The 108,938-nt window shown below is 49.6% G+C and overlaps 2 protein-coding genes and 1 long non-coding RNA gene across 7 annotated transcripts; 2 read left to right on the top strand and 1 right to left on the bottom strand.

The window, feature by feature from the left end:
* Positions 1-410: 410 nt before the first annotated feature.
* Positions 411-72,804, top strand: CUEDC1 (CUE domain containing 1). 2 transcript variants are annotated; one of them, XM_037494861.2, is made up of 11 exons: positions 411-1,568; positions 54,355-54,993; positions 59,000-59,127; positions 63,807-63,933; positions 64,638-64,830; positions 65,652-65,735; positions 67,456-67,527; positions 68,370-68,463; positions 69,168-69,226; positions 69,632-69,702; positions 71,679-72,804. In XM_037494861.2, the coding sequence occupies exons 1-10, from the start codon at positions 1,566-1,568 to the stop codon at positions 69,697-69,699; spliced, it is 1,467 nt and encodes a 488-aa protein (XP_037350758.1). In that variant the 5' UTR covers positions 411-1,565; the 3' UTR covers positions 69,700-69,702; positions 71,679-72,804. The 2 variants fall into 2 exon arrangements, with proteins under 2 accessions (XP_037350758.1, XP_054545766.1); XM_054689791.1 differs by lacking the exon at positions 411-1,568 and adding an exon at positions 14,049-14,209.
* Positions 24,413-31,477, bottom strand: LOC119232680 (uncharacterized). Of its 3 annotated transcripts, none has more exons than XR_005122176.2 (4): positions 31,233-31,477; positions 30,661-31,012; positions 24,972-25,106; positions 24,413-24,738 (listed from the first exon to the last, which is right to left on the bottom strand). It is a non-coding gene; the product is annotated as an uncharacterized LOC119232680 (long non-coding RNA). The 3 variants fall into 3 exon arrangements; XR_008549753.1 differs by having other exon boundaries at positions 30,661-31,017; XR_005122175.2 differs by lacking the exon at positions 31,233-31,477 and having other exon boundaries at positions 30,661-31,109.
* An 8,784-nt stretch (positions 72,805-81,588) lies between the features above and the next one.
* Positions 81,589-85,620, top strand: MRPS23 (mitochondrial ribosomal protein S23). Of its 2 annotated transcripts, none has more exons than XM_037491987.1 (5): positions 81,589-81,682; positions 82,219-82,389; positions 84,458-84,535; positions 84,744-84,870; positions 85,236-85,620. In XM_037491987.1, the coding sequence occupies exons 1-5, from the start codon at positions 81,639-81,641 to the stop codon at positions 85,386-85,388; spliced, it is 573 nt and encodes a 190-aa protein (XP_037347884.1). In that variant the 5' UTR covers positions 81,589-81,638; the 3' UTR covers positions 85,389-85,620. The 2 variants fall into 2 exon arrangements, with proteins under 2 accessions (XP_037347884.1, XP_037347885.1); XM_037491988.2 differs by having other exon boundaries at positions 85,242-85,620.
* The last annotated feature ends 23,318 nt before the right edge of the window (positions 85,621-108,938 follow it).

Here is a 108,938-nt window from a genome sequence, read left to right on the forward strand (position 1 = left end):
CGGGCCGGGCCGGGCGCGCGGCGTCTGGGTGTGGGGGCGGCGCGCGGGGTGAGCGGGTGGGCGCGGGCGGAGGCCGGCGGGAAGGGAAGCCAGGCCTCCTCAGCCGGGCCGCCCGGAGCCCCTCTCCGGCCGCTCCCCCTTTTGTGTGGGGGCCCCTCCCGGCTAGGCTCGGGCCCGGGGCGCTGGCTGGTGGGCGCTGGCTGGCGGGGGGCGCCTGCTGGGGGCGCAGCTCTTTTGAGGAGGAAGGGAGGTTCGCTTCCTGCCCCAGTCCATGTCACTGGCCGGCGGAGCCCTTTCAGGTCCCACCCGGTCCCCGGGGAGCGGCGTCTCCCCGCGGCGCGGCCAGGAAAGTTCAGAACGCGCTGTCCCCGCCCCTGCTCCCCGCCCTCGGGCTCGGCGTGCGCGGGGCGCTGAGCTCCAGGGGGTTGGTGTTTGTGTTAATTCATTCTTTCCCCTTCGTTTTCGCGTTGCGTTGTGGCCTCACGCCCAGCACCGGCCCGCCCATTTCTCTTCCTCTAAACGAAGTTTTAGCCCCAAGAATGTATGCTGGATTTTAAATTCCTAGGAAGGAATTTGTTTGAAGGGGAGAGGGTTTAGATTTTACCGTTTATTTATTTATTTTTGGTAAGAGTGGAGGTGAGGGGAATGGCTGGACGTTTAGAGATGTCTTAGAAGCGATACAGGACACAAGAAGACCATCTCCCTCCTCACCTGATCCCTGGGCAGGGGCATCAGGGAGCTGCAGGATGAGCCTTCTGTTGGTTATTTTATATATATAGATATAGATAGATAGATATAGATATATAGTCTAGTACTGAGCTTTATTTGATTCATTCCAATTAGGAATTCTTTTTTTTTTTAAAGATTTATTTATTTATGCATACAAGAGCTGGGGTACAGGCCAGAGGTGCAGAGAGGGTGGGAGGATTCACCAGAGACAGAGTGGGGAACAGAACAAGCAGATTGAACAAAGTACACTGCTGAGGGGAGCAGTGGGCAAGTCAGGAGAGGTCTACTGCGCCATGTGGGTTGCTCCCTCGCTGGCTGGGGATCGAACTTGTGCTGCACAGGTTGCTGATAGTTTCATAGGTTGCGTTTTAACCCCTTGTGCCACCAGGGAGGCCCTTCTGTTGGTTATTCTGCAGGACCTGAGCTACCTGGCTCAGGAGAAAGAATCCAGGAAGATGGGCTGGATCTCTTTTTCTCTGCCAGGTGTGCTCACCTTTGCAGTCTGGCTCGAGTTAGCCTGGTGTACCTGAAGGAGGTGAGGGACACCTGGTATCCCCTCATAGCAGAAGTCGTCTCACTATGAGGTTTGGCCCCTGTGGAGTCAAGTGTGAAAGTGGGTGCTTTCTGTTGGTGGTGGTGAATGCTGCTGTCATCTCAGTTTGAATGGATGGATGGAAATAGAGAGAGGAACCTGGCTCAGGCCACCAGGGTTCAAACCTCCTTTGACCCCTTTCTACAGGTGGAAGGAACAGGTGCCCGGAACAGGAGTGTTACCTCAGGCCTGGCACATCCTTGGATAGGAGAGAGACAACTTGGACAACTAAGATGGCCCAGGGATGGTAAATGTCTAGGTTGGGGTTATGGGCCCCTTTGAGAATCTGGTAAAAGCTCTAACTCCTCCCCCCACGCCCCCAAACATGCATATGTGCAGAGATGCATTGTATGCCACATCACATGGTGGCTGTGCTCCTGGGAACTGGGGCCCTTATTTAGACTCCCAGTCTGTGGTCTGGCCTAGGCCATTCAGAATGGTTGCCTCCATTGTGACCTGTGGCGGAGACTAAGGATTCACATTCCTCAGCGGCCAGGATTTGTCTGTCTGTCTGCTGCTGCCTTGGTTGGTGAGTTTAGGATGCCAGTTCGTGAGTTTAGGGTGCTGGTTGGTGAGTTTAGGGTGCCGGTTGGTGAGTTTAGGGTGCCGGTGGGTTGGCTCACTTAGTGCTTGTCTGCCAGCCTCCCAGGAAGTACGAGATATGTCAGAACAGTGTGGACTGCAAATAATGCAGCCATCACTTTTATCTTTAAAACAGGTCACAAGTGATAAATATGATCTCGCTTATAAACATAAACTCCTTTTTCATAAAATGTGATAATTTTATTTCCCTGACAGTGGCACTGAGTGTCTTGAAGGACTGATTGTTGGGACAAAAATGTTCCAACTCCACTGGTCTAACCTCCTAGAAGGGAATCTCGCCCTGAGTGCTCATTTCCGTTATTGCTTAGTGGTTTTGAGAATTGGGTCTGGGGTTGCATACCCACTTAGAATTGGTAACATCTGACCTACTCAGCTTCACAGCTTTAAAAAAGAGTTAAAGAAGTTCTGACATCATTCTTTAGAATAGAAGCCATTATTATTATTTTAAAGATAGATTTATTTATACAAGAAATGGGGGTACAGGTCAGAGGCACGGGAGGGTGAAAGAATTCATCAGAGAGCGCATGGAGCAGAACAGGCAGACGGACCAAAGACAGTGCTGAGGGGAGCAGCAGGTGTCAGGAGAGGTCTGCCGCACCATGTGGATTTCTCCCTGGCTGGCTGGGAATCGAACCCATGCTGCAAAGGCTGTGGACAGCTTCACAGCGCTGCGCTCAACCCGCTGTACCACCAGGGAGGCCCAGTGGCCATTATTATTTCTGCACTTGGGTGCTAATGTTCTGAGGCATGTTAGTATTAAGGAAAATTTTGGTAAAAATTGTAGAGCCTCAGACTAGCTTTTGGAAGGGTGACATGGGTGGGGTGAGGCTCTTCAATTAGGAGCAGGGGGGACTACACAGTGGGAAATGGTGGTGGTGGGGCCCTGAAATGTCAAAGGTGAGGATGGAGAGCAATAGTTGGGGACAAAATGACTCAGCATTTGTAGTGCTGCTGTGGAACCATCGCTTCGCCCTCCTCTTTGGAGAATTTGCCCATTAAGTTAGGGGTGGGGATGAGGATCATAATCGGTGAGGGGTGAATGGCTGTTAATGTTAATGTTAGAACTGTCCTAGAGGAATAGGCCAAAGGTTGGGGGGCGGTGTGCTGAGGACGGGAGTCTAGTGGTGGGGTTGCAGGGGACAGGCCCAATAAGCAGTCGAGTGGAAGCTGCAGGGGTTGTTGGGGGTGTCCTGTGAAAAACAGACTTGGGATATGACCATTCCAGCATTTACTGAGCACTTGCTATGGGTGGATCCTGCCTAACGTGCTTCTATAGATTAGCTTCTTTCATCCTTACAAGCCTGTGTGATAGAACAGCTACAAAGAGGTTAAGTCACTTGCCCAAGATCACATGGCAAGAAAGTAGCAGAGCCAGGATTTGAACCCAGGAAACCTGGCTGCAGAGGTCATATCCTTAGAGAAATTCTCAGAGATAATTGAACATAAAACACTCAAGGTGTTTGCTCATTTCTGTTTGGTTAAAGTAAATCTTGTTAACACGGTGGAAAAAATTCTCAGAGAGACTTTTACTGAGCTAGAGGGTGGGGCGAAGTGGGAGGCGATAGGGTAGGGAGGGCAGATAAGGGGGTGGGTGCTGGGGCAGTTTCAAGCTCTTCTCAAAAGGCTGCCAGTGCTCAGGCCTCCTGAAACATGACTGGGCTGGTCACCTGAGCCTTGTCTGCTGAGGGCCACTGATCAAGTGCCAGGCACTCTACTGGGGCCTGTCCTGGAGTACAGAGGTCACTAAGATATCGTGGGGCCCTCAAGATGTCTAGTAGGGAATACAGAGTTGTTAGCCTAGAACCCCAGTCTTCATGGCAAGTGCTGCGATGAGACAAAACGCTGAAGGAGGGCACTGTGTCAGCCTGAGGAGGAATTGGAGCAGGGAAACCTTCCTGGAAGAGGGGACACTTGAATTGAGTATCAGAGTAACTGCTGCCTTCAGAGCTGATCTGTCCACAGAGATATCTCTGCCACTCTGTGAACTATGAGTAGAACCTTCTGGATCCTGTGACATACTTGCTAGAATGAGGTAGGAATTGGGAAGTGTGGCTGACTTCCTTGATGCCTTTGTGGTTTTTAATAGTCACCCTCTGCAATGCCTACAGTGAACATGTGAAGAAGAAATAAAATCTCGTAACATTACTTCTCAGAACACGGTGATTCACTCTTATCTCTCCGATCTTAGAACAAGAGGCAAGTGAATGTAAAAATGTAAAGTGCGGAGGAAGGACCCAAGCAAGGTATGAGGAAAACGCTCCAGATAGGATGTGTGATGTGACAACAGTGACTCACAGTAGCTGAGGGCCATGGCCTACCCCGAAGGTCTTTAGAAACGGGAACAAATTTCATTTGTCTTTGTGGTTTAAGAAGTCTCATTTGGAGACAGGAAGATGAAGCGGAGGCCTCTCAAGGTCTGTGTCAGCTCAGGGATAGGAGGGACTAGGAACTGGAATTTTTGAGCTAGAAAGTTGCTCAAATCTGGCTGAACCCCTCATTGTACCGTGAATGACCCAAGAGTGGCCAGTACTAGCGAGTGGCTCATACCCGAATTAATGAAGCAAGACACACACCGTATCTGCCCCTCAGATGGGCCTCTTGTTCTGTCCTGATTCTAGTCAGAGGAGTTGCTTCCTGCAAGTGCCCCAAGGATGGAAACAGACCTGGAGAAGAGGCTTCTGGAAGCCAGGCAGTAGCTGACTGGCCTTGGGACGAGAACGGCATTCACAGTTGGAACTATCACCTGGGGCCCACACACAAAAGACTTCAGGTGCACACACAGGGCTCTCAAAAACTTTGTTGACTGAAGAATAAATAGCAACCAACCCAAAACTTAATCCTTTTTTTTTTCTTTACCATTGTCGGGCCTGTGTATTTACCCTTCTGGTTCAGTTCTGCTTGAGCCAACAGGAGGGCCATTATAAAACACCCCAGCACCAGAGAAAGGTGCCCACAAGTGTGTAGGGAGAAAGGTAATAAACAAAACATAGTTTAGGCTCTTTCTCCAAGTTTATAACTCTTTGAAAGATCACCAAGAACTGATATTATGTTCATGTACAATGACTGTGGTTTTTATTTGTTTATTTTAGTTTTTGTTGCGGCGGTTCCTGGTGCAAGAATAAAGGCTGTATTTTTCCAATATTGAAAAATGCTTATAGAATAACAATCTCTACTAACATTCGGCAAGAGGCTACAGAGATCTCTGAAGAGAACAAAGCTTGCTTTCTGAAGGGAATCTGATTAAGAATGAGCCAAATATGGACTGATGCTGGACAATGATTTTAAAATACCAGGCAGTGAACTTTAGTTCCTGGGGTGAATTTAAATGGACTCGTGCAAAGAGTAGGGCAAGGAGTCTTGCTTCCTCCTCTAACCCTTTTTGTCTATGCATTAGACAGGTTCAGGCTCTAAGGGGGCACCTGCATGGCTGGTTTTTTCTGGCACCCCACAAGCTGGAGTTGGCACTCCATTGAGGAGATTCTCACCTGCGTAGGGTGATCAGGCATAGGAAATGATTTCACTTTGAGATTAATTTCGGTTTCAGGCTGTACCAGGAGCTGAGAGGGAGGGGGAGAGGAGGAGGAGAGACGGAGAGAGAGAATGAACGAGGATGAGATGAGCTGGGAGAATTTCCCATTGGCTGTATCTGCTAGTGGCAAGGTGGGTGGGCAAAGAACTCCTGTGCGGAGCAGGGAGAAGATGAATCAGAGATGGGTTGGGGAAGCAGCCATGCACTGTCTGAGTGTCTGTGTGTCTGGAGATGGGAATGGGTGGTGAGGAAGGGAGGGTATGCAGACATCGGGAGGTACGCATAGGACAGAACTCCTTGAAATTATGGGACTCGTGAGCCACAGGCTAGGAGGCCATAGGGAAGACTTCAAACACAGATTACCTGGAGGAGGTGGGTTTTCCGTGAGCAGGTGTAGACTTGCACACAAAGTCACATATATCTTACACTGGCATCCTTAAAACTAGCCCCTGCTCTGCTAGTTTTCTTGGATTTGACTCCTTTAAAAAAAAGTCAAATTAAGGTTTGAGAGCTGATAGTTGTGAACTTGCAGACCTTTGCACATTGGCGCATCCTCTCAGAACTTCAAGCTGTCATTTTTTCTGGAGATGGTATGGGGCAGTCTGGTGGTTTCACAGGGCATCATTACCCTAAAAAATCAGCACTTTTTACCTTCTGACTGGATGTGGGTAAGGCACACCCAGACGCTTCATTCTGTTTCATCAGGGCAACAGCATTGTTGCATTTTATTTCTCCAAGTGCTAAATTCATTTTATTTCTTTAAAAGAGAGAATCACTGCATTTAAAGCCGGAAAGGATTCTGAAGATCATCCAGTTTGCTCCTAGAGGAATTTGTGGTCGTGGGTCGCTAGGAACCTTGAAAGGCCAATGGTATGTGGTTAAGAACACTGAGGCAAACTGCCTGTGTTTGAAATCCAACCTCTGCTAGTTAGATGGCTGCTGTGTTCTTGGGGCAAGTTACTGGATCTTTCTGAGTCTTAGTTTCCTGGTTCTTACCGTGGGAATAAGATTTCCTAATGGTGGCTCTTGAGGATCAGATACTTACTAAGTCCTTACTTAGCACAATGCTTGGCATAGCATAAGTTCTCAATAAATATTAGCTGCTGCGTCTGTTGTTATAATTGCTATTGTTGCTGTTACCGTCATTGTCATCATCTCATGAAATGGAGACTAGTTAGTGGTAGAGCTTCTATGCTAAACTCTTTTTATCCCTTCTCCTCTCCAGCAGAGCCATATATTGCTTTTACATCAGTCTTGAAATACATGAAGAGCACTTAATGGCAGAGCTTATGTAGAAGGCCTTCTAATGAGTGTTCCTAACAGCGAGAAGAAATGGGCTTAGTCCATTGATTAGCTAGATTTAGCTCTGGGCATGTAGGTGTGTGTTTACCAAATAATCTGTTTCCACAAATATCATTTGCTAGTGTTTAGCCTTTTCCCTTTTCTACTTGAAAAGGTTGGGGTGTTTTTAGATATTTTTCTTGAGGAATTCTTGTCAAGTTGGAAACATCCATTTCAATGAGTTGTGGTGGCAAGCAGGCTTTTGAGCATAATGGAAATGTTTCTGTAGCCTGGGTGCTATTTATCAAGGGTGAAGACAGTGCATGTTTTTAAAATACGGGCCTGGCAGAAGTCCACATGTCTTAGGCCGTGCCTGCACAAATGTTCTCCCAAATGATTTGTACTGACCTTTTTTTGCAAATTGCTGACAGCCTAGGAGCCCCCGAGGGACCCCTTTTAGTCTGAAACATTTTTGAGGCCTGTGTGATCTTTGGCCTTGAGGGGTCTTTTTGATGGTTGGCACCCTCTCCTGTCAGCCTGCTTCGGTATGTTTTCTTGGAATATGTAAACGAATGGAAATTAATTTTGTTTGGCAAATCTGCAACATTCCCTTGAGATAGGCCACTCTCTGGGGGTTTACAGGACTGAAATCTGTTTTTGATGCTGATCCATAGGACTTCTCAAATTTCCGTCCCGGCCAGAGGGAGCATGTTAAAGTGTGAAATTTGTGCATGCAATTTGGAGCCCAAGACCAGCGCTCAGCTCTGCCACATAGGGACTGTGTCATTCTGAACAGATCCCTCCACTTCTTAATTTGTGCTTTTATGAAGTTTACTCTCTCATTATGCCCCACAATAACAAATGGTATTGAACCCACCTGTTAAACAGCTGTAATAACAGACACCACTGCACAGTATCTTTACAATGGTCTAATAATAACGGCTAACATTTATTATGATTTACTGCATACCAGGCACCTTTCTAACCATTTTGAGAATAGTCATTTATTTCCTCAACTCTCTATGAGTATAGCATTATGACCAAATAGCACATAGAAGAGAATGGGGCACAGAGGGTTATGTCAACTTGCCCAGGTCACACAGCTAGTTTGCTGAATAGCTGGGATCCAAACTCAGAAAGCCAGGCTGCTGAGTTTAGATGGTGTTTACAAGAGGGCTTTATTGTGTTATAGTGTCGTGCTTCTTATTCTTTGTCTGTTCCTCTTCTTATTTGACAAGCCAAGGGAGGTAGATTAAGTGTACAGATCAGTGTTGGAAAGAATGAGGAGACAGAGCATATGAGAGCTTTTTTTGGAGTTACAGGGAAACAACTGTTTCTAAGTTTGGGACAAAGCTGAAGAGAGCTGGCAGCGGCCGAGATGGCATTTTCTGGGTGGATTTCTACTATCTGCCACAAGAGTTTTGAACTGTGGATTTAAGAGTCACGTGTCTCTCCCCTGTCCTATCACATTTTATTTGGAAGCCTGTCTTTAGCTCCCAACTCAGCCCTCAGCTGTGTCAGCGTTAGAAATTTCGAGAACTGCTAAGGAGAGTGGATTCTTGAAAGATGGAAAGAAAGGTGAAGGATGGGCTTTTTATTTATTTTAAAAGATTTATTTATTTATTTATACAAGCACTGGGTACAGTCGGAAGTAGGGGAGGGTGAGAGAATTCACCAGAGCCAGAGCCGGAAACAGAAAAGGCAGACCGACGAAATACTCTGCTGAGGGGAGCAGCGGGTGAGACAGGAGAGGTGTGTGAGGACCTTCACCGGTGGCTGGGGATCGAACCGGCGCTGCAGAGGCTGCGGGCAGCTTCGCAGCCCAGCGCTCAACCCCTGTGCCACTAGGGGAGGCCCAGGATGGGCTTTTTAAATGGAATTTCTTCTTAGTGCATTTCTGTAAAGTACATATGGAATGAGCTGTGGGGTGGCTTGTGTTCAATGGAGAGAGGATTGGGAACTTGGGTGACTTCCCTTTTTCTCATGAGTTGACTTAATGAGAGACTGAATCATCCTATAAACTTTCTTCTTGGAAACGAAAAAAGAAAAGAGGGAGTGCGTGAGATGCATTGACTGAAACCAGAAGCCTTCTGTGTCAGTCTTGCAGGGCAGAGGCCAGGCCCACTCACAGGGCCTCAGTGGTTTGAGCCAAGGGCGAGGTCCCTTGGGGGCTCCCCGCTTCCTGTCATGGCCACCCTCAGCCCTCTCCATCCCTGTGAGGCTCTGGGGAATGAAAAGTGGGTATAAGTATCATTTTTAAATGACAAACCGCTGATGAAATTCACACACAGCAGCACTGAAGACATTAACATAAAAATTCATTATATAAAACTAGATTATTCAAAAATGGCTTTTGACCTTCAGGGATGTGAATGGCTACTCATACCCTGTGCGTGAGAGTAGCAGGGCCCCTCTTTGCAAGTGCCTGATCCCCCGGGGCATCTCTGGGGACCTCTTGTTCTTTTCTAGGACTCTAGATAGGAGCCTTCCAGAGATGACCATTCCTTGCCTGCCTAGTCCCCCACATACTGCCCTGCCTTCCTCTGAGTTCGCTGGGAGGCTGGGGAGCACACCCTTTCTGAGCCACTCTGTGTGACCTTTCTGCCGACCTGATTTGGGTCCTGAGCTGAGGTTGGGGAAGGTGAATGCCGCTTTGAAGGAGGGATTACAAGAAAACTCCCTCACACCAGTCCCTTGCAAGAAACCCTGATTTCAGAACATTAAGAAGGTGGGGTGTTTGAGACTCCCTCTGGCTTCATGGCACATATTTCCCAAAGTTTTGCTTTTCTTGATGACACCCCTGTGTCCCCATTTTGCCTTCTTTCATCATCATCAGCTACTGTTATTAGTTCCCACTTGTGAAAGAACTTATTCTGTGTCAAGCATTTCACTTGAAGTCATTTCATTTCATCTTTGAACCAGCCGTATGTGCCAGGGATTATTGTCCTTTCAGATGTGGGAATTGAGGCTGTGGGCTAAGGAGTAAAGTAACTTCCAGGTAACATAGCTACTTACTGGGTGGAATGTGTTTCGATTTTTCGTTTTTAGCCTTTTATTGTGAAAATTTTAAAGTAGGGCCAAGAGTAGAGAGACTAGTATGGCAGATTCCCACTGCAGCCATCACTAAACTTCTTTCCTCCTTGTGGAGAAAGCCCAGCCCCACAACTTCTGTGGCATACAGCAGATGACAAATTAGAAGAAGGGACTCTTTCTCCAGGGCACACAGCATGGGAAGTAGAGCGTAGGCTGGATTCCAGCCCCGTTTGCCCTTTGGCTGGGCGCCTGGACAACTTGAACCTGAGCAACCTGAACAACTGTCTGTGGCTGCCCTGCCTGCCTAACTTCTCACCAGAAAGGAGGCACAGCCGGGCACCAGTGCCTGACAGAGAAATGATTTCTCTGGTTGGTCTTCACTACGTTGAGTTGGGATCAGAAAAGCTCAGTTGTTGGGGAAATTTTCAGTCTAAAATAAATTAAGCAGGGGAATGATTCCCAGAGAAGAGACTTCTGTTGCCAAAGAGGATGGGGCTGATGAGCTGTGTCTTCTGCGGCTCCTGATTCCTGCCGCTGCCTGCTGTCTCAGTGACTCCTCCTCCTTGATGTCTTCTCCCCTCTGTTCTGTGCCCAGGGCAAGGAAAGCACTTGTGTGTGCCACCAGGCTGGCAGGAGGGGAGCCAGCAGAGCCCAGTGTGTGAAAGCCTGGTGTGAACTCACTCTTGGCTGGCACCCTCCTGGAGCCCCTGGGAGAGCTGCCTTTGCCTTCTGGCAGTTTATCTATTCTTGGGGCTCAGTTTAGCCAGTGCCTGAGAGGGAGTTGCTGTTTTCACACCTGATGAACAGTTCCCTGTAGTCCCAAGTAGGACCTGTGGGTCACAGATAGGGAGCTTCTTGAGGGGGGAATTAGGTCTTTTTCACTATGGTGCTTGTGCTGCTACCCATTACAGCATCTGGTGTTGGTGCTCTAGAAATACATGAATGTAAAAACGTGAATGTTAAACAAGCAAATGTGGATCCTGCAGACCAGAGAAATGTGCTGAATTTGAAGGTTGGGTAATTTTTGTGCTTCAGTCAAGAGAGGCTAAAGTAGGCTGCAGAAATACCCAAGCCCTGAGTTCTCAGTGGTTTGACACAATCTAGGCTTATTTTTTGCTTATGGAAAGTCTGATGTGGATTAGGTAGTTCTCCATCTATAGCTACACCATCTGGAATATGAGGCCTTCAGAGTTACCACAGGAAGGGGAAGAGATGGAGACAGTCCCTTGGCTTTTAACTGCCTTGGCAAGGCATTGACACCTGTTATTCCCATTCCCATTTAATTGACCAGAACCAGTCACGTGGCTCCAACTTAAACCTGAGGGAAGCTGGCCGATGTAGAGGGGCAAAGGCTGCCTTCTTGGTTTCAAAGAGAGTATTTTGTTTTTCTAGTCCCAGACTTCAGTCTGTCTGAGTACCTCTGGTCAAATCACTTATCCTCAGCTACCATTTTTTACAATGACAGGAAGGAAACACCCATCACTTCCCTTAATCCAGGGAGGAGGCATGAGATGACACCAGGGATAGTCACACAGCAGGCATTTTGACCTCTCCTTACATGTTGATCATGTGATATTCAGTCACTTCACGTCTGTGAGATGCTTTCCTCAGCTTTTAAAGATTAGTAATCCAACCTATCTCTTACTTCAGACTCTACTGACTGCAAGTAACAGAAACCTCTTTGAGCTATGAAGCCACAGGGGCATGGAAGAATCAAGGGCAGGAAACCGGGCTAGCCTCCCACGTGCTCGGGACTGCAGGATGCCACTGCCACTGTGGATGTGTGCCAGATGTCGTGGCCCCTCATTTCCCAACTGTACCTTGTGCTCTTTCCAATAACATCCAACTGGCTGAATAGTGTCTTAGAACCTTGATTTAAATTCTGGGGAGACAATCTGATTGGCCCACTTATGTCATCTGTCTCCCGATGGCCCAATCAGCTGTAGCTTGGAGAAGATTGTTGTATAGCACCAATAGGGCTTGTGGGCCATCCCCTTTGAAAGGGGGTAGAGGCAGTCTTCAAAAACAGAGCCAGGCCTAGCTGCTTCAAGAGTTTTTTAGTTGATTGGCTAATGTTTGTTCTTTAAAAAAAAAAGCTCCAGGGGCCTCCCTGGTGGCACAAGGGTTTAAGTGTCAGCACTATGAAGCTGTCTGCAGCCACTGCAGCACGAGTTTGATCCCAGGCCAGGGAGCTACCCACATGGTGCAGCAGACCTCTTCTGTCTCTCCTGCTGCTCCCCTCAGCAGTGTATTTCAGTCAGTCTGCCTGCTCTGTTCCCCACTCTGTGTCTGGTGAATCCTCTTACCCCCCCACACCTCTGGCCTATACCCCAGTTTTTGTATGCATAAAAAAATAATTCTTTTTTTTTAAAAAAAGCTTCAAGAGCTGTCAGATGCTGCAAAAATGCAAGCTGACTTGGTAGCATGGGATTTCTCTTTAGGAATCTTGGAGATTTTGGTGCCCTGAACTAGGTGGGCTATAATCTGTGAGAGAATTTAAAAATCTTGGTGGAAGCAGGGGAGCTGAAGGTCAAGGAGCAAGGACTGGAGGGAGTGGATGGGATTGGCATGGCGCTCTGCCAGGGGCCAAATTAAATTTATAGGTCATGAGACACTATAAGAGAGAGTACCTCAAAAATGCTCTCACTTGTGTCGATATGGATGCCTTTGTAGTTGAAACTGTGTGATGTAGAAAGGATGTTAGCCCAGATTATGGCACTTTGGTTCTTGTCTGGCTGTGTGACTATGACCAAATCACTTCACCTCTCTGGGTTTAGTTCTGTGCTTTGAAGATTTTGTATGTGCAGCATATGCCTGTGTCCATGTAAGGTGGGGGGGTCAAGGCATGGAGTCTAGAATGAGCTGTATTTGAAGCTTGTTCTTGTTAGCTGTATATCCTAGACATATTTCTTTATCCTTCAGTTTGTGGTTCCTCACCTGTGAAATGGAGGTATCTGTAGCACCTATTGATATGGTAATTATGAGGATTTGATGAAATGAGAGCTAAATAAAATATCAAGTAATATTATTAACAGAAGCCAAAGCTGGCCAATTCTAGGAATTTAGGCCTTTAAAAATTTAGAAGGAATATAGGGGACTGTATAAAGGTGTGCGAGGGATGCAGGAAGAAGCCTGAGAGAGGGTAAGAAGCTGGAGGGGATGTCGGCAAACTCTGGACAGAGAGGCAGGTCTAGCAGGCCGATGTGCAGGTTTTCCTATTAATCCAGGTCTGCCAGCACTGGAGGGCACACAGCCCTCACCCCCTTCTTCTGCCCCCTCTGCTTCCCAGCCACTGTTTCTGGGACCCTCATTATATCTGGAGTGAGGGATGACTCACAGAACCCGAGTTTAGTGCCTCTTTCACTTCAGTCCTGGGCTAGGGTCCACATTTGGGATTAAAGTGCTTCCCGTTGTGAAACTGCAGCTCTGTAGAGTTAAAACATAAATGAAGAAACCCTTCTGACCACAGAGCAATTTGAAGGCTGAATTATTTAGAGATTCCGCTCCCTCTGGCCTCTCTTATGGGAAGGGACAAGAGAGGACTGTGGGACCAGCTAGGCTGAAGTTCCAGCCATGCATTGGTAGGGCCAGGGGATCCTACGCAATTGGGCCTGTCCTGGGCCTTTGTCCTTGGGCCTTGCGGTGGGGGCTTCTTATAGCCTGGTGGCGGGCAGTTTCAGGCTGAGGCCGAGAAGAGCACTCCTCTCTTTATCCCTCCCTCTTGCCTGGTCTTGCTTGGCTCCAGGACACAGAGATAATGAATTACATAAATAAGTCATTCCCATTAGCAGCCTGGTGGAGGCCTGGAATCAGTGCAGCACTGCAGGGCGGGTGTGGCCAGGCTGAGCCACTTCTCTGCTTCCTTAAGGCCAGCTGTCAGCACTGAGCTGCACCAAGCAGGTCAAGTCCTGGGCCCTTTCACGAGGGCCCTTTCACTAGGTCAGTGCTTGCCGTGGAAGAGCCTTAATCCACTTTCGTTCCTTTAAGGATTAAGTTTTTAGCCGGGGACTTGAGGAAAGTCTGCATTTCTAGGAGCTGCAGCTCTTAGGAGAGGGATGTCAGGGGCCAGTAGGGTCCCCTAGAAGGGGGTCAGAGCTAGTGTCTTGGCGTGCAGTGTGGGCGGTCTTACGTGGACTGTGGCCATGGCAACCCCAGCCCCGGGATGTGGTAAACACTGGCTTTCAAAGGGGGCCTTGTTCCCTGTGGGAGCGCTTCAGTCCCAGCCTGCTGGGGCTTTTCAAACCTGGAGAGGAAAGGGAGGGCTGCAGGGGAGGGAGGAACGCCTGTTTGTGAGGAATGGTAACTCCTGGTTACTCCCCTTTTCTGCTCCCCCAGCTCCTTAGGCATGTTTCCTGGAGGCCCCAGTTTCCAAAGCTCCTGCTTCTGGAGAATGAAAAGGAGCACAAGCATCAGGAATGTGTTCAGTCTCCAGGCAACCGTGTGTATGTGTGTGTAATTGAGGGGAGGGAAGGAAGCATGAAAAAAAAAAAAAAAATCACTGTCACGCTGGCCACCTTGGGATGGAAAGCCTCATTGCCTCAGAGAGCCAGCCAGTGCCACCTGAAGCAGTCTTTAAGGCTTGCTCATCTTTTTGGCAATGGACATCAAATAAGTATAATTTCAGGGAGAACACTAAATCGTTCATAAAAGGTAATGTAAACACGTTGGCAATCTGCATGCTTATGTATTAGCCAGTGAATTTTAGTGAGCTCTTGGGAACTTGAATAGGCCTCGTCGCCTTTGGGAGAGCATGGCCCCTGGATTCCCCTTCCCTCATTTTCCTCTGAGCTAACCCAACTATAAAAGTCAGGAATTACAGCATGCTGCTCTCTAAGCACCGAGATCACTTGTAAAGTATTCTCTGTGTATTTTCTGCTGAATGAGTGAGTGATGAATGTATTTCCACTCCTTAAGGAAGATCTCTCTTGACACTGCATTCCTCTTCACCCTTGTCTGAAGAGGTGGCAGCAGGGACAGCCTCTGGTGTGGGGAGGAAGGGAGGCAGGACACTGACCTGACTGTATCTGTTTCCTCTGTTAACTGTTGGCCAAGCCTCTCTCAATCATTTCTCCAGATCCTCTTGGAGATCCTTGAGGGAGGTGTATGAGAAGAGCCTTGCCTTTTAGGCTCAGAAAGCAGCTAATTCTGGGCCTGTGTACATTTATTCTCAAGTCATTGTCAGCCTGAGGAAACCCGCCTTCCATCGGTGGCCTGCTAATTCTGCTGCTGCTGACCCCAGCCTTATACTTTTTCATTCTTGTCAGGAGGAGTAGGGCTCACTAAACCAGCATACACAGGCCAGCAAGCTGACCACTGAGCAGTTTCCTCACGCTTAATTAGAGCCTGCTAACAGACTGGACGCTGGTAGCAAAATTAGGAGATTGGATTCTCATGGACCCTTATCTCTCCTGTCTGCTCTCCTGAGTGAAGTTTGGAAGGTTGTAAATTCTTCCTTGTCTTATGCTATTGAATTGGGGTAGAGATGGTGCTATTTTGGCTTCATCATCTGAAGTGGGCATGGAAGGGACTCATTAAGGTTCCCAGTTTTTCTCATTAGCATAATATAGGCAGAAATGCATGGAGCATTGTCTGCAGCTTTGTGGAGAGAGGGGAAAAAAAATAGTTTGTGGTTCTAGAGAAATCAGTCTAAATGGAGGAACCAACCTACACGTTAAAGAACATTAAAGATGACAGACATTCTTGGTTACCTGTAGATCTTAGCCCAGAATCAGAATGTGTGTGGTGGGACCCAGACCTGTGTGAGTTTTATAAGCTCCCAGGTGTTTCTCATGTACAGTCAGGGATCTGGGCAAACCCTCTATTGCAATGTTCAATGTCTGTCCCCCAGGGGACAATGGTAGTGCCTGGGGACATTTTGGGTTGTCACAACAGGAGATGGGGTATTGTCATTGACTTTTGTAGCCAGATCTGCTGCAGGACAACCTCCCACAGCAGAGAATTATCTGGCCCCAAACATTACCCAAGGTTGAGAGGCCCTGTTCTCATGCGTGGCCCACACCTTCTGGAGATTTGTTTTAAGCAGAATTCAGGGTGAGGAAAGGTCATGGGTGGAGAGGAGCTGAGCGGGAAAATATCACAGGGCAGGGTTTGGAGGTAGGAGAATGACATTTGGTTGTGTCATGAGAGTCATCTGAGACCCAGAGGAGGTTCTCAGCCTGATGATCCCTGGAGTTGGGCTTGCTTCTTGTCTGGACATTTTTGGTTGGGACATCAAGCCCCTCTGACTGTTTGCTGTAACCCCCAGGCCTGTCTTTGCCCTGTGTGAGTCAAGTGAAGGCGTCTGTGTCAGGAACCATCTGCTTCCAGTCCCTAAGTCCATGCACAAGTGAAAGCTCCGGCCCAGGAGCTCACTCTACTCCAGCTCCAGAAACAGTCAGTGCCCTTTGTCTAAGTGATGGCTTCATGACCCCTTCTGTCAATTATTCCCTCCTCCCTAGAGAAGGCTGAGCAAAGGACGCTCATCTGCTAGGTCCAAGCCTGGCATATGGCAGTTGCACCATAAATGTTTTTGAATAAATGAGTACTCTCCGCACACCCCCCGCCCCCCTGCCAGGTGAATGAGAGAGCTGGGCCTTTTAGTGTGAGTTATTCCTTTAATAAGTGCATGTTTCCCCTTTATATGAAAGTAAATGTTCCGATTTGGTAGGTTATTTTTGGAGTTTGGGAATGCTCCAAAAAATGTCCCATATGAATTAGTGGCAATAGTGTCCTCAGACTCAAAAAAATCATCTATCAAATCATATCAAATCGGATTTTTGGACAGGAAGGTAAACCTGTAGAGTCTTTCAGTCCTTGTGCCGTAAAGTGAATTGGGAGAGACCGAGATTGTAATAAAGAGGAGTCTTTAACATTTAGAATTTCCAAGGAGTAGGATAGGTCACTAGAGAGTTACCTGAGGGAGGTAGGACCATTCTCCTTTGGAGCTGGGCTGCTTGTGGCCCTTTCTGGCTGCAGGAGTGGCCACCAAGGGCCATTTCTGCCCTCCTGGGGTGACCCACATTATGCCCCTTCCTCTGAGGCTTCCAGTTCTTAATTAGATTTCTTGGTTCTCAAAATAGGCTTGATTATCCTTTTTAGAGAAGTTAAAAAAAAAAATGCCTTTTGGACATGTGTGTGGTGATCCTCTGTCCGACACCCAGCTGAGCAGAGCCAGGCAGGAAGGAAGCACAGCTTTCTCAGAATACCTGCTCTCGTCAGGCTTGGTTCTAGGTAGTATTCCTCTGACTGTTTGCAAGTACTTTTGAGCTACTTTTCTCTGCCATCTTATCAAGTCTGCGGAACAGAAAGGGATTCTGTTTCTGCAGCCCAGAAACAAAGGGCTCCCGGGTATCCCAGGTTCAGGCCAGAGTGGGGAAGTTTATCACAAGGGCCACCTGGGAGCCAAGCCCAGGCCCGCATAAGACCTCTGCCCTCGTCACAGCCATCCCAGTGGTGAACCTGTTCCTGGCCCCTTGCTGGGCTCTCGTGACTGTTAGGTGGGGTTTCCAGCTCCAACCTCATCTGCCGTTGTACTTGGTGCCCTTGAGAGCCTTGCTCCTGGCTGGTAGACTGGTGCCCAGACTTGTGCATGCCATCACCTGGTTAGAGATGGAGTGTTTCAGCCTTACCTTGGACTGCCAGATCCCCTGGGGGATCGTGAGCCTGTTCTGAGAAGCACTGTGCTGGGAGACACTGAGGGGAGGGCAAGAGGCCTCACTGGAACATCCTGTGCATCCCGGTCTTTGCAGAGACCTTCAGAACAACACTTCTCAAACTATCTGGAAGGACAGGTTGTTTTTTCATTCATTCAGGGAGAGTCTCATGAGTGTCTCGATGAGCACGGCCAATCTGCACAAGTCAAACAGTGTCTCTGTTGGTTTATGCATGCCCTGTTTGAAAAGGCAAGTCCACTCTCACATGCTTGGAAGCTGTAGCCATATCAAATTACTAGAAAGATCTCTTGATCCTGACTTGCTTTCTTTTCCTGTACTTCTCTTGCTAAGACCATAACTGACAGTTTATGGATGGTCTGTGGACTCACTTCCAGGATTCTGGTCTAGAGCGCCATCTTTAGACTCACAGAGACCTGAGTTTGAATCCTGGTTCTGTCACTCACTTGTGTGTTCTTGGGCAGCTGTTTAACCTCTCTGAGCCTTAATTTTGTCATCTGAAAGCCAGAGATAATAATGCCTTATAGGGTTAAATGAGGTAAGTGTGGGTGAAGCATGGAACGGGTACACAGAATGTGCACTTGGTATTGGCTGTCAAAGGTGGGCAGCAGTGCTGTTGTTACTGTTTCCTCTCTTGGAGCATCTGAGCATGAGAACAGTGGCCTCAGCTCAGGGATATTCTTGGTTTTAAGACAATGGTCTTTAAAATTGGAGTGCATTAGTTTGGAACAGAAACTTTCTCCCCTGCTAACTTCTGATTGCATAGGGCTGCTGGTAATGAATTTTCTTCTATGTGGATCTAAGTAAAATCCAGGATCAGAATTGGGACTATGTTGGGACTTGTTTTTAAGTGATGGAAAGACATAATAAACACTGTGTAGGAAATCCCTTTCATTCCACAGACTGGCTGTTAACCCTTCTCCCTTGCCCCCTCCTTCCCTTACCGTGTACCTCCTGGGGTGCTCCCTCCCAAGCAGCTGGTTGGGTTTTCAGTGTTGAATTGCCCGACTCTAAACTGCCAGTATATCCTCCTTTTCTGGAGAAATTCAGAATAACTTCTTGGCTATTTCTTCAGAACAAGGAGGTCAAGTGAAAAAGGATGGAACTCATGTCAGAAGATCAGAGTTCTAGAATCAACTTGGCAAGGCATTGGGGTGTTACCTCATTGGCCCTCAATTCTTAACCTCTTTTCAGGTCCCAGATGCCTTTGGCAATCTAAAGAGAACTTTGACAACCTCCAGCCCCCTGAAAAAGAACATGCACACATTAAATTATGCATTTGTTTTCAGGGATGGGAGATGTCTGTGGACTGAAACATTGGCTAAGATTCTCTGGACTAGGTTGTAAGCGCCACATGGCTTATTTCTAAAATCCAAGACACTCTTTGTGAACCTCAGTATCTTCTAAGCCTCAGTTTCCCCACCTATAAAGTAGGATAAGAATAGTGTCTTGGACCTCCCTGGTGGCTCAAGGGGTTAAGTCTCAGACTATCTGCAGCCACTGCAGCATGAGTTTGATCCCTGGCCAGGGAGGTGACCCACATGGCACGGCAGACCTCTTCTGACTTGCCCACTGCTCCACTCAGCAGTGTATTTCAGTCAGTCTGCCTGTTCTGCGCCCCACTCTGTCTCTGGTGCATCCTCTCACCAACCCCCCATGCACCTCTGGCCTGTACCCCGGTTCTTCTATGCATAAATAGATCTTTAAAAAAAAATAGTGTCTAACTTATAAGGCAGGGGTTGAGATTAGGTGAGATAGTACTGTCAAATGCGTATGGTGTATTACTATTGCTTAGCTTCCAGAATACCCCTTTGCTGTCTGGATTGAATTGGCAGCAGGAACTTGCACTGCCCTCGTTTGAGGGCACAAATATTTTGACTGAGAACGTGAAGCTTTCCTTTGGACCGGTGGGGAGTGGATCCCTTGACATACTGCTGGGAAATTTTGAGAGTCAGAGAGCTTTGAAGAAGGCTCCTAGAAGCCCTCTAGATCCAGCTGCTCCTATTCAGTAATTTCCATGTGCTGTTGTTGGTCTTGGCTCCAGGCATGGAGATCCCTGCCTCGGGAGCTTCCCTGAAACTAGATGCCAAACCCAGAGGGCGCAGGGAGGAGGGAAATGAAGAATGAAGAAGCAGACTTCTTTTTTTTCCCCTTCTCCTTAATTAACTCTGGCTCTTTTGCTCCTCAGGCTTTCAGGCTCTCTGCAGCCCCAGCAATTAGTGGGAGTGTTCACTGGGGTCAGGGCAGTGGCAGTGCTTCAGGGAGCACCTGGGGACCGTGCCCAGGAGGAAGTAACTCAGACTCAGGCTTCCATCCTACTATCCAGGCCCTCCTGCCCCCTGCCTGCCCCTTTTAGCAGGGCTGCCCAGGAACGCACGGCTGCCGCAGTTACACCCCCCTGGTTACAGCCCCACGCTCTGGCTCAGCTGCTCTGTGAGAATGGTGAGGAGTTAAAGGATTCCAAACATTGGCCCCCCGGGCCCTTAATTACATTAACGCACAAAGCAGCAGTGCCGCTGGCTGGTCCGGGTGCAGTGCCCGCTTGGCCTGGAGAACAATTGCTGTTCTGTTCTCACGGCCTGTTTTCCCCCAGCTGCGCCTCCCTTTCATCTCGGCCTCTTTCCCAGGACGCTGGGCTCATTCCCAGGAGGGTGGAATCTGGGTTCTAACCTTCTAACTTCTTCCCTGGTTTCTTTGATTTTTTTTTTTTACTCCTTTTCTCTTTCCCTCTCCCATCCTGGGCTATTCCTTCCCCGTCTGGTTCTGGAGCCCCAAGGTGGCCTGGAGCCTCTCAGCTCTGTTTCCTATGTTCCCGAGGCAGCCCCATCCAACCCTGTTTAAAGTGTCTGGGTGAGTGATTTGAAAAAATAAATAATATGCATACCTGTCTTTGCTTCTAATTTGCATGTTGAGGGAAGGGAAACAGAATGGCCCCACTTTATAATGACCTGCCTTAATCATAACCACACCTTCCATTTGTTTAGAAGTACCATCCCATACGTTTCCCATGGGTGTGTAAATGTTTTTAGGCGGTAGCTAGGAGAGTACCACTTACACCTGTTTCAGAGGAGAGAAGGGGCTGGCCTGCTAGGAAGCCACAGGACAAGACAAGACACAGGTCTGATTCCCAGGCCCTTCCTGCCTCCTTGGCTTCCTGTATGGGCCTCTTTCCGTCCTCCCCAGGGTCCCAGCGGCAATTATGGCAGCAGGAGGGCATCAGGAGGGGCACCAGAGTGAAGGTGAACTTGAACTCCTGAGTCTTGAGTGGAGCCCCCTAAGAACTTCTATTTCTAAACTCTCCACTTGACTTTCTCCCTTTCTCTAGCTTCAAGGGATGAGAAGTCATTTTTTTTTTTTTTTTCCCATTCCAGTGTTGAACTATTCTGGATGGTTAGGTCTTCCAAGCCTCCAGAGAAGGAAATTCTCTAGTCCTTTCCACACTCCGGCCCTGGCACCCAGCACAGGCCCCTGACCTCGTGATCCAGACCCCTGGGTAGCAGGACCTGTGGAGGCTGCTTTCTGGACCTGGCCCCCTCCCTGCTCTGGAGTGGGGAAAGCTGCAGGCCTGTAGCCATCCTCAGATGAATGCCTGCTGGCCGCCTCTGGGCCAGCCCTGAGGCTGGGTAACTGCTAGGTCCCTGAGGGTATCTTTGCTCGCAGTACCAGGCCCTGTTCAGGCGGCTCAGCCCCTGTAATTAGTGTTCTTTTGGAGACAGCTGGTGCAGTTCCTTCCCCTTAAACCCCCTTTCTTCACATTTGCACATGGCTTAGGGACCTGCCATTCTCCCTTACTCAGGCACTCCCAGGAGGCTCCTGAGTTCCATATGGTGAAGCTTCTTTCCTAGCCTTGTGCTGGGACTGGGGTGGGGGGCACAGGCAGGGAGCTTCAGTCACGAGGGACACTGGACTGGGAAGGGACCACTATCTCCTGTCTCTGCCTGGGGCAGCACAACCGACTGAGCTATTTTTCACCAAAAACCTTTAGAGCACTTTAAGGGCTAATGGGCTTTATTCCTTATCTTCCTTGGAGAATCTCAGCCCCTTGGGGAGGGTACCCACTGTCAGGCTTGTCCAGTGTGGCCACAGCAGCCGCAGAGTTACAGCTGTGCCTGCTCCCTCATCTCATCGCTGGTAGGCTGCCCCGGAGGGATCTTTCTCCTTATTCTCAGACACACTGATTTCAGTCACAGTGTGTTCCTCCTGTTAGAGGAAAACTGGAAAGTGCTTAATTTCTGACACACAAAAAATTCATTCTGATAATGTGCATACAAGAGCTGGGGTACAGGCTAGAGGTATGGGGGGGTGGTAAGAGGGTTCACCAGAGACAGAGTGGGGAACAGAACAGGGAGATTGACTAAAATACACTGCTGAGGGGCACAGTGGGCGAGACAGGAGAGGTCTGCTGTGCCATGTGGGTAGCTCTCTGGCCTGGGCTCAAACTTGTGCTGCAGAGGCTGCGGATAGCTTCATAGTACTATGCTTAACCCCTTGCACCACGAGGAAGGCCCCCTATTTTCCTTTGCTTATCTTTTTATGTGCATAATTTTTGAAAGTAGTGATCCTCCTAATTATATACTTTTGCATCTAGCTTTTTCATGTAACACTGCATAAGAACACTTAATGAAATGTGTGATTTTAAAACACTATTTTAGATGGCTGTATATAGTATTTTGTCCAGTGGCCACACCGTTGCTTACTTGTATATTCACTATTGTTCACCACATCCCTCACAAAATCTTTATTTATAAGCCTCAGAACTTAATGGTGCATGAGATCAGGAGCCATTTGTTTGGGGAAGGAGGGATCTGGCTATGGGGTAGGTCCGGGCCTTGATGGGTCAGAGGCTCCCAGCATGGCCTATCAGCCCTAAGTGCCAGAGTCCTTAAAATGGGGCACCCATTTGAGTGGCCTTTGGCTGTTTCAGGAAGCTTCTCCTGACTTTTGCAGGGGTGAGATGATGGGACACAGGTTAGGTGAGACCTCCAGGTTGGGGCATTGGTGGAGTCTCATCTCCAGCCTCGGGCCTATGGCGGCGACCCAGTTCAATCTTCTTCCTTAAGCTTTTGGCTTTTTGACTCTTGCACTACCTCACAGCCAGGGCCTTGCCCCAAAGCTCCTGGGTATTCACCTTGGTACTATTCACCCTTCCCCAGAGGGGCAAGGGACAACAGTGGCCTGGGCCTAGGGCTGGAGCCTTGCTTAGCCACACTAAACATCAGGTTCTGCATTAACCTCTTCTCCCTGTGCCTCTTAATTACACTTTTGATGAAGATAATAATTAACAATAATTATAACAATAAATATTATCTTTCATTTTTGGAGATCCTAAGCCACTTTCAGTCCTACTGATTTATACCCCTTTTCCTTCTTCCCCACCCCAGTGAAAGGGTAAATTGAGGCATCAAGAGATTAGGAACTTTGAGCAGTCACTTAAGGAAGGGGAAAGGATTGGACAGGCTTTGCATCTCGTCCTGGCTCCGGCCTCTACGTTGCATTATTACTTATCCACTGAGCCCCAGTTTATCCAGACACATGGAGACAACCATGCCCAACCTGCAAAGTTGATGTGAGGATCAAAGAGTATTTCTGTAAAGTTCCTAGGCACACAGTAGGTGCCAGTTAGTGTTGTTATGTTGATGTTGTTCAGGGTCACAAAATGCACCAAGCTCAAAGCCAGAAGGGACTTGCCTGCACCCCCCCACCCCCCCGCCCAATGTGTGTCGCTGGAGTCCCTTCTACTGTGTGCTTACGCCGCCAGCTCCAGGCAGGAAGCATTCCTGCTTGGCTGATCAGAGAGTCTGGCTCACCAGACCAGAGTTGCTATTGTTTTCACTCCTTCTGCCTGGCACATTTTGCCAAGTGGGGTCATGTTTTCATACACCCCCTGCTCACTTGAGCGAAAGCAGCTAGGGCCCTTTCCTTCTGGTTTTTTCCTTGGACAGTCTTGAGAATGCAGGGTGTGGCATCACTACTATTTGCTAGTGTGTCTTTGTGGCCACACTTGTCTGCAAGCTCTTGCTAGAACTCAAAAGGCCAACAGGAAGCCAAAGAGAGTCATCTGGGGACAGGCTTTGGTTCAGGGTCCTTGTGCCCCACTGTGAGATCATATAGTTGGCTCTGCTTCCATAAGGCAGTGAATTCTAGCCTGGCTGGACAAAACTGACCTTTGAGGTTGTCCAGAGAAGACTCTTAGAGGCATTCTAGACAACTGCTCAAGATCTTGAGTTTTTGGGTTTTTTAGAAGATTTATTTATGCGTACAAGAACTTGGGTGTAAGCCAGAGGTACAGGGGATGAGAGGATTCACCAGAGAGAGTGGGGAGCAGAACAGGCAAATCTACTGAAATACACTGCTGAGGGGAGCAGCGGGTGAGGCAGGAGAGGTCTGCTGTGCCATGTGGGTTGCTCCCTGGCCGGCCAGGGATCGAAATCATGCTGCAGTGGCTGGCGATAGCTTGATAGTGCTGTTTTTAACCCCTGCACCACCAGGAAGGCCCAAGACCTTGAGTTTTGGGTGCTATTTCTCAGAAAGTCATGAACCAGTAGCATCAGCATCACTTGAGAGCTTGTTGGAAATGCAGACTCTTAGGCCTCGCACCAAACCCACTGAGTCAGAACTTGCATTTTAACAAGATCTTGAGGAGATTTGTGTGCATGTGAAAGATTGAGAAGCAGTGAGTTGCAGAACTGGAGCACATGGCTCTCAACCACAGGTGCAATTGGAATCACCTATTAAAAATTGTACAGATTCCCTAGGACCAACTTCAGATTGATGAATCAGAATTACTGAGGATAAAGTCTGGGCTCAGGTATTAGAACAAGAAAAAAGTTTCCTAGGTGATTCTAATGTGCAGCTGGAATGGACAATGGATTCAGCCCCTGTCTTTGGGCTGGGTGGTACTGTCGGCTTTGATCCTGATGGTGACAGTTGCTGTTTATTAAGCTCCCATTGTGGTTGAAGACCTTTACCCTTCTCGAGACTCTTTATTCCAAATCTGAAAGATGATAGTCCTCTTACTGTTTTACATATGAGAAAACCCGAGCTCAGAGAGGTGAATCCAGGCGCTCAAACCCACGCAGGCGCAGGCGGTGGGGCAGGGATTGTCTGCCCGGAGGCCGCTTTTGCCATTACTTTACTGTAACTGAAGCTTATAATGGTTTAGACAGGGCTGGTTCTCCTTGGAAAATCTGACAGGGGATTATTTTCTGGCTCAGTTTCAATGATACTTTCAGACTGTGGTTTTAGGATGGTTCAGTTTGAGGAGAAGCACAGTGGCTTTTAGTCTCAAATTTGTGTGTCTTCTAGAATGAAGGGGCAGAGAGGCAAGGTCAGTGACAGGCAAGTGAAAAATGATAGAGAAATCCTAGGGAAAGGTGGTATTTCCAACGGTCACAGAGAAAGCCTGGACTTTGGGGCCATAGAACCCTGTGCAGTTCTATTCATTTTAAGCTAGCTGTGGGGGTGTGAGCAAGTCACCTAATCCCTCTGTTCCCAAACTCCGCATTCCCCAGATATGCAAGGGGATAGCACTTACTGCTCTCTCCAGTTCTGCAAATCTTGAGTTTTCATTAAAGCTGGGAAACTGAGGTGTTGGGCAGGAGCAGATCAGACAGCAGACCTCAAGTCTTTTGCTCGGAGAGCAGCTGCGAGGCAGATGTGCATGGTCACCCTAGGGAGTCATAGAAAGCAAAGTGGAGTACCGCCCCTGCGCCCAAACAGGAAATACACAGAACCCTAAAACAGAACCTCCCCAGGAGTTTCGAGCCTGCAGAGAAAGCAGGCGAGAAGTGCAAAGCAAATGGGCCAGACGTTGAGAAATAGCCCTTTCTGTTCATGGTTTGAACCACATCCAAGCCTAACTTCTAAGTTCGAATAAGGATTTGAAAATCAGCCTGAGGCTCCCACGGAATCTAATCCAGGTTACTCTGTGTATCTTCCTTATAAAGTCATGGAATATCTGTGTTGAGGGAATGGAATGAGCGAGCATGAATGTTTCACTGCTTTTTTCATCGCTTTTCTTTTCAAGAAAACACTCTGCCCTTGAGTTCTACAGCACCTTACAGTTCAGGGAGACCTTTTATGCATTTCACTGCTGATCCCTGCAGCAGTGCCATGGGGCTAGATGGGTCTGTGGGGTTACCCCCCTTTTATAGGAAATCGGAGACAGGAAGCTTAAGCTGAAACAGGCCTAGGTGCTGAGTGAGAATGTTGAGGTGCCATCAAATTAGGGGCAGAGCCTGGACTAGAATCTGGTCTTCTGGCTCCAGGAACAGCAACCCTTTTGTTCCACCAGTTGCTGGTTTTCTCCCTGCCTTTGCCTTCCAGGGTCTGGAGGGGGCAACTGTTAATAGCCTTGGATTCATGAGCTCATATAATGCAATCAGTTTTAAACATGCTTTCCAGTTTTAAAACATGCTTTCCAGTTTTAAAACATGCTTTCCTTTTTAATCATACAGCCTCTACACATTATTTTTATTAATATTTTCAAATAACAAAGAGAAAGCCCCCTTTGACCAACCTCCCCCCGCTCCCGTTACCACTGCTCAGAAGGGCTGGATCCTCCTAGCCCTTCTTTAAAAATACATTTTGCATGTGTTACTGACGGATTATTATGATCCCCAACCATCTTGCCTGCTTTAATTGCCAGCTGTGTGTATGCATAGAGAAAGCAAACATTCTAATATTACCTTCAGCAAGATAAAACCAGAATGGTAAATCAGCTGGACTCATGGTTTAGAGCAGTGAATCTCCAACTTGGATGTGCATATGAGTCACCCGCAGATTTGCTAAAATGCAGATTCTGATTCAGTAACTTCAGAGTAGGGCCTGGGACCATCCTGCATCTCTAATAAAGTCCCAGTTGGTGCAGATGCTGCCGGTTGCAGGCCACACTTTTGAGTGGGCCTGTATAGAGCACAGTCTCTGGATCAAATGGACCCACAGCCTTAACTGCAAGCTGAGTGAATGGGGCACGCATATAAGCTTTCTGTACCTGCAAATTGGGGGTAAGAAGGACACCTTGTCCATAGAATTGTGGGGAAAAACAAAATGGAGTGGGCCTGTGAAGCATTTATTTTATTTTATTTTTTTTTAATAAATCTTTTTTTTTTTTTTTAAAGATTTATTTATTTATTTATACATATAAGCACTGGGTACAGTCAGAAGCGCGGGAGGGTGAGAGAATTCACCAGAGCCAGAGCGGGTTGTAGAGCAGGCAGAAGGACTGAAGTACACTGCTGAGGGGAGCAGCGGGCGGCAGGAGAGGTCTGCGTACCATGTGGGACCCTCCTCTGGTGGCCGGGGAGCAGCCGGGGATCAAACCTGCCCTGCAGAGGCTGCGGGCAGCTTCGCAACCCAGCGCTCAACCGCTGCGCCACCGGGGAGGCCCCTGTGAAGCATTTAGTTCAGTGCCTAGCACATAGTGAGCAAATGCTTAATAAATATTGGTTGCTATTGTTACCTGGAAACACATACCATAAAGTTGTCTAAGCCAAACAGAAAATGCTTGCTGTTGGTTATTATTTAGGACTGTTTATGCTGATGTACTTCCCCACTGTTCATTTAATCTTTTATCATTAGGGTTTTTAATATACCCTTTATAGTATTATTCCCATTTACCTATGGGGAAACTGAGGCTCAGGGCATGTAGGTGACTTAACTAGATCCACACAGCTAAGAAGTAGCAAAGACAAACTGACACCCAGGTCCTAGGTATAGGGCTTGTCGTAGACAGTGCAGCTGTTTCTCTTGCAAACATACTATGTGCATGGCCCTCTGTGGTGTGGGAGCTGGAGTAACCATAGAATTTATTATGGTAACTTTAAGTAGTGTGTATATCCATGCTCATTCTATGTCATACAGTTGCTTCAAATGCGTGTTTTCAAAGCCCTGGATGGGCAAACTCAGCCAGAGCAATTATGGAGCTTTTGGAAGTGGATTCCTTCAAAGCCAGCCATATGTGAACACCCTCAGGAAGTCCCTGGGTTCCCCAAATGTACCTAGGTAGGAAGGGCTCTCTGAACATGTCGTGGGTCACCCCAGAGCTTGTGCATTTTCAGGAATCTGAGACTGAGCTGGGAGGAGCCTGTTCTTCACACAGGCTCCTTGATGACACTTGGGACCAGTACCCCATGTTTTTCCCAGTTCCTCTCCGAGTGAGGTGGCACTACAATGAAGACTCCTTGTTGCAAAGAGGTAAACAAACAGGCCCAAAACTGTCCATGTACCCCACCAAGAGAGCTGGCTAGCTTTCCCTGCGGAGGCAAGACAAAGCAGAAAAGCCAGAAAGAACTGATGGAAAGAACTGATCTTCAGAGCCTATCTCTGCCTCCAGGCCAGTTGCCTGCATCCTCTCGTCCACAGCACCTCTGTTAAGCGGGCTGAGGTGGCCGGCGTTTAGCCTCCCTCACCTTCACAGACTTTGAGCTTGTGTAGGCCTGTGTTTTAAATCCGGGCTTTGCCATTTACTAGCTGTGTGACCTTGGACAAGCTACTTATCTCTCTGTGCCTGTCTCAACATGGTGAAATGGGGGTAGGAATAGTGTTTTCCTCATGGGCGGGGAGTGGGGGGTGTGTGTTGAGAGGGTAAATGAGACAATGGCTACTTAGCGTGTGGCCCACACAGCAAGCTCCGTAAATATTGTTCTTGTTACGCTTGTTATTTTGTTCCCTGTGGGAATTATACTCAGAAAAAGGCTGAGTGGAAGGAAGGCTTGGCTAAGACTCCATGGACAGGGCTGTGCCGGTGCCTGGCATTGTCCCTTCCCAGGGTGGCGACATGCTCCAAGAGGCTCTTAATACGTGTCACCTGATGAACCGGGAGAGCCAGCCAGAGGCTCTCCTTACTGCTCTTCAGCCCCCCATCTGCTGAGCCTCAGCTGGCAACTTCCTCCACTCTCCACCCTGGGGGGAGTTACAGCCTCTGGACCTAATGCCCCAGGGGTGAAGCCTGCCTTCGGCCCACTGGCTCTGTGAATTGCCTGTGTTTTTGGTAGCCACCCTGTCAGGACCAGTTGCTGCCCAACCTCCTGGCTGTAATTTAGGTTCCAGTGTCCTTAGCGGTGACCGGGGTGTGGGGGTGGCGGCTCTAGCTTACCTTTCTGTTTTAAAGCAGCCCCCTTTGCAATTGCTTGTGGGCCTCTCTCAACAGTTGTTTTCTAAACAGAGTCTCCTTCCCTCCCCTCCATTCCTTCCCCTTAGGAATTTTGTCCTCTTTTCTTACAAACTTTCAGCTGAAGTTACTCCCTCAGAGAAGTAAATAAGGAAACAAAACAAATGCTTCAAGCCACCAGGGGAGTTCGTTGTTTCAAGGAATCCCTTTGTCAGGCAAAGAATCCTTTTGTAAAGTGAATAATCGGTCACTGTGGATTTCTGTTTGGGATTTTTTTTTTTTGTTCAGGATCTTTCTCAAGAGTGGGGGCAGGCTAGTTTGTAGACCTGGGGTGGGGAGATGTCTGGCCTCCTCTCAACCAACCCAGGGCGGCCAGTGTGGCTTCTAGATCTTCTGATTACCTTTAATCCTTCCGCTGTCTTTCTGCCTGGCTCTGGCCAGCCAACATCGATCACACTGGCCCGGAAGGTGGTGACCGGTTTGTGTTTCTTGCTCTGTTTTGTTCCTTTGCTTCCCCAATCGCATCTCCATGGAAACAGGTGCAGCCTTTGTGTTGCCTTTGCTTTGGGCAAATCGATGCTGTGTGGGGATTTTTCTTTCCTCTCAGCCCTGCCCACCCCTCCCCTGTTGGGGATCAAAAGGGGAGGTGGGGCAGCCCAGGAGGTGACAGGAGGCTCTGTGGTGGCCTGGGGCACCCAGGGCAGGGCAGCTACAGTCAGTCCTTCAGCCCCCTGCCTGGGGCCCTGGGGGAGGTCCCTGGCCTGGCCTGGCTTGTGTGGTCATGCATCCTGAGACCACTGATAGAAGGGAGTGTGCGGTGGTGTATAGGCACTGTTCTCAGAGGCAGCTGCTGGCCCCTGAGCGGAGGCCGCGTGGTAGAGCTGGCACCAGCTCCCTTTCTTAGGCAGCACCACCTGGGTGTGACCTTTAACCTTTCCCAGCCTTGGTTTCTCCTGAGAGGGTGAAGTTTGGACCTCTTTGGTAATGTGACTCCTTTACCTTAAAGAACCCCCGCATCTGGGTAAAGCTACAAAGTTATTGTCACATGATAGTTGTAGGTGAACTGTAAATCCTGCATTTAATTCAAACCAGTGAATTGCCTGGGTTGAAATGAGACATTCACCTTATGATACAGACTCCCCCCACCCTCAACTCTTCCTCCAGCTCAGGGTGCCCTGCGTTCATGTCTAATAACAACCTTTACGGGAACCTTCTGTTCCAGGCCAGAGAACAGATGCTGGCTGGAGCAGCCCAGGGTAGCTCTGCAGTGTCCTCACGGTCCTCCCAGCATTGAAGTGACAGTGGACAAGGTGGCCCACACGGGACCTGGCTTCCTGTAGTGAAGCAACAGTTTTCTACCAGGGCTGTTTGGCTGCCACGCTTTCCATAGCCCTGCTATCACTGCTGTTTCAAGGAATGATGTTATCCAGCAGGGGAAACAGGCTTTAGCAACACCTCAGGCTGACTCTAACAATCAAGCTAACCTCATTGACTGACTCACCCTGCTCCAAACTTCACTTTACTCTCTGAACTCTCCACCCATCTCTTTGTTTAACCTCAGATTTGCAGTACCCAAAAACCTCCTTCAGTCTAGAGCTGGAGCCAACCTGCTTGAGGAGACCTCTGAACCAGTTAGGTGATGCTTTCATGGTTAGAAAGTTCAAGTCATTCCAGTAGCCCTCTTACAGAATGGGCACTGAAGGGAGCTGCAGTTCGCAGGGATCTATACTGGGTAGTGAACTCTAAGGTGTTTTACGGTCAGGAAGTTTCTTCTGGAATCTAACCTAAATCCCTTTTTATTTTGTTCTGCCTTTAAGAAAGATAGAGAACAAAGAATAAGTATCCTTAACACTTAATTCAAAGACCCTTAAATCTCTTCTCAGCCGTGGCTAAACACACCCCATTTTCAGGGTTGCCTCCTTACTTTCTCTCCTTCCAGCAGAACAATGCCAAAGTTTCCTGTTGGTAAAACAAGGAGAATAAGTAGCTGCCTCTTTGGGTTGGTGTGAAAATTAAATAAAGACTGTGGGGCTTCATCTTGCCAAGTGCCTGGCATATGGTTCATTTTCAATTGCTCTTGTTGACTCTGAATACATTTTACTTCCCCACTTACTTTTATGTCACTCAGGATTCCCAGTTTTCTTCTCCACCTCTCCTGTGTAGAGCCCCTAGACTTGTGGGGCATCCATCTCACTGTCCTGCCCCTGGGGCAGGTGTAGGCCACTTGGGGCAGGTGCAGGCCATCCCCCTCTGCTGCTCCGCAACCAGCAGGCCAGGAGACTTGGGTATGGGGGAGAAACATCTTTTCACACCAAGAGCATGGAGGGCATGATTTCCTCTCCCTATTTCTCAGTTGACCCCGGGAGCTCCAGTTGGGCCTGCTGACTCCTGGGCTCTCCCGCCTTATCAAAAGAAGCCTTTAGCAGAGACAAATTGTTCCTGCTCCTGCAGACAGCCGCCTGGACCTGTGCTTTGTCCAAAGAGTGAAGTATAGAGTTACTGTGACCCTGAAACCCCAGGGAGTAAGGGCTTCAGAAGTAGTTGGCTTTTTTAAATTCAAGATTTAAAAAAAAAAATCTATTTCCCTTTGAGCCAAAGATACCATAGCAGAGTGGTTGAGAACAAGGATTGTGGAGCCAAACTGCCTGGGTTCTCGCCCAGCTTTGCTGCCGTGGGCGCACTTACCTCCCTGTGTCTCAATCTTCTCTGTGACACATAGGAAGTGCAAAAAAAAAAAAAAGTGTTTGCTATAATTTCCCTAAGGCTTTGAAAAATTTGCCTAGTGTAGCTGTTTGGTTTAAAATTTCCTCCCCTCCCTTTCTTCTGATCATCATAAATATGCATATATTTTGTCTGCTCTATGCTTGGGCACTGAGCTTGGTGTTTGGGCACAGAGAACTGAATGAGATCAAAAGAAGCCCTACTGTCCAGGTGGGCACTGTCTGTTGGGACCACCAACTGGCACGTGGGCAATTATGATATCATGTGACTAAGTGCTGACATGTTGATGATGCAGGAGCAACAAGAATCTTAAAGGCTAAGGTCACATGGGGGGTGACCAGGAGTGCATCTGGAAGACTTCCTGAAGGAGAAGGCCTAAAGCCTGAATTTGAAAATAAAGAGACTCAGTTTGTCAGGGTGCGACTTCTGCAGCTGAGGTGTTAGGGTGTGGGCAGGGCGGTGGCCAATGCCGGCCAGAAGAAGGAATAACCTGGGATTCAGCCATACTTGGGCTGGAACAACAGGTCACTGGAGGACTGGTTGACCTACCCTGGGAGGTTGAAACCTCCTCCAGAACCAGATCCCTGGAATGGGAGGTACATTGAGTGGGGGACCTCAGTGTTGAATATATTCTCTCCAGCTGGTCTCTGGGCTGCCTTGATACTTTCCAGCTCCTGCAGCCACTGTTCCTGACCTTTCTCCCATCTTAGATGGTAATTACCTAACCTGCTCTGGGGTAGTCTCTTAACTGGGAGCAACCCAGAGTACCCCAAGCCTCTTTGACTTATTTGGGACTTGGAGAATGGGGCTTGTGTTTACCTCAGGAGATTCTGATTGAATAGCTTTGTGTTTCTAATGCTCCTCAAATTCCACTGCACCTGGCTGAGAATCACTGCTCCTAGGATATCTAGATACATTTAGGGTTCCCTGCTGAGGCAGTGATGGCTCTTCCTGTCCAGTCTCCTTGTAGTTTTTTTTCTTTTACTTGTTTTTTAAATTTTAATTATTTTTGCGTAGAAGAACTGGGGTGTAAGCTAGAGGTGCAGGGGTAAGAGGATTCACCAGAGACAGAGTGGGGAGCAGAACAGGCAGATCTACTGAAGTACACTGCTGAGGGGAGCAGCGGGCGAGACAGAAGAGGTCTGCTGCACCATGTGGGTAGCTCCTCAGGCAGTAGCGGTGACAGCGTGATAGCACTTTGTGGCCCCTGTGCCACAAAGCAGGCCCTACCTATTTTTTTAAATCTCATTTTATTCTTCTAATGGGGATCTCTATCATCTTATTTTTTTATTTTGGCTTTGTTATTTAAGGAAAAGATATTATTAGATAGTGAAACCAGGGCACAAAGAAGTAAAAGTTTCTGAGGTCACAGAAGCCAACATCTGCTTTACGGAATCTGTGGTCTCCACAGCCTGCTCAGTATGCCTTGTGGACAGAGAGCTTGTGTGTCCTGAGTCCCAGGTGTTTGAAGAAACGGGGCAGGGTCTGCTCCTCTGACATTTACAGTCTTCATTAGGAGGCAGTGTCTTCATGCTGCCCTCTGGTGGGTTCTGGGCCTGTACAATCACACTCATTGTTCCCAGTTGCTCTGCCTGTTTGTCTGGACATCTGTTCTCTTAACAACATCTACCCATAAATCCTGTCCTGAGTACAGGGTGTCTTAGCTGGGGAACAACAGAGCTGGAGACTGGCAGCCAAGCCTTTACCATGGTGACCTGAGGTGTGGCCGCAGCTGTGTATGCTCTGGCAGCCGGGACACCTGCACCTCAGACTGCAGTTGGGTGTGTGTTTAGCGGTCTCTGGGGCCAGAGAGCAGGCGACATCTGCTACAGTTGGGAGGATTCCTTCCAGAAACCTCTCTGCAGGTTTCTGTTGTAACTCATCCTACTGTAATTCTGTTTCCATGTAGAAAAGACACTCTTACCTCATACATCTTGACATACAGTAGGTGCTCACTAAGCATTTTTTGACCAATAGTGGATGGAGGAGTGGATAATTAGAACTCTGTGCATGAGCCTGTGGTGTCTGTGAATAGCACAGATTCGCTTCATTTAGGACATGAAGAGGACCTCCTGGGCTGTGAGGGTCCCTGCAGAAGTGTCTGTCCCGGTCTCTGCCCTCACTGTTGATATAACTGCCCAGCACTCTAACCCCTAAGAGTTCCCTCACCTCTCCCAGACCACCAGGCCTCTTAAGTGCTAAGTGGCAGAGCAGAGAGCCAGAGAGATCAATACTGGCTGAAGTTTCCAGAGACTGCCTCATGGAAAAGGGGAACCTGAGTTAGCTCTTGAAGGGTGAGAGGGCTTGTTGGGGGTGGATGGAGGAGAGGTGCAAATCAGCGTTCCCCAAGAGTGGTCTCTGGGTCAGTGGAGAACTTCCCAGGTATGCGCAGTCTTGGGCCCCATCCCAGACCCAGGGAACCAGGAGTTCTGGGAGTGTAGCCCAGCATTGCGTGTTTCATAAGCCCTGAGGTACCCCAGCTGCCGAGGAAGGAAGGGGTCTGGTCTTACATGAGAGGCTGAGGGGCTTGGAGGTGACTTAGTTCTTCTGTTGGCAGCTGGAAGTGCAGAGAAAAGATAGGAGGGAAGATGGAAGAGCAGTTAGGAGACATCCAGGGAAGCAGGCTTGGGGTGCTGAGGTTTTCGGCAGAATTGGTGACCATGTCAAGTGGTCCTGTGAAGGGTGAGCAGACAAGCCCGGTGACACATTTGATCTATGCCACACTTTCAAGCACTCTTTCTCTTTTCTTTTATAAAGGAGTTGATTATTATATGCTAGTTATGGGAAAACATAAGAAAGCATAAAAGGCGGGTGTGTGAAAACAGATCTCCACTGTGCGGGGCGCTGGTGGCCATGTTGGTGTATTTCCCTCCGGCCCTTTCCCATGCATTTTTTCCTGTGTGTAATTGAAAGCATACTGTGTGTGTCGTTTGCATCCTGTAGTCTTTGCTTAACAAAATATATGTCTTTCCCTGTGTTTTTAGACTATCTTTTTATCATCACAGGAGTTCCGTTAGTTGAGCAGGATGGTGCTGGTAAGGAAGAAGTAACTGAGGTTAACAGAGAAAAGGAGAGTTAAGTCATGAACTTCAGTCAGCAAGGAAGCTGACTACCTTACAGCCTGGGCTCTGTAATTCATAAATTGTAGGGTGGGTGGGGCGGGGGAAAGGGATTCCCTGTGGATCAAAATAGACTTAAAGGACAAACATTGGGCAGGAATAAAGCAAGTGTCCAGGGTTGCACATTTGAGTCATAAAGAAAGGCAACCAAGTGGTTCCTGCAGACGTCAGCCCAAGGCCTGCAGGCGGTTCTGGGTGGCTGCTCGGCTTTCTTGGCATGAGCGGTTACAAGGTGTTTCCCTTATGTTGATTTATTAAGCTTCTAATTGTTTTGTGTAGTTTTCGCTATATATTTTACTTTATTTTATTTATTTATTTTTTAAGGACCTACATCTTTTTTTTTAAAAGATTTATTTATACAAGCACTGGGTACAGTCAGAAGTGCGGGAGGGTGAGAGACTTCACCAGAGCCAGAGCGGGGAACAGAACAGGCAGATGAAGCAAAATACACTGCTGAGGGGAGCAGCAGGCGGCAGGAGAGGTCTGCGTGCCATGTGGGACCCTCGCCGGGCATGGAACCGGCACTACAGAGGCTGCGGGCAGCCTCGCAGCCCAGCGCTCAACCACTGCACCACCGGGGGAGACCCTATGTATTTTACTTTATTTTTAAAGATGAGAAGGAAAAGGCACTTGCTTGAGGGTCCATGTGTCAGGGGCAGACACAGTTCTTGAACCCTCTCCTTGGGGTCTTCCCTCCTTGTTGTCCCCACACTTGACTTGTCTGCTAACCAACCCCCTAGTCTCCAGCCTTCTGATTCTTGGAGGAAAATGCTGATTTACAGCTCATTTTGTTTGATTTTCAGGGCCAAGTTAAGGCCACTTTGGGGGAGAATGGTGATGTCCCTTCCACTCACATGGGGGCATCCTCGAGGAGGCTGGTTGGTAGGCAGGAGGGGCCGCATTCCTGTCATCATGTGCCATGTGCGCTGTGGGTGGGACCTGGCTTGGCTTATTTCTCTGATTAGTTCAAATGTATAGACAGGCCCGAAGACCCAGTCATTGTGTGGTGGTTAGAACCCTTTTTCAGCTTATTTCCTTACCCTGACCCATTGGGTTTCTTGAGACTTTTTTTTTAATAAACATACCCCACCCCCACATGGCTCCCTGTCGCAGCTGCCCTGTTTCCCCAATTCCTTCCACTGCTACGGAGAAGCCTAAGAGGCTGTGCCAGGGTCACCACATGCACCCAGGAGCGGCCACTGTGGATGAGCCCTGGTGCTGAGAATCCCCTTCCTCCTGCCAAGGCAAACTGGGAAGGCCTGTCTGAGTCTGGTCCTCTGAGACCAGGCCCCTGAGAGTGTTGAAACCAGAACTTGAATTCTGAACTAGGTTCTGCTTCTCTCTGCCAAAGTGTTGAATTTCACAGAAACCAGGACAAAGCTTTGGTCTTGCATGAGGCCAAGGTTACCAGTGGGCAGAGGATCTAGTACTCATCCTGGCTCTGCTTGCCCAGGAGAGGGTATCTTCCTACTAACCCGCCTTTTCCAGAGGATGTGGAAAGGCTTCCCTGTTAGGGGATTCCTTGGTCTCCCCCAGATACTTGTAATGAAATTCTTCAGTTACAGTGAGCCAGGATTTCATACTATAAAGGAAGAGGGCCTCTTCCTTTTAGATTCTAGAACAGCATTGTCTGACACAAGTCTCTGCCATGTTGGGACTGTTCTAAAATAGGTACCATTCAGTGTGATGGCAGTTAGCCAAGTGGCTGTTGAACACGTGACATATGATAGTGTGAACTGAGGAACTGAATTTTAATTTTCTTTAATTAAAATTTAAAGTCAGCCACACTTGACTAATAGCTCTCTTGTCGGACAGTATAGTTCTAGAAGGAGTAGGTCTGAGAAGGCCATCAGAGGCCAAGCTGAGGTGTTTTGGGGCTGCCTGCATTCTCAGATAGGCATGTGTACACACATTACACATTTCAGAAAGGCCCTGGGTAGTGTGTCCTTTTATAACAAAGTCTGGTGTTTAAATATTCTTATCTCTGGGCCTCCCTGGTGGCACAGGGGTGAAGACACAGCACTATGAAGCTGTCCACAGCCACTGCAATGCAAGTTCGAGCCCCGGCCAGGGAGCCACCCACATGGTACGGCAGACCTCTCCTGACTCACCCTCTGCTGCTCCCCTCAGCAGTGTACTTCTGTCAGTCTGCCTATTCTGTTCCCCACTCTGTCTCTGGTGAATCCTCTTACAGCGCCCCCACAATCCCCGCACTTCTGGCTTGTACCCCAGTTCTTGTATGCATAAATATTAGAAAAAAATAAATACATATTCTTATCTCCAGTGAGGCAGAGTGGCCACTGGCCACAGATGTGCCCCCATGCGTGACATCTCTTTGTCCTCCAGCAACTGGAGATGAGCAGGGTAAGACCTGAAGAAATGGTGTATCTGAAAAGTCTGAATTCACCATCACATACCTCGACACCTGGTGTCCCCCACTACCCCCACATGCCCCTGCTCCTCTTTGTTTCTCCCCTTTAGGAAGAAAGAATCTAGTTTGGTCAAGGTGTGGTACCTGGCTGGCAGGCACACTTGTGTGTGTAAGGCACAGTCACCAGGGTGGGCAGCCCAGGTTGGCAGTTTCGATCTTATTTCCTATTTTGGATTGAATAGCTTGGCTTCAAGTAAAGAAGGATTTTTGCCTTCCACAAAAGGTTGGAGTCGGGGTTAGCTTTCGGTTGCTCGTTGTATGTCTGTCTGTATTTTTGAAGCAAGATGGATGATGGGGGCCTCCCCGGTGGCGCAGCGGTTGAGCGCTGGGTTGCGAAGCTGCCCGCAGCCTCTGTGGCGCTGGTTCGATTCCCGGCTGCTCCCCGGCCACCGGAGGAGGGTCCCACATGGCGCGCAGACCTCTCCTGCCGCCCGCTGCTCCCCTCAGCAGTGTACTTCGGTCCTTCTGCCTGCTCTGCTCCCCGCTCTGGCCCTGGTGAATTCTCTCACCCTCCCACGCTTCAGACTGTACCCAGTGCATGTATAAACAAAAACAAACGAACAAACAAATAAATAAATAAATAAAAACATGCCTCTATAAAAAAAAAAAAAAAAAGATGGATGATGGGCCCGAAGGTGTACTAGGGTATCTGTTAGATGAGCTGGTCCTCTTATTCCCCCCTTTCCAGGTCCCCACTTTCCCACTGCCTAGTCTATCCTACTTTGTGATATTTGTTGAATGAATGAAGTGAGTGATTTCTGCCTGCCAGCACACCCTTGAGGACAGAGCCTCTGCTTATCCTGTCTCTAGACTCCTGCTCATCGCTTCCTCTCCCCCAGCATTGCAGGCAAGCCATCTCTCCTGTCTCTTCCCGCTAAGACTGGCAGACACACGCTTCATTCTCCAGCACACTAACCTTTTCTCAGAGCTGTTTCCTAACATATCATAAGCTAGTGATTCCAAATGTCCCAGAAAGCATCCCTGCACCACCATCTCCCCCCATCCCCGTGGAATGTGTGACTCTGCAGGCCATGTGAACAGCCCTGGTCAACAGGGGTGTCATTGTCCTCTGGCCCATTCCATGCAGATGGGGACAGAGCCCCTCTGTGCAGGCCAGGATTTCCTGTGCCCTGGTTGCTCTCTCTGAATAGCCCAAGCAGTGCCCTCTTCTGCCCGGTGATTCATAGCCTCTTCTCCAACCCAGGGCCTCCTCCTGCTTGATCTATGTCTTTATTTTTTATTGTTGTAGAATATAGACAGCTTGAAATTCACCACATCAACCATTTTTAAGTTGCAATTCAGTGGCATTAAGTATATTCACAGTGCCATACTGCCATCACCTCTGTCCTTTTCCAGATCTCTATCATTCCCAGCAGAAACTCTGTGCCCATAAAATGGTAACTCTCTATTCACCATCCCTTCAGTCTCTGGTGACCCCTCTTCTAATTTCTGTCTCCTAGAATTTGCCTGTTCCATATAGCTCACAGAAGTGGAATCCGTCATCTACAATATTTGTTCCTTTGTGTGTCTGCCTTCTATCACTTTGTATGTTTCCAGGGTTCATCCCTGTTGTAGCATATGTTGGAATTTCATTCTGTCTTACAGCTGAGTAATATTCCATTGTTGCATATGAATGTACTACATTTTCTTTGTCTAGTCACCAGTTGATGGACACTTGGATTGCTTCTACCTTTGGGTTACTGTGAATAATGTTGCTATGAACATTGGTGTACAAACACCTGTTTGAATCTCTGCTTCTAGTTCCTTTGGGTAGATACTGAGGAGTGAAATTGCTGGCTCATATAGTACTTCTGTGTTTCACTCCGAGGAACCGCCAAGCTGCTTTCCACATTGACTGTATTGTTTCACATTCACACCAGCAAGTTACCTCATTATTTTTTTTTAATTCTTAATTTAAAACTATAGAAATAATGCATGTTTGTTGTAGAAACTTCAAAGGATGCAGAGGAGCATAAACAGCGAAAGTTCTCCCTCATACAACTACTTTTTAGCTAACTGCCACTTAGTATTTGGTGCCGATTCAAGTATACACTCTGACACTTCAACAAAAACTGTAGCGTGTACACATGGCCTGGCAACTTGGTTTTTCATGTCAGTCCCTGTTGGTACCTGAAGGTCTCAGCTGCATGCATTTTGTGGATGTTCCTGGTGCAAGTTTTTGGTTATTGGATATTGAGGCAAGTGGGCTTCCTTGGTGGGTTTTGTTCTCACAAACCTCTCTGCACTTACAGCTTTGCACACTCAAACTACCATTTCACCAGATGGCAGCTGGTTTGGGGAATAGGAGCTGTAATAGTCATGGGGGAGGCCATCCAGCCCAGCACCACCCTCCACACCAGTCTCAGCTTTTCCCAAGTTGCCCTCTGCTCTCGGGGCAACTAAATTAAGCAGAACTGTGAGCTGCTTTGTGAAGGAGGGCCACCCACCTGGCCTCAGCGAGCAGGCAGCACCCTCCGGATGGATGGGTGGAGAGGGGAGCAGAGGGTATGTGTGTGAGAGAAAAGAGAGAGAGAGAGAGAGAGAGAGAGAGAGAGAGAGAGAGAATGTGTGTATATGCCTGGGCATACATCGTGTGGGGTGGGGCCAGGGTTTCTGTTGGGTCTATGAGAAAGTGCTGGGGGGCTATCAAGGCACACAGTCCCTTCACACACTCTGGGAGATCCAGTTTAGATCTGGCAAAAGGCCGCCTTTCAAGCCAAGGACCAGCCTGTCTTTTGCCAATACCTTTTTCTGCAGGGCCCCAGGCAGCTGGTGGGAGAGTACAAAGAGGCCTGGAAAATCCATAAACTGCATAATCAGCCCCTGCATCTTGGCCGCTTGACTCTGTTTATTGCTTCCTGTCCCCGAAAGCCCTTTGCAAACAGAGAAGCTTTGAGGGGGGTAAGTTGGACCTGGTGGGTGGCCTGCCCCTGCCAGACGTCGCACAATACGGATGGAACAGGCAACTTCCCCAAACAAGCTGCCACCCCCAGTGGAGCAAGCGCAGGAGCTGAGGGTGGGGAGAAATGAGGGGGTGTCTGAGAGTGTGAGTGGATTCCCCCACCCCCCAGGGAGCTGTTTACTTTGTAGTTGACAAAGGACAAGGGTCCTATTTCTACCAATTTCCTTGCGGGCCTGGAGGTTAAGCTGTAATGAGGCACAGGAAGGGAGCAGGGGTAGCCTCTGACTGACCCCTGCAAGGTGGGGAGGGGGAAGCAGGGGGCCCATTCCCTGGGATGCAGGGACAATCCCAGCTCTGCTGAGGCCTTGTGGGGCTTGCTCAAAAGACTGTTATTCTTTTTGTTTGTATTACATGAAAAAAAAAATTTCCCCTGTTAACTGACTTTTCTGTCTTCCTTCCTTCTCACCTCCCCAACCTGCACCCTCCCTCCTCCAGAATTAGCTCATTCACTCCACTAGCTTTCCCATCACTGCTGGGGCTGAAACCTTACCCTGGACACAGTCTTGCTACCCTGGACACAGTCTTGCTGTCTCAGGGCTGCTGGGATGCCAGAGGGTGGTTGGTTTGCTGCACTTTCCTTGCGTCTGGGCGACATGGGGAACACGTGGCACCTGCATGAGAGGAGGAGGCCTGCCTTCCTCTGGAGGGGGTGGTAGTGCAGGGAGGCCACCTTCCCAGAGCTGGGACCACCCCCCCCCCAGCCCCAGCCAGATTCAGATCTGGGACTCCCACAGTGGTTGTGGTTGCCTTTCTGCTTCCTCCTTTCGCTTGGTTTCCCCGCCATGGAAGATGATTGACCACAGCATCTCCATTTACCCGCTTTGGGAGCTCTGATTTAAAGTACAGTGGAGATGGGTTGGCCTTTGAGGGGCTGTAGGTTTGCGGGTACTTTTCTGCAGGGGGCCTGTCTAAACAGACTTCCACTTGGGACCTGTGTGTGTCTGAGCCTGTGCTTTGGGTTGTGCAATTCTGAGCCCCACCCTCCTAGCTCCTTCCTGAAAGTGAAATGCTACAGTCCTTGCTCAAGAACAAAAGCCCCACGCTCAGCCCAGCATGTTAATGATTTTTCGAGTGTGGCCACTTCCTTCTGCCGGACCTGACTCACTCCAGCTGCTGCCCGATGTGGTCAGGATGGAAGCACAATTTGACCAGAGCCAGACTGGGGCAGGGAGGTCCCAGCAGGGTGGGAGTAGGAGTTTCCCCTCAGCCATCACCACCTTTGCAGAGGAGCATGGAGCTGACCAACTCACCAGCTTGGCTTTGACCTGGGGTCACCCACTTCTTTTTCTTCTCCTGACTGCTACACCTGGCCACTTCTTTCCTGCTCCAGGATGCCTGGAGGTGGCATCGCCAGCTGACCCCCTGTCCCAGCCCTACTGGAACTTCAGTTTCCTTCTTTTGCTCATGCAGATGTGCAGAGGCTCACCATTATAAGTGGGGTGATGGTGTGGTGAGTAGTTAGGGGTGTGGACTTTAGGGTAGAATTCTTACTTGGTCACTTTCTGGCTTTGAGACTTCAGACAAGTCAATTAATTCCTCTCTGCCTCAATTTCCTACCTGCAAAATAGCACTTCCTGCCTGGTAGCACTGTTGCCAGGATTCCTGTAGGTGCAGTGGCTAGCATAGGGCTGGGTGAGTTGCTGCTGTATATGCCCTGCCTGTTGTCTGGTGGAAAAACTTTGTGGACTGTCCTCCAGCTCTGAGAACTGTGAAGTGTGGTGCACATGTGAGGCACAGTCATTTGGGGGCAGTCAGCATGCTCAGAGTGAGAGCATGATCTATTTTGGGATTCTTAAAAGTTTAGGATCAACAGTCCCTGGCTACAATTCCCGGCTGTTTTCCACTGTGGAAGCTGAGTTTTCATTCTTGCCTTTCCTGCTCATCCTTCCCCTTTGCTTATTTTGCACATGTGAACATAGGTTCCCCATACACAAAGGTAGTATGACTCTGTGGATGCTGATAACTCCCACAACTCAACTGTCAAGGATGCATCTTGAAGTATGTCAGTCGTGTCTGCCATCAACATGCAATGCTTTAGCACTCGTGGAATACATCCTGTTTTAATGGTGATCACCTGGGAGCCAAGGATCTGAGGAGTGTTTAGCTCAGTGTGTTTGGAAGGTCCCAGCAACTGCAGGGTGTTCCCTGTGACATCGCCTCTCACTCAAGACTGGCTAACCGTACAACCCCAGTTGTTGGCTGCGGCTATTCAGGCTACACTCCCTGTCTGGCCCTCCCCCCACCCATGCCCATTCTTCTACAGGACGAAGGGGGCATGCAGGGTCCATCCCGGCTGACTGTGTCCCTGTGAGACAGAGGGTGCAAGTCTGGGCTGGTGGGGTGATTTGGCAATGCCTTTTGTTTGATGACTGTTGACTAAGCCCAGGTGTGCAGACTCTGTGTACAGAATCCTGGTTGGCTCAGTCTAGAGTGAAGAAAATAAATGTTCAAGGGAGCAGGGAGGTGGCGTGGATAATCCAAAAGCCATTTGTTTAGGGCCTGGAGCCAGAGATAAGGTATTTTTGCAGATTTCCCTAAACCGACCAGACAGGAACTCTTTTTAACATGTATTTACAGTGAACATTGGCTACTCCAGGGGCTGAATAGTCCATGAAATTCAGTTCATAACCTGTGGGCCATCTGGGTACTCATGGTGGACACAGAGGGCATCATGGGTGAAAGGGGTCTTAGAGATCATTTAGTCCCCGTTGGCCATTTTTCAGATGGAAACCTGGAGGCCCAGGAGATAAAATGGTCACTCGGCTGATTAGTGTTGGGCTCCTAACTATAAGGTAGCGGTCTTCACATTTTACTGGGGATCAGAATGACCTGGTGTGTTAGGAGAAGGAATTAGTGTGTCAGGAGACTTGACAGGCATACTGGTCTCTGTCCTGTAAGGTCATGCAGTTTGGAGGTGGCACAAGCTTGGACAACCTCTCGGTTATACATGACTCGGTATCCCTATCTAAAATGGCTCAGATAATGGCAGAAGGTAATAATCTACAGTAATAGATTATCATGAGGATTAAATGACATGATACACAGGAAACACTTTGCATGGCTTGCAGTAAATGGCAGGTTCTCTGATTATGCATAATTGCTGGGGAAAGGGAGCAAGGGCAGGCCTCTAAATGTGTTTTTAGAATGGACTGCCAAGGACTTCACTGGCAGAAAGGGTGCTTGTCCTTTCAGTCCCTGGGGACTGGAATGCAGGGACCTCCTTCTGCAGTGGTGGCATGGTGGTTTGTACCTAGTGCAGCGGTACTTTTCTCTGACCCATCTTCCATCCCACCCATGTCCTTGATCCTGGGAGGTCTCAGAGATAGGAAAGGTCAGACTGAATAGGTACTGTTTCTTCCCACTCAGCAGGGGAGATGGGGGGTCCCTGGAGGCAAAGAAGGCTGGTTCTGAGACCCTCAGGAGCTCCTGCCTCCTCCCAACTATCCGATGGAAACCTGACACCCTTCCCTGCACTCCCTTCTAAGAGCTGGTGTTGTGGGCAACCAGGAAGCCGGGCCACTTCCGGGTTCTGGCCAGCTTTGCAGCAAGTCAGGTCAGCTCAACCTCACTGCTGTACCAGGTGCTGTAAAAACCCGTTCTGTGCACAGATGAGGAAGAGAGAATGGGCTTCGGCCTCATCTGGCCCTGCTAGCAGCCTAGTGAAGGGAGTGGCTTTTGCTATGGGAAGTTGAGTGGCTTTTGGGCTGTGGGAAGACTGTGCTGTTAGTGCACATCACTGCATACAGTTGGAGCGTGTTTCAGAGTTGGTGGGTAGAGGAGTGGATTGAGTGCCTGGACTAGATGAGAGTCCAGACCAAACGTAAAGCCAGAGTCTGTGTTCCATGTTAGTGAAGCCTGAGGAAGAGCAAACAGCCCCGTGTGAGGGAATGGGCTCAAGTAGCTGGCATAGGTGCAAGTGCAGGCTCGTCAGCTATGTGCAGGGGCAAGCTTGGGCCCAGGAGCCAGGAGATGTGGGTTCAAATCCCAGGTTGATAGCCACTAAGCTCCCTGATCTTGAGCAGCATGCACAATCTAGAAGTGAGAGCATGAAGTTTTTTCCTACCTTCCTCACTGTGGTGACTCCAGGGCGGGGGTGGGAGGTGGGGGAGGGGTGGGGGGCGCTGTGTAGACAAGGGAGTGGGTGGAGGTCAGGCAATGTGGACAAGTGAGGGCCTCGGGCGGATAAGGGATGCCTGACAGCCTCTGGGCACCTGGTGGAAGGGGGGCTTTTCTGCTCCACAGACTGAAGGGATAGAGCCCAGGAGGAGGGAGCTGCCTGTGGTTAGGAGGAGTAGCTGGCTTACTAAGTGGCTCTAAACAATCCCATCTGCTGTCTGGGCTGGGCCTTCTCGCTGAGGTGGAATTTCTGATGGTGTCCTGACTGCCTGGGAGGGGGTGGGTGATGGCCCTCTCAGCTGCAGCTGCCTCCTGCTCTTTGAAGCTCTGCCGTGGCCACCCGCCTTCCCAAGGCCCTGCCCCTCAGCCCTGGGCCTGCATTCCTCAGCAGCAGAGGCGGCAATTCTAAGGCCACTCTGCCTGTGTGCTTGTGCTCCCACTGGTCTGTGCTCCCCACCCACAGAGGGAGCCACCTAGTCTCTCCCCCGGCCCCCGCCGCCCCCCAGCAGAAGTGGGAGGATCGGGTAGCCCAGGCCCTGTGCCCCTTCTCCTGGAAGCATAGCTGGGGCAGGCAGGATCAGACAGGAAGGGATGGTTGGCTTATGCCATGCTCCAGTTAAGGGCCCCAGAACCCTCCAGCCCAAGATCCTAGAGGCCGCTGGGGAAGGCCTTTGTGTTGCACACTCTCCTTCAGGGCTGGATTCAAGATCATAACCCCTGGCCTGACTTCTAGGTCAGGTTCCGGACTCAGCCCTTAAGAACTCAGTGGCTGTGGTGGGCCAGTCACATCCTAATGACTGCCCTCCACTGAAAAGTCAGTGGATACCCATCACATGAACCCCTCTCAGGAGCCCATCTGAGGAGATTCAGGTACCCTCTTCTACAGATAAGGAAACTGGCTCAGAGAAGTTCCACTGGCCCAGTAAGCAGCAGGATTAGGATGTAAGCTGAGGTCAGCTGGAGCTAAGGCCCCAGACACAGCATCAATAAAAATCAATTTGTACTTTCCTCTCCGTGAGGAGCTTCCTGGCCAGACCCCAACCTGCTCTGCCCCAGTGGGCCCTTTATGCCCTGGTCCTGCCTCTGAAACAAGAGAGGTGGCAGGGGTTGGGATTTCTGTTCCTAGGATCCTTCTCTGCTCGAGTTGAGCACCCCCTCCCTAAATTTTGGGTTCCTTGACCTAGATTCCTGGGGCATGTTCACATACTAAGTTGTGCAGTGTCAATGACAGCCTGTCCAGGAGCCTAGAGATGTCTCCCATTGTTTTCCAGATCTCAGTACGTAGTCCCAGATCGTCCAGGCCCAGCCTGTGGAGGGGCCATCAGCCTAACTGCCTAAGGCTCAGGGAAGCGCACTGGCTCCTCTTTCCCCAAGGACTGGGCTGGGTCTGGGCCAGCACCAGCTCATGCCTGGAGTCAGCCCAGCCTCACTGGCCCTGTGCCTGAGTGCTCGTGCCCCCTCCTCCCAGTCTGGGTCATGGCCCTTTGTATAGGGTAAGGTAGACGTATCAGGCTTTTCTGCCCTCCTGCCATCAGGATAGATGACGGAACCCTGCGGTCCTGAATGCATGCCTGATGGTGGGCACCTGGAATAGGGTGTGGGCATAGGTAGATGGGATTCACCTGGGCTAAGACTGGGCTTTTAAGGGCGGCATCTTGGGGACGCCAGCAGAAGAGAAGCAGTAGAAGCAGAAGCACGAGAGAGCAGAGAAGCAGAGACCCCGCCCCCCCCCCACCCCAGAGGATGCTGGAGAGCCCAGAAAGAGTGAAGACTTGCCGGGGGCTGGGAGGCTTGCCAGCCTCCCGGCCCCCCAGTACCCCTGCCATGCACCTGGTAAATCCCAATAAAAGCCTGCAGAAGCCACTGAGGGCTCCTGGACTCCTCCTTCACCTGTCTGCTTGGGTCATAGAGATCTGCTCCATCCATTCCGGCCCATTGCACCCTTGATTCCAGGTTCCAGCTAGTCCAAAGAAGGCCTTCAGTGCTGCAGCTCCTGAGTGGAGCAGGGGAGCAGCACCCCCCCCCCCCCCCCGGTCCCCTGAGGCTCAGACTCTTCCTAGGTGCCTGGGTTGAATGTCTTGGCTGAGCCGGCGGCATTTGTTGATGGAGAGAGGGATTGTTGTGGAAATAGTCCCAACTGGCTCAGGTAGAAATGGAAAATGGTTGCCCTGGCAACTAGACAACCTTGATAAGGTGGGAAAGGTTTTATAAGGAAATTGCCATGGTTCTGGCATTCCTTCCTGATTAAGCTTTGTCCGCTGACTCCTTTGCTCCCCAGGCAGAGCACCGGGCGCCTGCGGCCTCTCCAATTTAGCTCTTCCTTGCTGAGTTCTTGCTGTGTTTGCGGGTTCTCCTCCGCTCCAGGGACTACTCTGGGTAGGGGTGAGCCCCATGGATTTAGAATGTTGAATCTGGAATCAGACCTTCTGGGCTGTTTGGCCACTTAGCTGTGTGATCGTAAACAAGCAAATCAGTTCTTCTGTGCCTCGCTATTTTATCTTTAAAAAAAATATCCGTGGTTGGGCCTCCCTGGTGGCACAGCGGTTGAGCGCTGGGCTGCGAAGCTGCCCGCAGCCTCTGCAGCACCGGTTCAATCCCCGGCCACCTGCGAGGGTCCCACATGGCACGCAGACCTCTCCTGCCACCCGCTGCTCCCCTCAGCAGTGTACTTCGTCACTCTGCCTGTTCTGCGCTCCGCTCTGGTTCTGGTGAGTTCTCTCGCCCTCCTGCGCTTCTGACTCTACCCAGAATAAAATAAAATAAAATAATAAATATTTAAAAAAAATAAAGATAATCTTTTAAAAAAAAATCTGTGGTAATATGTACCTCTTAGGGCTGTGAGGAAGATAAAAAGAGTTAACGTTCACAAGGTACTTGGAAGAGTTACTGGCACCCAAAAAAGCAGCATTATGTTAACATCATTACTGTTATTACCATTCTCACACCAAGATGAACCGAACAGATGACATGTTTTCAGTTGGAAGACAGAGCTGGTTCCTGATGGTACCTTTTATGGCAGCTGAGCTCTGGATTTGGGCCTCAGGACAGAGATGAACAACAGCATCTCAGGACTGTGGCCCTGAGCCAGGCTTTCCATGCGTGAGGAACCTTACTAACTTCCCTTAAAACCCCTTGCCATAGTCCCTGCCCTGCACCCCTGTCACACAGCGGGGCATGAAGAACTGAGTCAGTCTTTCCTCTTTTCCTCTCAGGTCCAGCCTGACCTTTCCCTAGTGGCTGCCTGAGGGTCCTTGCTGGCAGCCCTGGACCCGGGCACAGGTGTGGCTGCTGCAGCTCTGGGTGCTTGGGAAGGAGGCTGGCTTTGTTGAAGTCCCAGCAGCTGTGGCCGTTTGAGTTTCCATTAAGCCATTTCCGCGCCTTGGGCAGGAGCAGGAGGCTCGGCATTTAAAGGTCACCCGGCTTTTGAAGCTTCAGTGACATTAATAACTTGGGAAGAAAACAAGCCTGTGCAGGGGCAGGAGGACAAGGTGCCTCTGTCAGGGATGTCCCTTTTCCCCGCTGGGTGTTCCGCACATGTGCACACGCTCACACCCTGAGAGCCTCTCTCCCGTCTCTTGCAACCCCCTTTTCTCCTCCCCATCTTGGGGCCTCTCCAACTCCAAAGCCAAGCACCTTGGGCAGACTTCCCTGTACCCCACCCCCATCGTGTCTGAGGTGACAGTTGGACAAGGATGCAGCTGCCCTGGGCCCAGCAGCCTATCCATTAATGCTGCCATTACCCACTTGAGGTTTCTCCAGGACTTAGCAATGGTTACACAAGCATTCAGGGGTCATATGACCTCATTCTGGCCCCTCTGGCTTTTGCAGCCTGGATTCCTCATGAGACAAAGTAAAATCAGGGCCTATCCTTCATACGGGAAATAAAATACTGGCAAGCAGGTTGTATCTTGCTCACTGGCTCTAATCACTTGGTAGTGACTTGCCCAGATTGCTGTGTTGAAAAGGGTTCTGAGGCGGTGTGGGCTCCATAGGACAATAATACCTAGATGGATTAGTCATGTCTGCTAAGGGCCAGGGATAGAAGTAGTGACATGTGTGTCTTATATTTCCTAGTCCTGAATAAATTATTTTGAAACTCTGTTTTGGAGTCTAAGACCCTGGGGTGGTTGGGTATTTCCTCTCCTTTTTAGTCAGTGGGAAGAAGATTGGGGGTGGGGCACATTCTTGGGTTCTGGAAAGAAGCTGCTGTTTGCCCTTTCTCTGGGAGCAGTCTTGGCCTGAGCCCTGGGACACCACCTAGTGGGCTGGTATGGTGCCACTGGGCTGGGCTCAGGTCCAAGGGAAGAAGGGACAGGGAGTTCTCTGTCGACCAGGATCACAAGATCTGATCTTATCTCTCGGAGATCTTCAGAAGCAGCAGCCAGGGTTGTGTAGGGCCAGAAATGATTTGGGGCAATCCCATCCCCTTTCAGAAGAAGGTGGGGGAGGGCAGGAAAAGTGCTGGTAGGTGGTATCTCTGGCCTTCCAGACCCAGGCCTCCTCAGGAGGCCTCCTATTTTATTTCCACCTTTCAGGGTTGGGTCCAGAACCTTCCGGGACATACTGGCAGTGGAAGGTCACATCAGATCTTGGAATCAACCTCCTGTCTTCTGTTGCTGATGCTGACTTGGGAAGGTGACCAACCTGCCATCAGCCTAGTATGGCAGGGAGGCCCTCATGCCAGACCACCGGAGGCTCAAAGGACCTTAACCATGACACTAGGCTGCCTTGGCCTCAGTTGTTTCTTTTGTGAAATGGGATAATATCTGTTTCTATGTAAGTGAGATTTGTTGCGAGGACCAAATTAGAACAAAGAAGAAAAAAGATTTTAGACATGAAAAAGCTCCCCTGCCCCCACTGCTATAAGCCTGAGGTGAAAGGGAAGAGGAATCAGTTATTGTGCTCCTGCCTCTCCTTCCCTTCTTGTCCACCTAGCAAGTATCTGTTGTCAGTACCAGGGAGAGTTTCAGGCACTGGGGACCTGTCAGTGAATAAAGCAGAGACTTTGCCTTCATGAGCTTATATTCTAAGGGGGGAGATGGTCAAGGACAGTTACATACTTAATCTTTTGGGTGGTCTGTATCATGAGGAAAACAGCAGGGCAAAGGGCTGGGGAATATTGGCAGATGGGATGGTAGGGTGCTGCCAGGGTAGGAACCACAAGGAAGGCAGGGAGGGGACTGTGCAGGTATTTGGAATGTGGCAAGTGGTGGAAAGAAAGTTCAGAGACCCCTGGATGGGTGTGTGTATTGCTTGATCCAGGGTGGCCAGAGGGAGTGAGAGGAGGGACAGAGTGAGGATGTGTGTGTGTGCATGTGTGTGTGCGCGTACACACATGTGAATGGTTTGTCAGCTGTACCTAGTCAGAGAGGTGGCACAGGTAGCAAGCACCATGTGGGGCCTGGTAAAGCCCTGGGTTGTGTTCTGTGGACACAGGGAGCCTTTGAGGGGCCTGGAGCAGAGGAATGACATAACAGCATGAAAAGTGGTCACTAGGGAGGCAATGGAGAGTTAGGGAGGTGGGGAGGGGTAGTAGCGATGGAGGTGGGGAGGCAGAGTTGGCGTCCCCATCATTTTGATGATAGCAAAACCAGACTGCTGCGATGCTGTGTGGGGTACGAGAACTCCCAAGCACGACTCTCAAGCGTGTGGCCTGAGCACATGGAGTTGCCATTAGCAGGGAGGTAGGGGAAGTGCAGGTTGCAGTCAGGCAGAATCATGAAGTCAGATGACCCATATGTTGGAGCTGCTATTGGATATCCAAGCAAGTCAGCAGGTCAGGTGTGTGAGTGTGGAGTTTCTGGGACAAGTCAGGGTGAGAGCAGAGTTGGGAGCCAGGATTCAGTGTGTGGATGGCATTTAATGCCTCAGAACTGGGTAAGATCACTCAGGGTATAGGTGTAGCCCAGAGAAAGGGCCAAGTCCTGTTCCCAAGGCCACACCAACCTGTCTTGTTGGGTGCTTACCAGTGCTCCCATTTAGGTTCTATCACAAACCTCTCCCAAGTAGATAATATCCCTGCGGTTCAGAGAAGTAAGATAATTTTCAAATCACATAGCCGTACTAGGCCAGTTAGAATGGGAAGCTAGGACTCCGGCTCCTGGGCTCTCATATTCCATGCAGACCCTCTCTGACCCGGCAGAAGACAGACTGGGATGACCTTGGGCAAGGTCAGGAGAACTGTCGGGCAGCTTACCCACCTCCCTGGACCAGGCCAGGCGTGACTCAGTCTTTGGCTGTCTATTCACACTTGGAGTGAAGATTGGCCCACTGCCACTCCCCTGACGGGCCTGGATTCCTTTACCAGGAGGTGGAAGGCCTGGCTCCCTGGGGCCTGGGGGAGGACAGGTTTCTGCCTCCTAATCCCCAGGTCGTCGCTCAACAACTGGGAGTTCAGGAGAGTCTTTGAGTTGACCTCCAAGGTGGCTAACGGGCTCAGCAGATTTGATCTACTTCCTTTTTTAGAAGCCAGTCAGGGGTTATCTCCCTTTCTCTGACAGTGCCCAGCCTCTAGGATTCAGAGAGGTGGAGTGGTTTCTCTAAGGTCACAGAGCCAGCTGTTGGCTGAGCCAACAGACACCCCTCTGCACCTCCTTCCCCCAGCACTGTCTGGGTCACATTTTCTCTGCTGGAATGTCAGTTGGGTTGTGCCCAGTCTCTTGAGCCTGGGGCACACATGGTTGCATTTCTGAAGCGTCTTGGCTCTTAGCCTTGCCAGTCTGACTTGGCATTTTTGGCTCTTAGGTCGTGGGTTCCTAATTATGGTTCTCTACATATGGCTGTGTGACTTTGCACAAATTACTTAACTTCTCTGAACTGGTTTCCAAAGCTATAAAACAGAGATAACATCTATCTCTGCAGTTGTAATAAAGATTAAATGTGGAAGCACCTGGCACAAGCTCGTAAACCTAAGCAGCCTGCCTTCTTTCTTTCATGTGCTTTAAATTGTTTTTCATTTGAACAGTGCTGGTTGCAAAGGCAGCCTGACCCTGAAGACAGTCCTTCCCTCGGCTCCCAGACTGCCTAGCCTTCTGGTCCTGTGAGGGGGGAGCAGGGATGGTCCTCTGAGAAGTTGGGGCCCTCATAGCCCTGCCTGGTGTTAATTATAGGAGACTGTGAGTCTTTGCAGAGGCTGGTAAAAATGGTGTTTCCATATATCGAATGCTATTTCTCTGCATTTCCGTGACCATTTCTGAGCCACTGTCTCCTCATAGATAGAACTTGCCTTTTGATGGAAAAGTCTAGGTTTTGCCACTGCTGGCTTATTATCTTTGGGCAACTCCCTCCTAGTGTTGGGTGTCAGTCTCTTTGTAATGTGGAGCAGGGTGCAGGGCTGGTTTAGAGCTGTCAGTAGAGTCTTGGCACACACACAAGGTTTTGCATTGGGGGTAAATGGAAGCAGCTGCTTGAGCTATGGTGTCTTCTGCCACCGACCAGGCCTCCCCTGGTGCTGCGTGGGTCAGTGTCTCCTTCGAGGGCTGAAGGAATTCCAGGGGTTGACATCCTGGTGCTGGGGAAGGATGCCCTAGAGTCCCCAGCTCCATCCACTTTAGGCAGCAGCCTAGCCAGTATACCCACGACTCCTGGCTCTTTGTCAGCCTTCTGGGGTAGTGGCAACAGCAATCATGTAGCTAGGCACATTCCAGGCTGCACTAAGGAGTATCCTGTTTCATTCACATTGAAGACCAGATGTAAAGGTAAGGTTATTGGGCAGAGAGTAGAGGATACGCCTACTAGGGCCCAGAGCTGGGGAATGGTGGAGCAGGAACTGCAGCCTGGGTCTGAACCAGCGCACTTACTGTAAATGGTGTGAGTGTGAGAATGCCTCTTGGGGGCTTCCCAACACTCAGACACCCGGGGGCAATCCAAATGGCTGTTAATGGGGAAGTGTGCACCCCATCATCTGCCAGGGATAGATCAGATCCTGGCTTTTTCTCCAAGGGACTGCCTTTGGCAAAGTGAGAGCAGAGGGGCTCCCTCTCTCTTTCTGAATGACTAGAGGGCCAGGGAGATGGCAGCTTTATTCCAGAGGACTTTAGTCTTAAGAGCCCAGGACAAAGGCAGCCACTAGGGTGGAGGCCCGCCTTGCAGGCCTTCTGGCAGAGTTGAGCAGCACCCGCCAAGCTGATGTGTCAGGGTTGATGGGAGGTGTGGGCATTGGGGGGGTTGGGGTGTCTAAAGCTGGCTGTGGCAGGCCATGTCATACTTGGCTACCTTCCTGTGTTCATTTTCATAATAACATTCTTGCAGTGATCACTTGAGGTCACTCCTCTATGTCCTTGTGAAATGGCTTTGGCCTCTCAGAGCTGTGACTTACTCATCTTGGAAGAGATGGGGGGAGGTGGTTAGATGATAAATCATGTTTCACCCAGTCAACAGAATACTACTCAGGCATTAAAAATGATAAAGTAGATCTAAATATTCTGACATGGAAGATAAATATTTATTAATAATAATTTAGTAATAAATTTTTTATTAAGTGGGAAAAATACGTTGTGTAGTAGAATTTATGGTTTGATTACATTTCAGTGATGAATTCATACATATGGTAGTGCGTGCAGAGAAAAAGTACCTAGATGTTGATGTACCAGAGTGTTAACATGTCTTCACAGGGGTAGGGGAGGGAGGTGATTATAGTTCTGTGACACCAATGCAAGGGACCCATGTCTTTCTATTTTCCTATTCTTTTTTTTTTTTTTTTTAAAGATTTATTTATTTATTTATACAAGCATTGGGCACAGAAGTGAGGGAGGGTGAGAGAATTCACCAGAGCCAGAGCAGGCAGGGAGCAGAGCAGGCAGAAGGACCGAGGTACACTGCTGAGGGGAGCAGCGGGCGGCAGAAGAGGTCTGCGCGCCATGCCATGTGAGACCCTCCTCCGGTGGCCGGGAGCTGGGGAGCAGTGGCTGGGGAGCAGCCAGGGATCGAACCGGCGCTGCAGAGGCTGCGGGCAGTTTCGCAACCCAGCGCTCAACCGCTGCGCCACCAGGGAGGCCCTATTTTCCTATTCTTGAAGACAGCCTGCCTCCCTGGCAACTAGGCAGACACCCAGCCAGGTGTCTCTGAGCCAGAATAGGAGGCTCTGGACAATTTCTATGTCACTCAAGGAATTGAAAGTTTGAAGGAGATTAGAATCTCAGCATGGTGGCGCTGAAAGGGGACAGTTAAGTTTCCATTTTACCTGTGAGGAGACAGATCTAAAGGGACAGAGGAAATCTTTTGGCCCTGGAGTGAAGGAAGTCTCTTCCACGGCGCTCTCCTTACTCCTCTGGTGACTTCCTCTTTTCATAGTTATTTTACTGCTGCGAGCATGGCAAAGATCATCACGTTGATTTGCTCACATGAAAGTTTCTATATCAGGGCCTCCCCGGTGGCGCAGCGGTTGAGCGCTGGGTTGCGAAACTGCCCGCAGCCTGTGCAGTGCCAGTTCGATCCCTGGCTGCTCCCCGGCCAGCGGAGGAGGGTCCCACATGGCGCGCAGACCTCTCCTGCCGCCCGCTGCTCCCCTCAGCAGTGTGCTTCGGTCCTTCTGCCTGTTCTGCTCCCCGCTCTGGCTCTGGTGAATTCTCTCACCCTCTCACACTTCTGACTGTACCCAGTGCTTGTATAAATAAATAAATAAATCTTTAAAAAAATAAAAATTAAAAAAAGAATAAATAAATCAAAAAAAAAGAAGAAAAAATATCCAATATTTAAAAAAAAAAAGTTTCTATATCAGCTAAGATTATGATCCCAAGTCCTAGGAAAGGAAAAATGGGTTTGCACCTGTTTCAAACTTAATATCCTTTAATGGAACAGTTCCTTAAAATAAAGCTGCTGCTTTTCGACAATTAACAAAATTACTGTAAATCTTGGAATAAGTCAGAGAAAATCAGAACGTGATGTTTTTAGACACACGCAATTCTCAGTTAACTGCACTAACAGAAATGCAACCTTGGCAGTGATTTACATGCCTGGTTCTGAGTGCACAGGAAGTTTTCTGTTTTGATTTTTCAGAATCAGTGGAGCTGTGCACAAATTGGATGCAATGATGCTGGGACCCTGAAGTGGGAAGATGAGGGAAGCAGGAGTTGGATGGGGAAGTCTCCTGTCCCAGTCAGGCCCCAGAGTTTCTTGGCTTCATAGTGGTTGAAATTTGTGACTTAGGGGTTATGGTCATGGGTTCAAATCCAGACTCCCTCACTTTCAGCATCTTGGCCTATTTTCCTATCCCCCAAGCCAGGATATACCAGACCCCAAGCCGGCACATACTAGCCCCTATCTCACAGTGTTGTCACAGTCCACACAGGACACTCAGATGCCTGGCACAGAGTAAGCTCTTGCTAGCTGGCAGCTCTCCTTGCAGCTGGAGAGAAAGCAGAAGGAAAGTTTCCCCCTGGCTGGGGGTCTCCCGCATCCCCTTAGCCTGCGTTCAAGTTTGTTGTATTAGGCCCCTGACACTCTTTTTTTGGTTTCCAGGTGGGACCCTCCGTGGAGCCAGCCCCAGGATGCTCTGCGGGTGTGGCTGACCAGCTACCCAGGCCCGGATGCCGCCGCCCCGCTAGGATCGCTCCCCGAGGGCCGCCGGTGGCCCCGCACCCCAGACTTCTGACTCAGGGACCCTGCCGGCCCCACACCTACCAGGCCGCCAGGGGCCGGCGGAGGCCAGGGAGTGAGCTTGCCAAGCCCGCGGCGCGCGCTGCGACGGCACAAGGACCCGGGGGAAGGGGCTCGGCGCGGGCTGGAAATCTTTTAGCGCAGCGCCTCGGAAAAATGACCAGCCTGTTCCGTCGGAGCAGCAGCGGCGGGGGCGGGGGCGGGGGCGCTGCCGGGGCGCGAGGGGGCGCGGGCGCGGGGAGCAGCGCGGCGCCCACCTCGCAGGAGCTCAACAACAGCCGGCCGGCCCGCCAGGTGCGCCGCCTCGAGTTCAACCAGGCCATGGACGACTTCAAGACCATGTTCCCCAACATGGATTACGACATCATCGAGTGCGTGCTGCGCGCCAACAGCGGCGCCGTGGACGCCACCATCGACCAGCTGCTGCAGATGAACCTGGAGGGCGGTGGCGGCAGCGCTTACGACGACAGCTCCGATTCAGATGACAGCATCCCCCCAGAGGTAGGGGCATAGCCCGATCCATCATTCACCAAGTGTTCCAACAGCTGTTTGAAGCTCCTAGAGGACTTGGGCCATACCCCTATCTGGGTCCTAACTCGAAAGCAGCCTTATTTCTCTGAGGGAAACCATACCCAAGTTGGTCAGGGTCCTTATTTTATGGGCAACGATCATGCAGTCGTTCAACAAACATTGAGCACGCAATGATGTGCCACGCATAGTCGTAGACCCTAGATCAAGAGTCATCAGAATCAAGGAACTTGTTTAAAAAAAAAAAAAATGGAGATACTCAATTCCAGGCTGTCTGCATTTTTCAAGAAAGGCTCCTCTTCTGGAACTTCTAGGTGTCCACCTTGGCCAAGTCAGAGGAAGTTTCTGCCCTTACAGAGCTAGCTCACTATCCTGTGGGGACTAGTAGCAGGAGTCAGCCAGTGACTACTGACTTGATGGCAAGTGCTATGATGGGCGACTGGGAGCTGCAGAGGAGGGCGTGGTTTCTCAGAGGAAGCAGGGGTTAAGCTAAGACCCAAGGAAGAGTGAAGAGTGAGGGAAAAGGTGTGCAGGCAAAGGGAACAGCTTGTGCAAATACTCAGAGGTGAAATAGAGCATGCGTTATTAGGGAACTGGCAGTAGGACCATCTGTCGGGATCCTGGAGTGAGCAGGGGATTGATAAGGCCTTGTGCTGAGAACAAGAGTGGCACCGTACCCCGAGGGACTGAGAACACAGCAGAGGAGTGCCACTAGTCTTGCTAGTTAAATTCCTCTGGTGGGGTGTGGTGGAGGCAGCAGTGATGAAACCCTAGCAGTTCTCTCAACAGGGAGGTGGCTGGGGTGAAGGGACTGCCAGGTGCTTCAAGACCCACCTGTTGGGTGTGGCCAGTGTTCCCTTGCCCCAGCCATTTGTTCAGTACTCATCCCTCCGCACCTCCCACCCCCAGCCTCTGCAGGACTTGCAGAGGGGTACAGAGACTTGTTCAGTGGCAGGGTCGATGCCCACAGGGGCATTGGGGCCGTGCAGCCATGGGCAAGATGAGGGGCCTGTGGATGGGTTTGAACTCCACTGCTAGTGATTCCCAAGCCATGCCAGGCACAATCCAATCCCCATAGTTTGTTAGCTCTTCTGATCCTCAAACTAGTGAGGTGGCATTATTATCACCCCCATTTACAGTGACAAAACCTAGATGCACATATGGCCTTCGAGTGCTTCTCAACATGGTCCTGCAGGCAACCGCTGTCCACCAATCAGTCATACTACAGGGCAAGCCCTCCGGCTTTTCCTTCTTCAGTGTGTGCCGCCTGAGACTTCTCTCTGGTTGATGGAGAAACTCTGGGGAGTGACATCTGGCTCATCCCTGTGTCCCCTGCAGCATCCAGAACAGTCCTGACACTCAGAGAATGTTTGTTGAATGAATATATGTTGCTGCTGTCTTAGCAGGGCTTTCTTTAGTGTTTTTTTTTTTCCCCCTGGGAGATTGTTCCTTTGATCTGCCAGGATTAGCCAGGGGAAGGAGTATTAGAAAACCCAGATCCTCTTTGTAGAAACTGTGGGGTAGAGGTGGGGGCAGAGGGAAGAGAGCAATATTACAGATACAGATATATCCTCAAGTGTGAGCTGGAAGGAAAGTGCACTGTGAACTCTGACCCTTTCTGGTCTGGCAGGTAGGATATTTCCTCTGTCCACTGCCCTGAAGCCCTATGAAGCTCTAAAACAGCTTCCCCTACAGAGGCCTCCACTGTGTGCACTTCTGTTTTTCTAAGAATCCTGCTTTTCAGACTGAGCTCCTGCTCAGCACCCCTCCTTGGCTGTTTCCCCAGCCCCCCACCTCTGGAGCTCTGCCTGGGCCCAATGGCAGGCAGCTCCTGAGCCAGCAAAAGTGCAGAGAAAAATTGATGAGCAGCAGCTGGAATGGCAATAACTGCTGTCTGGAAAAAGCCCCCTCCCTGGGGGCTGATGGATGGTGGGTTGGCCCTAGGGGTATCCTTGCCATGGAGAAATCTCTTCTGTCAGATAAATGGCCAGACCCCGGCCCCTGGAACACCTGGCAGGCATCCATCACCCACACCGAGATAAGCCAGGAGGCAGTAGAACCGAAAACAGCAGCATCTTTAGAGCCAGGAGAACGACCTCATTGTGGCTGGTGAGGTTGGGGGAAGAGGGGAGGGGGAACCAGAAATATGGCTGGGTTACTCTTCCTGGAGGCTCAGGATCAACCTTTCTTGAGTGTACCTGGCCCTCTGCCTGTCTCCTTGGAATTTCCTATTCTCCTCCAGGAACCTGTGCAGGAGGCTGTACTGCAGAGCAAGAACTGCTCAAGCGGAAGGGACCTGATCTCCCTGAGTTTGCGGGTGGTGGTGCTGACAGCCACAGTTATAGGAAACACCAGCAGCTTCCTTCCTGAAACAGTTCCTTCCAAGCTCTCCCCTATCTCACCCATCTCACTCAGACCAGCCTCAGTGGGGACAGAGTAGTGGCTGGGCCCCCAGGTACTGGCCTCAAGGCCCCTGCCTGAAACCTTGTCCCTTAGAGCCCCAGCATCTAGGAACCAGGGAGCATGAGCGTGTTCTCCGGGCACACCGATAGTTGCCCAGCACTGCTCCCAGCCAGGCCTCGGAGGGTAACCAGTGAACAGGGGTGGGACTTACAGTGTTCTCTTTTCTTCTTGTGGAAATTTGGGGTGAGCAGAGCAGTGGACCGCAAAGCAGCTACATTCTGCTTTTTGCAAAAGCATCTGTTTAAATACTTTCCGCCTCAAAGAGAAGAATGTTAGTGCATTCCAGGCCAGGAGGCCTCTTTGGGTCGGGCTGGCTGTATGTGCACAGAGCGTGGCAGTGTGTGTGCGTGCATGTGTGCACTTGTGTTTGTGCTCACCCACCTGCCCACCCCATTGGGGTGTCCCTGTGAGACTGGGTGCCAGTGCTTAGGGCAGAGGTGTGCAGTGTGGCCCAGCCTAGGCCAGCCAAGTGGCAGCTTAGCCATGAAACCTGCACACTCACTTGGGGTTAAAATGTGGGGCCTGGGGCTCTAGGGTGGAGTAACAGAGTCTGAGCCCCTCCCCGTGTTCTTTGGTCTTGGGGAGATGAGACTGACTGGGGAGGAGAGCAGAGGGGAGCAGGAGGCTAAGGTGTAGAGCAGTGACATGTCCATGACCTGGGATTTCCTGGTTGAAGCTGCCTCCTAGCCCAGGCTCCCCTGTGGACCTACAGGGTCAGTCCATGTAGCAGGAACCCTGGTCTTTGCCTGGCCCTTAGCCTCTCTTTGTGCCTTTTTCTGACTCCTGGATGGAGGGCGGAGTCCAGGAAGGAGAGCAGGCATCCTGGACGCTCCCCTGGTCACTGTCCACCTTAAGAATCCAGCCTGGGTGTGCAGGCAGTGCTGAGGGGAGACCCTTGCTGCAGAGACCATGGCCAAGATGAAGACTCAGTTCTAAACACAGTATATGGTATTTTCCATGTCACTCAGTCAACCTGGGCCTCATCTGAAGATGGGGATAAAGACCCGTAGCCGATCTTGCCAAGCTGAGGTTAAGGTGAGATCACCGGATGATAAGGTTATCAAAAGTAACACACGTGCAGAAGAGGCCACTCTCACAGGTTAGCCGCTCAGTGAAGTCTTAGCAGCACCCACAAAGCCCGGAATCCCCCTGCACCCCCTCTGAAGAGGGGCTTTCCCACCTCAGAAGAGACCACATTGCTCCTGCTTCTAGCCCTGTGATTTGTTTTGCCTGTTTTTGAAACTTGGATGGAGAATGCTGCTCTGAACATTCTTTTGGGGACATGTGCTTTCAAGTCTGTTGAGTATGTCGGAACTGTAGGGTCAGATGTAGTCATGCGTTAACTTTAGCATAAGTCAAACAGTTTTGCAAAGCCGTGCTTGGATCAATTTACATTCCCAAAGCGAAGGCAGAGTTCCCTAATGACACATACTCGCCCACACCTGCTTTTGTCTGAATGTGATTTAAATTCAAGGAAGGGTTTTTAATATTTCTCTCTTTCTTGTCCCTGATACAGATCTTGGAGAGGACTTTGGAACCTGATAGCTCTGATGAAGAGCCCCCGCCCGTGTATTCCCCGCCAGCCTACCACATGCACGTGTTCGACAGGCCTTACCCTCTCGCTCCCCCTACTCCGCCTCCCCGGTGAGAAGCCATCTCCTCGCTGAGCGTGGGGCAGTGCACTGGGGAAGGGGATGAAGGGTGACCTGGCTGGGATTGAGTACAAACACAATGGGAGACGTGCCTGGACCCCTAGTGTATTATCACCCCAAGGGCAGGTATCTATAGCAGCAAGAGACAATTCAGCTAGATAGCAAGGGGCACGTTCAAGATGGAAGCGTTGTAAGCGCATTCACTCAAGTCCTACTGCTGTCTAGGTGCTGTATAAATTCCACAGGAGCCAGAGTGAAATGAGGCTCAGCCTCTGCTTTCTGGGAGCTTAAGAGTCAAGGACGTGCAGGGTGGGAATGACAAATACATGATGTGTGCTCTCCCGAGCTTAAGGAAAACATTACTAATCGATCCCTGTGCACTTTCCTACCCAGTTGAGATGAAACCGCAGAATCTTCCTCAAAACAGTATCCCCAGATAGCCATCAATGATAGAATTAAGTGTATTTGTCACCCCTGATCTGGGGATTTTGTGAGGATTTTTAAGTAATGGAAGTAAGGAGTCTCTTCCTGTGAGACAGCTTGATAACTGGGGAGGGAGGGAATAGACTTAGTCCCTGGAGACTTTCCCAGGTCAGGAACTCTGTCATGTGGATGTCTGAGGTGAAACTGGTCGCCAGCTGGTTCTCACAGTCGGGTGGGAGCCCAGGTGCTTTTGCCCTCTGTCCCTTGGGATGGCTCAGGCCTGGGGTGGAGAGGCATGGAGGACATGATGGGACATGGACTTGTTCCAGTGGATCTTCCCTCTGGGGACCTTGGGAGCCCCAGACAGTGGTAGTGGGGACCTCTGTTGTCGCACAGCTATAAATAATAACAGCTGCTATTTACTGAATGCCCTTCAAATGCCAGAAACTCACAAGGTTCTTTACCTACACATCACAGTCAAATCCCCTCGCAGGTGAGGAAGCAGGCGCTGTTGTCATCCCCATTTTACAGATGAGGAAACAGCCTCAGAGGTTTTATAACTTCTCCATGACTGCAGAGCTGGGATTTGAACCCAGGTCAGATGCTCTTCACTCTTATATCCTGTTACCTCCCTACGGAGGAAATATTCTTGCACTTGCGGCTCAGGGAGCTGATTGAGGCTTCGATAGTGGTGATGGGGGTGGAGGTTCGGAGTCAGAGGCAGGAGCAGAGCTGGGGGCCTCCCTTCATCACAAGTGGTACCAGGAGGCTATCCTGGGGTGGGAGGTGGGGGAGTAAGTGAGTGGGTCTGGGGGAGGCGCTGTGCAGCCTGGGGCAGGTCACAGAGCCCAGCGATCATTTTCCGTTGACTTTTTAAAAAAAAATCCCAAGATGGTTTTGAAAGAAGTCCAGTTTCTGTTAGGCAGAGTGGTTCTGCCTATTTTTCATAAGGGAAAACTAAGGCTGTAAGAGGATCCTCGTATAAATCTGGTTGGGTATGGTGGCTACATTTCCCCTCCCTGCTCTGGCTGCTGTGGGTGGGGTAGGGCTGAGGCAGGGGCAGGACAGTCCAGTAATGGGAGCCTCAGTTGGGGGCAAGGTGACCTCAACACGGAACCAAGGCTCAGGAGGCCTTGTTTGAACTCTGACTTTAGATAATTTACTCCTTTTGCCAGAGGTTTAGGGGCCTGACCCAGAAATGAAGGCTTTGCTGGGCTGGGGGTGGCTACAGGGCAGAGAACTTGAGTTGTAGAGTCAGACAGAAGGAGAGTGCTCTCCCCACCCCTTCCTTCAGCTGCCTAACTTCTGATTCTTTAGGTGCCTCTGCTGTGTGGCCTTTGGCTCACTACTTAACCTCTCTGAGCTTCGCTTGCCTCATCTGTGAAATGGGAATACTAATCCCCGCCTCGGCACTGTTGTGAGGATTGAATAAGATGTTGTGTGTGGAGCACTTAGCACAGTGCCAGGTATGGACCAGAACTATCGTCACTGGTTTACTGCTCCTTCCCACCCCTGCTGCACAGCTGGCCTCTCAGGTCAGAGGCCAGTTTTCCCTGAGAGGCAGTGTTCAGTAGAGGCAGGGCCAGCCTCTGAGCACCTGCCTCTTTGCTCCAGGAAGGACCTGCTAAGGCCAGATCTACCCTGAGGCCATTTCTTGGGTGTCTTTCCGCCTCTTCATCCATAACACTCTTTTCCAGTCTTGACTGAGTCACCTGCAATGAACCTTGCGTGTGATAGAGAGATGAATACAGCACTGCCCTGATCCCCCAAGGAGATCAGAGTCTGAGGGAGACAGACGTGGGGGTGGAGGTCTAAGGAAGTCTGCCTAGAGGAACTGATGTCCAAGCTGTGACCTGGTGAAGCAGAGGACAGGATGGCATGCCAGGCAAGGGACTAGCTTGTGCAAAGGCCTGGAGGCAGGAAAGAGGGAAACGTCTGGGGAATTCCAGAAGTGTCAAGTGGCTGGGTAAGGCTGGAGAGGCGAGCAGATCATGGGGGCCTTGTGGGCCCTCCAAGGAGCTTTGACCTTATCTTGCAGCCAGCGGGTATAAGCTTGAGAGTGATGTGATCGGGTTAGTGTTTCAGCAGCCAGAACCTCCCTCTGGCTGCTGGGAGAGATCAGACTTGAGTGGGGCCTGGAGGAGGGGAGCATTACCACCACGTCACTGGGTGCCTGTAAGAATGCAGGTGGCAGAGGCAGGCTGATGGGGGAGCATGCCTGGAATGCCAGATCCCTGGGCTTGGATGATCTGTGTGCCTTGACAGGGCCTCACCCCACCTGGACCTCGCTGTCCAGTCTACCTCAGGCCCTGTCTGTCTCTAAAATCCGGGTGGGGTCTGATGTTTCATGGGTAAACTTGAAGAATCTGATGGGGAATGAGTTCTAGTTTTGGGAGCCAGTAGTAGAGGCTCTGGGCCAGGAGATCTTATCCAGCCTTCTTCCCCTTCCCTACACCTCTGTCCTCTGTCTCCTGAATGAGTGTCTGAGGCCCAGGGGGCCCCCTCTGAGAGGCCCCCTGCTGTTTTTCCACTGAAATTACAGTCATGGAAGATTTTTATTTTTCTCCACTCATTTCTGACATTCCTTTCTGACCACAGTGGCGTTGCCTGGGCTCAGGGCCCCCCTGGCTCTCAGCTTTGGGTTGACCTCATCTCTACCACCCTGTGCCAGGTCCCTTCTTCCTCCAGGACCATCAGCCCAGCAGCAAGGGAAACTTAATTGAGAATAGGGCCTCACCCTCTCATCTCCCACCCCACTTGGATTTCAGTGAGAAATGGCTGGAGCGGTCCAGATGCAACTCCAGGGCTTTCTGTCTGCAGCTTTCCTGGGTGACTCCAGATGTGGTTAGCTGGGAGTGGGCACCCGTGAGCTAGATGAAGGCCCTGAAGCCCGAGGGAAGGTAGTGATCCCGAAGAGGCTTTCTCTGTGCTGCGGCCACCAGAGGTGGTCTTCAAGTCTCCGAAAGATGGGGCAGCCTCTCAGACCCTTGGAGAAAAGTGAAGCCTCCAAGAGTAACAACAGCCGAAAGATGTCTAGAGAAGTCTGCCTAGACATCCGAGTCCCGAGCAAGCCCTTCCTGGAGAGGGTGGACTAGGCATACGTGTGCCGGGGTTCCCTGGCTCAGTCTGCCTGTGCTGAGCTCCCACTGCTCACTTAGCAGCTGGTTATCCCGTCTGCTGCCGCCCCCACCCCTCCCCCCGCCCCCTCCCGGCCACCCGCCCAAAATAGAAAAGGAAAGGAAGTTATTTCTATAGTCAGTGGCAGCCCGGAAAAAGCTCCCCTCCAGTGAGGGGGCGGCAGGATTCCTGGAGCTGGAGCCCAAATCAAAGCCAGGCCCGAGCCGTCCCCACCACCCCTGGCCCTCAGCTTCTGTGTGTGTCATTTTCCTGATTCAGCAGAACACGTGTTCTGCGGTTGCCACGCTGCAGGCTGCCCAGGAGCAGTGGGGAGCCCCTGCCAGGCCCAACTGCCCTTAGGTGGGGGCAGCTGGACAGCAGCCTAGGGGCCCGGGCACGCGCCACCTCCCTGCCCCCACCCTCACCCCTCTCCGTCAGCCTCTGCCAGAGCAGTTCTTGAGCACACCTTGGAGCCAGAACCTCCACTCCCACATCTCAGTGTGCCTTTTCAGAACTTTGTTCAAGACACAGCCTGATGAGGGGGTCCCACTGCCTTGGCAGGGAGGCAGCAGTTTCTAGATGTGGAAACTGAGTCCTCGGCAGAAGCAGTCTCACACCTAGGTCTACCCTACTGGGTTTTGGCTGAGCCAGAACTGGAGTCTGGATCTGTTCCACTCTCCCTAACCTACTCCTCTCCCCCACCCCCCAGCAAACCAACTTCTGGGCGAGCTGGGCTGTTGGTGGTTATGTGTCTGTGTATCTGGAGCACACCTGAGCTCACCTTTGGAATATCTTCAGGAAAGGCTCTGAGCCCTGCTTGCTTGACAGGCCACTCAAACATCTACTTAGTCCTCGACGCCCAAGGTCGGTACCATGCACAGAGTGCACGAGGCCTAGAGACCTTGGGGCACTGAGTGGCTGGAGAGCAGTGAGGGTCTGGAGCAGGGGAGTCCAGCCTGGGGCTGGAGGCTGGGGAGTCAGGAGGTCTGGTCAAGATGAACTGAGCAATGGGCCTTTGTCCTGGAGGCAGCAGAGACCCCTGGGAGCTTTTGAGCAGGATCCTGGTTCAGTGGGCTAGGATACCTGTGTCTGTGCCTGACTGTTCCCTCATTGTTACCTCTTGCCCTTCAGCATTGATGTGCTGGGCTCTGGACTCCCTTCCAGCCAGAGGCGCTATCGGAACTGGAACCCACCCTTGCTGGGCAACCTCCCTGATGACTTTCTGCGCATTCTGCCCCAGCAGCTGGACAGCATACAGGTACTGGGGGACGCCTCCGCCTGCCTGTGCAGCGTCTCTGCTTGCCCACAATTTGTGCCAACCAGGTTCACTTCCTGATGTTTCAGCACAGGCCGAGCTATTTCTGTTGTCCTGGGGTGTAGGGAAATAATGCTGCACCGAAAGCCTCATTTCCTATCTGGGCTGGAGATTTCCTGTCCCGCCTGGGGAAGGTGACAGCCCTGAGAGACTCTCTGGCTGCAGCCATCACCCCCCCGCTAGAGGGAGGTGGCCACCAATGGCAGTGGCCAGAGCATCTTCCTTTCTTCCCCTGGGAAGATCCATGGGCAGCTTCTTCCCCAGATGTTGGCATGTCCCAAGGGACCCTTGCAGGTGGGGGGTTCATCCTGAGCTGGTGGTATGGGGTGAGTCGTGCATTTAGGAATCCCTGTGCAGGTGATTGTGCAATTTGCAGATGACTTTTCAGGATTCCTCTGGTTGTATATGAAAGGTTGGGGTAGTCCACAGTGGGAGGAAACTAGTTGTTAAGCCCTTGCTGCTTCCCTAGCAGAGAGAGCGCTGGTCTGTTGAGTTTGGGCTGATGACCAGGTCCTGGCAGCAGGTACAGGTCCCAGGATGCAGCTGAAGGATCCTGGGAAAGGACATGTGTATGCCCAGATTACACGGCAGCTGTGCGGCCTGTGCCCTTGTGAGTAGATGTACAACATGCTCACTCCCTTTCTCAGGGTAACCCCGGGGGCTCCACGCCCAGGAGTGGAGACGGGGGTCTGCCCCCCACAGCCGGGCTGGGAGCCCGAGACCAGGAGAGCCGCTGGAAGCAGTACCTGGAGGACGAGAGGATCGCACTCTTCCTGCAGAACGAGGAGTTCATGAAGGAGCTGCAGCGCAACCGCGACTTCCTTCTGGCCCTGGAGAGAGGTGGTGCTCGGTGGGGGCTCTGTGGCCTCTGCTTTTGGACTGAAGGGAGTTGATGCTGGCTTTCGCCTGGGCTCAGGACAGGCACGGAGCCTGTGGGTGGTCTGTCCTGCTGAGACACGGTCCCCACAGAGTTATCCTGTGGGAGCCCAGATTTCTCTCAACGGAGCCCTGAATCACCAGCCACCCCATGTCCCCTCCCACGGGACTTAGCAGAAGAGAGGCGCGTCCTCTTAGCCCTCCACCCTCCTGCTCCTGTCCGCTGTGTCAGGCACTGAATTTGCCATAATGTATCTGGAACTGCATGAAGAGTGACAGGGTCCCCAGGTGCCAGGCTATTTAGGCACCTCCCTGAACAGAGGACTTTGGAGTTTTTTTGGGGGTGGGGGCAGCGGTCCAACTGTCTTTGGGCCAGAGACCCTACTCGCCAGCTTGTTTGTTTTTCTCCCTCAGGATGGGAGTGTTTGGAGTGGGGTGCAGTGAGGGGGCTGGGGGAGGGGCTGTCATGTGAGGGTCACAGTGTGAGAGCCTGTGTCACTGGCATTATACCCCCAGGGGAAGGCTGAGGCAGGGGAGACCCGAGAATGGTCCCAGCTCTGCAGCAAGGGTGTGGGGGGCTCCGGGCCTTTCCTCTTGTGATTTCTCAGGCTGCCTCTAGTTCTGACATGTCAGTGTTCCAGGCGGTGTTGCCGTCACCCCGCTGGCTCTCTGCAAGCCAGGAGTCATTGTGTGTACACATATTGTGTGATTCTGGGAGGATGGCCTCCAGCGTCCTCCTGGCACCCGGGAGTTAATTTCCTTGACTGGATATTGTCCTTTTCCAGATCGACTGAAGTATGAGTCCCAGAAATCCAAGTCCAGCAGCGTGGCTATAGGAAATGAATTTGGCTTTCCCTCCACTGTCCCAGGTAACTGTGCCTGCCTGGGAGAGGGTTGGGGATGGGGGAGGGGAGGGTGTAGGCTGGAGGGGAGGGTCCTGCCCCCATGACTGCATTCACCATGGAGTGAGGTGTCCCCCCTCATCCCCTCCAGCAACCTGGGGTTCTCACCAATCCAGCAGCTGCCGGAGCCCACAGTTGGACTTGCCAACAGGCTGATGGAACTCGAGGTGCCTGGAGCATGGACAAAAAAACCTACCACACCACATAATATTCCATGGCGGGGAGTGGGGAGGGCTCAGACTCACAGGGCTTCGTCTCTGCCCTGCGGGTGCTTATAATCTCGTGGGAAATGCAGGCGATGCAGCCAAGAAATTTGTAGACCAAACCAGCAAAGCTGAGGACACACTTGTTGACTAAACATGGCTAGGAGAAGGGAAGCTGAACCTGGGCAGGGTTCATGCACCCATGCATTCATTCAGTGGCTGCCGAATAGCTGCCACTGGCCAGGCCCCGCCCTAGCATTTAGAGGAAGAGAATTTTGAGCTTTATATACAAGATGAGACACAAAATTGCCTCAAAAGTGGGTCAGGCCCTCCAGGAACCCCAGCGGTCTGATGAAGAGCTAGGGGTGGACAAGCAGTTGGGGTGCATGAGCGAGGCTTGTGCTGAAACTGGGGACATGGGGCAGCAGGGACAGAAGGCCTTGTTCCACATGATTGTGGGCTCTGGCACCTGGTTGGTCAGCACCCTCCACACACCTAGACCACCTGCCTCAGGCAAAGAATCAGTAGCTTTTACTGGAAGCAGAGCTCAGGTGCCATGAAGTAAGGGTGGGGGGCAGGACAGGGAGCTCAGCTGATCCCAGCTTGCAGAGAGAAAATCCCATGGAACTGACTCATAAGCAACAAGATGGGCGCTTAGGCCCCAGCAGATGTGCATCTGGGATTTTAACCACAGCCTCCTGTCCTTGATCCTGAATTAACTGGAGACATGAGGGCTGCTGAGATGGATCAAAATAACTCGCAGAGGGCTTAGCAGGCAGGGTGACTCGGGATTAGCTGTGTTGCCGGGTGGAGAGCAGGGGCTTTGGAAGGGCACAGAGACCCGAGTGGATGCTGAGTGAGCAGGGAGACTCTGGGTGGCCCACTGGTCCCCTTCACATTCTTCCTCATTGCCTAATGGGTCAGGAATCTGGGGGGAGCTGTGGATGAGCTGACCTGGAAGGAAGAAGAAATCACCATAGGTGAATGAATGCCTGCCCTGTACCTTCCCTCAGGTACCTCAGTGGCTCGTACCCCTTGTTTTGTCAGGATGCAGTGCTGAGGAATGTTTAACAGCCATATCAGGGTGTGGGGGAAGTCCTGTGCATAGTATCTGACATGGTGCACATACTCCCAACTATGGCTGATTTGAAGCTACCGATGTGATGTCATGGATCGAAGAAGTGGTCAGAGAAGCCGAGCCAGGAGGTGGGCACTGGCTCTCTACACACAGAGACGGAGCACTGTCCCTTTGTGTGGAGCAAAGAGGCTCGCAAAGACGTGTTCCTAGAACCCCGAGTGTCCTCTTCCCTTTATTTCCATCCCAGTTAGGGAAGAAGACTGCCCTTTGTTTCCTTCCTTACGTGGAGGGGTAGGAAGGAGACCCCATCCTACCGGGACAGCCCTGACCACCACACACCTGTCCCGGGGCCTGGGCAACCTCTCTCTCTCTGGAGCTGACCCTCAGAGGTGTTTCTTCCTTCCAGGAACCAGCGACACAAACCCCACTGTGTCTGAAGATGCCTTATTCAGGGACAAGTTGAAGCACATGGGAAAATGTGAGTGCAGTTCATGCCCCTTCTCGATACCGCCCCTAAGAAGACCCTTTGGCCTTGTGGGGAAAAGGAAGCCACCCAGAATTTCTAAAGCAGCTGACTCCTGGTGAACCGAAGTGACATTTTAATCACAGGCTGGCTCCCTCAGCCTTCCTGCCTCACTTCCTTCTGCAGCTGAATCTGGATACAAATTAAGTTTTAAATCCTCTTGAGCTAGCCGTCTGCAGAAAAATACGCTTCCCCAGCCCTGTTCTAGTGTTCGCTTTCTCTGGGCTTGTGGGGGCTTGGCTTGGTCTGACCAGGCAGGGAGGCCCTTGCTCAGCCCACTCTGCAGGCAGGAGGTCTTTGGGTCGGTGACCTCTTCTCACAAAGTTCTGCCCGCCAGGACGTGCCTTCCCATCCCCCACCGCACAGACACAACCATGTGTGAATGAGGCTGCCATCCTTTCAGGCTCCATTTCAGGGAAAAATCTCGGATTAGTCATGGAAATCCCAGAATCAACTCAGGAGGTGGCAGGGAGAGGGGGAGGAGATGGCGGGGGAAAGAAAGCCAAGATGTGTGGCTGTCTGTGGCAGCTGGGGAAGGAATACCCGGATCTTGGGCTGCCTGCTGCCAGTCCTGGCCTGCCGGAGGTGGCCTGTGCTGCCCCTGCAGGCTGACCTGGGATGGCAGCCTTACACCACTCAGGCACAGCTGGGCTGCAAGGAGCCCCCAATGCCTGTCATCTCCTCTGCAGCCTGGGTCCCACGCCTGCTTTCACGTGGGAGGGGGCAGTTCCCAGTCTCTCCCTCAGTCCGGAGAGGCAGCTCATAGGTCTGGTGCTCATAGGTCTCTCTACCCCCAGCCACCCGGAGGAAGCTGTTTGAACTGGCCAGGGCCTTCTCAGAGAAAACCAAGATGAGGAAGTCAAAGAGGAAACACTTGCTGAAGCATCAGTCGTATCCTTTCCGGCCTGGCACTGGGTGGAGGCAATGGCACTCAGGCCCTGAGACCCTGAGCTGCATTCCTGAGGCAGTGTCCTCCTCAGGAGCAAGACCTGGCTCTGAGGCCTTTTCTTCCATGAGCCCCACTGTTCCCTGCCACTTCATCTATCCATGCCAGTCTTGAGTACAATGACCGGCATGGGGAGCAGGCCAGCGGCTCCTGTCGAACTCCTGTAGGCTCAGAAGTTTGTCCTGCAGCTAGTGTACTTTGTCTGGGGTAAATGCATCTTGGGAGAAAACATGGCTCTTCCATCAAAATTGGTAAACCTTTTCCTCGTGTGTCTAGTTAGACTGATCCATAGATCTTTCTCTTCCTCGCTCAAGCATGTTGGGCCCACTTTCTCCCCTGCAGTTCCTCAAGTGAAAATAAGGTTTTACACATTTTTACTCAGACTCCTATCTGTGCTTGTCCAACAGAGCCCAGAATATTAGAAGCTGAGCAGCTAAAGAGGAACAGGGAGAAAGTCACTTCTCTGTTGGAGAGAGGCAGGGCCTGGCTGCTCAGCTGACCCCAAAAACCCAAGGGTTGGGGTGGGGTGCTCCTAGTGTTAGAGGATTAGGCTGGTATGAGGCAGTCAGGGGCAGGGAGTGGGTGGAGCTGGGAGGACTAAGCCAGTGCTCAACCATCCCTGTGGACAGTTTTCCTGAGTGGCCCACAGACTGGGAGCTGCAGCTTCAACAGCCAACCTCCTGGACGACGTGGAGGGCCATCCCTGTGGTGAGGCAGGGAGGGTGGGAAGCATGAGCCTTAAGTTGCCTGTGATTGGTGACCCTTCAAGAGTGGGGCCTGGGTGTTTCATGGGTGGACCCAGCCTGCCAGGGAGGAAGCAGTCGACCTGGGGGTCAGAGCAAGGCCAGCTAGGCAGGTGACCCTAAGAGATAAGCCATACTGCCTTTCCTTACCACCCCTGAGGTTGGCCCTAGTGTTGCCTCTACCTAAATCTCCACCTGTATCAAAAAGAGCCAGGAGCTGTTTCTAAGGAATATTCTCCAGGGTATGAGGGGTAGACGGGCCTACCCCATGGAAGGGCTTCACTGGAGAACAAAGTGCTGAGCAGGTTTAGTCTCTGGGCTTCAAGGCCCAGCAGGGTAGAGGATGAAGCAGCTTTCCTCTGCTTTTCAGATGAAGACTTCCAGGGAAGGCGACAGGAGGTGCCCAAGGTGGAGGAAACCCTAAGGGAAGGACAGTAAGAGGTAAGGCCTGGAGCCACGGGGTGTACCACACCCCATACCCTGGGGGGTCCAGAGGTCCTGGACTTCTTCCCTCACAGTGTGACAGTGTTCATGGGCTTCTGCCCGGGAACTGGTTTGCATTTCTTTTCCTGGGTTATTTATTCAATTGACAAAAGGTAATCAATCACACCAGAGACTGGAACAGGTAAAAGATGACCTTTTGATCTCGTATACGTACAGCCCAGTTGAGAAGACGGGATACCCAGTGCACGCGAAAAGGACTCTAGAAGAAACTGGGATGGCCTCACCACTCAGTGTGCACGCGAACGCTCTCCCCTGCCTGCTTGGGTGGCTAGCGTAGGAGCTGCCACGGCCTGATGAAATGGCCCCTCTCAAGGCAGGGGTATCTGGCTGGAGTCCCCTCACCACCCCCCAGGCTGCTTCCCCCCCCCCCCATTCTTCCTGTGCATCCCTGGGGTGGGGTGAGGTTTGGGAGAAGCAGGCAACGTCCACGTCTCCTTTAGGCTGCAAGCTGCACCTGTCTCTCTTCCAGCCCCTCAGGAAGCTCCCGGCCTGGCCGTGTGGTCAGCATCGACAAGCTTTTTTGAGTTGATGGGGCAGGTGTGACCCTGCTTTAAACTCTGGAGAGATCCTTGCTTCCCTCAGGACAGTTTCAGTGGAGGCGAGATGAATCAGGCAGCCAGGGACAGCACAAGCATCCTGTCACCTCAGCTGGGGCGGCTGGTGTTCAGTCACCTCTCAGAGGTCTCCCCATTGCCCCCACCAGCACTTCTAGGCCCCTCAAATTTTCTGCAGCTTTCCCTCACTCACCAAGTGTACCCCAGGCATCACCTCCCAGGGAAGACCCCTTCCCACAGGTTTCCCACAGAGCCTCCCCTGTACTGGGACCTTGCTCATCATTTCATTCCTGAGTCGTCAGCTTTACCCTCTCTAGCTCCTTCTGCAAGTCTGCATCCTCCTCCTCCCATCTAAAAGCCAGGAGTACCGTTTTCCTTCATCACCCAACTTGCAAAAATGGTTTCCTCCTCCTCTACCACCTGTTGCTACCACTCCAGGTTGACACAAGGTCGCCTGCCTAGTGCAGGGGTTTCCTGCTCTGCACCCCGCCCTTCCCTTGGCTCCTGTGACCCCGGGAATCCTGCACCGGCTTCCCCTCTGCCGGGTGTTCCCCTTGTGATGTCCGGTTCTCACTGCTCCTCACGCTCCCTCAATTCTCCCTTCCCCCGCTTCAAAGTGTCATTGGGACAGCGCCTCTGTCTCCTGCAGCACCAGCAAGACTTCTGTGCTGTTGGCTCCAAAATCTGAGTCCCGCTGTCTTCCAAATCCATTTCCCCCGCAGCACCCATGATTGTCCTTCTAGACCTGGCTATGAACTCACAAAGCCAGTCTCTCCCCGACTTCCCCAGTTTATTTCTCCTTCCTTCCATCATCGCCCTGGCAGACTCGGTCACCTGGTTACCAGGGCTGGCCTCTTCACTGCCCCTGCTCTGTTCACCCCATTAGCAAAACACTTTAGTTCCTTATCTCCTTAGATGTTTGAATGGGTCTTCTGAGCAAACGGTTTGTCAACTCCTCAGACTGGTATCTGGGAGGCACCAAATTCTAACCCCAGTTTATTTTTCTGCCCAACCAAGGTCCCCTTGTTTCAGCTCCCAGGAGCTACTGCTCTCTCGGAACAGGCACTTCCCCAGCTCTCAGCCTTGCCCAGACAGTTGCTTCACCCAGGATTGCAGCCCCTCACTCCAGCTCTAGCTGCCAACGTCTTGTGGTTTTCTAAAAGTCGGGATTTTTCCAGGAGCCTGGATTGGCGAGTGTAGAGAAGGTGACACAGGAAGAGCCCCAAGCCTGACAGAGGCCCTGGAGGAAGGGGCGGTCTCTGTTTTTGGTAATTTCTGCCCCAGCCCGTCTCTGCAGGAACCAGCGAGCCGGAAAGACCCCTGGGCTCCACTGACACCCCCATTCCTTTTCCTTACCAGATGCCAGCAATTCTCTCCAGAGATGACCTGACCCAGCGGAGGCCGCCGGAAAGCAAAACTGGCCCCAGCTGAAGGGCCCAGCTGCCGCCGGACAGATGGTGCTTGAGTCTCGAGGCCCAGTGATTCTCCGGCCACAGTCCAGCCCAGCCACTGCCACTTTCCATGGGACTAAGAACTTCGGAGTTTCGTGCTGTGATTGAAGGGGTGGGGGGCAGCCAGCCACAGCCCTTTTGTTCAGCCAGGCTGTGCTAGGGGCAATGAATGAAAGCTGACATGGCTGGAGTCTCTTTGACCAGAAGCTGGAGCCCAGCCTCCCTCCCTCATCTCCCCAGCTGGGTCACAGGCGTTGCCCAACCCCCTACTCCCCTCCCCACCTCTCTTCTGGGCACCCCATGTGTGCTCTATTCCCACACTACCTGCATCTCAGCCATTCCAGTGGCTGCTGACCCTGAGCAACCCCTGCAGAGCTCTGGGCTGGGAGAGTGGGGGCTGCCACTCCCCCACTCTGAGGAGTGCTGGACCTCCAGAGGGGGCCCTCACAGGGATGGGGAGGGTGGCCACTCTGGAGCTGGTGAGGGCTCTTGTTAGGTGGGGGCAGTCTACTTTGGCAGAAGGCAAAAAGCCGGTGGGACCCTGGAGTCACCCAGCTCAGGGCTCACAGGGGCTCTGACACCCCAGCTGGACCAGAAGTCCTGCTGCCCCCTCAGGGCGGGCAGTGAAGGGTAATGAAGTGACCCTCGTCGAGAAGAATGCAGGACTAGGGAGCAAAGAGCTGCCAGCCTAGGAGGGAGCACCTGGCGGGTACCCCTTGCCAAGAGCAAGAAAGTGGACCCGAAGAGGACTTTTACCGGTTCTCTGAATTTTACCACGCGGCCGACCACTGCCAGCCCGAGGGAAGCGCCCCAGTCTTTGGCCCCGCGGTCCCGTCTAGAAGAAGCTGCTCTCTCCGGAGAATACGGAGCCCTGGGCAGGCCCCAGGCTTCAGGGCCCCGGAGCGCGGAACCTGCCCGGGTCAAGAGCGGGAGGCTGGGAGTGGGAAGCCTTGGCAGGGCCCCCGCGGCCGCAAATCACCCCGAGATAATGAGGGCGTGGCGGGCCCGCGGCGGAGGCGAGACCGCGAGCGCTCCCTGCCCCCCCCCCCACTGCGGTCAGAGCGCAGCGCCGGGCCGGGCGCGCCCCCCCCCCCCCCCCCCCGCCCCAACCCTGGGCTGCCGAGAGGCGGCCGCCCCGAGCATGACCGAGTTTGGAAGCGTGTGTGGGGCCGGCCCTCTGCTGCTCCCCAGGGGATCCTCCGTCCCGCCAGCCCGGGCTCCGGATGGGTCTGATTCGGGGGACACGGAAGGAGCTCTGGGCTGCGGCCGTGACCCCTCCCGAGCCAGGGCCCCAGCAACGCGGGGGAAGCCCCGGCCCCACGTCTGTGTGTGTTGCTTTGTTAGTTCCCCCACCCGCCCTCGATGTGTGGGTTTTTTCTTGGAGCTGTTTCATAGGAATTCCTGTAATAAAGACTTGGTGTTCTCGGTGCTCTGCTGTAGCCAGGGGCGTGGGCTGGCTCCCCCCCACCCCACCCCACCCCAGCAGCCCGCCGAGGCCGGTTCACCCGCGGCCAAAGCAAGACCCAGAGGGCCCAGCCCTGACACCTGCCCGCAGGGGAACCTCGCGACCTGCTGGCTTTGCTCTGCCCGGTCGCCTGCCTGTTTGCCCTGGAAAGTAAACCGCTTGCTGATAGGCGGGACAAAGAAAAGCCAGTCTGTTGCGAAAACTCCAGCCGGTCACCTCCCTAAATAAACAATGCTTCTGGAGTAGCGGCTGGCCGCACTGGCAGGGGTGGGGGTGCAATCTCAACTGCAGAGAGACTGCAGAGATCTTCCAGTTCAGCTATGCCCAGTTCCCCTCCGGCCCGGGTAGACTACCTCCCACGCAGAGAGGAAGCCCCCGCAGGGCACTTCTCAAGGTTAAAAGTTCTTTGTCTTGAACCCAAAGGCCCCTAGACCTTCCACCACATCTTGTTTCTGGACTCTGTGCCTCCCAGGCCAAAGTCGCAGCTTCCCCCCAACCATATTTGAGCTCATGATGGGCTCTTGGCTCTGAACAAGCAATTCCAAGCCCTCAGCCCTCCCTACAAAGGGGCTCCCTTCCCCTCCAGCCAGGCCCCAACCCCAAAGGGCTGAAAGCCAGCTTGCGTGTGAAAGGGAACAGCCGAGGCAGTTTGGTTCCTTTTAAAGCGCCGCCCTCTCTCAGGTGATTCAAATTGACTATCAAGCGTGAGGACCAGCACAGAGGCAGTCTGTCAGGTGTTTCTTGTCAGCCCAATTAATCTCACCCAATGATGGCCATATAGATGATGAAAGACAGTTCAGAGAGGTGAAGTCACTTACCCATGATCAAAAGGCCAACAAGATATGATGACAGAAAACTGGGCCCCCACACCCCACCTGTGTCCCATCCTCCAGCCCTGCTGCTCAGGGTGCTCTTTGGGCCACCAGCACAGGGACCCCGGGAACTGGTTAGACACGCGTGTCATCAGGTGCTACTCCTGAGCTCTTGAATCTGATTGTGGAGTGTATATTAAGTCCTCTGATGATTCTGATAGATGGTTCCATTTGAGGACCACAGTTGTACAGCCTGGCTCTGTGGGCCAGCAGTGTCTGTATCGCACAGGAGCTTTCTGTGCTCCACAAATTGCATCTATGCAAGGGATCTCAATCCTATCACCTGTGCGAAACCACCTCAGCTCTACCCCACACCGCCTGAACCAGACCATGCATTTCACAGACGGCTCTGGAGACGCGTGTGCACGTTATGACTTGAGAAACACTACTCTAGAACACTGGTTCTCAAACTCACTGTTCATTGGGATCGTTTCTGAAACTTGAGTGCTATTCCCAGAGATTCTGGTTTAATTGGTTTGAGATTTAGCCTAGGAGTCAGATTGTAAAAGCTTCTCTGAGATTCCAGTATGAGGCAGAGTTTGAGAACCATTCACCATTTTGCCTTTTAGTGTAGATGAGGCCGAAGGTAATATGCAGAGAGGGGGACATGGGGACACAAGGCAAAAAAAGCTTACCGGGTTCACTAGTCATGCAGATGATGATGCCCCCACTTTGTGATGCACGCCTCCTGGTTAAACAGGGTGTAGAGAACCCGGGAAGGAGTTGGGGTGGGCGAGATGACTACTCTCCATACCATGGTCAGCAAATTCTATGCTCCTAATCCACAAGATGTTGCTCCCAGATTTACCTGCAAAAGCACTGAGCCAGGCCATCTGGAGTCTAGTTCAGTCAGTGCCCCTTATGCTCTGGTGACCCCAGGGATTGATCCCAAGTTGAGAGAACTCTGCCCAAAATTGGCCTGGTCTGACCATGCTGAGGGCTCAACCCTCCCCCTGTAAGCTGAAGCAGCTGGTACTGGATTGAGGCAGAAGGAAAGACAGGAGAATATAGTTTGAAGAAGGCAAAAGGCAGTCTAGGTATGGGATGCTAAAGAAGATAGCTGCTTGTTGAGTGCTTACCGCATACAGTCACTGCTCTGGGTGCTTTACATGTTATTTTACCTAACCCCCACAACTATTATATGAATCAGTATTATTACTCCCACATCACAGATTAGGAAACTAAGGCAAAAGATGATAAGGTTCTTACTCTAGTGACCTCTAGGAGTCATGGATTTAAGCCTGGGCAGCTGAACTCCAGAGCTTGTGCCTAAATACTAAGCTGTATATTGGGGTGGGGGAACAGGTGATAGGACCAAGATCCCTTGCATAGATGCAATTTGTGGAGCACAGAAAGGTCCACCTGATTAAAAACAACTTCCTAGTAATGTGAGATTGGACAGTGTACCTGGAACTCACCTTTTAGCATTTCTGGTTTTAAAATCAATCTCTTAGCATTTTATTAAATATGCATTTGAGAGGGGAGCACATGAGCTACTTTGCTCATCAGCACACCATAGATTAATTTGTTGGATTAGCTGACCAGACCAGCTGGAAAAAGGTTTGGAAATTTCTGGAGTGATGGTGTGACTGAAGGAGGTTGTGTAAAACTACTGCCACCTGGTGGTCATATGGTAGAAGGGGCAGTCGCTGGCCGCTGAGCCCAAACACCATTTTTCCAGAAGGAATACATGAGACCCATTTGGCCTGAGGCCAAACAGACAGAAGGGAAATTTACTCTGTTCAGTCATGTGTTTTGTAAAATTTGCAAAACAAGGATATTTTTGTCCTTTTTTTCCTCAAAAGGATCACTAAGATTATATAAACTTCAGACCCCACAAAAACAGCATTGATCAGCTTGTGATTTCTAGAGTCAAGAGTCACAATTCTTTATCAGGTCAAGAAGCCAGGGACTCTGAAGTGAGGTGTTGTGAAGCTCAGTACAAGCTCAGCACAAGCCTGCCTTGCTGTGACCTTGCTATCCAAAGTATGGTCTGCCAGCCCAGAGACCTGCTGCTCTGGTTTCCCAGGACTAAGTGGTTTCCTTGAATGTGGACCTTTTAATACTAAAATAGGGCATGTCCTGGGCAAATGTGAGCCACCCTATCTGCAGACTAGCAACACTGGCATCAGCCGGAAAGCTTGTTAGAAATGCTGTCTCAGGGGCCTCCCTGGTGGCGCAAGGGGTTACGTCTTAGCACTGTGAAGCTATTGGCAGCCACTGCAGCATGAGTTTATGAGTTCGGTAGCCGGAGCTACCATATGGTACAGCAGACCTCTCCTGTCTCGCCCGCTGCTCCCCTCAGCAGTGTATTTCAGTCATTTTGCCAGTTCTGCTCCCCACTCTGTCTCTGGTGAATCCTCTCACACCCAACACCTCTGACCTACACCCCAGCTCTTGTATGCATAAATAAATCAATCTTTAGCCAGCCCTGAAATGTCTGCCCTCAAGGATCTCCTCTGCTGGGAAAACCCCACTGAGCAGTTCCAGTTGCCTTTAATTCCAGTAATAAATGGTCAGACTGCTGAGCTCCAGGGATACAGACCTCCCAGGGCTTGTGCAGGCATAATGTACTTCTCCCTCTGCCTAGGGAGCAAGGCTTCTATTTGCTGAAGAAATGAATCAGCAACTGTGTGACAACTCCTTGAAGATTGTTAGGCATGATTTAATTGTAGGGCATGATTTTCCTTAGGTGTGGAAATCATTATCATCAGCACCCCAATTAACTGAGAAGTTACTAAACACCAGGCATTGTTTGAAGCACTCTGCAGGCAATAACCCACTGAATCCTCACAACAAGGCTAGAGGGTTCTGGGATCATGCCCATTTTACAGATGACAAAGCTGAAGCCCAGAAGTTAGTGAGGCACAAAGGACAGCCAGAACTGGAAATGACCAGAACAGTGCATGGGAGGGTGACGGATCATTTCCTCTCAACCACACTTTCTCCAAACTGGTGTATCTGGGGAAGGTCTCCAGGAAGGAGGGCTGGATGTGGACGGGCAGCAAAGAGGGGCTGCAGTCGTTGCATCCTCATTTGTCCTAACTTGACTTCATTCATCCCTGCTGTTCCCTAGTACACTTTAAGAGCTAGCTCTGGACCAAGCACCAGAGAGCTGTGGGAAGGCAGAGATAAGAGTCTTAGGTCCTGCCCTCAAAGAGGCCCAGTTAGACAGACTCAGACAAGTAAACAGAGTTACAACACCACACCAAATTATGAGAGAGATAAGCTCAGGGAGGGAGGGAGCAGGGCCCAGGGCACACTGGCCCCATCTGGCCAAGCGAGTGCTGGGAGCTGAAGTGCCTTCCCGAATGGAAGGAGTCAAAGTGCGGGGCCCAAGAGAGGGGGGCTGGCGACCCCCTGGAGCGGAGAGGGGCCACTCCTCCTCCTCCTAGCCTTCCCTTCTCCCCATCCTCACACTGCGTATTGAATACGTTCTACTGCTTCCCTCCTTTGTGAAAGTGACAGCTAATTTCGCTCCAGTCCTGGCTCTTTGCCAATTGTAGCATTACTGATTTCATCAACAGACTGGGATTTTCACTTCCCAAAGCTGTTCTGCTGTTGGGGATGCTCTTCTTCGCCGGGACACTATTGAATTAAGGGGCCGTATTTACGAAGACGTGGTTAGAGCCAAGGGAAGCCACAAGGGAGGGCCTACACCCCATAACTACTAACAGAGGGGCTCAGTTTGCTAGATCTGGGCCTGAGGGCCAGGGAGGAAATGGTGTCCTGCGGAGCTGCGAGTGGGCAGGAGGGATACCACGAAAGAGACTCACTTCACTCTACTTCCTTCCGGTCTGTCACCAATGCCTCTCATCGGTCATACCGACTGGAACCCACAGGAAGCAGAGAGCAAGGCGCTAGAGGACGCAGCCTCTCCTCCTCCAGCTCAGAGCGGTGTGAGAAGGGCAGCGTGGCTGTGCACCTCCACGGGTCAACAGAACTGCTTAGCACAAGCATTTATCAGTTGATGTTATCAGCTGAACTGTGTCCCCCTCAAATTCATATGTGCAATTCCTAACCCCCATTATTCTGGGTTGTGATTTGGAGACAGTTTTAAAGAGATAAGTGAGTGAGGCCAGTAGGTTGGGCCAGAATCCACTGTGGACTGGGTGTGGTAAGGACACAGATACTTAGAGCAAAGGCCATGTGAGGACATGGGGTCGGCGGCACCTACAAGCCAAGGAGAGTGGCCTCTGAAGAAACCAACCCTGCTGACACCTTGATCTTGGACTTCCAGCCTCCAGAACTGGGAAACAATAAATGCCTGTCGCTTAGGCTCTCTACTCTGTGGTATACTTTGCCTGTCAGTCCAGGCAGACAAATGCAGTTGGCCAGCTATTCGGCACGTAGCTTATCAATTCTGCATTGGCCTCTCTGACCCCACCCTGGATAGTCAGCTTCTCCAGGACTCAGCACAGGGTGAGGTGGGTAGTTCTGAGCTTGTGGGATCAATGGATCATTTTAACAAGGCAATGTATGAAATATCAAAACACTGCAGTCCCACATGGCAGTCATGGACTGCAGGACACAACAGTGATCGTGACCTATGACCACCACTGGGCTTGCTCCTCAAAGTGCTTATTGGGTGCCAGGCTTGGTGATTAGCTCTTTCCACAAACTGGAGCTCTTTTACTCCAGCAACCAGCCATGCAGATAGCTAACACCGCCATCTTAACAGATGGGCAAACAAGTGGATTGAAAAGTGACTTCATTTGTCTAAGGTGACATGATTAGTGAGCACTTCTACTGTGTCACACAGTGGGACTCAAATGGGTCCTAGTGGTGGAGTGGGAGGAATGGCCCTTTGGAGAATTTACAAAAGATCCTTTTCCTAACCTGTAAGATTGTCAGGACATTACCTATGGCTTCAGGTAGCAGAGCAATCGAACGAGGAGATGCAGGCTCCCAGCCCAGTTGCAGTGCAAGACCTAAGAGTCTCAGCTCCCTGCAGCCTTGCCAGGCCTGGTGAAAAAACAGAAAGCCTTGAATGCTCATCTCCCACCACCCTCCCCCCCCCCCCCCCCCCCCCCCCAGCAGCTCCCTCCTTTATTATGAGTGAATGCATCCTCAGCTGTACACGTCCTGCTGCGGGCTTAGGGGGCTTCATCTGTCTTGTTCCTGTATTTTCATAGTCCCTCACTCTAACCAACAACATTCTGCTTTCTCGGCCATGGAAACATTAAGCATGATGTTGGAAGAGAGAACGGAAAGGCTCAGAGAAGGACTTCCCCAAGATCTAGAGAGGATATACCCGCTTTGCAATTCTTCCCCCATTGAAGGTTTGGGTCTTTGGCTCCCCTCTTTGAATTTGGAAGAAACCTTTCCAATTCCTTTGCAGCAGTAACTGCAGTTCCCTGGGGGTGCGGTGCGGGGAGCAGGTCCGAGTAGGAGAGGGAAGTGTGTCTGTGGCCTGGGCTGGCAGCTAGCTCTGACTTGGACGGAATTAGAAACTTGTTATGAGGCCTGGGAAGACTATATTTAGCTGGGTGTGTGTTTGTTCTCCCTGGAGCAGTCTCCTGGACCTCCCTCCTGCTGTGAGACTGGAGCCTCCATGCTGGGCCCATCTGCCAGAGCTGTGCTCTTCCTTCTCATTCTCAGAGGTTCCCAGGCAGCAGTGAAACCCACCTCTCAGTTTAGCCCTGGACTTCAAATCATGCTGTCCCCCTACTTCTGGGCAGTTCTGCCTGACCTCCTCAGTCGACCTCACCAGGCTCTAGCTTTAGGCTCTGCTAAGGAGGTCCTGGAAAGGGCCCAGGCTGGGCTGTGAGCCTGGATCTGTTCTGTTACCTAACAGAAGTTACTTAACCCCCTGTGGCTTCACTTTCTCATCTCTCTTTAGGATAATAATAGCCACCTTGTGAGTAGGTGTGTGGATTCAGTGAGATAACACAAGCGGTACCTGCTCATCAAACAGTCCCTTCCTCCTCACCAGCCTCCTGTAGAGCCTGAGGACTCTGGGATGACTGGAGGCTTTATTTCTTGCTGACAAAGATAATGGGCTCCCGGGAGAATGTTTGTGATTCAAAACATTTCACTGGATTAGAAAGTTCAGATAAACTCTTTACCGGTCAATCTGAGGAATGTATAAAGGAAGAAAAAAAAAATTCTCCCTCCCTCTCTTAACAAAATGTTTACAGCCTCGGGTGTCTTCCACATAGTTTTTATCTTCACACAAACACAAATACAGATAGAGGTGTTTTTCTTTCTTCTTTTAACAGGTTAGGATCCCACCCACTAAAGGCATTTCTTTGCAACTCCCTTTTTAAATTTAAATATGAATCATGGCCACTCAATTAGGTAAATACATATGGACTTAGCTGATTCATTTTAATAACTGCAGAGGATCCCATAGTATGCAGAACCATAGTTTTGCAGTCATTCATCTTTTGCTGGATTTTTTTTTTTTTTTTTAAAGATTTATTTATTTATTTATACAAGCACTGGGTACAGTCAGAAGCGCGGGAGGGTGAGAGAATTCACCAGAGCCAGAGCGGGGAGCAGAGCAGGCAGAAGGACCGAAGTACACGGCTGAGGGGAGCAGCGGGCGGCAGGAGAGGTCTGCGCGCCATGTGGGACCCTCCTCCGGTGGCCGGGGAGCAGCCGGGGATCGAACCGGCGCTGCAGAGGCTGCGGGCAGCTTCGCAACCCAGCGCTCAACCGCTGCGCCACCGGGGAGGCCCTGGATTTTTTTTTTTACGACTACAAACAATGCTGCAATGACGATCCTTGTGCACAAATATCCTCATGATACCGTGCTTTAATTTCTATGAGTATGACTATTGGACCAAAGAGTAACACTGAGAGATTATTTCCCCCAGATTTTTTTCATCTCCTCGTCGGGATCTGTTTGTTCCGGACACTTTCACTTTTCAAGTTCTATGGCGCAGCCGGTAGCGACGTCCGCCACGGAGAGTTCCAGAATCCCCGCTAAGCGGACGCGGGCGGCGCTCCAGACCCAAAGGCTTCAGGGGGAGCAGCAACCGCAGAGGCGCAGGGCCTCAGCTCGGGCTGTAGTGGGACCCTGGGCGAGCGCGTGCCCCTCGGACTCCTGCCAATCACGACCCTGACCAAGAGCAGGCCCAGGCTGGGTCTAGACCCGGTGGCCACCTGTCTCTACAGTGTATTCCCTGGCCTGGCTGTCTCCTCCGGGAGGTAGGCTGCGCCTCCCCCCTCCTCCTCCTCTCTGCGCAGCACCCCCTTCTCGAGAGCGGTCGGCCCTGGAAAGCCAGAGAGGATAAAGCAACCACCGCAATCAACCCCGCCCCTAGATCGGTAGTTGATTGCCTCTGTCGGGTTTGGGCTCTCGCGCGCCCATTCGGCTCGGTCATCGAGTGCTCCTGTCTGAACTTGGCAACAAGCCGAGGAGCGCGCCTGTCGATCGCTTGCTTCTGTCTGGCGGTGCGGCACCGCGGGGCCGCTAGTGTAAGCACGATCGTCGGCTCGGCCAGCAACTTGTGCCCCCTGTGCCGGCCCCCAGACGCTTCCGGTTCCGGCAGCAGCTGTCTGGGCTCAGCCCGCGGTGCCCGCAATGGCAGGGAGCAGACTGGAAACCGTGGGGAGCATTTTCACGCGGTGTGTGCCCGGGCCGGGCGGGCTGAGGGAACCGGGGGCCGCCTCCGGGCGCGGGCTGTCAGCTGGGCGTGGGTGGATCTGAGCTGGGTGGAACTTTGACCCCGGTGTTGGTGGCTGAACAGCACGAGGCGTCTCTTGCTCTCACATCTCGGGGTACTTTTGCCAGACGATGTCCCTCTTTGAATTTCGTACTTTCACCTGCAGCATTGTAATCCCCCCCCAGCCCCCTGCCACTCCCACCCCCGTGGAGACTTCTAGGCAAAGGAAGGCGGGGTGGGGGGTGGGGGTGGGAGGCTTCTGGGCCCGGCTGGACCACCCTTGCATTTCCTTGACTGAACTGGGCTGCGGCGAGGGGACACGCACTAGAAGATAGAGACACTTAACCCCTGGTTTGGGGTGTGGAACACCCCTGCCCTGCCCGTCTTCAGGTGATGTGTTGCGAACTCGGTGATCCCACTGATGCCCCAGGCTGTGGCTAGACTGATTTAGGAACTTAGACTGTTGTAACTGACCTTCGTTCTTTTCCCTTCCTTAAGGACTCGAGATCTGATTCGGGCTGGAGTGTTGAAGGAGAAGCCCCTCTGGTTTGACATATATAATGCCTTTCCCCCATTGAGGGAGCCGGTCTTCCGAAGACCTCGATTGCGATATGGCAAAGCCAAAGCTCACATTCGAGACATCTTGTACCAGGAGGATCGGATTAGAGCGTGAGTGTGAAGCCTTTACGGTGGGCAAAAGGCAGAGTCACTTTCAAAGGGCAAATCAGGTGTTGAAACTAGAAGAAATATTCTTTAATCCTCTTTACTCACCTTTCCTACCCAAACTTAAATAGCTATGGAGAAGTTATGTCTAAATGGTATCTCAGAAACATTCTTTAAAAGGTCTTTAAAGGTTTTTTGTTTTGTCAGTTTGAGTGACGTTTAAACCTCTTCTTGGCCACACTTTAACTTTTTAAAACAGAAAGAACAGCTCACTTGCCACATTCTTTGTGTATCCGAAGCTCATCACATACTTCTCTATGACTCTCATTGTTAGTTTCTCCCCCCCCTTTTTTAAATAAAGTATTCTATGAGCATTTTTTTAAAAAAGATTTATTTATTTATACAAGCACTGGGTACACTCAGAAGCGCAGGAGGATGAGAGAATTCACCAGAGCGGGGAGCAGAACAGGCAGAGTGACGATACACTGCTGAGGGGAGCAGCGGGTGGCAGGAGAGATCTGCACACCATGTGGGACCCTTGCCAGTGGCTGGGGATCGAACTGGTGCTTTAGAGGCTGCGGGCAGCTTCGCAACCCAGCGCTCAACCGCTGTGCCACCGGGGAGGCCCAGTTTCTCCCCCTTTCTACACCCCAAGTCCTCATGCCTGTTGCCTCTGCTAGGGCCTTAACCTGTCTTAACACTTTTGCATGTCCAACTTGCAATGTTCATTCAATAACAAACATTTAAACACCATCATGGGTCTGGCACTGTCATATTCATCTTTGTAACCTTAGTGCCCAGCCCAGTAGGTGACAGGCAAGTTGCTTATTAATCAACTTGTTAAGTCTTTTGAAAGACGTTTATTTTTTTTTCTTTTGAAAGACGTTTAATGGATTAATTATGAATGAGTGAACCACTAGGCTAGCAGAGGGAGACTTAAGCAAAAACTCCATAGAGAAGAGAAACAAAGGGCCAGAATTGGGGCTTTTTGGAGAAAAGCCATCAGAGTTTTATTAGCTTCCTAAAACAACTTATAGAATAACAGATTAGAAACCACTTCTATGCCCACAGTTAGCCTTTCTATAAATTATATTTGGACTCTGAAGTAAATGGTAAGACTTACTGGGGATTCACTGAGAAAGCTCTTTCCTTCAAATACTGTCATCAGTTAGCTTTCTAGTTCTTAGAATTTATACAGTTCCTTTTCTTTTAAATGCTAAGATCAGATTTTGTGCCTAATTGAAGTTAATACATATTCCTCTTCTTACTCATATTCCTGGATTCAGGAAAATAATTTATATAGTCATTATATTCTCTTTTGAGGTCCAGACACCTTTCATTTGAGGAATCTTTTCCCCCAAACATTCCTTGTCAGTGGGAGAACAAGTGTGTTTTTGCTCTATTAGGAAATTGTCAAAGTAGGACATATGATCTCTGGAGCATGAAATCTTTTTTTTTTTAGAAGCACTTTTATATTGCAATCCATTGCATGCACTTGGTCAGTATGCTTCCCCTGGTCAAACACACATTAAAATCATTTATTCTTCCACTATCTGGATAGCAGTGGAACTAGGTGATAGGTCCTTGAAGAATGTGATGGAATTTTTTACTGCTTTTATCACTGTTACTGCCAAAGTAGTAACACCTCGTGTTTAAATATTGCTCTAAACCTATAACTTTGTGGCTGCTTTTGTTTGTTTGTTTGTTTTTTTGATATTTTAAAGAACTTGTAACAACAAAATAAAATCCAGATGTGTCTAAATTTAACTGTAAAAAGTGAAATGGTATGTTAGAGTGTTCTGAATGGCTGCATAAGACACTGGTTAGTGTTGCATCCTGGAAGGGAACTGGAAGCTTGGGGTGCCAGCTGAGGAGTGTTGTTACCCTTTTGTAACACTTGATGTATTTATCTTGTGTATGTGTTAGAAACACAAAAACAAAACTGTGAGGCTCAGGCTGACTGCAGGGTCATGGCTAACTGCTTACCTCCTCAGGGCCCAGCAGTTACTCTTTCCTCAGTTTGTGACCATGAGCTGTGATTAGTAATTTATATTGTGGTGTTTGTATTTTCTAGGAAATTTTATGCAACCTATGGATCTGGTCAAAAAGCTTTTGATCTGCTCAATCCAAATTTCAAGTCTACTTGTCAACGGTAAGCCATTTTATAAGTCATAAGTTAGTTGAAAACATTTTTTTAAAAAAGGACTTAGTTTTCCATTTTGAGGAGTGTTGTTGGAATTCTGCTTGAGGAAAAGATGTTCCTGTAGCAGGAGCGCGTAAGGGAAGGCTTGATGCTGAGTAACAGCAGGTCTTGATGACTTCCGTTCCCAGACCTAAGATGTGACTGCTTGGGATTCCAGGTTTGTGGAGAAGTACACTGAGCTACAGAAACTTGGGGAAACAGATGAAGAGAAGTTATTTGTGGAAACGGGGAAGGCTTTGTTGGCAGAAGGTGTCATTTTAAGACGAGTAGGAGGAACAAAGACGGTGAGTAGTTTATTATTAAAATTATCATTAGTTACCCATTTGTCAGAAGTTAAAGGAAAGCTTGGTTTTCTTTCCTCAATCTTGGCTCATGTTCCTAAACTCCAAGTCAGGGACTGTGAGGGTGAGTGCGCGGGGACTTTGTGGCAATGACTGCTACTGGGAACAAGTGAGTTGTTATTTAGGCTTTGAAACTGTGGTTCTGTACAGATTTTTGTTATGCCATTTGTTTGTTATAATAGAATTTGACCTGAAATGTTAACATTAAATTTTTGACTTACTGAATGTATCTAGTCATATGACTTCAGCCAATTAATTGAGTGAAAATGATAACATCTGTATGACGGACTAATATCTGGTCTTTTAAGCAACAGGAAGGTAGTCACATTTCCTGGAAGTCTGAAAAGATGGCTGTCAAACCCCAAACTGTGTTGGAAAAACACCAGCCTCTGAAAGAGGTTCCACAGGACCAGCATTTGGAGACACCTGCAGAACAGTCAAAAGGTCACTCACCTCCCTGAAGGACTCGTGTACCATGTATGCTGACATCCAAGCTGTATTCGCTAGATGAACGTGGAACTGTTTTTACCAGTTGAACTGTGTAAATGTTTCTTGATCTCTAAGGCATTATATTTGCTTTTTTTTTGTTCCTGTTTCTAAGTTGTCATAAAACTCAGTATCATGGCTTGGAAGAAGCAGCCATGTGAACTTTTATATTAGAATGGTATTAAATAAAGAATTCCCTAGCTGCTTGTAAAGTAAATTTACTTTAAAATAGTGACTAACATGAGGAAACCTTTGTAAATATTGTTTGAATGGGACTGACTGAGCAGGTTTTGCTTGGAGATGGGTATGTTTCTCTTCTGTGGATCCATCTGCCTTTTACTTCCACATAATTGGTCCCTTGGCCAACTATTTCTGTCTGCAGATAATCTTTTTACTATTTGTTATAGAGCTATTGATCTTCAACTTGGGAGGCCAAGCTGACTTGTATTTTGCAATAAGAATGAGGACCCATCACTGATGATGGACAAAGGACAAAACTCAATGGATTGAGTGTGCTAGAGACAATTAGATGCCCTAGTAAAGATTTGTTGAGTGAATAAATGAATATATCCAGTTCAAGACTGAATTCTCTGTAGGGAGCTGGATTGTCAAAATTTAGATCATGTTCTCCATTAGCATCCTCCTGCCTTTCTGGGTTGAGGTGTGCTTATAAAGCCTCACTAACTGTCCTGCTTTCCTCATTTCTTTATCTTGGACTAAATAAATGAAATAGTCCTCTGAGATGGTAGCCTTTGTATTTGTAATCAAGCTAATGGTTTTTGGCTACCAGTAATAAACTGCCTCAGAAATTCCTTATTTTAAAACTCATGTATCTTTTCTACCCTGCTCTTCTTTTTGTACAGTGTCTTTTTGTCTCCCGGTAGGCAGAGGGCAGGCCTACACCTCACGGCCTGATTGCCTCCTTGCATACTGCTGCTCAGTTAATGACAGGCAAATGAGCACATGAAGCAAAAGCAATTCTTAACCATGCTGCTCCTTCTCCGCCACCACCCCCCAAATGTTTCACAGTTCTTGTTTGGGGGAGTGCTATGCTTTTAGATGAGAGGTAAATTTCATCCATTCAACATTAGGAAACCATTGGGTACCCAATACTGGGCCAGGCCTTGGGAGGAGAACATAAGCAGGTAGGGAAGACAGTTTTATTCTCAGAGGAACAATGGGGATCACTCATTATCCCTAAACCTTATGTTTCTGGGGTTTAAAAGGCAGTTTCTTTGCAAGTGATGAAGATTATTTTTTAAAAGCTATTTGTATAATTCCTTAAAAAATATATATGCAATATGCTCAGGGTTCAAAATTTAAAGGTGAGACTTCTCCCTTCCACCCTTGTTCTCCGGCTATCCATTTTCCCTCCCCTGCGGCACTGGTATCACCATTTCTTGGTGTGACTTTCCAAGAATATTTTGGGCACATACATGGGAACATTGTATGTATTGTTCATACCTTGTTTTTCTACTTAACATGTCTCAAATCCTTTATATGGATGCAAGTGGACCAAAGTGTTCATGGTTTCCATTTTGCTGTGCTGCAAATGGCCTGCTAGAGCTAGGGGGGCATTCTCAGTGGGACTGCTGGATCAAGGAAAGCTCAGCACCAACTCCAGCATTATCCTCCAATGGAAACTGCTAAATGATACTCCCACCAGCAGTGTATGAGACTGTCTGATTCCCCTCACCCTCACCGTACATTCTGACCTGTTAAACCAGACTGGGACTCTCAGGAGGGCCTAGGCCTACTAGAAGAGAGGGACTAGCTTATAGTAAGCCTTTACGTAAGATCTCAATCAAAAGGTAGTGAGTGACAGGTGTGAAGCTTACTGGGGAGTTCAGTTCAGAACCGTCAGGTTCCGAAAGAGTTTGGGCAGAATGGAAGTGTAATCTCATTCTTGCCTTTCATAATGCTAAAATCCAGTTGGGAAGATGAGTGACTTGATAGAATAAGATGAACAGGTATATTTTTATGATACAAACATACTACAACAGAGTTGGAGGGGAGGGTGGGGAGAGGTATCTCTGGAGGCCTTGAAAGGTGGTGTGGGGTTTGAAATATGTGTGCTGGTTTTACCAGGATCACTTTCCCCACCACCATGGTCATTACAAACCATCCCTTCACTGTCCTCTTCAAATGTTATTTCTGCTTGGAAGCTTTAAAGTTTAAATCAGGTCTACGGTCTCCCTTACTGTGCCCCTTCCGGATTAACACACACAAACACACACCATGCACTTGGCACTAGTCTTCTCCTGCCTGCTTTACCCTGGTCTTCCATTCTAGCTGTAACTAGCGTCTCTCTATTCAGAGTGTAACCAAGAGCAGAAATCCTTATTTGTATCCTCTGAAGCATTAAAGAGCCTTCCAGGAGAGACCCTGTCAGTGGGTTTGCTGAACTGCAGCTGAGAAAGTCATGTGTGCAGTTTGCAGTGAAGTTTGCACAAGATACGTCTGAAGGTGTCATTTCTAGTTCTCTGGCTGCCCTGGTTTTTACTGGTGTGGCCTTATGCCTGTCACAGTCTGTCTGATTATGAAATGGGGGTAATGTTTGCCTCCTGGGCAACGTCCAGTTTGTACTATGAGAATTAACTGAGAAATGAAGGCAAAACTCACGTGTACTGTGTGTGATGGGCTTTGTTATTCTTTTGTGATGGTTTGACCTCAGGTTTGACCAGAGGACGGGACAGACCATGGCAGCTTCAATAACAGCACGGATTCGGTTGGGTATAGGAAGTGAGAGCAGGGAAGCAGACCAGGGGGAGCAGGTCAGGTCAAAGGAGGATTTGCCCAGATGTGATATAAAGAACGAGGCTGGGAAGTGGGCAGGTAGGGAGGGGGGAGGAAGAGACATGTCAGGGCATCTGGTCTCCACAGCAATTCCAGCTGGAGGCAGAGATTCCACGATTACACCTGAGTGACCAGAAGAATGGTGCATCTCTAAGAGACGGCAGGGTGAGGAAAGAGTTCCTATTCTCAACATACTGAGCTGGAGGTAGTGATGCAATGTCCATGTGGCAGACAGACACCTGGGAGAGAGGGAGGAGATCTCTAGCACAGGGGTAAGGGGTAGGACCAGGAGAATGAATGAGCTTTCTGAGGGGAGTAGGTGAAGCCTACTCTGAGGTGGAGCCACTGAATGCAGGGGAGGGGGCTGAACTTAGTTAAAGGGTGGGAGGAAACAAGTCCCACATCTTTTATCACCTGTAGTGAGGCTTGTTAAGTCCCACATTCAGCAGCTTTTACATAGTTCTTCCTTCACTTTTATTGAATAGATCCTCTATCTTGTGTCTTTAGGGGCCAACCCAATTCTTTGTGTAATTTTGTATAATATTTAGCATCATGTTCTCTGAAAATGAAGTATTACAGAAAAATCTGTACCACCAGAGGATTTCGTTAAAATGATAATCATGTCTCTAAATGCCACTTAAAAACCTTCAACTGATTCTTTTTTTAAATAGTCATTCAAATGGGATGATAGGATTTCTTGGAGACCAGCACTGGTGCCTGCCTCTGCTCTGGGGACGCCAGACCAGACATGCCGGGGTGGCCGGAACAAATCCTTCCTTCTAGGCTCTCAGTGGTGATCAAGCCTCACCCAAAGCTGGTGTTTTCCTGACTACACCCTGGATCAGGGCCTATATCATGACGTGGCTCTGACAGGGAAAGCAAGCTGGCACTGCCCCAGCTAGAGGGCTGGGGAGCTAGAAACAAGGAAAGGTGTGTCACGTGAGGGGCAGGGGAGCAAGGAAGAGAGTGGAGCGGGGGACGATGTTATTACCTTGCTCCTGGTCCTCCTGTTCCATTCCGGAACGGCCCAAAGCTGGCAGACCATGTGGCCGGGGCAGTCATGTGCTTTGCGTCTTTGACATCGCTCAGTGAGATGGACGCCCGAGCAGGTTCAGTGAACAAGTTGGCTGAGGTCACCTTGGCTAGTGGAGGAAGGGCACCTGCCCTCCTGTGGAAAAGACAGGAAATGGCTTTCCTGTCACTCCTAGGGTAGCTCTCAATGTGGCAAGCAGGGCTCTGATTGGATGAACCCAGCCCTGGAGCAGTTTCTGTGGAGATGCTGAACCAGACAAGTGGTTATTGCTGCAGCACACAATTGAAAAGGTTGCTAGGGGAAGGCGAAGGAGGCAGGAAGTTAAGTGTCATGTCCCCTACAAAATGTCGCCACCTCCCTCCCCATCTGTACAGATTACAGAGAGGGGATTTTTGTTCAGTGCAGTTGACAATGAAATTGCATTTTGGATATAGTTTTACCCTCAATGGATGCTTTTCCTGGACTGGAACTTAAATGTCAGTCACCTGACCTTCCAGTTGCTCAGTTCTTTTAATTAAAAGATGGTTCGAAGCAGCACCCAGTAGTGGTGTATTTATTATTTATCAAGCATTTTCCTTCCAGCAGTTAGTGAAAGGTCAGTGGCTTCAATGGCTGCTTTGTTTTTGGTGAGCAGCTTAGATGAAAAAGATATACAATCAATCTCTGCTCCCTCCTGTTTGCTCATGGGCAGGACACTGTTTAATAGTCATTGTGGCATTTAGGATCGCAACCCTCTGAAACATACAGAAAAGTGCATGTGCATCCCTTGCTGCCGAACATTTCTCCAAAAGTAAACATCAGGTTGTGATTATGGTTAATAATGAGATATTGATTGTTTGAAAATGTCACTGTCTGGGACTGCTGCTCCAGCACCACTAGATGGCGCTGCCCTCTCATGCTGTTCCACTACCATCATTTCCTTGCCTCGGGGTACCTTGCCTTTCAAGGTTGGTGAGTGTCCTTGTAAAATATTGTGGCTGAGATTTAGAAAGCTGAGGTCCTGGGGTGCTACTGCGATGGGGTAGAGATAGGAGCGGTTAGGACACAGAACAAATGACAAAGGCTTTGGTGGGGTTACCAGCACTATTTGTACCATAATAGGAGTTGGAAAGGAAGGAGGCAACAGAGCAGAGCCCCTGGAGACTGCCCAGAGCTGTGTTTCCTAACCTTCGCCAGCCAATGACACAGCTGTGACTTTGCTGTGGAGGACAGAGGGAGAGAACAGGGAACAGAGCCGGCAGGAGGGAGTGCAGAGTGGTGGAAAAAACCCAGGTCTGAACAGTCAGACCTGGGGTGGAAATCCTGATCTGATGCTTTGTCTGGTGACATTGTGGGTGTTAGTGAGTACGTTGAGCCTCAGTTTCCTTATCTGTAAAAGAGGAATACTAACATCTGCCTCCTGGAGTCATTTGGAGGATTATTACATGAGAGCATGAGCGAAGTTCTTGGCATGGAATCATTTAATAACTGACTTTGCTCTTCCTGCTTCGAAGATTCCCAGCACCATTGAGTCCCCCCTGGTGGATTAGATTAAGATGGAGAGGACGCAAAATCAGGGTGCTGGGTACCTTTTCACCAGTCACGTGTTCACTTATCTTTTCTCAACCCCTCATCCCTAGTAACTATCTGCTTTATCTTCTTCCAACCTTCTAGCACCATATAAAGAAACCAATCAATCAGAAAAAAAATGTAAAGGAAGAAACCAAAGAACATCCTGGGGACGTACCCTCGGTTGGAACTCACCCAATGCCTTCCTCATTGTTGTTCCCCTTGCCCTCCGTGCCCTCTCCACCCCCCAATTGTGGAGGGAAGACAGAGGCCCAACAAAAAATGGTTCCAACCTCAGAGAATTTTTTTCTGGGGTGGAAGCTGGTCAACAATTGGGGCAGAAGTTTCTGGAACTCCATCTGGTCCTCCTCCCAATGAAGGGCAGGGGGTGGGAGAATGGGGGGTTGCCCAGGCTGAAATGGTGGGTGGGGTGGGAGTAAGGTCTAGAGAGCCAGGAAGATTTAGTCATTTCCTTCCTTCCCACTGAACTCTCACTCTGATGCTAGTTTGTCTGCAGGTGGACCATGGGACCGTCTACCTCTGATGGCCTGGGCTGTTAGGTCAGAGGAGGACAGAACTGAGAACCCACTCAGGTAGTTTCCAGAAAAAGAACTTTGGCCTCTTTCCTCTCTGGGCACAGCCAAAGGAACTGGGTTTCAATTCTGAGGCTGCCACTCCCCACTCCCAGCCCACCAACGCTGTTCAGGGTCTGGAGCCTCAGAGATCTTGAAAGTGTATTTGTTGAGTGAATGAATGAATAGATGAGTGTTTTTCCCCATCTATAACATGAGGATAATAATATCTGCCCCAAGGACAATATGGGGTGCAGATCCCAAAGGAGATGTTGGCTGTCACATAATTCTGTTAACTTCCAAGCCTTCTAAAATTACACAGAATAAAGATTCAGTGAAGAACATGGTTGTGGAGCTGCTGGTGCTGGGTGTCCCTCAGAAGCAGAGCAGAGCTGGGGACTGTGACTCAGGAGAGGTGTCACAGCAGGCCAGAATGCCTGGTCTAGTCTCTGCCTGCTAAAGAATTCTGCAGGAAATGCAAGCTTGTTATTCAAGCCCCCTCCTGGAGTGCTCAGTTTAAACCCCAAGCAGGCTCAGGACTATCTCTTGAATATTAAATGTAGAAATAAGAGGGTCCTGAGCTTTATCATCAGCTTTCCCTGGCTCCTGCCAAGTGAGTTGAAATGGCCCTGCTCCAGCTCAGCCACCTGGGTCAAGGCCTCCGGAGCCCTGTGCTGCCTCAGGCCTGGTTTCCAGCAGGCAACCAGCCCCTCCTCTCCTCCCCTCGCTGCATGGATGTCACTTTGGCTCCTCAAGGCTTCCAGCCCCTTCAGGGCATAATGTCAGGGACTGCGTCTATGTTTCCTCTGCTGCCACAGCCTCTCCTAGCCCAGGCAGGCCTCCCTCTTCAGACTGCTCAGTGTTCAGCGAGTATGTCTGAACCACTCTCATCCATACTTGTGGGGCCCCGAGATTAGAAGAAGAGGCAGCAGGACTTAAACCCAGAAAATTTCCATTTTAAATCCTAAGAAAGCAAAGCCCATCTTTGGTAACCATGCTCCATCCAGAACTCTCTGACTTTGGGGTGTGAAAAGAAAGAAAGGGCCATGGGTGACAAGCCAGATAAGTGGTAACCTGAGCTCCCCACAGATAAAGGGCACCAGAATGTTCCAAGGGACCATGTCTCTCCTGGCCACAGGGGCAACCTCACCTCCATACAGCTATTTCCTGTCAGATAAGAAGGACAGGAAAGCTCTCTGAAGAGAGAGGGTCCCGAGTGGGTAGCCCTTAACTTACATTTCTGTTTTTAAGTGCTTAGTGAAGGTGATTCCCTTTACACAATCAATTTCTACCCCCTTTTGTGCTTTTCCAACTGTCGTCATTGTCTCTTGGCTTTCTGCTGTGATAGATGAGGGTTTAGCTGACTTAGATTCTCCTTTCCTTCCATGGTGATAGATTGCCACGTTAGCCTGGGTATGTAGTGACACTTTAGGAGGTTCTGTTTGGGGCTGAATTATGTCCCCTCAAAAGAAAGTCCTAATGGCTGGTGTCCGTGAATGTGACCTTCCTTGTGAATAGGATCACAGTGGATTAGAGTGAGCCCTAAAACCAATGACTGGCATTTTCGTAAGGAGAGATATTTGGGAACAGACAGAAACAGGGATGACAGCTACACAGATATGGAGGCAGAGACAGGAGTGACGTGACTACCCACCAAGCAACACCCACCAGAAGCTGGAGGAGGCCAGAAAGGAGTCTCCCCTAGAGCCTGCAGAGAGAGCACGGCCTGACCTTGATGGCACACTTCTGGCCTCCAGAACTGTGAAGAATACATTTCTGTGGTTTAAGCCATTCAATTTGTGGCAATTGGCTATGGCAGCCCTAGGACACAAATACGGTTCTTCTACCTTTGGAGCACTACATAAAGTACTAATGCTTCTATTTCCTGTCCATTAGCTGCCTCTTGACTCCCTGTTTTGTAAGATGAGGTTAAGAACCCAAGGTTTAAACAGACAACTGGATTGACCCAGAGTCTGAGAAGTCAGTGATCCTGAGGAAAGGGAGAGAGGCCTCCTGGCCCCAGGATGCAGCTCCTCCATCATCTGAGCCTATGGAGCAGATGGATGGTGTGTCCCCAGCCCTGTGCCCCGGAGCCAGGAGCAGGAGTTTGAGGGGAGTCTTGCCAGAGTTCAGGTTATCTCAGGCCCCTCCCACTCCCTCCAGGCACTGGTCCCCCAGGTCAGGCTGCTTCCCTCCCACTTCACACAAGCCTGCTCCTCTGGAAATATCCCAGATGTGGCAGTAGAGAGGGCCCCCTCACAGAGCAGCCCCTGAATCCTGCTGTGATGGGAAGCCATCAGCCTGCACCGCAGGACGCCAGGTGATGGTATAGGACAACCCCCTTTGTTTTTTAAGTGAAGATCATGGGAGAAGTTTTGTTTACATCTTGGTTCAAACAAAAGCCTGAGTTCCTCCTGGACAACTGGGATGGCTTACTCTCATGGGCTTCACACATTTTTTGTGTCTTACTTCCCCTTTTAGCTTTGGCTATAAGGAAATTTTCAGGCATGTGCAGCTCTGCTGTAGGAGCTAATGGCATTAACTTTGATTATTATGAAATATTTCAGGCATAAAAATTACAGAGACTATATAGCAAACATCCCCATGGCCACTGCACAGCTTCAGACATAAAACTCAACAAATAAAAATAAAGCCCTAGTGTATCCATTCCTGACCCCATTTGTCCCCTTGGTGAATCTGTTCTGGTGTTTATCCTTCCCATTAAATTTTTTTTCTACAAATGCATATATCTATGACTAGTATACAGTATTGTGATACATGTTTTAAAACATGGTATGTGGTTTCATACTTTATGTAGCCCTCTAATTTGATCTTTTTACTCAAGAATTTTGTTTATTATATATATATATATATATATATATATATTTACATCATTCTTCCTTTTTGTACAATGCATGCTTTATACTCTCAGGTCAAGAATTTTATTTTGGGGCCTCCCCAGTGGCGCAGTGGTTGAGCGCTGGGTTGCAAAGCTGCCTGCAGCCTCTGCAGCGCTGGTTCGATCCCCGGCTGCTCCCCGGCCACCGGAGGAGGGTCCCGCATGGTGCGCAGACCTCTCCTGCCGCCCGCTGCTCCCCTCAGCAGTGTACTTCGGTCCTTCTGCCTGCTCTGCTCCCTGCTCTGGCTCTGGTGAATTCTCTCACCCTCCCGCGCTTCTGACTGTACCCAGTGCTTGTATAAATTAATAAATAAATCTTTAAAAAAAAAAAAAAGACTGTCTCATGAAACAGTAAAAAAAAAAATTAAAAAAAAAGAATTTTATTTTGAATCTTACTCGTGTCAACATATGCAGCTCTAGTTAATTCATTTTCACTGCTCTCTAATATTCCACCACAAGCATAGACAAGTGTGGTCCAGGGGTCAGACTGCCAGGATTCAAATCCCAGCTCTGCCATTTACTAGTTCTGTGACCTTGGGAAAATGACTTAACCTCTCTGTGCCTGTTTCCTCATCTATAAAACAGAGTGAATGTTGGCACTAACCTTAGAGACTTGATGTGAAGATTAATTACAGTCACGTGTTGTTTAATAAGCAGGTTAGTGGTGGGAAATGTGTCATTAGGTGATTTCACTGTTGTGTGAATGTCAGAGTGTAATTACACACATCTACGTGGGACAGCCTACTCCACACACAGGCTGTATGCAGGGAACACCATGGGGTAGGCGGCATCACTGACTGTCATTACACAGTGCATGCCTGTAAGTTAATAGGTGTGAAGCATTTGGAATAGACCTGGCACAGCGTACTATCTAGGAGAACCATCTTGTCATACATTTATTTTCTTGTTGGTGGATATTTAAATTGTTTGCAGTTTTTAGTTGTCTCTAGGTTATTGCAGGGGACATTATTATACCTGTTTCTTTGTGCAAGAAAGTGTTCCTCTGAGCCAGGGCACATACCTTGTTGCGCTGTGAGTTTGCCCCACATTACTTTTGGGGGTTGTGCCCCCTAGGACAGCAGCCCTAACTCACTCTGGCTGCGTGTGCCCCCGCCTCTACCCCGGCAGTGTCTTTTGCCCTACCTTTACTTAAATGTCATTATAAATCTTTCTTTTCCTTTGCCCAAATGTCCCCATCTATTTGTTTTTATCCTTACGTACATTTCTGTAAGCACTCTTTTATCCACTCCCCCTCTTATTTCACCCTTTTGAATGAAGTGAGATATAAATACATAAAATTAATCAGGGCCCCACAGAATGCAGAGCAGAGGAGCTGCTTGCTACCCCCGGCCCTGGATTGACAGGGTTCCCAGCTCAGAATGTCAGGATCACTGTCAGCCGTGCTGACTGTGTGCCAGGTGCCTCCATGCAGTAGTTGGTGCACTCTCAAGCAACCCCGTGAGACAGGACATTCTTCCCAGAACCTTGAGTCCAGCGAGGTGGTCTGAGACCCAAGTTGTGCTCTTAACCAGGGCCTCCTCCACGGCTGCCGCGGACGCGACTCGGGCTGCAGGCCGCACACCTCTAGGGGGCACCATTTGCACAGACTAGTGTGAAAGGCACCCGCTGGACCCATGCAGATTCCAGGGCCTGGCCTTCTACTAAGGAAGAGCCTGAGAAAATGCCTTCTACCTCTTTGACTGGCTCATAAGCGTAGACCCCATTCCTCAGCGAGGGGCTTTTCTGCTCTGGATTTATAGGGCTTTCTTCAGGCAGTGGTTCTTCATGTTTTAAAAACCTGTCGGCATGTGAGCCCTCCTGACTATACAAACATTTGTTTAGGAAGGGAGAGCCCAGCTTGGGGCCCTCAGGCTGACACGGAGCATGTAAGGGCATGGACTCGGCCGCTGTTCGAGGCTTTTCCCCTCGGCCACCACAGACATATTGAGCAATATATTATGAGTGAGCCTCACTCTGATGGTGTGTTATGGATAAATCATTAAGGAGGCAGCTCACCGCGGTGAAGTATTGGTGTAATAGATCATCAGAGTGAAGTCTTCTGCCGACATTCGGGCTGGCTCAAAGGGTGGTGTCATTCAGGGAAGAATTAGCCCAGCAGCAGATCTGGCTTAATTACAGGATAAAAGGTTTGTGAATGATAGGCTGAAGTCTGCAGCACCAGCATTTTGATTCTTGATGTAAAAATATAATTGGGCTTCCTGAGAGAATTTTTGATTATTTTCAAACAGCCTTCTGCTTTATCACAACAGCACAACTTGCCAGGCGGCTGCAGGTGTACCTTTTATGGGGGGGAAGGGGCAGGATCCCCAGGCCCTTTCCACATCTGAATTACTGTTGTCCTTTCAATTTGTAAGTCACAGAATGAGTTAAGGGAGATAAAATCCAGGAGGCCTGCCTTTAAGGCCTTCAGAATAATGCCCTTAGCAACCAGACCACTGGAATAGTACGATATGTTCAAATCATTGTCAGCCGAGGCCCTAGATTGTCACTAGATCTGTGTGCATGTGTGGGGAAGAGGGGCCAGTGTAGGGAGGACGTGTGTGTCTGAGGGCATCAGCATTTTAGGGATAATAATAATCATCATGTTTATCAGACACTCAACATTGTGCTAAAGGCTTTGCATGTATTATTTAATCTCATTTACTCCACACGACAACATCGTGAGACAGGCATTCTTCTTCTTCTCATTTTCCAGATGAGAAAACCTGCCAAGAGCTGGCACCATGGGCTACGGTTGCACAGCTGCACATGGGCAGAGCCAGGGCGCCTGATGCTGCAGGTGACTTCACTTCCTGCCACCTCCTGAACTCTAAACCAGAACTGTGAACTGTAGACCTCAGCGAGCACCACTGAAAATGTGTTTGTTAAGAAATTATTTCTTTTTATGACACATAATTCAACTTCAGATATTTGTAGGGTCCAAAATATGTCTATTTCAGTTCTTTCTTGAGAAACTTATAGGAGAGGATTCCTAGCCACGGTGGGCTTTATAAACCATATGCTTTAACTTACCCTAGGGAGACAACTATGAAAGCTGCTTAAAATATTTTTGAAATCTTCTTAAGCAGTATTGACCTCCTGATAAGATCGTAGAAATGACTAGGTCAACAGACAAGGTCATGAGCACAGAGGTTGCTTCTGCCTGAGACTTACTGACCCTGGATGGCATGTGGCCCTGGGAAGAAAGTATGGAAGCCAGGTGTCAGCCCAAGGAGAGGAGGTCCTCTCCACTGTAAGCTGAGCCCCTAGGTCAACACCCTCGTAATGAGGGTGACCTGGAAGTGGAGTAACTTCCAGCAGATTCACAACCCTGGTTCCAGTTTCTCAGATAGTCAGGACATCTCAGGCCTTGGGCCTTGAGGTGGGCACTGACTGGTGTGGTCTCAGCACACTACAGAAGCAGACTTCTGGGTATAGTGCTTTTACATTGGGCCTCACATTATTCCTATACATGGTTTCCAAAAGATGGGGCTCTGGTAAACAATAGCCAGACACACAAGAAAACCAGACACCTTGAGTAACAACCAGCAAAAGCAGACAACTGAAACAGATCCATAAAGATGATGAAAGCATCAGACTATAGAAATAGGTGATTTTTCTTCCTTATTTTGTTTAAATAAATAAAAGATGGGTGTCTTGGGAGGTGGGTGTGGTGAGGTAACAACATGCATCTGAAGAGGGTGAACCTGTACCCTTAAGTCATATATAGTGTTGCAAACCAATGTTGCCTCAGTAAAAAAAATCTAATAATAAAAAAGAAGAAACAGAGGCAAATACTTGACAAAACATCTAAAATAATAAATAGTAGGTAGTTCTAAAGAGTAGGCCAAGAGTTTCAAAGGGATGAGGTAATACCATCTGATTGTTTTAATTATGTGGGTGATTACTTTGATAAAATAAAAATTAATTACAATAAGTAAATATGCAAAGCAAATAAATTTAAGTTTGAGACATTATCGTGGAACAGAAAAAAACATATATTTTATAGAAAAAATAGGCAGCAACCCATTCAAGGTTGTCCCCTCCTACTCTGTCCCTTTCCCCAAAAGAAGAAAGAAATTGTGGGCAGCAGAATTCTCTCTGGAAATGTCACTTGCGTCTGTATTAAACTCGCAAAAAGCATTGTCTGTCCTCAGTATGTCTATTTTCAAGAAGGAAGTTCAAACATAGAACTTCCTTTTCACTTCTGTGGCTTAAAATAATTACAATTTGAATGTTATTAATATGGAAGTATTAAATACCTTTAGACAAACTGATTGAAAAATCTTGCAATTACATGATAGACAATATGCCACACTCCTGTCCCACAAAATGTAGGATATACAACTTCAAAACTTTTAGTCCTCATGGAAAATGTGATATTAAATATGATATATGTTACAACATGAAATGTAAGTGTCTTTGCTGCTATGATGCACAGATGACACTGCTAAAAATCCTTGTGGTTTGGAATACAGCATGATAGTTTAAAACAGAAGCTCTATTTCAAACAGGCTGGTTGGGGTTCCAGCTCTGATGCTTAGATTTTGTAATATTGGGCAAATTTCTTATCTTCTTAGAGCCAATTTGCTCATCTGAAAAATGGGGATAATAACTGCACTTCACCTACTTCAAGGGGTTGTAAAGGTCAACGAGATCTTGGGTGGAAAGAGCTTTGCACCCTGCCGAGACCTGCATCTTGACACTGTGACTTTAGTTTGAAATTTCCATTTGTGTTTTCTTGCATTTAATTCCAGAAAGGCATTATGCTTTCCTATGTGTAACTAGTCAGAAAAACACTCTTACCATGAAAGGTTGATGAACTGTGACTCCTGGGGACTGACCTGCTCAGGTGTGTCCATTTACAGTGAGACTTTTGATAAAGAAACCACTTTTTCTGGTCTCTAAAATCAAGGCCATCTTCTTATGAAGGGTAGACAACCAGGGGAGATAAGATTGATAATCCTGCATTGCAGAATTTATTAAAGATGTCCAGATTAAAAAATTGGGCTGTCTGTCAATCAATCAGCCTGTTCTCTATCTACATCTTTCTCTGTCATTTGCTAAAAATACACCTGGATAGCATTGAACCCCCTATAGATATCAAAAATGGTAATCTCCCTTGCCTCCCCTTCAGAAGGACAAACTTGGTCATGTTCCCTAGTACAGGTCTTTGGATTTGTCCTTGCCTTGTTGAAGCCTTTACTACTACTATTTAAAAAGTTCCCAGGTCCAAGATTTCAAGTGAGGAAGAAGGGCATGAGGAGTGTGGTATAGGCCCCATTCTCTTTTCTCTGGGTGATTTCCTTAAACCCCGGTAAGAATGGACAGATCGATCTGAGGCTACACTGTGGCTTGGTAGATCACTGTGCAACTGTTGGGATTCCTTGTACCAAGGAACTAAGTCAACATCATTTGAGTTTCTCAATATCTTGGCCTGAGCTTGGGGGGAGTCTTAGGTTGAATTCCCTGGAAACAGCCTGTAGATGGAAAGCTGCTTGCGTAGCTTTAATTAGTATTGTTGGGAGATAATATTTCAGGGCAACAGTGGCAGAGGGAGAAACTATCCCTCAATGAGATTGCCATGGGGACCTCAGCTCATTGTAGAGGGAACTCTGCAAGTAGGATGGCCCTTCAGAGTTATCCCAAGGTGAGGGTTGGACTATTGCATCCCTCCCATTCATTGGCCAGAACCATCCATCCCTTGGAGGGGATCTAGCTTGGGTAAAGCAATTTCAGTAAGGGATGAAGCTTTGGGGCATCAGCAACCCATGATCTCAGAGCTGAGGGATGGGTGGGTGAGGCATGAGGAGGTGGATCTCAGTGGATAGTCTGGCATTGAAAACAATCTTCCAGTCTTGACCTACTGGCCAGCTTCAGTGGGTAGGACCAGTCTAGAAGTGGCAAGCTCACCCTTATGAGGGAGCAGATTATAGAATGGCCCACAGAGAGCAAGTCAACCAGGGCATGCCAGGGGAACAGGAGGTGCTTAAAATACCAGAGAAACATAAAAGTCATATTCAAGTAGGAGAACTGGAGTCTAAAAGGATGAAAAAGAAGGACCTGAATACAAAGCAGACAGAGTGGGTATAGGTATTAAGTTTATGACAAAGATCTCACATCACTGAGTGGAGAATGGATTATTAAACAAAGTGTTGAGGATAGGTGGTGAATTTTAGGGAAAATTTTAATTTAGTTCTCTATCTGGTACCATATCCACACTAAATCTCAAATGGGTTAAAGATCTGAAAATAAGGGCCTCCCTGGTGGCACAGGGGGTTAAGCACCGTGCTGTGGGGCAATCTACAGCCTCTATGGCATGAGTTCGATCCCCGGCCGGCCAGGGAGAAACCCACATGGTGCAGCAGACCTCTCCTGTCTCGCCCGCTGCTCCCCTCAGCAGTGTACTTCAGTCAGTCTGCCTGTTCTGTTCCCCACTCTGTCTCTGGTGGATCCTCTCACCCCCCACATCTCTGGCCTGTACCCCAGCTCTTGTGTGCATAAATAAATAAATCTTTAAAAAAGATCAAGAAGGAAGTAGAGGGTCTTTTGAGTATGACCCAGAAGACAGCAGGAAGAGTGAGAGTTCTGATTACATAAACAAAAAAACAATGGCAACAATTTCTGGTGGTGGGGAAATATCACAAACAAACAAACAAATATATACTAAACATATATACTCCTAATTAAATATATATTTAAACACATAAGTATATATTTAAACATACTCCTAATTAAATATATATTTAAACATATATATTAAACAAAAGGCAAACATCTATAATATACAGAGAATGGTTATAAATTAGTAAGAAAAATAACATGACTGATGAGCCAGCGTGTGTAAGGCAGGGTGGGTGAGGACTGGGCAGGCATTTCACTGCCACTAGCCTCCTTTTGCCCTTCTCCCTGGTTTTCCTTCCCTCCTATTTATTGACATAATTCCCTCCTCCCACCAGCAAGTGTGTGGCGAGGAGATTACGGTGGAAACAGAAGAGTTTTCAAGGCAGACATGTGGATTTGAGTAGGGATTTTGAGTAGGTCCCTCACCACTGGTTCTTCACTTTAGTTTCGGGTTCTGAGGAAGAAATGCCTTATGGATGAAGACAATCCAGTGGGTGCTTGGCCCCAAGTAGCCTTCAACCTCCCTTTACATGAAGTGTGAACCTGTGCTTCTCATTCAAGGAATATTCTGGTAGGGAAGCCTTGGAGTTGCCACAGTTTCAGCCCTTTCACTGCAGAAGCTATTGGCAAAGATTCCCTCCTTCGCCTCCCTGGTGGGCGAACAGGACCAGACATACCCCCCGTCCATGAAGCACTGTTTTCATAATCAAGCGCTCCTTAATTCTTCCCCAGCCCTTGGAGCTCCGCCCCCAGGGCACATCCTCATGGGTGTTGCCTTCCCACGCGGGCCCATATCCCCTTCACCACAGGCCTCTCCACAAACCCACTTGGATATGCACTAATGCCATTATCTTCCCGAAATTAAAATCAAGCCTCAACCTATAATGTTTCACGGAGAGGGAATTGGGGTTATATATTCCTGCGTCGAGCAGTATTCTATTTCAGTCATAGCATTTAATTATGATTGGTATGTTAGTGCCCACCGGAGCATAACAAATTGTCATTATGTTATTCTGCTGAGTCTAATTTAATTGGCAAGTTGTCACAAAAGCAATTATCCATCATTTATTTTGTTGCCATAACCACATCTAGAAGAGCACCTGCTGTCTGCAAGGAGAAATGCGCCACAGTCTCTCAGCCCTGGATGCAGGCCACTTATCTGACACAAAGACATTGCTTCCCCTTATGATTTAAAAATATGTTCCTCATTTCCTGCTGTGGTCTCATGAATCCTCCTGGGGGAGCCTCAAAGTGCCAAAGGAAATTCATGGGCTGGGAAGTTGCCCGGGGCCCCACCAGGGAGGCAGGAGGTCTGCCTGCTGGGTCAGGGTGTGGGTGGGAGGCAGCGGGAGGACACAGGCCTGTGAGGGTCTGAGACCTGACTGGGGAGGGCTTTGCTCTGTCAGCTGTTTCAGCTGCCACCTCAGTGATGGATTTATAAATATTTGTTGGTATTTTCTCTGAGGCACACCACATGCTGGCTCCCTGGGAAGCAGGATTATTTGGCCATTTCATAAAGAGAGAGGCCAAGTCCTAGGAACTGGGGGCCCTGGGTCACAAGGGAAGCCTAGGAAAGAGCCAGGACCACGTGAAGATCAGCTGTTAAAATAGGGTCTGAGAGCTTTATGCAATTTCTTTAGCACGTGCAGGCAAAACCAAGGTATCTACAAGTCCCAGGCCATGAATCTGGTGCTGTGGAACATTCTGTGGCCCTCCTATGGGCTAGGTTTAGCTGGGTCCTATTTCACATAGACACATCAGAAATTTGGAAGTAGGGGGGTGTGAAGGATTAGGGGGGAGGGAACAGAGAGAGAAGAAAAAATGAGAAGAAGCGTCAGCAGTCCGCCTGCCCACATTAGAGTCAGAGACAGGAACGACCCACTTTCCCAGGAGCCTCTGCCTCAAAATTAACTCCAACCTCACCTAGTCAATTCCCCTTTTATGTGTGAGGAAGCATGGTTAAGCAAAGTTTGATTCAGGTGATGTTTTTCTTCCCTGAAGCATCAAGATAGTCAATCCTAAGGGAAAACGAATGCCTGCAGGTCTCTATTCTGTGAGCTGGAAGCAGGCGGAGAAATGACTATCTTATTTCTGATTCCATGATGCTCTTGTTAGCATAGTCAACAAAAGACTTGTTTAAAACAAAAACAAACCCAAAACAACCACTACTATATAGCAAAGGGGAAAAATGAACCAGACCTTTTAAATTAACCAGCTTTTCCCACTGAGTCCATCAGCTACAATTCCCAGGCTATCAATGTGGAGACATTGGAAAATTACCAGCTTCCTAAACACAGGAAGATTATTTCTTGCATCTTAAAAAAATTGCTCATTGTAATTGCTAACTAAAAATAAACTAGGATGTGTCAGTTTCCTCCCTCCTGGACCAGTATTATTTTAAGGAATGTTCTGCAAGTCCCTGGCAAAGTCGCTCTTATTACCATGAAGGCCACCACAGTAAAATGCCCAGGACCCCTGCTTACTGTGGCAGGCCCTAGGCAGTCCCAGGGGCCAGAACTTACACTGTTGGTATCAGAGCAAGAAAAAGTTGAATGTGCAGGGAGGGGGCTGGGATAAGACTCCCCCCTCCCCCCTGCACCACACTGCTGTGTCTCATTGTGGTAGATGGTGGTGTTTGTTTACAAGCAGCTGGGTAGATTAACTCTGAAAAGTAAGTTGGTTAAATGAATGAAAAGTCCTAAAAAATGTCTATCTTTCATCCAGGAATTCCACTTAGGATAAGCAAGTTGCTTCAAAAGCAGAAAAAGTTGTTGATGCTGGTGTTATTTGCAAAACAACATCTCCGGAGCAGATAGTCTTAGGGCATGTGCTTCTTCTAAGGGTGGATGTTAATGGAGTCTGCTGTGTTTTCTGGGAGGGATGTTGAGTCAGGAGGAGTCCTTTATGCAATTTCTTTAGGTAACCATTTAGGGAATAGGACAATAACTGGAGCTGGGTTATGTGTATGTATAAATACAGGTGAGACAGTGTTTTTCTGTTAGCCTACCTGTTGCTGTTGCAACAAATTGCCTCCAACAATAGTGGTTACAACAATACATATTTGTGACTCACAGTTCTGTAGGTCAGAAGTCTGAAGCGAGTTGTCCTGGGGTAAAATCAGGGTGCCGGGCCTCCCTGGTGGTGCGGGCAGTTGAGTGCAGCGCTGTGAAGCTGTCTGCAGCCTCAGCAGTGCCGGTTCGATGCCCACCAGCCTTGGAGCCACCCACATGGCGAGCTGACCTCTCCTGTCTCACCCACTGCTCCCCTCAGCAGTGTATTTTGTCAGTCTGCCTGTTCTGTTCCCCACTCTGTCTCTGGTGAATCCTCTCACCCTCTTGCATATCTGGCCTGTACCCCAGTTCTTGTATAAATAAAATAATCTTAAAAAAAAATCAGGGTGCCACAGGGTCACTTCTGCTGGGGAGAACTCGTTTCTCTGCCTGTTGTGGGATCGACAGCCTGCCTGTATTCCTTGGCTTCTCCTTCCTTCCTTCATCTTCAAAACCAGTAAGGGGCCTCCCTGGTGACGCAAGGGGTTAAACAAACACTAGGAAGCTATCCGCAGCCTCTGCAGCACAAGTTTGATCCCAGCCAGCCAGGGAGCAACCCACACCTCTCCTGACTCACCCACTGCTCCCCTCAGCAGTATAGTTCAGTCAGTCTGCCTGTTCTGTTCCCCTCTCTTTCTCTGGTGAATCCTTTCACACACACCCCCTCCCCCCACCTCTGGCCTATATTCCAGTTCTTGTATACATAAATAAATAAATCTTAAAAAACAAACAAAAAACCCAAAACCAGTAAGGGGGAGACTGTGACTCTCTCCTGCCTCCCTGTCTCAATTTTGAGGACCCAATGATTACATTGGGTTCACTTGGAAGATTCAGTACAAACTGTTTCCTTGCTAGCTGATTAGCTTCCTTACTTCCATCTGCAACCTTAATTCCCCTTGACCATGTGATGCAATCTATTCACAGGTTCCTGGGATGAGGAAGTGGATGTCTTTGGGGGGCGCGGACAGGGGGGGGAGGCATTGTCCTGCAAACTACACTCCAGGTCAGAAGCTTAGAGTTTAGTGAAAGAGACATGTGGACACATCTTTGGAGTACATGGCAGAATGTTAAATAAATTATAGTATTGTAGCACAGTATATAGAACAGAATATGGAATATTACAGAGCAATTAAAGAATGCATTAGCTCCACCTGTGCTCAGCTGGCAGCCTTCCCATGATACCCTGGCATCACTTGAAGGAGCAAAGTTACAGCACCTGAGGGGGAGGGGAAGCAGTCACCGGGAAAGGTTGTGTATGTTCAAAAGATGATCCCAAAGAAAGGCGCGGGAGGTTACATCCTCCAGGGTGTAAACGCTGGTTATCTCAAGTGAGTGGACTGGGCAGAATAGATGCTAAGTCAAAAATTCTGTGTTGCTTGACTTGTTAGAATGAGCACAAACTATTTTTGTAATTGTAAATAGTAATAACGTTTTTTAGTAGTGAGGAAAAGAGTTCAGCTGTGTCTCAGTGTTAAGGGGGTGAGGAACGATTCCTGCAGGCAAGTTCCTGAGTTCAGACCTATTTGTCCCTCCTTCTCTTCTATTCAAATGAACTAATTAAACAAACTCGAGATAGCTTTCATTTCTTGGTTAAGTGCACCGCCACCCCGGGGTAAATTCAGCATCATTACATATGTAGTGACCCTCCCTTTATATCGGGGTGAACTCCGATAATAAATTAATTAGCGCCATCCAGCCCCAGTCTGCCTCCCCGAGGACACCTTCTTCGGGCGCAGGCATCTGTCTGAGCCAGGCTGGGGGCGCGGGGTATTGTTAAGGCAGCTACCCTGAGCAGCGGGGTGAGCCCAGGGTCAGCTCCGAGCCTCTGAAGTTGTTTGAGCACTTTCCTCACGTCTCTAAGGCGAACCTAGTTAAAAATTTGCCCCAATGACCGAGGAGAAGGCCATTTGCATCGCAGCTCCAGCTTCTTAGCCACACTCAGGAAACTCTTTCTTCTGAGCTGGAGCTACTCTGAAACTCTGGAGGTCACAGGCCCACGGTCACCATGACAACGCCCTTCAGGGTTTAACTGAGGGGGCTGAGGAAAGGAGTGAAAAATTTACCAGCCCCCCACCTCCACCCCAAAAGCCTCTTTCACAGGGGAAAGATTTCAAAGTCTCAGTTATTGGGTTGGTATTCAGGGCATGGCTTTATATAGGATATGCTATTTCTGAGAAAGTTGCTCTAGGTCAATGTTTTGGGTAAAATTTTGTAATTTTATTTTAAACACACAAGTGGAACTCCCTATATTTAGAACCCTGTTGTGAATTCTTTCATAAAGTGAATGAACATTCCCCCACCCACCCCCGGGAGTATCCTTTAGTACAAGCATAGATGTTCAAGTGTAACTTGTTTTATTAAAATTTGGCACACCTGTTTGGGGGGCTGGAAAGTGGGGGATAATGGTGCAGGTTAAGAGTTGGGGAGAAACCGATTTCGAGTAATACTTTGGGAGGTATTTGGATTCTGTCTTTTTTTTTTTTTTTTTTAAGATTTATTTATGCATGCAAGAGCTGGTGTACAGGCCAGAGATGGGGGAGGGGGGTGAGAGGATTCACCAGAGACAGAGTGGGGAACAGAACAGGCAGACTGACTGAAGTACACTGCTGAGGGGAGCAGCGGGCGAATCAGGAGAGATCTGCTGCACCATATGGGTTGCTCCCTGGCCGAGCCGGGGATCAAACTCCTGCTGCGGAGGCTGTGGATTGCTTCATAGTGCAGTGCTTAACCCCTTGCGCCACCAGGGAGGCCCCCTGGATTCTGTCTTAAGGTCAGGGTGGTACCAAAAGAAGGACTGGGGCAAGAATTCCAGTGCAAGTGATTGATAAAGGAGCTGCCCTAGTAGAAAGGGTGAAGGGAGAGGCAGGGTAAAAGGGGAAGAAACCAAGTGAAGCTGAGATTTTAGCTCCCAGATTCAGCCTGATTCCATTGGGAGCTCTGGAGTGTAAACTGTGCCTCTAGCTTATACCTAGAATCAAAGGGGCTGAGCTTTCATCTCATCAGTGAGTCACTTATTGGCTAGAGACTGCCTAGGGGAAACTGTAAAATCCCCAGAGTGAAGCTGTGCCCAGGGTCAAGCCTCTGCCAGTCATCAGTGGAGCTGCCAGCAGCAGAGCACAGGAGGGGCAACCCGCATGCATTCCTGGTGAAAGGGATCTGAGAGGATCCAGGAGTAGTTTCACTGGCAGCCATTACACACACAGAGTAAAGCCTGCAAAGGGATCTCTAAGGTCCCCACCCCAGTGAAATGTATTAACTTCCCACAAGGTATTTAGAATGATGCTAAAGGAGAAAGGTGATGGTATACTGAGGTGATACAGAGCTGGTTAGACAAGCATTTCTGAAGGGCATGGAATGAACGATTCTTGGCTGGAGGAATAACTCCAGGAGTAGCCCAAGGGTACCTGTATTGTGAAATGTTTATATCTGTTTCTTAGAGAAAGATGGAGAGCTTGCTGTGGGTTCCCTAAACCAAGATGAAAGATATTAGAACAAAGGGGAATAAGTTGAAGAGGAGATTCCAACGAATGGATATCGATCCATGAGATTAAAATTAAAGAGATAAATGTAAATGTAATGTGAAGTTAATTCGTTATGGTCAGCCAGACAGTGGAATATTATATGACTACTAAAAATATTTTGAAGCATAATAATGACATGGAGAAGTGTTCATAATTATTTTATTTTAAAAAGCTCTTCTAGGGCCTCCCCGGTGGCGCAGCGGTTGAGCGCTGGGTTGCGAAGCTGCCCGCAGCCTCTGCAGCGCCGGTTCGATCCCCGGCTGCTCCCCGGCCACCAGAGGAGGGTCCCACATGGCGCGCAGACCTCTCCTGCCGCCCATCTGCTGCCCTCAGCAGTGTACTTCGGTCCTTCTGCCTGCTCTGCTCCCCGCTCTGGCTCTGGTGAATTCTCTCACCCTCCCGCACTTCTGACTGTACCCAGTGCATGTATAAACAAAAACGAACAAACAAACAAATAAATAAATAAATAAAACATGCCTCTATTTAAAAAAAAAAAAATAAAATAAAAAGCTCTTCTAAGGTATGTGGAAAATATTTTGAAAGAAGTTCTAAGATGGTGAGTATCTATTTAGTGTGGGACTACAATAGACTTTTATTCTTTTGTTTTTGTTCATCTCTATTACTATTGTTTAAAATTAGAATCTATTAAAAATACAGTGATATATGTTTTTGCTTGTTTTAATGGTAGGAAAAAGTATACAGCATAAAAACAATTTGAGATCCGAGTGAAACTAGTAAAAGAATTTCAAACTACATGAACCAAAAACATACAGAAATAGGGCCTCCCCTGGTGGCACAGGCGGTTGAGCATGGCGCTGCGAGGCTGTCCGCAGCCTCTGCAGCGCCGGTTTGATCCCGGCCGGCCAGTGAGGGTGCCACATGGCGCGGCAGACCTCTCCTGTCTTGGCCGCTGCTCCTCTCAGCAGTGTATTTCATCAGTCTGCCTGCTCTGTTCCCCACTCTGTCTCTGGTGAATCTTCTCACCCTCCCATGCATCTGGCCTGTACCCCCTGGTTCTTGTATAAAATAATAAATCTTAAAAAAAAAAACAGAAATAATCATTGGTAATGATTGGTAGTTGATAGAAAGATATACAGAAAAAGCAAAATCTCTAGAAATATTATTAACCAAATCAACCTAATTTGTGGAATTCTGTCCTGAGCAAGAACACAGAGGTCTTCACCAAGATAGACCAGACACTGGGCAATAAACAATAAAACAAGACTTGGTAACTTTAAAGGCATTGACATAGAGTATGTTCTCTGACCTCAGTGGAAGTTGAATAGATTTCAATAATCAGAATCATCTGAAATATATCTCCAATACTTGTTAACTAGACAACAATTAAATAACCTTTGGATCAAGGAAGAAATCTCAAATATTTTGAAGTGGTTGATAATGGAAGCAATATATTAAAATGTCTAGGATGCAAGTAGCTATCAATAAAACAAAGCTTAGAGAAGCTTTAGAACTTTAAATTCT

This window comes from Talpa occidentalis, unplaced genomic scaffold (assembly GCF_014898055.3).
Source record: "Talpa occidentalis isolate TD23 unplaced genomic scaffold, MPIMG_talOcc4v2.1 talOcc4.7, whole genome shotgun sequence".
In the NCBI taxonomy this organism is placed as follows: Eukaryota; Metazoa; Chordata; class Mammalia; order Eulipotyphla; family Talpidae; genus Talpa; species Talpa occidentalis.

Coding starts and splice junctions, on each gene's coding strand:
- CUEDC1 (XM_054689791.1), top strand. CDS start 14,183: ATGTGTTCAGTCTCCAGGCAACCGTGT. Junction 59,128..63,806: donor CCCCCTACTCCGCCTCCCCG/GTGAGAAGCCAT, acceptor CTTGCCCTTCAG/CATTGATGTGCTGGGCTCTG. Junction 67,528..68,369: donor GTTGAAGCACATGGGAAAAT/GTGAGTGCAGTT, acceptor CTCTACCCCCAG/CCACCCGGAGGAAGCTGTTT.
- MRPS23 (XM_037491987.1), top strand. CDS start 81,639: ATGGCAGGGAGCAGACTGGAAACCGTGGGGAGCATTTTCACGCG. Junction 82,390..84,457: donor CAGGAGGATCGGATTAGAGC/GTGAGTGTGAAG, acceptor TGTATTTTCTAG/GAAATTTTATGCAACCTATG. Junction 84,871..85,235: donor GAGTAGGAGGAACAAAGACG/GTGAGTAGTTTA, acceptor TGGTCTTTTAAG/CAACAGGAAGGTAGTCACAT.